This window comes from Cajanus cajan, chromosome 6, assembly GCF_000230855.2.
Source record: "Cajanus cajan strain Asha chromosome 6, NIPB_CcT2T_4, whole genome shotgun sequence".
NCBI classification, from domain to species: domain Eukaryota; kingdom Viridiplantae; phylum Streptophyta; class Magnoliopsida; order Fabales; family Fabaceae; genus Cajanus; species Cajanus cajan.
In genome coordinates this window covers 29,911,212-30,055,390 of record NC_138522.1, presented here as the reverse complement: position 1 = coordinate 30,055,390, position 144,179 = coordinate 29,911,212, and positions in this window count along the sequence as shown.

The following is a 144,179-nucleotide window of genomic DNA, read 5'->3' as shown; positions in this document are numbered from 1 at the left end:
TCTCTTTGATTTCCATAGTAAACATTATTTTTAGGGAAAGGAGCGAGCGAACGTGTAGTGGGAAGGAGCGTCAAAAAGCCTCCTAACTTCTTTTTTGAGTATATAAAAGCACGCTTCAAAGGTTTCTTCCCAAATCCTTTCTTTTACCGCTTTTTGGTTGTTGCATTGCACGTTTAAAGCTTTCATCATGTAGATAGTTTACTTATAATCGTTCCAATAAATAGGGGTAGTTTAGTAATTTTACGTTATTATTTATGAAATAATCCGTCATAGGGAACCCAAAAGGGGCGTTGTGGGGTGCTAACACCTTCCCCGCACGTAATCGACTCCCTTACCCAACTCTGGTTGTAATGGCCAAAGTTGATTTGCAAAAATCAATTGCCTTATGTCTTTTTCCAATGTTTTGAGTAAAACATTGGTGGCGACTCCAAGAACCCCTTTTTTGCGAAAACCACTAATCCATGGAGGGTCCCGTTTGGGATTAACATGGATTGGTGAGAATCATTTAACAAAATTGTTAGTTCGATGAGGTCTCAGTTTGAGAATAAGTCGTTCTAACAATCCATCATTTTTCAAAACTAAAAAGAGTCCGACCATCGTCGCGAATGCCAATGTCCGTTTCGGCGGGTGGCGACAGATGGCGACTCCACTAGGGAAGCCTCGAGAGTCAGTCCCATTTAAGTGATGGATTATTTCTAAAATGATAATTTAAAATTACTTCATTACCCCTCGCTTGTATGATAATACGTTTTACCTAATTGGCTTTAATAACTGTTGGATGTTTAAATTTTCGCAATTGTTTGAAATATAAACTGCACACGAACCTTTGCACACAACAGTTCCCTCTATACCCGGGGGCATGAGTGGAAAGCCATAGGGAGTGGATGTTAGTACGGCCGGTTGTCGAATGGGTTTATAGGTGCCCGTAGACCGTTGTCGGAAAGCATCACTCAAGGTGAAAACCATGAACTCAAGTCCGACAGTGCGTTGGAGCTTTCCATCGACTTACGACGAGAGGGATTGGGTCCCTATAATGGGGGCACCTTGGGGGCCTTAGACCGGTGAGAACAGTTGTAGACCCCTAAAATTGTCCGGGTCGGAAATAAGACTCGAAGACTCTCAAAGATCAATGGAAAGTCAGCCAGAAGGACTCCCAGAAGACCATAGGATGACTATCTGTAGGTTTAGAGGTCTTAGAGTAGCTAAAAATAAGAAAGTGAGAGGAGTGGAGCTCAATACGGCCTCTTTGGAGCTCAGTACGGCCCGTATTGCATTTTTGAACTGCAATACGGCCGTACTGAAACCAATACGGCCGTATTGATGTTTTTGAACCTCAATACGACCGTATTGAATTCAATACGGCCGTATTGAAGTTCAAAACTTCAATACGGGCCGTATTGACACCAGGGGCCGTACTGCGCCTCACCCCTATAAATAAGACGTCATTTGGACGTCATTTGACACTTTTTCACACTTCTTGGACTCTCTCCTTGAGTATTCAGGGGTTTTTGAGCAGTGTTCTGCCCTAGGAATCTCTCCGAGAGCCGATCCGACGAAGTTCTTGAGTTCTGAGCATTTAGCTTGAGAATTCGAACTAGTCGAAGGGAAATCTTTTTGATTTCCATAGTAAAGATTAATTTTTAGGGAAGGAGCGAGCGAGCGTGTAGTGGGAGGAAGCGCCAAAAAGCCTCCTAACATCTGTTTAGATATATAAAAGCACGCTTCAAGAGGTTTTTCTTAAAATCCCTTCTTTTATTGCTTTCTGATTGTCGCATATTTAATATTGTCATCATGTAGATATTTAATTTATAATCGTTTATAATAAATAGGGGTAATTTAGTAATTTTACACTGTTATTTATGAAATAATCCGTCATAGGGAACCCGAAAGGGGCGTTGTGGGGTGCTAACACCTTCCCCACACGTAACCGACTCCCTTACCCGACTCTGGTTGTAATGGCCAAAGTTGATTTGTGAAATCAATTGCCTTATCCCTTTTTCCAATGTTTTGAGTAAAACATTGGTGGCGACTCCAAGAACCCTACTTTGCGAAAACCACTAATCCATGGAGGGTCCCGCTTGGGATTAACATGGATTGGTGAATCATTTAATAAAATTGTTAGTTCGATGAGGTCTCAGTTTGAGAATAAGTCGTTCTAACAATTCACCACTTTTCAAAACTCAAAAAGAGTCCAACCATCGTCGCGAATGCCAAGGTCCGTTTCGGCGGGTGGCGACAGATGGCGACTCCACTGGGGAAGCCTCGAGAGTCAGTCCCATTTAGTGATGGATTATTTCTAAAATGATAGTCTAAAATTACTTCATTACCCCTCGCTTGTATGATAATATGTTTTATCTAATTGGCTTTTAATAACTGTTGAATGTTTAAATTTTTGCAATTGTTTGAAATAAAAACTGCACACAAACCTTTGCACACAACAGTTCCCTCTATACCCGGGGGCATGAGTGGAAAGCCATAGGGAGTGGATGTTAGTACGGCCGGTTGTCGAATGGGTCTATAGGTGCCCGTAGACCGTTGTCGGAAAGCATCACTCAAGGTGATAACCATGAACTTGAGTCCGACAGTTCGTTGGAGCTTTCCATCGACTTACGACAAGAGGAATTGGGTCCCTATAATGGGGGCACCTTGGGGGCCTCAGACCAGTGAGAACAGTTAGAACCTCCTTGAATATGCACTTTTCTGCAGGATACCCCTACCTCGTGATTCGCTCGTGACTGTTCGTGGATGAGTGAATTGTGTGTGCATTGTTTATGTGACATTGTTTGAGCATACATTGCATTCTTTAAACATACAACATTCCCCTTTTAAAATAAGAATAAATAGGAATAAGAATCTTCCATTACATGGTGTTAACATCTACCTTCATCACATTCATATAGGTAGTTTCCCTTTTCACCCAAAAAATACAAAAAACAAAATACTCAAAGAAAAAAAAAAAGAAAAGATTATTTATCCAAACCAAGCAAAATCATGCATCATCTTAGGAACATCCTAAAAACATGATAATGCTTAGTTGAATAAACACACTGCATGCATATTCAACGTCATCATCTCATATCATGCATTCTTATCAAAGATCATGGAGGGATCTAGTTTTGCATTTCATACATCCCTCCTAGTAATTCATTAATAATAGTAATAAAAAGAAAGGATTAAGCGATGCGTATGTTCAGAATGGATCGCACGCCATTTGTTATTAAGTGTAAGCCAACAACCGCGCCAAGTGAGCGCACATCAACTCCGTTGTTGGTAATCAAGACGAATAAAGGGGAAGGTCCGACACCGTTAAGGATCAGTGCTCCAAGACCTTTTCCCTACAAATCAAATAAGGCTGTGCCATGGATATACGACATCCATTCTTTTGCCGACAGCGATATCTCTAACATCGCTGGACTTGGGGGCATGACTAGGAGTGGCAGGATCTACACTCCCGAAGATCTACACGATAAAGCTCCCAAGAATAAAGAAAAAGAAAAAGAAAAAACCGAGGAAAATAAAGAATCCGAGGAGGAGACAGACGAGCTGTTAAAGTATATCCGACAGAGCGAGTACTCCATCGTGGATCAACTTCATAGGACGCCAGCAAAGATTACTTTGTTGTCGTTGATCCTAAGCTCCGAACCGCATCGACAAGCTCTGTTGAAAGTCTTGAACGAGGCATACGTGTCGCACACTATCTCCCAAGACAAATTTGAGGGGATTGTTAGTCACATCACGGCTAATGATCACCTCACTTTCACCGATGAAGAAATCCCCGCTGGGGGACCAAATCATAACAAGCCCTTGCACATCTCTGTAAAGTGCAAGGAGTATCACATCGCTAAAGTCTTGGTAGATAATGGGTCTTCCTTGAACGTGATGCCAAAAAGAACACTTGATCAAGTGGCAATCAAGGGAGTCCAAATGCGTCCGAGCAACATGATCGTCCGAGCTTTCGACGGTTCTAAAAGAGAAGTGGTGGGAGAAGTCAATCTCCCAATCCAAATTGGGCCCACCATCTTCAACGTCGAATTTCAAGTGATGGACATTACTCCCGCATACAGCTGTCTCCTTGGCCGACCTTGGATTCATGATGCAAAAGTTGTTCCTTCTACGCTCCACCAGAAAGTCAAATTCATTGTGGGTGACAAACTGGTGACTGTACAAGCTGAAGACGATATACTCATCAGTAAGCCATCCACCATACCTTACGTGGATGCAGCGGAGGAAGCTCTAGAAACAGCCTTCCAAGCATTGGAAATTGCCAATGTTGAAACGTTTCCCCGAGAAATGAAGAAGGTAGCCTCCATGCTCACCAAGAACGGATACTTGCCGGGACAAGGACTCGGCAAGGATTCCCAAGGAATTCCCGAGCTACCCGTTATCAAGGATAATCCGGGGAAACAAGGGTTAGGATACAACCCTAATAAAGATCAAAAGATGAAGAGGAACCAAGATCCTTCTCGACGTTCTTTAAGCCAGATCTTTAGGAAGGCCGGTTCACAAGCGTCAAGGCCGGTCGTCGTCATCAAGTGCTCTTCTCCTTCCGATAGGGATGTATAGACCTGATGACTATTAGAGATTACTCCTCGGGGACAGCCCGACCCCCGAGCCTCGATAGGGCACATGTTTCCATTATGATTATAATAAAATCATTCTTTATCATTTCTTACTGCTTCTCTTCTTGCTTATAATAAATTTCTAGACCACATTATTTTAACCCTGTTTGAATAAGCATGAATGAGGTTAAAATCATCTTAACAATAAACCCGCATCATTTTTATGTGGAAGTGTGTGTGACAACTTGGAGCACCTTCCCTTGGCCTCGACAAGTGCCATCATGGGTAAAAAAGAAATCCTTTAAAATAAAAGAAAGCTCGGCAGGAAACCCAAAAAGGGGGCTGCGCAAAAATAAGAGCAAAAGACCCGCTAGGAATCCCACGAAAGGGTGACCTAGGCAAAAGTTAGGGTTGCAAAAATGAACAAAAACAAAAGTCCGCTAAAACGCCACAAAAGGGTGTTTTAGGCAAAAATAAGGACAATCAAAAAACGAAAATAAATCCATGATGGTACCATGAACTGAATTCAAAAAGAAAGGTTCAAGGGAAGCTATCTAAGTTGTCAGATCATAACGTCAATAAACAAGATTTTCTTAACTTCATAAGTGTTTAATCAAACAAGCCTAAACACATAAGCCTACCTTGGCCAACCATTCTTACAAAAACCATTTTCAAAAAAATAATCCCCTCTAAAAAACAAACTTCTGAACAAAAAATATCTTTCCTTTCTTTTCTCTCTTGTCCCAAACGATTTTGGAATAATCTAGTGGAAACATGGAGATATAGTGGTCAATAGGAGGGTTGACATGTCTTCTAAAGGAAGGGAAGGATCACTTGGTTGATGACACCAATCTCGATATAACACGCATCATTCCTCGGTTACAGAAATCGGCAGCGCAGAGCCCGTCTGGAGGAATGGCAAAACTCAAACAGAGAAACGCATCGGTTAATTCTTTTGAAAAATGAATCAAATAGAATTAGGTGCATCATACCGCATACATGCATACAGATGATAGGTGTACTGGAAGATCACTTATTCTCTGTTTATTGAAAAAACAAAACAAACAAAAAAAAAACAACAAAAAACAAAAAAACAAAAAAAAAACAAAAAAACAAAATATAAACTTCAGAAAAAACAATGCGCCCGTATCAGGTTCAGTACACCCGTACTAAAATCAGGGTTATGAACAAATTTTCAACTCAATACGGGCGTACCAAAATGAATACGGCCGCATTGGCCATAACGTCCACACCAATACGGGCGTATTGAATTCAATACGACCCGTATTGGCCCATTCTCATTCATCACAACATCTTCATTCCTCTGCATACTTCATCTGTGAGTGTGTTTGAGATCCTTCCGTACAGAAAAAGCCAAAAATCAACAAAAAAAGGCAAAAATACAGAAAAGCCGAAATCAACGAAAAAAGGAAAAAGATTTAGAAAATCAACCGCATCGTACAGAATAACTGAGCCTGGAGAGGCTTGCCGAAATAATACTCCCCAATTGTACAGAATAACTGAGCCTGGAGAGGCTTGCCGAAATAATACTCCCTCATCAGAATAATTGAGCCTGGAGAGGCTTGCCGAAATAATACTCCCCAGAGATATCTCAGCTTCCACTCACGGGCCAAATTCCCCAGTGAGAGCTATCAAACCAAGATCAGCAAGATTCCCCAAGGAAGGCTTGATCATCCAAACAGAATATCCAAGTCGAAAGGACTCATACTTCCTCAGTGGAGAATAACTTTCCAACTCAAGCAATGAGTGAAGCTAAGCCTGAAGAGGCTTTCTAAATAATACTCTGGGATACATAAGAACTTCAAATCCCCAGTCGCCTACTAAGAGGCATCCCTACAAAAAGCAAAAATCAATAAACCATTCCCCAAGTGGAATTCGGCTTTCAGCCAAACATCAAGCGTCAAGATGATCCGCCTAACAGAAGAGGCTAATCACAATCAATGACAAAATCCCCCAGCGGATAATAGCCTACACAGAGGCAACAAAACCAGAAAAACAAAAAGAGTCACATGAATAAGGATAATCGGGATACTCCACCAACGTCGAAAAGACGTCAACCAATCATAAGGCACCGCTCATCTCAGAAAGAGCATCTTCGTGTCTACACCCCAAGGAAACAGAAATTCCTCAATGGGCACCAATTACGCAATGCAAAATTGGGACACAAGAACCTATGAGTAACTGCACATCCCCTAGACGGATCCCTGCGTTATCCAGCCCTCAGCGGCACCAAAATCAAAAACAATCGTCGAAGCAGCATCGTGGACTGTGGAGACAAAATCATCACAAATCCCTGGAGAGGGCAAACTCACATTGCCAACATCGTCAAGAACACGGAGGCAGACCCTGGGGAGGGCAAACCGCAGACCCTGGAGAGGGCAAACTCAACTGCCTAGGTTGCCAGAAACACCGAAGCAGAGCCTGGAGAGGCGGGGTACTCGGCTACCCCGAGGTTGTCAAGAACACGGAGGTATGCAACTGCCAGTGTCGTCAAGAACACGCTGGTATAGCCTGGAGAGGCGGTACTCGGCTACCCCGAGGTTGTCAAGAACACGGAGGTATGCAACTACCACGAGGTTGTCAAGAACACGTTGGTATAGCCTGGAGAGGCGGTACTCGGCTACCCCGAGGTTGTCAAGAACACGGAGGTATGCAACTACCACGAGGTTGTCAAGAACACGTTGGTATAGCCTGGAGAGGCGGGTACTCGGCTACCCCGAGGTTGTCAAGAACACGGAGGTATGCAACTACCACGAGGTTGTCAAGAACACGTTGGTATAGCCTGGAGAGGCGGTACTCAACTACCCCGAGGTTGTCAAGAACACGGAGGTATGCAGCTTCCGCTCGGGCGGCGAGCGAAGAAAAGCCTGGAGAGGCGGGTACTCACAACTTCCAGCTCGGGCGTCGAGTGAAGTTGTGCCTGGAGAGGCGGTACTCACAGCTTCCAGCTTGGGCGGCAAGCGAAGCTAAGCCTGGAGAGGCGGTACTCACGCTACCAAAGTGTTCAGAAGCACGGAGGTATGCAGCTTCCAGCTCGGGCGGCGAGCGAAGCAAGGCCTGGAGAGGCGGGGTACTCACATTGCCAAAGTGTTCGAAAACACGGAGGTATACAACTTCCAGCTCGGGCGTCGAGTTGAGCCTGGAGAGGCGGTACTCACGCTACCGAAGTGACCAAAAGCACGGAGGTATGCAGCTTCCGGCTCGGGCGACGAGCGAAGCAAAGCCTGGAGAGGCGGGTACTCAACCTGGAGAGGCTACTCAGCAATTTTCCACCAGAAGACACTACAAGTCGGAAGGATGGCCTTTTCCCCGGACAATTGGGTCAACTCCTTTACTTGTCAACCGGTACACTAAAAAGCCGCTTGACTAAGTAAAGGGGGGGCAGCTGTAGACCCCTAAAATTGTCCGGGTCGGAAATAAGACTCGAAGACTCTCAAAGATCAATGGAAAGTCAGCCAGAAGGACTCCCAGAAGACCATAGGATGACTATCTGTAGGTTTAGAGGTCTTAGAGTAGCTAAAAATAAGAAAGTGAGAGGAGTGGAGCTCAATACGGCCTCTTTGGAGCTCAGTACGGCCCGTATTGCATTTTTGAACTGCAATACGGCCGTACTGAAACCAATACGGCCGTATTGATGTTTTTGAACCTCAATACGACCGTATTGAATTCAATACGGCCGTATTGAAGTTCAAAACTTCAATACGGGCCGTATTGACACCAGGGGCCGTACTGCGCCTCACCCCTATAAATAAGACGTCATTTGGACGTCATTTGACACTTTTTCACACTTCTTGGACTCTCTCCTTGAGTATTCTGGGGTTTTTGAGCAGTGTTCTGCCCTAGGAATCTCTCCGAGAGCCGATCCGACGAAGTTCTTGAGTTCTGAGCATTTAGCTTGAGAATTCGAACTAGTCGAAGGGAAATCTTTTTGATTTCCATAGTAAAGATTAATTTTTAGGGAAGGAGCGAGCGAGCGTGTAGTGGGAGGGAGCGCCAAAAAGCCTCCTAACATCTGTTTAGATATATAAAAGCACGCTTCAAGAGGTTTTTCTTAAAATCCCTTCTTTTATTGCTTTCTGATTGTCGTATATTTAATATTGTCATCATGTAGATATTTAATTTATAATCGTTTATAATAAATAGGGGTAATTTAGTAATTTTACACTGTTATTTATGAAATAATCCGTCATAGGGAACCCGAAAGGGGCGTTGTGAGGTGCTAACACCTTCCCCACACGTAACCGACTCCCTTACCCGACTCTGGTTGTAATGGCCAAAGTTGATTTGTGAAATCAATTGCCTTATCCCTTTTTCCAATGTTTTGAGTAAAACATTGGTGGCGACTCCAAGAACCCTACTTTGCGAAAACCACTAATCCATGGAGGGTCCCGCTTGGGATTAACATGGATTGGTGAATCATTTAATAAAATTGTTAGTTCGATGAGGTCTCAGTTTGAGAATAAGTCGTTCTAACAATTCACCACTTTTCAAAACTCAAAAAGAGTCCAACCATCGTCGCGAATGCCAAGGTCCGTTTCGGCGGGTGGCGACAACAGTTAGAACCTCCTTGAATATGCACTTGTCTGCAGGATACCCCTACCTCGTGATTCGCTCGTGACTGTTCGTGGATGAGTGAATTGTTTGTGCATTGTTTATGTGACATTGTTTGAGCATACATTGCATTCTTTAAACATACAACATTCCCCTTTTAGAATAAGAATACATAGGAATAAGAATCTTCCATTACATGGTGTTAACATCTACCCTCATCTCATTCATGTAGGTAGTTTCCCTTTTCACCCAAAAAATACAAAAAACAAAATACCCAAAAAAAAAAGTTATTTATCCAAACCAAGCAATATCATGCATCATCTTAGGAGCATCCTGAAAACATGATAATGCTTAGTTGAATAAACACAATGCATGCATATTCAACGCCATCATCTCATATCATGCATTCTTATCGAAGATCATGGAGGGATCTAGGTGCATTTCATAGTCATTCATTGTAGACCCCTAAAATTGTCCGGGTCGGAAATAAAGCTCAAAGACTCTCGAAGACCGAAGGAAAGTCAGCCGGAAGGACTCCTGGAAGACCCTAGGATGATTCTTTGTAGGTCTAGAAGTCTTAGAGTAGCTTAGAATAAGGGTGTGCGAGGATTGGAGCTCAATACACCCTCCCAGAGGTTCAGTACGGCCGTACTGAGCCATTTGAACTGCAATACGGCCGTAGTGAACTCAATACGGCCGTACTGAAGTTTTTGAACTTCAGTACGGCCGTACCAAATTCAATACGGCCGTACTGTAGTTCAAAAAAACTCAGTACGGGCCGTAGTGAAATCAATACGGCCGTACTGAAGTTTTTGAACTTCAGTACGGCCGTACCAAATTCAATACGGCCGTACTGTAGTTCAAAAACCCAGTACGGGCCGTATTGACCTCCCAGGCCGTATTGCCCCTCAATCCTATAAATAGGACGTCATTGGCACGTCCTCCCACACTTTTTACTGATTCCTCAACCCTCCTGCTGAGTATTCTTGGGTTTTTGAGCTCTTCTTTGCCCTAGATATCTCTCCGGGAGTCGATCCGACGAAGTTCTTGAGTCACGAGCCATTAGCTTGAGATTCGAACAAGTCGAAGGGAAATCTCTTTGATTTCCATAGTGAAAATTTTATCTTTAGGGGAAAGGAGCGAGCGGACGTGTAGTGGGAAGTAGCGCCAAAAAGCCTCCTAACGTTGTTCATATATATATAAAAGCCCGCTTCGGAGGTTTCTTTCTAAATCCTTTCTTTTACTGCTTTTATTGATTTTTGATTGTTGCATTACATGTTTAGAGCTTTCATCATGTAAATATTTTATCTATAATCGTTTCTAATAAAAAGGGGTAATTTAGTAACTTTATACTATTATTTATGAAATAATTCGTCATAGGGAACCCAAAAGGGGCGTTGTGGGGTGCTAACACCTTCCTCGCATGTAACCGACTCCCTTACCCGACTCTGGTTGTAATGGCCAAAGTTGATTTACGAAAATCAATTGCCTTATATCTTTTTCCAATGTTTTGAGTAAAATATTGGTGGCGACTCCAAGAACCCTTCTTTTTACGAAAACCGCTAATCCATGGAGGGTCCCGTTTGGGATTAACATAGATTGGTGAGAATCATTTAATAAGTATTGTTAGTCCGATGAGGTCTCAGTTTGAGAATAAGTCGCCCTAATAATCCAACATTTTCGAAAACTTAAAAAGAGTCCGACCATCGTCGCGAATGCCAATGTCCGTTTCGGCGGGGTGGCGACAGATGACGACTCCGCTGGGGAAGCCTCGAGAGTCAGTCCCATTTAGTGATGGATTATTTCTAAAATAATAGTTTAAAATTACTTCGTTATCCCTCGCTTGTATGATAACATGTTTTACCTAGTTGGCTTTAATAACTGTTGGATGTTTAAATTTCCGCAATCATTTGAAATATAAACTTCACACGAACCTTTGCACACAACAGTTCCCTCTATACCCGGGGGCATGAGTGGAAAGCCATAGGGAGTGGATGTTAGTACGGCCGGTTGTCGAATGGGTCTATCGGTGCCCGTAGACCGTTTTCGGAAAACATCACTCAAGGTGAAAACCATGAACTCGAATCCGACAGTGCGTTGGAACTTTCCATCGACTTATGACGAGAGGAATTAGGTCCCTATAATGGGGGCACCTTGGGGGCCTCAGACCAGTGAGAACAGTTAGAACCTCCTTGAATATGCACTTTTCTGCAGGATACCCCTACCTCGTGATTCGCTCGTGACTGTTCGTGGATGAGTGAATTGTTTGTGCATCGTTTATGTGACATTGTTTTGAGCATACATTGCATTCTTTAAACATACAACATTCCCTTTTTTTAAAAAAAATAAGAATAAATAGGAATAAGAATCTTCCCTTACATGGTGTTAACATCTACCTTCAGCACATTCATATAGGTAGTTTCCATTTTCACCCAAAAAATAAATAAATACAAAAACAAAATACCCAAGAAAGAGAAAAAAGGGTCATTTATTCAAACCAAGCAATATCATGCATCATCCTAGGAACATCCTGAAAACATGATAAAGCTTAGTTGAATAAATACAATGCATGCATATTCAACGCCATCATCTCATATCATGCATTCTTATCGAAGATCATGGAGGGATCTAGGTTTGCATTTCATACATCTCTCCTAGTAGTAATTCATTAATAACATTAATAAAAAGAAAGGATTAATCGATGCGTATGTTCAAAGAATGGATCGCACGCCGTTTGTTATCAAGTGTAAGCCAACAACCGCGCCAAGCGAACGCACATCAACTCCGTTGTTGGTAATCAAGACGAATAAAAGGGAAGGTCCGATACCGTTGAAGATCACCGCTCCAAGACCTTTTCCCTACGAATCGAATAAGGCTGTGCCATGGATATACGACATCCATTCTTCTGCCGACAGCGATATCTCTAACATCGCTGGACTTGGGGGCATGACTAGGAGTGGCAGGATCTACACTCCCGAAGATCTTCATGATAAGGCTCCCAAGAATAAAGAAAAAGGAAAAGAGAAAACCGAGGAAAACAAGGTTTCCCAAGGAGTTCACGAGCTACCCATTATTAAGGATGATCCGAGGAAACAAGGGTTAGGATACAACCCTAATAAAGATCAAAGGACGAAGAGGAACAAAGATCCTTCTCGACGTTCTTTAAGCCAGATCTTTAGGAGGGCCGGTTCACAAGCGTCAAGGCCGGTCGTCGTCATCAAGTGTTCTTCTTTTTCCGATAGGGATGTATAGACCTGATGACTATTAGAGATCACTCCTCGGGGACAGCCCGACCCCCGAGCCTCGATAGGGCACATGTTTCCGTTAGAATTATAATAAAATCATTCTTTATTAATTCTTACTGCTTCTCTTCTTGCTTACAATAAATTTCTAGACCACGTTATTTTTAACCCTGTTTGAATAAGCATGAATGAAGTTGAAATTGTCTTAATAACAATAAACCCGCATCATTTTTATGCGAAAGTGGGTGTGATAACTTGGAGCACCATTCCTTGGCCTCGACAAGTGCCATCATGGATAAAAAAGGAATCCTTTAAAGAACAAAAATCATAAAAACAAAAAAGCTCGGCAGGAAACCCAAAAAGGGGGCTGCGCAAAAATAAGAGCAAAAGACCCGCTAGGAATCCCACGAAAGGGTGACCTAGGCAAAAGTTAGGGTTGCGAAAATAAACAAAAAGCAAAGGTCCGCTAAGACGCCACAAAAGGGCGTTTTAGGCAAAAATAAGGACAATCAAAAAGCGAAAATAAATCCATGATGGTACCATGAGCTGAATTCAAAAAGAAAGGTTCAAGGAAACTATCTAAGTTGTCGAATCACAACGTCAATAACAAGACTTCCTTAACTTCATAAGTGTTTAATCAAACAAGCCTAAACACATAAGCCTACCTTGGCCAGCCATTCTTACAAAATCCATTTTCGAAAAAATAATCCCCTCTAAAACACAAACTTCTGAACAAAAAATATCTTTCCCTTCTTTTCTCTTGTCCCAAACGATTTTAGAGTAATCTAGCGGAAACATGGAGATATAGTGGTCAATAAGAGGGTTGATACATCTTCTAAAGGAAGGGAAGGATCACTGGGTTGATGACACCAATCTCAATATAACACGCATCATTCCTCGGTTACAGAAATCGGCAGCGCACAGCCCGTCTAGAGGAATGGCAAAAATCCAAACAGAGAAACGCATCGGTTAATTCTTTTGAAAAAATAAATCAAATAGAATTAGGTGCATCATACCGCATACATGCATACAGATGATAGGTGTAATGGAAGATCATTTATTCTCTGTTTATTTCAAAAAAAAAAACCAATACGCCCGTACCAGGTTCAATACGCCCGTATTGAAACTAGGGTTATGGGCAACTCTTCAGTTCAATACGGGCGTACCGAATTGAATTCGCCCGTATTGACCGTAACGGTCACACCAATAGGGCGTATTGAATCCAATACGGCCCGTATTAGCCCCCCATTTTACACAATAACGGCAAAGTCGGTACGGCCGTATTGAATTCAATACGGGCCGTACTGACTGATGGAAGAAAGTAGGGAGAAGTGATGGATGTTCTTCTCCTTAGCTCCTCCTAGCCACGGATCCTCTTTAAGGAGATAACACCGAATGGAAATGAAGCTTGAAGGATGAATGAACACGGATGATGAAGGCTAAAGCCTTGGATGGAAGTATCCAAGCTCAAGATGCAAGAGAAAGCTCACACTCAAAGAGAAGGAAATCCTAATGAATTCCTAAAGGTGAAGCTCACTCTCTCTCTAGAAGACTTTGAAGAAACTCGGCACTTGGCTCTCAAATTTCAAAAATGTTCAAAGTGAATACAAAATGCTGAAGGAAACACTTAAGTAAGCACGGTTTTGCACACTTTGGGCGCCTAAATCAAAAGGTGACATGTGGCGCCCAAAATTTGAATTCAAATTTGAAATTTGAATTCAAATTTTGGCTCCCATGTGCTACTCCGAAAATTCAGGTACCTAAGGTGCATCTAAGTGTAATTTGGAGTGTAATTTAGGGTTAATTTGAGGTCACATGTTCAGCCACCAAAGGTGCAAAACATGTGACTCAAATGTAACTTGAATGGCTTCCAAATTAAACCTAATTTAACCTAATTAGCCTACTTTAGTATTCCTTGTATTTTCCTAATCTAATGACCTAAATACAATGGTCAAACAAATACAATGGAAAGGAAAAATTACAAGAATGAAAATGAGCTCAATATTGGGTACCAAAAGCCCAAAGGCCCATGAAGCCCAAAACTAGGCCCAACAAGCCTAAAACCTAAAATGCTACTCTATGTGGTCCAAAATACAAGACCAAAATATATGATACCTATACTAACATGATGTATACAAAACATATGAAAATAGCTATAACAAAATATGGCCCATGAAAAGTTCAACTTGGGCCTTCCCAGGCCCATCAGGCCCATTGGGCCCTGACTGGCCCAAACCTTCATGTCTAGCCAACTCCTCTTGGCTCCTTCAATATGTCACCTCTTGCCTTCCTAGGCATGATTCCATCATCCCCTCCCTCTTGAAAAGGATTTGTCCTCAAATCACGAGGATGCATGGAATAAGAAACATCACCTACATACACAACAAACCATGTATAAGAGGTGACATGTTTATGATGAGAAAATGGATTATGGATCCTAAGAGGAGTCCTTATATCTAGCCTAAGAAAAAATAAACTATCAAAATTAGACTCCCTAAAAGTAGAAATAGGCTCCTCTCCTAAGCATAACCTAGAAGTAAAACCTAAGAATGTAATAACACTATGACTAAGACAATGAAAAGAATGATTTTTAAACACTACAATATCTTGCCTAAAATACCCTAAATGGTAGCCTAGGCTTTTCCTAAAATATAAAGAAAAGAATACTAGAAAACGTCCTAAACAATTTTGAATCATATTGTTTGGTAGATAAAATGTCTTGGAAAATCTTGAAAACTCATATAAACTATTTTTGTCTTGTAGGGAAGGGTGCAAATTAAGTTCAAATAAAGATGAACTTCCCATAAGATCAAAAATAGAATATGAAATATGACAAGATGTATCTATCAAACAATATATTCCAAAATTTGGGTGCTTTATTAGAACAACTATGGTAGAAGGATTCCTAAAGAGAGGAAGGCTATCTTCCTTGGGCACCTCCAAGGAAGTAGCACAAGAAGTGGAACTAAATGTAGTCCACTCCTTCTTCACTACATCTTGAAGTTGAGATTCATTTTTCTTTAGAATGATTTGTTCTTGAATCTCTACTTCATGACTAGTGGTAAGATTAGGGTAAGAGTTAAGGTCTTTATTTATGAAGAGAGTATTTTGTAAATGATTTTTAGTGGTAGAACAACTCTCTTCACTCACAAGTCCTTTAGAGGAATTCTTTTCCTCCTTACTCTTCCCTAAGAGCAATGCCTTTTTTCTTTCTTTTTCTCTTGTTTTTCTCAATTTTTCTTTTGCTAAAAGTTTTTCTCTCTTTTGTTTAATAATGTGAATTTCTTCCTCTAAAATTGCAATTTGTGCTTTTTTTTCAAGTTTTTCTTTTTCTTTTTGTAAAGCTTCTTGCTTGTCCAAGGTGTTAGTGATTTAAGCCTTTGAGTAGAATGTGAAAAACCTTTTGGAGAGCTTAATTCACTACCACTTGAGAAATATTTTCTCATGATTAAACAAAAGAAATTTTTTTTGTATATGCTATGCAAAAAGTTATAAAATGTTTTTGGTATTTTCTAGGAATGAAAATAACACTTGGAAGTCTAAGTGTACAAGTTGCACTATCAAGGGAGGTGAGCTACAAAGAGCCACTTAATAACCAAGCCTTTTCAAGTGGAAATCACTAAACTCCTTTGTGGTATCTCCAATTCCCCAAAACTTTTCACAAAAATTTTGAATGCTTTTTCACAATTTGTTTGTTTTTTGAGACTAAACTAAACGTGAGCAAGTAAATCTACACAAGTCTAGACGTTTCAAGGTAGCAAAATAAAGCAATTAAAAGACAAAGAACTTAAAGGAAACAATGTAAGCAACTAGTCGGATATCCTAAGTGGAAGCTTGAAACATATGAAATTTCCAAGCCACTTCCACTAGCACTACATGTGAGGATGCTAACAAGGAGTTAGATATACCTGACCAGCTTCTTAATACTCCCTCCAAGCTTTACAAATTGATTTTAAAATACGAGATTGCAAAATTTAAACTAGCCTAGAAAGCAATAAATGGCGGTTTTGGTGACCAATTTAGTGACGGATTGTTGTGCAAATTTTCCAACACTTAATCAAGTGTTTAATCCGCCACTAATCCTTCAATATGATGCTACTGGACCTGCAAAAGAAACACAACAAAGAGGTTAATGGTGGCTGCCTCACAAGGTGAAAGGAATGGTCACTCAAGTGAAGGAAGTTTAGGAGAAGTTTTGGTCACTAAATTAGGTCAAATTTTTAGGTCTTAGTGTCCAAACTTTTCCTACTCTTTGTTGAGCAATGCTTGATCCTTGAGCAAGGATTTGAGGCCACTTCCAGCACAGGGAAATTATTGAAAGAAAACAAGACAAGCAATAAAAGCACAATTTGAAAAGCTTATACCAAAATTAAGAGTAATAGATGTATATGACAAGACTCAAAGAGGTTCAACAAGTAAAACTGAAAATTAAGACTCCAAATAAAAGCTAGCACTCAGTTAGAATGAATCCTAGATAGGTACTAGAGTATATGAAGAAAACAAAAAAAATTTGAAAGCAATTGGACAAGTATAGCAAAAGTAGTAGCCAAAACAATAACAAGGAACCAAATGAATTTTCACCAATGTACACCTCTCGGCTTTTGTATTTTAAATTGTCTTATATATTTTTTTTTAATTCTTTCTTTTTCCAGTATCAAATTAAGATTCCAGAGAGTGTTTTTGCCTTTTATTTCAAATTTTTCTAAGGTTCCAAGCTATGGAAAACGAGAATACAAATCAGCCAAAAATTAGGTCAAATTTCAAGTAACTTGAATAACTAGTGCACTAGTCTTTAGGTTTTTGGTTTGGATTCCTTTTGAACTCTTTTCTTTTTGATCTTTTGAACACTTTAGGCTCTGTTTTATCTCTGTTTTCAGCCTCTAATTTTTTTTTTAAATTTGAATCCACAAAAAGAGTGCACTAGAAGTAGGTTTACACTTGAAATTTTGAGTCACAAAAATTTTTATAAGATTTTCAATGGAATGTGATTTGAAAACTTAAGAACATAATAGAAACCTAACTCTAAAGAAACTTGCTAGGACTAATAGCAAATTATGAACACAATAAGGTAAAAGAAAAAGCACATATAGGTAGGCAAAAGAGAAGCAAAACCGAGAGCAATATGTAGACACAAAATTCAAAATAAAACTAGGTTAAACATGCTATTCAAGGAATTGGCAACATGTAAGGATTAAACACAAACTTCTAAGACAAAACATAGATTCAAAACCAAAATCTAAATGCAATGCATGAAGTCCAATCACGGACACATACAAGAATGGAGAGACTCAAAATAAAATCAAAATAGCACAAGCAAATAGTTCCTAAACAAGTTGATTGTGGAAGAAATCAAGAACAATCAAACAATGGATCTATGGAACAAATTTGATTCAAAACAATTAGATCCGAATAGAAACTCAAAGAAGACATACAAGAGTACACAAACAGCAAAATAGTCGGACAAAACACAAGAGAACTTATCTCCAAGAAGAACCTTGCTCTTGATACCAAAAATGATGGAAGAAAGTAGGGAGAAGTGATGGATGTTCTTCTCCTTAGCTCCTCCTAGCCACGGATCCTCTTTAAGGAGATAACACCGAATGGAAATGAAGCTTGAAGGATGAATGAACACAGATGATGAAGGCTAAAGCCTTGGATGGAAGTATCCAAGCTCAAGATGCAAGAGAAAGCTCACACTCAAAGAGAAGGAAATCCTAATGAATTCCTAAAGGTGAAGCTCACTCTCTCTCTAGAAGACTTTGAAGAAACTCGGCACTTGGCTCTCAAATTTCAATAATGTTCAAAGTGAATACAAAATGGTGAAGGAAACACTTAAGTAAGCACGGTTTTGCACACTTTGGGCGCCTAAATCAAAAGGTGACATGTGGCGCCCAAAATTTGAATTCAAATTTGAAATTTGAATTCAAATTTTGGCTCCCATGTGCTACTCCGAAAATTCAGGTACCTAAGGTGCATCTAAGTGTAATTTGGAGTGTCATTTAGGGTTAATTTGAGGTCACATGTTCAGCCACCAAAGGTGCAAAACATGTGACTCAAATGTAACTTGAATGGCTTCCAAATTAAACCTAATTTAACCTAATTAGCCTACTTTAGTATTCCTTGTATTTTCCTAATCTAATGACCTAAATACAATGGTCAAACAAATACAATGGAAAGGAAAAATTACAAGAATGAAAATGAGCCCAATATTGGGTACCAAAAGCCCAAAGGCCCATGAAGCCCAAAACTAGGCCCAACAAGCCTAAAACCTAAAATGCTACTCTATGTGGTCCAAAATACAAGACCAAAATATATGATACCTATACTAACATGATGTATACAAAACATATGAAAATAGCTATAACAAAATATGGCCCATGAAAAGTTCAACTTGGGCCTTCCCAGGCCCATCAGGCCCATTGGGCCCTGACTGGCCCAAACCTTCATGTCTAGCCAACTCCTCTTGGCTCCTTCAATATGTCACCTCTTGCCTTCCTAGGCATGATTCCATCATCGACCTACTTTTTCCTATAAATACGCCCCTTCCCCCTCTCATTCTGCACAGCATTCTCATCCCTCTGCATACTTTGTCTGTGAGTGTGTCTGAGATCTCTCCAATTCCGAGAAATGGCCGAGTCATCAAGAAAGAGGCACAGGGTCCCCGCACAACTCGAAATGACCGCGCGGCATCAAGAGAGGCTGGAGTTCCTTGAGACATTCGTCTTCCATCCGTCGAGGGTGCTCGACTTCAACATCCTCCGGGCAATGGAATGGGAGGACGAGGTCCGAGGCTACATCAACGCCATAGGATGGGGATTCTTCCTTGATCCCCACCCTCAGATCTTCCCGACTGCGACGAAGGAGTTCCTGGCTACCGTCGGCGTCACAGAGTCGACGAACAGCTTTGGCGCGACAGTCTACTCAGTGGATTTTTGGATGAGGGGAGGATACCGCTCCCTGACACTAGACGAATTCAACGTCCAGGCTGGCTTCTTTCAGCGAGATGATCAGCTGGAGTATTAGGACGCCATCTGCGAGTGCCCCGATAATCTGAGCCCAAACGAGATGTGGAGAGAGCTCACGGGTCAGATGGACTACCATGCCGGAGTGAAGGGTACTCGGCTCCCAACTGCGCTCCGGATCTGCCACAAGCTGATCACCGGCTCCATCCACGCCAGGTTGAAGAGCCCAGAGTCAGTGACGCGGCAGGATCTGCTGGCTCTTTACTACATGGTCACTGAACAGAGGGCCAACCCCGGATTCTTTTTCCTCGAGCACATAAAGAATCTGGGGGCAAGAGAGGGTAGCGACGCTCGGCGAGGATATATCATGGTCTCCACGCTCCTTTCACGACTCGCCGAGACTTGGGGGTGCCCCGATGGCGTAGATGCAAGGGAGTTGGCGCCGAAGCCCATCAATGTTGCCACCCTGCTCAACATGAAGATCATTGCCAGGGCAGGGAGGCAATATGTACGAGCGACCACCCACGACACCTTCAGCGAGCTCTTCGAGAACATCGAGCTCCCAGGTGATGTGGACCCGCAGCCAGAGGCCGACACCTCGCAGCAGGACAGGGCCTACTTCGATGCTCGTTTCGGTGCATTGCAGCAGAGCATCGACGCTCGATTCGACACTGCTCAGCACAGCATCGACGCCCTCAGACAGGATTTTGACAGCCTGTCAGTCTGGCTGCATCATCGCTTCCCAGACCCTCCACAGGATTCGCCGGCAGAGGAGTGAAGACCGGCCTCTTTTTCTTACTTTTTGTTTATTTGATGGATCGGGCTGTGCCCCACTTTTTGTTATCATTGTACAAATTTAATTTCATTTAATGAAATTCTCCACTTTGGATTCAAAATTCTTTAGCACTTCAATTTCTGTACAGAAAAAGCCAAAAATCGACAAAAAAGGCAAAAATTCAGAAAATCCAACAATTGTACAGAATAACTGAGCCTGGAGAGGCTTGCCGAAATAATACTCCCCAGAGATATCTCAGCTTGCACTCTTGGGCCGAATTCCCAGTGAAAGCTATCAGGGCAAGATCAGGAAGATTCCTCAACGGAAGCATGATCATCCAAACAGAGCATCCAAGTCAAAAGACTCAGACTTCCTCAGTGGAAGATGGCTTTCCAACTCAAGCGACGAGTGAAGCTAAGCCTGCAGAGGCTTTCTAAATAATACGCTGGGATACACAAGATCCTCAACTCCCATTCGCCTACTCAGAGGCACTCCTTCAAAAAAATAAAATAAAAAATAAAATAAAATCCAAAAAGATTAATACCCATTCCCCAAGCGGAATTCGGTATTCAGACACACACCGAACGTCAAGATAATCCGCCTAACAGAAGAGGCCAATCAAAATCAATACGACAGAATCCCCCAGCGGATAACAGCCTACGCAGAGGCAACAAAACCAGAAAAATCAAAAAAGAGTCACCCGAATAAGGATAACCGGGATACTCCACAAACGTCGAAAGGACGTCAGCCAATCATAAGGCATCGCTCACATCAGAAAGAGCATCTTTGTGTCTACATCCCCAAGGAATCAGAATTTCCCCAGTGGGCACCAACTACGCAATGGAAAGTTGGGACACAAGAACCCATGAGTAACTGCACATCCCCTAGACGGATCCCTGCGTTATCCAGCCCTCAGCGGCACCCAAATCAAAAACAACCGTCGAAGTAGCATCGTGGACTGTGGAGACAAAATCATCTCAGATCCCTGGAGAGGGCAAACTCACGCAGCCAACGTCGTCAGAAACACGGAGGCATGCAACCCTGGGGAGGGCAAACCGCAGACCCTGGAGAGGGCAAACTCAAGCTGCCAAAGTGATCAGAAACACTGAGGTATGCAACGAGCCTGGAGAGGCGACGACTAATACTCAGCTACCCCGTCGTCAGAAACACGAAGGTATGCAGCTACCGAGGTTGTCAGATACACCAAGGTATGCACGAGCCTGGAGAGGCGACGACTAATACTCAGCTACCCCGTCGTCAGAAACACGGAGGTACGCAGCTACCAACATCGTCAGAAACATGGAGGCAGGCACACCCTGGAGAGGGCAAACTCACGCTACCGAGGTTGTCAGAAACACCAAGGTATGCACGAGCCTGGAGAGGCGACGACCAATACTCAGCTACCCCGTCGTCAGAAACACGGAGGTATGCAGCTGCCAACATCGTCAGAAACATGGAGGCATGCAGACCCTGGAGAGGGCAAACTCACGCTACCGAGGTTGTCAGAAACACCAAGGTATGCAACGAGCCTGGAGAGGCGACGACTAATACTCAGCTACCGACGTCGTCAGAAACATGGAGGTATGCAGCTACCGAGGTTGTCAGAAACACTGAGGTATGCACGAGCCTGGAGAGGCGACGACTAATACTCAGCTACCCCGTCGTCAGAAACACGGAGGTACGCAGCTGCCAACATCGTCAGAAACATGGAGGGATGCACACCCTGGAGAGGGCAAACTCACGCTACCGAGGTTGTCAGAAACACCAAGGTATGCACGAGCCTGGAGAGGCGACGACTAATACTCAGCTACCCCGTCGTCAGAAACACGGAGGTATGCAGCTGCCAACATCGTCAGAAACATGGAGGCATGCAGACCCTGGAGAGGGCAAACTCACGCTACCGAGGTTGTCAGAAACACCGAGGTATGCAACGAGCCTGGAGAGGCGACGACTAATACTCAACCTGGAGAGGCTACTCAAAAGTTTTCCAACCTGAAGACACTACAAGTCGGAAGGGTGGCCTGTTCCCCGGACAATTGGGTCAACTCCTTTACTTGTCAACCGGTACACCAAAAAGCCGTTTAACTAAGTAAAGGGGGGGCAGCTGTAGACCCCTAAAATTGTCCGGGTCGGAAATAAAGCTCAAAGACTCTCGAAGACCGAAGGAAAGTCAGCCGGAAGGACTCCTGGAAGACCCTAGGATGATTCTTTGTAGGTCTAGAAGTCTTAGAGTAGCTTAGAATAAGGGTGTGCGAGGATTGGAGCTCAATAGACCCTCCCAGAGGTTCAGTACGGCCGTACTGAGCGATTTGAACTGCAATACGACCGTAGTGAACTCAATACGGCCGTACTGAAGTTTTTGAACTTCAGTACGGCCGTACCAAATTCAATACGGTCGTACTGTAGTTCAAAATAACTCAGTACGGGCCGTAGTGAAATCAATACGGCCTACTGAAGTTTTTGAACTTCAGTACGGCCGTACCAAATTCAATACGGCAGTACTGTAGTTCAAAAACCCAGTACGGGCCGTATTGACCTCCCAGGCCGTATTGCGCCTCAATCCTATAAATAGGACGTCATTGGCACGTCCTCCCACACTTTTTACTGATTCCTCAACCCACCTGCTGAGTATTCTTGGGTTTTTGAGCTCTTCTCTGCCCTAGATATCTCTTCGGGAGTCGATCCGACGAAGTTCTTGAGTCACGAGCCATTAGCTTGAGATTCGAACAAGTCGAAGGGAAATCTGTTTGATTTCCATAGTGAAAATTTTGTCTTTAGGGGAAAGGAGCGAGCGGACGTGTAGTGGGAAGGAGCGCCAAAAAGCCTCCTAACGTTGTTCATATATATATAAAAGCCCGCTTCGGAGGTTTCTTTCTAAATCCTTTCTTTTACTGCTTTTATTGATTTTTGATTGTTGCATTACATGTTTAGAGCTTTCATCATGTAAATATTTTATCTATAATTGTTTCTAATAAAAAGGGGTAATTTAGTAACTTTATACTATTATTTATGAAATAATTTGTCATAGGGAACCCAAAAGGGGCGTTGTGGGGTGCTAACACCTTCCTCGCATGTAACCGACTCCCTTACCCGACTCTGGTTGTAATGGCCAAAGCTGATTTACGAAAATCAATTGCCTTATATCTTTTTCCAATGTTTTGAGTAAAATATTGGTGGCGACTCCAAGAACCCTTCTTTTTACGAAAACCGCTAATCCATGGAGGGTCCCGTTTGGGATTAACATAGATTGGTGAGAATCATTTAATAAGTATTGTTAGTCCGATGAGGTCTCAGTTTGAGAATAAGTCGCCCTAACAATCCAACATTTTCCAAAACTTTAAAAAGAGTCCAACCATCGTCGCGAATGCCAGTGTCCGTTTCGGCGGGTGGCGACATTCATTTGCATACATCTCTCCTAGTAATTCATTAATAACATTAATAAAAAGAAAGGATTAATCGATGCGTATGTTCAGAATGGATCGCACACCGTTTGTTATTAAGTGTCAGCCAACAACCGCGCCAAGCGAACACACATCAACTCCGTTGTTGGTAATCAAGACGAATAAAGGGGAAGGTCCGACACCGTTGAAGATCACTGCTCCAAGACCTTTTCCCTACGAATCGAATAAGGTTGTGCCATGGATATACGACATCCATTCTTCTGCCGACAGCGATATCTCTAACATCGCTGGACTTGGGGGCATGACTAGGAGTGGCAGGATCTACACTCCCGAAGATCTTCATGATAAAGCTCCCAAGAATAAAGGAAAGGAAAAAGAAAAAGAGAAAATCGAGGAAAATAAAGAATCCGAGGAGGAGACTGACGAGCTGTTAAAATATATCCGACAGAGCAAGTACTCCATTGTGGATTAACTTCATAAGACGCCAGCAAAGATTACTCTATTGTCGTTGATCCTATGCTCCGAACCGCATCGGCAAGCTCTGTTGAAAGTCTTGAACGAGGCATACGTGTCGCACACTATCTCCCAAGACAAGTTTGAGGGGATTGTTAGTCACATCACGGCTAATGATCACCTCACTTTCACCGATGAAGAATCCCCGCTGAGGGACCGAACCACAACAAGCCCTTGCACATCTCTGTAAAGTGCAAGGAATATCACATCGCTAAAGTCTTGGTGGATAATGGATCTTCCTTGAATGTGATGCCAAAAAGAACGTTCGATAAAGTGGCAATCAAGGGAATCCAAATGCGCCCGAGCAACATGATCGTCCGAGCTTTCGACGGTTCTAAAAGAGAAGTGGTGGGAGAAATTAATCTTCCAATCCAAATTGGACCCACCATCTTTAATGTCGAATTTCAAGTGATGGACATTACTCCCGCGTACAGCTGTCTCCTCGGCCGACCTTGGATTCATGATGCGAAAGCTGTTCCCTCTACGCTCCACCAGAAAGTCAAATTCATAGTGGGTGACAAGCTGGTGACCGTACAAGCCGAAGATGACATACTCATCAGCAAGCCATCTGCCATACCTTACGTGGATGCAGCAGAGGAAGCTCTAGAGACCGCCTTCCAAGCATTGGAGATTGCCAATGTCGAAACGTTTCCCCGAGAAATGAAGAAGGTAGCCTACATGCTCACCAAGAACGGATACTTGCCTGGACAAGGACTTGGCAAGGATTCCCAAGGAATTCCCGAGCTACCCATTATTAAGGATAATCCGGGGAAACAAGGGTTAGGATACAACCCTAATAAAGATCAAAGGACGAAGAGGAACCAAGATCCTTCTCGACGTTCTTTAAGCCAGATCTTTAGGAAGGTCGGTTCACAGGCGTCAAGGCCGGTCGTCGTCATCAAGTGCTCTTCTTCTTCCGATAGGGATGTATAGACCTGATGACTGTTAGAGATCACTCCTCGGGGACAGCCCGACCCCCGAGCCTCGATAGGGCACATGTTTCCGCTAGAATTATAATAAAATCATTCTTTATTAGTTCTTATTGCTTCTTTTCTTGCTTGCAAAAAATTTCTAGACCACATTTTTTTTAACCCTGTTTGAATAAGCATGAATGAGGTTAAAATCGTCTTCATAACAATAAACCCGCATCATTTTTATGTGGAAGTGTGTGTAACAACTTGGAGCACCTTTCCTTGGCCTCGACAAGTGTCATCATGGATAAAAAAGAAATCCTTTAAGGACAAAATCCTAAAAACAAAAAAAAGCTCGGCAGGAAACCCAAAAAGGGGGCTGCGCAAAAATAAGAGCAAAGAATCCGCTAGGAATCCCACGAAAGGGTGACCTAGGCAAAAGTTAGGGTTGCAAAAATGAACAAAAAAAAAGTCCGCTGAGACGCCACAAAGGGGTGTTTTAGGCAAAAATAAGGACAATCAAAAAGCAAAAGAAATCCATGATGCTGAATTCAAAAAGAAAGGCTCAAGGGAAACTATCTAAGTTGTCGAATCACAACGTCAATAACAAGACTTTCTTCACTTCATAAGTGTTTAATCAAACAAGCCTAAACACATGAGCCTACCTTGGCCAGCCATTCTTACAAAAACCGTTTTCAAAACAATAACAATCCCCTCTAAAACACAAACTTTCGAACAAAAATATCTTTCCTTTCTTTTCTCTTGTCCCAAACGATTTTAGAATAATCTAGTGGAAACATGGAGATATAGTGTTCAATAGGAAGGTTAATACGTCTTCTAAAGGAAGGGAATGATCACTAGGTTGATGACACCAATCTCGATATAACACGCATTGTTCCTCGGTTACAGAAATCGGCAGCGCACAGCCCGTCTTGAGGAATGGCAAAAATCCAAGCAAAGAAACGCATCGGTTAATTCTTTTGAAAAGTAAATCAAATAGAATTAGGTGCATCATACCGCATACATGCATACAGATGATAGGTGTACTGAAAGATCACTTATTCTCTATTTATCAAAAAAAAAAAAAAAACATTAACAAAATGATTAAACTTGCATTTTGTGCATCACACACATTAGTTGCACATTCAAAGACCTTATCATGAGGCAGTCACATAAAATAGAAAAATAGGAAAAATTTCTTGTGTATGACAGTAGCCAACAGAAAAAGCCGAAAAATCGACAAAAAAGGCAAAAAAATTCAGAAAATCCAACAAATGGTACAGAATAACTGAGCTTGGAGAGGCTTGCCGAAATAATACTCCCCAGAGACATCTCAGCTTGCACTCTTGGGCCGAATTCCCAGTGAAAGCTATCAGAGCAAGATCAGCAAGATTCCCCAATGGAAGCATGATCATCCAAACAAAATATCCGAGTCAAAGGACTTAGACTTCCTCAGTGGAAGATAGCTTTCCAACTCGAGCGACGAGTGAAGCTAAGCCTGAAGAGGCTTTCTAAATAATACTCTGGGATACATAAGATCCTCAATCCCCATTCGCCTACTCATAGGCACTCATTCAAAAAGAGAAAATCCGAAAAGATCAATAACCATTCCCCAAGCAGAATTCGGTATTCAGCCAAACACCGAACGTCAAGATAATCCGCCTAACAGAAGAGGCCAATCAAGATCAATACGACAGAATCCCCCAGCGGATAACAGCCTACACAGAGGCAACAAAACCAGAAAATCAAAAGAGTCACCCGAATAAGGATAACCGGGATACTCCACCAACGTCGAAAGGACGTCAGCCAATCATAAGGCATCGCTCACCTCAGAAAGAGCATCTTTGTGTCTGCATCCCCAAGGAATCAGAATTTCCCCAGTTGATGAGGTTCCACTTGGAAATCCTCAAGAATTCCCTCAATGCTCCTCGGTTCCTTGGAAGATTGACAAGGAATGGAAGCTCCAAGAAGCACCAATGTGACTCTAGCTTGCGTCTAGCTAAGTCCGGAAGAAGGAAGGTTTCCCTAGCTCTACAAGGAGAGGATCTCAAGTAGGGTAGAGTTAGGGAGAGTGACTTTCGGATAGGCAATTTCTATGGAAAGAAATCTCATCAATATATCATCCAAAAGTATCCTACAATCCGGTCATGAAGGAATTTATAATAGAAATTAGGTTAAGGGTTTAAGTTGGGTTCACCTAGAGTTAAGTAAAACCATGGTATGGTTAACTTAACTCTAGGCGCCAAAATTTGAATTCTAAATTCAAATTTTGGTGCCAACCGGCCACCCCCTCCATGTGCTCTCATTTGGCATGTAATTAGGAGGCCATTTGAGTTGCATTTCGGATCACACCATGTGCATGTGTTGCACATGGCCGAAATGCACACCAAATGTGCTTTTAATTACATGCTAATGTAGATTCATATGTAACCTAATTAACTCTAAATTCACATGACTTCTAATGAAAATCCTACACTACAAGGCCGAAAATACAAGGCCCAAAAGAAATACAAGGCACTAAGGCCCAATCCTATTCTAACCCTAATCTAATGGGCTTGGGCTAAAGCCCAAAAAAATAAAGTGATGGGCCTTTCTTGGGCTTGGGCCCACTCTTCATGCATCCTTCTTGCCATGGCTCTAGTAGTTGGGCCCTTAGCCCATGGGCCTCCTCCATCATCCCCTCCCTCTGGAAAAGGATTTGACCTCAAATCCAGAGTGTCCGCCTCGTGGGTAGCTAGTCCTGTAAACAAAGAAAGATCAGAAACATTGAAACTAGAACTAACACCATACTCAGAAGGAAGATCTAGAACATAGGCATTGTTATTGATTTTCCTAAGGATTTGGAAGGGTCCATCTCCTCTAGGACTAAGCTTTGACTTTCTTTTGGAAGGAAACCTATCCTTCCTAAGGTGTAGCCAAACCCAGTCACCTTCCTTGAAGATAACTTCCTTCCTACCCTTATTATTGTATTTTTGGTATTTTTCTGTTTGGGATTGAATATGATCTCTAACCCTCTCATGTAATTTCTTGACAAACTCAGCCCTAGAGGTGCCTTCTTTATGAATAAAGGAAGCAACATCCGGAAGAGGTAATAAATCCAATGGAGTAAGAGGATTAAAGCCATAAACAATCTCAAATGGAGACATGTTAGTGGTCTTGTGAACCACCCTATTGTAGGCAAACTCCACATGAGGAAGATAGTCATCCCATGACTTCTTATTGCCTTTGAGGATTGCCCTCAACATAGTCCCTAGAGACCTATTTACTACCTCAGTTTGCCCATCAGTTTGGGGATGACATGTGGTAGAAAATAGTAGTTTAGTTCCAAGCCTTGCCCAAAGAGTTTTCCAAAAATGGCTTAAGAACTTAACATCTCTATCAGAGACTATAGTTTTGGGTAACCCATGTAGTCTCACAATCTCTTGAAAGAATAACTTAGCAATGTTACTTGCATCATCCACTTTGTGGCATGGAATAAAATGTGCCATTTTGCTAAAACGGTCCACAACCACAAATATGGAATCCTTTCCTCGTTGAGTTCGAGGCAAACCAAGGATAAAATCCATGGAAATGTCTACCCAAGGAGAAGAAGATATAGGCAAGGGTGTGTATAGCCCATGAGGTTTAGTAGTAGACTTTGCTTGTAAACAAGCAATGCAACTACTACAAAACCTTTGGACATCTCTCTTCATATGAGGCCAAAAGAATTTCTCTCTCAAAAGAGAAAGAGTCTTCTCAATTCCAAAATGCCCCATGAGCCCACCCTCATGGCTCTCCCTAACCAAAAGTTTTCTAATAGATCCTTGGGGTATACAAAGTTTGTTTTCTTTAAAAAGAAACCCCTCAGAAATATAGTAACCTTGGTAAGGTTTTTGAATACATAAAGAATAAAAGTTAGCAAAATCAAGGTCTTTCTCATACAACTCCTTGATGTCATCAAAACCTAGTATTTGAGAACCTAGGGTGTTCAATAAAACATGTCTCCGTGACAAAGCATCAGCTACTACATTAGTAGAGCCCTTTTTGTATTTGATGACATAAGGAAATTGTTCTAAATACTCAACCCATTTTGCATGACTCTTATTTAATTTATGTTGACCCTTCAAATATTTAAGTGATTCATGATCACTATGTATGACAAATTCCTTGGTCACAAGATAATGTTCCCAAGTTTGAAGGGCACGAACTAAAGCATATAACTCTTTGTCATAGGTAGGGTAGTTCAAGGCAGCCCCATGAAGTTTTTCACTGAAATAAGCGATTGGGTGGCCACCTTGTAACAACACAGCGCCTATGCCAAGTCCTGAAGCATCACATTCTAGCTCAAAAGTTTTAGAAAAAATCAGGCAGAGCTAGAACAGGTGCTTGAGTGAGCTTATGCTTTAGATCTTGGAAAGCTAAGTTATGTTTTTCCTTCCATTCAAAGACCACATCCTTCTTCACCAACTCATTGAGAGGTGAAGCTAATGTAGAGAAGTTAGGAACAAATCTCCTATAAAAGCTTGCCAATCCATGGAAGCTCCTAACTTCACTTACATTAGTAGGAATAGGCCATTCTTGGATGGCTTTGATTTTCTCGGGGTCCACATGAACCCCATTTTTACTCACCACAAAACCTAAAAAAATAACATTATCTACACAAAAAGTGCACTTGTCTACATTGGCAAACAATTGATTGTCTCTAAGAACAAGAAATACTTGTCTTAGGTGATCCACATGATCACTTAGACTTTGGCTATAGATTAGAATATCATCAAAATAAACAACGACAAACTTACCAATGCAATCCCTAAGAGCATGATTCATCAACCTCATGAATGTACTAGGTGCATTAGTAAGCCCAAAAGGCATTACTAACCATTCATATAATCCAAACTTAGTCTTAAAAGCGGTTTTCCACTCATCACCTTCTTTGATTCTAATTTGGTGATATCCACTCTTAAGATCTACCTTGGAAAATATGGATGACCCATGCAATTCATCAAGCATGTCATCAAGCCTAGGAATTGGGTGCCTATATTTTATGGTAATGTTGTTGATGGCTCTACAGTCACAACACATCCTCCATTTTCCATCTTTTTTTGGCACCAAAATGACAGGTACAGCACAAGGACTTAGACTCTTTTGAATCCAGCCCTTCTCCAACAACTCTTGTACTTGCTTCTCTATCTCTTTGGTTTCTTGTGGATTAGTCCTATAAGCTGGTCTATTTGGAAGACTAGCCCCAGACACAAGATCTATTTGATGCTCTATTCCCCTAAAAGGTGGAAGTCCAACTGGACCTTCTTTGGGAAATATATCATCAAATTCATCTAAAAGATTTTTCACCTTAAGAGGTAGAGTAGTTTCCAAAGAAGATGTGGCAGTGCAAGTTAATGTTCCTCGACACATGAGGATATGAGATGATGATTCAAGAAAGAGAGAAGTTTTGTGTAAAGGTTTTGATTGAAAACTCTCTTCTTGAACTATCTCTAGAGAGGGAACATTAATCTCTCTAGAATCCTCCTTTTCATCAATTTTTAAAAGTTTTTTTTTTTTTTCAACTTTTTTTTGTTTTCCTTTTTCTTGCTCACGTTTGGCCTTCATTTGTACTTGATCTTCTTTCACTTGTGAAGGTGATAAAGGATGAAGCACAAACTTTTTACCCTTATGTGTGAAAGTTATTTTATTAGTTAGGCCATCATGATGAGTTTGTTTATCAAATTGCCATGGCCTACCTAATAAAATATGACAAGCCTCCATAGGAACTACATCACATTTAACTTTATCTTGATAGTTCTCTATGGAAAACTCTACTTCCACTTGTTGGTTGACCACCATATCCCCATCATCATTAAACCAATGAAGTTGATAAGGTTTTGGATGGGGTGTGGTAGTCAAACCCAACTTTTCAACCATCCTAGTGCTACAACAATTGCACCAAGATCCACTATCCACTATGAGAGAACAAGCCTTGTTTGAAATGTTACATCTTGTATGAAAGATGTTCTCTCTTTGGGATTGTGTATCACTAGGTTGGTTATTGAGGATCCTTCTCATCATAAGAAGTTCCCCATTATAAGGGTAAGTAACCTCACATGGCTCTTCTTCACTTGCTTCTTCTTCATCCTCACTGGAAGATGAAGAAGTCGTAGCTTCATCTTGGCTACTATAAATATCTTGGCCCCTTAAAATCATAACTTTCTTAGTAGGGCATTGAGAAGCAATGTGGCCTCTCCCAAGACACTTAAAGCATTTTATGTCACTAGTCTTAGTGCTAGTGTGTGAAGTGGTTGTTTTCTTCTCTTTTTCTTTTTCTTTACCTTTGTCTAGGTTTTTAGAGGGAAAAGTATTTTTTTCGAAATCATTTGTCTTGCCCTCCCTCTTGTAGTCAACTTTTGAAAAAGATGATGAGTATGAGCTTTCAGAACCTTTTCGCAAATTTTGTTGTTCAACCTTGATGCAAAGTTGAACCAAATCATTTAAATACCTATAAGGGAGAAGCTCTACTTTATCTCTTATGTCAAAAGTCAACCCACTTAAAAACCTAGCAATTGTAATATTTTCTTCCTCCCTAATACCAGCCCTCATTAAGTACAACTCCATTGTTTGTCTATACTCTTCCACAGTCATATTTTTTTGATGGAGTCGTTGGAGCTTATTGATAAGCTCCCTAGTATAGTAAGAGGGAATATGTCTCCTCCTTAAGGCACTCCTTAATTCATTCCAATATTGAATTGGAGGGTCATTATGGAGACGCCTATCCCTCACTAAAGAAGTCCACCAATACATGGCGTGACCTTGAAAACTTAGGGTTGCTAAGGAGACTTTTCTTTCTTCATTCACTTGATGACAAGTGAAAATTTGTTCCACCTTCATTTCCCAATCTAGGTACCCCTCAACATCATCTTTCCCATGAAAATAAGGGAGATCTACCCTAGATTCCCTTGGCTTGGGGGCCCTATGCACTCTTCTAGGAGGGGGTTGATAATGATCTCCTAAAACAAGACTATCATCATTCATTGACTCTCCTAAAGTTGAACTATGGTGGGAGCTATGTCTACTTCGGTGCTTGTGGTGTAATTTTTCTTCTTTCTCCTTTAATATTCGAATCTCTTCCTCTAAAGTAGCAAGTTGAGCCTCTCTTTCAAGTTTTTCTTTAAGTTTTTGCTTGGCTTCTTGCTTCTTCCAAAGCTTAAGTGATCTTAATTCATGTGTTACTTTTGACAAGTCATTGTAATCACTTGAATTACTATCACTTTGAGGAGTAGAAAACTCTTCCATTATAGGAGAAAGGGGCTTTTTGAAAAATGGTTTTTGAAAATCAATTGTTTTTATGCAAGGTTAAGACTAAGTACTTAGAGGATTATGTATACAAATTGAACTTTGGAGGGAGGTGAGCTACTAGGAGCCACTTAAAAACCAAGCCTCTTCAAGTAAAAATTACTAATCCCCTTTGTAGTTAATCTCTACCAAATTCTTTTCAATGAAAATTTTTGATGTTTTTGTGAACTATGATAAACTAGACGTATGAAAGTAAGTAAAACAAGGATTAAGCAACAAAAAAATTAAACTACCTAAACGTGTCCTATGGTGAGAGCTTGAGAGATACCAAAGATCAATCAAGGACCACTCCCACCAAGTACTAACGAAAATTGTAAACTTAAGGAGAGATGGTTGTGTACCAAAGACACTCCCAAGACACTCCTTGTAAAGGCCAAATACAAAGGATAACAACAAGAACAAGTGGCTGAAATGAAATATTAAAAACAGCCACAAAGGATTAGTGATGGATTAGTGACCAAATTTTGCAACAAAATTCAAATTATTAAGGTAAAATCGGTCACTAAAATCCGTCACTAATGCTTATACATTTTTTTTTTTAAAATTCAAATACAATCTTCAATTGAATCTCCAAGAATTCTCCACGGAAATGCTTGTCCAGCCACTTCAAATTTCCAGCCACAAGTGTTTGGTGTTTGATAGCCAAATCCGAAAGCCTCCTTTTCCCTTTCCTCCTCCTTTACTTAGTCCTCTTTTGATGACCCTTGTAGAACTAGCTTCTAAGGAGATAAACTAGGTCAAGCATAGGTCACATTTGATTTCCATGATGAATACAAACAACACAAGTATGGAAGAGTTATAGGAAAGAGGATTAGAGTAGAAGAAGTGAATATAGATGACAAAAGACAAGATTAAACTAGGTCAAGGAAGAACAAACCTAAGAAAGGTTCTAGAGTAGATGCACAAAACCAAACACTCAAAAATAGGTGAGCTGAAAATTTCTTTTAATGAATCTAAACAAGTAAAAACCGAGAAGAACAAATTGAGAATTAAACTCCTTAATTTGGCTTTTGCTTTTCAAATTAGGTTTAGCATATATTTTTTTTTTTAAATTCACTTTTGATTTTGAACTTTCTTTTTTTTTTTTTTTTTTTTTTAAATCTTAGGAGTTGCCTTTTTCTTTAAAAGAAACTCACAAATTCTCGGTCACACCTTAAATGAAACACCAAAACCGGATTCAAATTGAAATTCAAATGCCACACAAATTAGGTCAAAATGTAAGGAACATGTGACATGCTTTTGATGCTTGGTTGGTTTATGTAGCACATGCACGGTTTTGGCTCCAATTTTCAAATTCAAATTGCATTCCAAACACAATTTTCCAGCACACACTAATAAAACAAAATCAAACCTCACGGAATTAACATTTTTGTGTAAGACATTTTCAAAAAAAAATTTGGAAGCCTAAAATTCTAAGAAAACTACTAATGATCTAGTAGTAGTTTATGAACTCAAAAATGAAACTAAATTCATGAGCTTATACCAAAGAAAAGAAATGGATCTCGGCCAAATCCAGAAAATTGTTTCAAGATGCAAATCAAAAATTAAAAAGGATCAACAAGCATAGCTAAGATAGATGAACATATAAGAACTACACAAACCTACTAGACATGGATTTAAAAAAATAAAAGACTCAAGCATTTAATTGACCGAATAAGATGCAAAGAAGACTCAAACAAAATCAAAAGCTAATAGGCAGAAAATTCCTAATTGAACACAAGAAGAGATTAGCATGATTCATGAAAGCATATAACATAGGCGCATATGAATCATTCAAGCAATACAAACTAGATCCATCAAATTTTGAAACAAAAACTAGATCTAGGAAAGAATCAACTCAATTGTGACATGAACTAAAAAATTTAACAAGATGAAATTCAAGATGAACTCAAGAACAATTTGGAACCACGGATCAAAATTCAAGAAGATGAACTTATCTCTTGAAGACCGAAGCTCTTGATACCACTTGATGAGGTTCCACTTGGAAATCCTCAAGAATTCCCTCAATGCTCCTCGGTTCCTTGGAAGATTGACAAGGAATGGAAGCTCCAAGAAGCACCAATGTGACTCTAGCTTGCGTCTAGCTAAGTCCGGAAGAAGGAAGGTTTCCCTAGCTCTACAAGGAGAGGATCTCAAGTAGGGTAGAGTTAGGGAGAGTGACTTTCGGATAGGCAATTTCTATGGAAGGAAATCTCATCAATATATCATCCAAAAGTATCCTACAATCCGGTCATGAAGGAATTTATAATAGAAATTAGGTTAAGGGTTTAAGTTGGGTTCACCTAGAGTTAAGTAAAACCATGGTATGGTTAACTTAACTCTAGGCGCCAAAATTTGAATTCTAAATTCAAATTTTGGTGCCAACCGGCCACCCCCTCCATGTGCTCTCATTTGGCATGTAATTAGGAGGCCATTTGAGTTGCATTTCGGATCACACCATGTGCATGTGTTGCACATGGCCGAAATGCACACCAAATGTGCTTTTAATTACATGCTAATGTAGATTCATATGTAACCTAATTAACTCTAAATTCACATGACTTCTAATGAAAATCCTACACTACAAGGCCGAAAATACAAGGCCCAAAAGAAATACAAGGCACTAAGGCCCAATCCTATTCTAACCCTAATCTAATGGGCTTGGGCTAAAGCCCAACAAAATAAAGTGATGGGCCTTTCTTGGGCTTGTCGCCACCGGCCCGAAACGGGCTTTCGGCGTTCGCGAAGGATGGTTGGACTCTTTTATTTGTTTAAAAATATGGATTGCTAGAATGACTTATTCTCAAACTGAGACCTTGTCAAACGAGCAATTTTATTAAAAGGCTCACCAATCCATGTTAATCCCAAGCGGGACCCTCCATGGATTAGCGGTTTTCATAAAAAGGAAGGGTTCATGGAGTCGCCACCAATGTTTTACTCAAAACATTGGAAAAAGAAGTTTAAGGCAATCGATTCAAAAGTCGACTTCGGCCATGACAACCAGAGTCGGGTAAGGGAGTCGGTTACGCGTGGGGAAGGTGTTAGCACCCCACAGCGCCCCTTTCGGGTTCCCTATGACAGATTATTTCTAAAAATAATAGTGCAAAATTACTAAATTACCCCTATTTATTCTAAACAATTATAACTTAACTATCTACATGATGACAGTTAAATATACACACAGAAAGCAGTAAAAGGAAGGTCTTAAGAAGAAACCTTTGAAGCGTGCTTTTATATTCAAGTAAAACTGGGAAGCTTTTTGGCGTTCCCTCGCTCTACAAGCCCGCTCGCTCCCTCCTATAAAATTTTAACTATGGAAATCCGGAGGATTTCCCTTCGACTAAGTTCGAATCTCCAAGCTAAATGCTCGGAATTCCAGAACTTCGTCGGATCGACTCCCAGAGAGATTTCTAGGGCAGAACACTGCTCAAAAACCCCAGAATACTCAAGGAGGGAGTCAAAACTCCGTGGAAAAGTCCAATGACGTCAAATTGACGTCATATTTATAGGAATGAGGCGCAGTATGGCCCCTGGGGTCAATACGGGCATATTGAAGTTTTTGAACTTCAATACGGCCGTATTGAATTCAGTACGGCCGTATTGAAGTTCAAAGACTTCAATACGGGCGTACTGAGTTCGCCGCGGCCGTATTGCAGTTCAAAATACTCAATACGGCCGTAGTGAACCTCTGGGAGGCCGTATTGAGCTTCATTCCTCCCACTTTTCTTATTTTTGCTATCCTAAGACCTCTAGACCTATAGAGAACCCTCCTAGGGCCTTCCAGGAGTCCTTCTGGCTGATCTTCCTTCAGTCTTTGAGAGCCTTCTAGCTTTATTTCCGACCCGGACAATTTTAGGGGTCTACAGCTGTCCCCCCTTTACTTAGTCGGACGGCCTTTTGGTGTACCGGCTGACAAGTAAAGGAGTTGACCCAATTGTCCGGGTGATGTGCCGACCTTCTGACTTGTAATGTCTTCCGGTGGAAAATTGTTGAGTAGCCTCTCCAGGTTGTTGCATACCTCGGCGCTTCTGACAACCTCGGTAGCTAAGTTTACCCTCTCCAGGGTCAACTTCACTCGACGCCCGAGCTGGAAGTTGAACACCAACGTGCCTCTGACGACGCTGATGGTTGAGTACTGTCTCTCCAGACCTTGAGTACCGTCTCTCCAGACTTTGATTGAGTACCGTCTCTCCAGACTTTCTTTGAGTACCGTCTCTCCAGACTTTGTTTGAGTACCGTCTCTCCAGACTTTGTTTGAGTACCGTCTCTCCAGACCTTGTTTGAGTACCGTCTCTCCAGACCTTGTTTGAGTACCGTCTCTCCAGACCTTGTTTGAGTACTGTCTCTCCAGACTTTGTTTGAGTACCGTCTCTCCAGACCTTGTTTGAGTACCGTCTCTCCAGACCTTGTTTGAGTACCGTCTCTCCAGACTTTGTTTGAGTACCGTCTCTCCAGACCTTGTTTGAGTACCGTCTCTCCAGACCTTGTTTGAGTACCGTCTCTCCAGACTTTGTTTGAGTACCGTCTCTCCAGACCTTGTTTGAGTACCGTCTCTCCAGACCTTGTTTGAGTACCGTCTCTCCAGACTTTGTTTGAGTACCGTCTCTCCAGACTTTGTTTGAGTACCGTCTCTCCAGACCTTGTTTGAGTACCGTCTCTCCAGACTTTGTTTGAGTACCGTCTCTCCAGACCTTGTTTGAGTACCGTCTCTCCAGACCTTGTTTGAGTACCGTCTCTCCAGACTTTGTTTGAGTACCGTCTCTCCAGACCTTGTTTGAGTACCGTCTCTCCAGACCTTGTTTGAGTACCGTCTCTCCAGACTTTGTTTGAGTACCGTCTCTCCAGACTTTGTTTGAGTACCGTCTCTCCAGACCTTGTTTGAGTACCGTCTCTCCAGACTTTGTTTGAGTACCGTCTCTCCAGACTTTGTTTGAGTACCGTCTCTCCAGACTTTGTTTGAGTACCGTCTCTCCAGACTTTGTTTGGTCTCTGATGACCTAGGCAACTGAGTTTGCCCTCTCCAGGGTCTGCGTCCGTGTCTTCTGATCACTTCGGCAATGCGAGTTTACCCTCTCCAGGGATCTGAGATGATTTTTTGGTCTCCACAGTCCACTATGCTGCTTCGACGTTTTTCTGATTTTGTGCCACTGAGGGCTGGATAACGCAGGGATCCATCTAGGGGATGTGCAGTCATTCATAGGTTCTTGTGCCCCAACTTGCATTTGCATAGTTGGTACCCATGGGGAATTTCTGACTCCTTGGGGTGTAGACACAGATGCTCTTCTTGAATTGAGCGATGCCTTATGTTTGGCTGACGTCCTTTTGACGTAAGTGGAGTATCCCGGTTATCCTTATTCGGGTGTCTCTCTTTGATTTTCTGATTTTGTAGCCTCTGTGTAGGCTATTATCCACTGGGGGTTCTGGCATTCATTTCTTGACTGGCCTCTTCTGTTAGGCAGATAATCTTGATGTTCGGTGCTTGGCTGGATGCCGTATTCCGCTTGGGGAATATTTATTGAGATTTTTTTTTTTTTTTTTTTTTTTTTTTATTTTTTTTTCTCCTTTTGTAGGGATGCCTCTTGAGTAGGCGATTGGGGATTTGGGGACCTTGTGTATCCCAGAGTATTATTTAGGAAGCCTCTGCAGGCTTAGTCTCACTCAACGCTTGAGTCGGAGAGTTATCTTCCACTGAAGAAGTTTTAAAGTCCTTTGACTTGAATATACTGCTTGGATGATCATACTTCCATTGGAGATTTTGACGATCTTGCTTTGATAGCTCTCGCTGGGGATTTGTTCTGTGAGCTTGAGTTGAGGTTCCCTCTGGGGAGTATTATTTCTGCGAGCCTCTCCAGGCTCAATTATTCTGTTTACTGAGGAGTATTGTTTCGGCAAGCCTCTCCAGGCTCAGTTATTCTGTACAAACTGATGAGTATTGTTTCGGCAAGCCTCTCCAGGCTCGGTTATTCTGCGGGAGTATTATTTCGGCAAACCTCTCCAGGCTCAGTTATTCTGTGCAATCTGTTTGTTGGATTTTCTATATCCTTGCCTTTTTCATTTTCGGCTTTTTCTGTATTTTGCCTTTTCTTCTGGTTTGGCTTTTGCTGACTGCTGTCATACACAAACAATTTTCTATTTTTTCTATTTTATGCGACTGCCTCATGATGAGGTCTTTGAATGTGCAATGTGCGTGATGCACAAATGCAAGTTTTATTATTTAATGTTTTGTTGTTTTTTAGAAAAAATGAATGGCTTCCCCTATCCTCTTCTTCTTGGAGGAATTTTGTCATCGACGTGAGGGAGGATTTCTGTTATTGCCAATACGGCCGTTATTCATTTCAGTATGCCCGTATTGAATTGAAAATTTGTTCATAACCCTAATTTTGGTACGGGCGTACTGAACATGATACGGGCGTATTGTTTTTCTGAAGTTTATATTTTTTGTTTTGTTTTTTTTTTCAATAAACAGAGAATAAGTGATCTTCCATTACACCTATCATCTGTATGCATGTATGCAGTATGATGCACCTAATTCTATTTGATTCACTTTTCAAAAGAATTAACCGATGCGTTTCTCTGTTTGGATTTTTGCCATTCCTCTAGACGGGCTGTGTGCTGCCGATTTCTGTAACCGAGGAATGATGCATGTTATATTGAGATTTGGTGTCATCAACCAAATGATCCTTCCCTTCCTTTAAAAGATATGTCAACCCTCCTATTGACCACTATATCTCCATGTTTCCACTAGATTATCCTAAAATCGTTTGGGACAAGAGAGAAAAGAAAGGAAAGGTATATTCTTTTTTGAAAGTTTGTGTTTTAGAGGGGATTATTTATCTTTTGAAAAATGGATTTTGTAAGAATGGCTTGGCCAATGGTAGGCTTAAGTGTTTAGACTTGTTTGATTAAACACTTATGAAGTTAAGCACGTCTTGGTTATTAACATTTGTGATTTGACAACTTGGATAGCTTTTCTTGAGCCCCTTTGTTGAATTCAGTTGGTGGTACCATCATGGATTTATTCTGTTTTTCGATTGCCCTAACTTTTGCCTAAAACACCCATTTGTGGAGTTTTAGCGGGCTTTTGTTTTTATTCATTATTTTGTAACCCTAATTTTTGCCTAGGTCACCCTTTTGTGGGATTCCTAGCGGGTCTTTTGCTCTTATTTTTGCGCAGTCCCCTTTTTGGGTTTCCTGCCGAGCTTTTTGTTTTTTAGGATTTTTGTCCTGAATGGATTTCTTTTTATCCATGACGGCACTTATTGAGGCCAAGGAAAGGTGCTCCAAGTTGTCACACACACTTCCACATAAAAATGATGCGGGTTTATTGATTATTAAGACGATTTTAACCTCACTTATGTTCATTCAAACAGGGTTAAATAATGTGGTTTAGAATTTTATTGCAAGCAAGAAAAGAAGCAATAAGAAAGAATGATTTTATTATAATCATAGTGGAAAACATGTGCCCTATCGAGGCTCGGGGGTCGGGCTGTCCCCGAGGAGTGATCTCTAATAGTCACTGAATTTACACATCCCTATTAGAAGGAAAAGGACACTTGATGACGACAGCTGGCCTTGACGTTTGTGAACCAGCCTTCCTAAAGATCTGGCTTAAAGAACGTCGAGAAGGATCTTGATTCCTCTTCGTTCTTTGATCATTAACAGGGTTGTATCCTAACCCTTGTTTCCCCGGATTGTCCTTGATAATGGGTAGCTCCGGGATTCCTTGGGAGTCCTTGCCTAATCCTTGTCCTGGCAAGTATCCGTTCTTAGTGAGCATATGGGCTACTTTCTTCATTTCTCGGGGAAACGTCTCAACATTGGCAATTTCCAATGCTTGGAAGGCGGTTTCCAAAGCTTCCTCTGCTGCATCCACATAAGGTATGGTGGATGGCTTGCTGATGAGTATGTCATCTTCAGCTTGTACGGTCACCAGTTTGTCACCCACTATGAACTTGACTTTCTGGTGGAGCGTAGAGGGTACAGCTTTCGCATCATGAACCCAAGGTCGGCCAAGGAGACAGCTGTATGCCGGAGTAATGTCCATCACTTGAAATTCGACGTTGAAGATAGTGGGTCCAATTTGGATTGGAAGATTGATTTCTCCCACTACTTCTCTTTTAGAACCGTCGAAAGCTCGAACGATCATATTGCTCGGGCGCATTTGGACTCCCTTGATTGCCAATTGCTTGAGCGTTCTTTTTGGCATCACATTCAAGGAAGATCCATTATCTACCAAGACTTTAACGATGTGATACTCCTTGCACTTTACAGAGGTGTGCAAGGGCTTGTTGTGATTTGGTCCCTCAGCGGGGATCTCTTCATCGGTGAAGGTGAGGTGATCACTAGCCGTGATGTGACTAACAATCCCCTCAAACTTGTCTTGGGAGATAGTGTGCGACACATATGCCTCGTTCAAGACTTTTAACAGAGCTTGCCGATGCGGTTCGGAGCTTAGGATCAAAGACAACAGCGTAATCTTTGCTGGCGTCTTATGAAGTTGATCCACGATGGAGTACTCGCTCTGTCAGATATATTTTAACAGCTCGTCTGTCTCCTCCTCGGATTCTTTTTCCTCGGTTTTCTTTTCTTCTTTTTCTTTATTCTTGGGGGCTTTATCATGAAGATCTTCGGGAGTGTAGATCCTGCCACTCCTAGTCATGCCCCCAAGTCCAGCGATGTTGGAAATATCGCTGTCGACAGAAGAATGGATGTCGTATATCCATGGCACAGCCTTATTTGATTCGTAGGGAAAAGGCCTTGGAGCGATGATCCTTAATGGCGTTGGACCTTTCCCTTCGTCTGTCTTGATTACCAACAACGGAGTTGACGTGCTCTCGCTTGGCGCGGTTGTTGGCTTACACTTAATAACAAATGGCGTGCGATCCATCTTGAACATACGCATCGATTATTTCTTTCTTTTTATTAATGTTTATTAATGAATTACTAGGAGGGATGTATGAAATGAATGACTCCTAGATCCCTCCATGATCTATATGCATGATATGAGATGATGACGATGAATATGCATGCATTGTGTTTATTCAACTAAGCATTATCATGTTTTTAGGATGTCCCTAAGATGATGCATGATATTGCTTGGTTTGGATAAATAACCCTTTTTTCCTTTTTTTGGGTATTTTGTTTTTTGTATTTTTTTGGGTGAAAAGGGAAACTACCTACATGAATGTGATGAAGGTAGATGTTAACACCATGCAATGGAAGATTCTTATTCCTATTTATTTTTATTTTAAAAGAATAGGAATGTTGTATGTTTAAAGAAATGCAATGTATGCTCAAACAATTTCACATAAACAATGCACAAACAATTCACTCATCCACGAACAGTCACGAGCGAATCACGAGGTAGGGGTATCCTGCAGAAAAGTGCATATTCAAGGTGGATCTAACTGTTCTCACCGGTCTGAGGCCCCCAAGGTGCCCCCATTATAGGGACCCAATTCCTCTCATCGTAGGTCGATGGAAAGCTCCAACGCACCGTCGGACTCAAGTTCATGGTTATCACCTTGAGTGATGTTTTCCGACAACGGTCTATGGGCACCTATAGACCCATTCGACAACCGGCCGTACTAACATCCACTCCCTATGGTTAATCACTCATGCCCCCGGGTATAGAGGGAACTGTTGTGTGCAAAGGTTTGTGTACAGTTTGTATTTCAAACAATTGCGGAATTTAAACATACAACAGTTATTTAAAGCCATATAATAAATCATGTTATCATACAAGCAAGGGGTAACGAAGTAATTTTTAACTATTATTTGTTAAAAACAATCTGTCACTAAATGGGACTGACTCTCGAAGCTTCCCCAGTGGAGTCGCCATCTGTCGCCACCGGCCCGAAACGGGCTTTCGGCGTTCGCGAAGGATGGTTGGACTCTTTTATTTGTTTAAAAATATGGATTGCTAGAATGACTTATTCTCAAACTGAGACCTTGTCAAACGAGCAATTTTATTAAAAGGCTCACCAATCCATGTTAATCCCAAGCGGGACCCTCCATGGATTAGCGGTTTTCATAAAAAGGAAGGGTTCATGGAGTCGCCACCAATGTTTTACTCAAAACATTGGAAAAAGAAGTTTAAGGCAATCGATTCAAAAGTCGACTTCGGCCATGACAACCAGAGTCGGGTAAGGGAGTCGGTTACGCGTGGGGAAGGTGTTAGCACCCCACAGCGCCCCTTTCGGGTTTCCTATGACAGATTATTTCTAAAAATAATAGTGCAAAATTACTAAATTACCCCTATTTATTCTAAACAATTATAACTTAACTATCTACATGATAACAGTTAAATATACACACAGAAAGCAGTAAAAGGAAGGTCTTAAGAAGAAACCTTTGAAGCGTGCTTTTATATTCAAGTAAAACTGGGAAGCTTTTTGGCGTTCCCTCGCTCTACAAGCCCGCTCGCTCCCTCCTATAAAATTTTAACTATGGAAATCCGGAGGATTTCCCTTCGACTAAGTTCGAATCTCCAAGCTAAATGCTCGGAATTCCAGAACTTCGTCGGATCGACTCCCAGAGAGATTTCTAGGGCAGAACACTGCTCAAAAACCCCAGAATACTCAAGGAGGGAGTCAAAACTCCGTGGAAAAGTCCAATGACGTCAAATTGACGTCATATTTATAGGAATGAGGCGCAGTACGACCCCTGGGGTCAATACGGGCGTATTGAAGTTTTTGAACTTCAATACGGCCGTATTGAATTCAGTACGGCCGTATTGAAGTTCAAAGACTTCAATACGGGCGTACTGAGTTCGCCGCGGCCGTATTGCAGTTCAAAATACTCAATACGGCCGTAGTGAACCTCTGGGAGGCCGTATTGAGCTTCATTCCTCCCACTTTTCTTATTTTTGCTATCCTAAGACCTCTAGACCTACAGAGAACCCTCCTAGGGCCTTCCAGGAGTCCTTCTGGCTGATCTTCCTTCAGTCTTTGAGAGCCTTCTAGCTTTATTTCCGACCCGGACAATTTTAGGGGTCTACAGGGCTTGGGCCCACTCTTCATGCATCCTTCTTGCCATGGCTCTAGTAGTTGGGCCCTTAGCCCATGGGCCTCCTCCATCACCAGTGGGCACCAACTACGCAATGGAAAGTTGGGACACAAGAACCTATGAGTAACTGCACATCCCCTAGACGGATCCCTGCGTTATCCAGCCCTCAGCGGCATCAAAATCAAAAACAACCGTCGAAGCAGCATCGTGGACTGTGGAGACAAAATCATCACAAATCCCTGGAGAGGGCAAACTCACGCTACCAAAGTGACCAGAAGCACGGAGGTATGCATCCCTGTGGAGGGCAAACCACAGACCCTGGAGAGGGCAAACTCACGCTACCGAGGTCGTCAGAAACACCGAGGTATGCACGAGCCTGGAGAGGCGACGACTAATACTCAGCTACCGACGTCGTCAGAAACACAGAGGTATGCAGCTGCCAACGTCGTCAGAAACATAGAGGCATGCAGACCCTGGAGAGGGCAAACTCACGCTACCGAGGTCGTCAGAAACACCGAGGTATGCACGAGCCTGGAGAGGCGACGACTAATACTCAGCTACCGACGTCGTCAGAAACACGGAGGTATGCAGCTGCCAACATCGTCAGAAACACGGAGGCATGCAGACCCTGGAGAGGGCAAACTCACGCTACCAAGGTTGTCAGAAACACCGAGGTATGCACGAGCCTGGAGAGGCGACGACTAATACTCAGCTACAGACGTCGTCAGAAACACGGAGGTATGCAGCTGCCAACATTGTCAGAAACAAGGAGGCATGCAGACCCTGGAGAGGGCAAACTCACGCTACCGAGGTTGTCAGAAACACCGAGGTATGCACGAGCCTGGAGAGGCGACGACTAATACTCACCCTGGAGAGGACAAACTCAACCTAGAGAGGCTACTCAACAATTTTCTCACCTGAAGACACTACAAGTCGGAAGGATGACTTACTCCCCGGACAATTGGGTCAACTCCTTTACTTGTCAACCGGTACACCAAAAAAGCCGTTCGACTAAGTAAAGGGGGGGCAGCTGTAGACCCCTAAAATTGTCCGGGTCGGAAATAAGACTCAAGGACTCTCGAAGACCGAAAGAAAGTCAGCCGGAAGGACTCCTGGAAGACCCTAGGATGATTCTTTGTAGGTCTAGAAGTCTTAGAGTAGTTTAGAATAAGGGTGTGCGAGGATTGGAGCTCAGTACACCCTCCTAGAGGTTCAGTACGACCGTACTGAGCCATTTAAACTACAATACGGCCGTATTGACCCTCTAGGCCGTACTGCGCCTCAATCCTATAAATAGGACGTCATTGGCACGTCCTTCCACACATTTTGGACACTTTTGGAGAATTCCTCCACCCTCTGGCTGAGTATTCTTGGGTTTTTGAGCTATTCTCTGCCCTAGAAATCTCTCCGGGAGCCGATCCGACTAAGTTCTTGACTTCATGAGCCATTAGCTTGAGACTCGAACAAGTCGAAGGGAAATCTCTTTGATTTCCATATTAAACATTATTTTTAGGGAAAGGAGCGAGCGAACGTGTAGTGGGAAGGAGCGCCAAAAAGCCTCCTAACTTTTTTTTTGAGTATATAAAAGCACGCTTCAAAGGTTTCTTCCCAAATCCTTTCTTTTACCACTTTTTGATTGTTGCATTGCACGTTTAAAGCTTTCATCATGTAGATAGTTTACTTATAATCGTTCCAATAAATAGGGGTAGTTTAGTAATTTTACGTTATTATTTATGAAATAATCCGTCATAGGGAACCCAAAAGGGGCATTGTGGGGTGCTAACACCTTCCCCGCACGTAATCGACTCCCTTACCCAACTCTGGTTGTAATGGCCAAAGTTGATTTGCGAAAATCAATTGCCTTATGTCTTTTTCCAATGTTTTGAGTAAAACATTGGTGGCGACTCCAAGAACCCCTTTTTTGCGAAAACCACTAATCCATGGAGGGTCCCGTTTGGGATTAACATGGATTGGTGAGAATCATTTAACAAAATTGTTAGTTCGATGAGGTCTCAGTTTGAGAATAAGTCGTTCTAACAATCCATCATTTTTCAAAACTAAAAAGAGTCCGACCATCGTCGCGAATGCCAATGTCCGTTTCGGCGGGTGGCGACAGTCTTCAAAGGAAAAATTCTTTTTTTCTTTTCTTTTCTTTTTCTTTTTGTTTTTGCTTTTCTCTTCATCATCTTTCTTAGCCTTTAGTTTGAGTTGGTCCTCATTCACTTGAGAGGGTGATAGAGGACACCACACAAACTTCTTACCTAAGTGTTGGAAACTTATTTTATTGGTGAGGCCATCATGGATTATGTGCTTGTCAAATTGCCATGGCCTCCCAAGCAAGACATGACTAACCTCTAATGGCACTATGTCACACAAAACATCTTCTTTATAGTTGCCAATAGAGATTGGTATGCTTACTTGTTGGTTAACTACAACACCTCTCTCCTGATTGATCCATTGCATTCTATAAGGTTTAGGATGAGGTTTTGTAGTCAAGGCTAACTTATCAACCAATCTAGTACTACAACAATTTGAAGTTGACCCACTATCTACAATGAGAGAACAAGTATTTTCTAGAATTTTGCATTTTGTTTGAAACAAGTTCTCTCTTTGAGATTGTTCAATGTCACTAGGTTGATTGTTAAGAAGCCTTCTAACCAATAGTAAGTCTCCTTCACAAGGTAAAATTTCTTCCTCGGAGTCTATGGCTTCTTCTTCACTACTAGAGGAAGATGAAGTAACTTCATCAAGGCTACTATAGTGATCTTGGGCTTTTAAAACCATGGTTTTCTTTGTAGGACATTGAGAAGCAATATGTCCTCTTCCAAGACACTTAAAGAACTTGATTTCACTTGACTTAAACTCTTTGGAAGGTGCTTTAAAAGATGAATTTTCTTTTTCTTTTTCTTTTTCTTTTTCTTCTTTGGGATAAGGTAGGGAAGAGTGGCCCTCCTTCTTAAAACTCTTGGAATAAGAGGGAGTGGAGTCTTTTCGAAAAGGTTTTCTTGTAAGTTGATGCTCCACTCTTGAGCAAAGTTGAACAAGTTCATTCAAATCTCTATAAGGTAGAAGTTCAACTTTGTCTCTTATCTCAAGATTAAGACCACTTTGAAATCTAGAGATTGTGGTCCTCTCTTCCTCCCTAATCCCAGCCCTCATCATTAGCAACTCCATAGATTGCCTATATTCTTCCACACTAGAGGACCCTTGTTTCAATCTTTGTAGCTTGTCCATAAGCTCTCGGTCATAGTATGGAGGAATATGCCTCCTTCTTAAGGCACTACGGAGCTCATTGCATTATTGGATTGGGGGCTCATGATTTATTCTCCTTTCTTTTTCTAAGGAGGTCCACCAATACATAGCATGCCCTTGGAAGCTAAGGGTTGCTAAAGAAACCTTCCTATCTTCACTTATTCCATGGCAAGAGAAAAGTTGTTCAACTTTCATTTCCCAATCTAAATAACTTTCAACATTATCTTTGCCATGAAATGGGGGAAGAGTGATGTTAGCTTCCCTATTTGAAAACTCCCTATTTCTATGATACCTTGGGGGTCTTTGATAGTAATCATCATTGTGATGACTACTAAAGAAGATATCACTTGGAGGTTGGGTATGATGCCCTTCCTCCTCATGAACACTTGAATGCATATGCCCCTTTCCTCTTGAGGGTTGAGGAGAAGTGACTCTTGGTCTTGAACCACTAGCCTCTCCTCCCACAACTAGTTTTTCAAGCAACCTTTTTATTTCCTCATTATTTTTTTCAAACTCTTTTTCTTTTCTTCTCAATTCTTCCTCTCTTTTTATATTTTCCTCTTCTTTTTTTCTTAGGTACTCTTTGAGTTGCCTAAGCTCATCCCTAACACTAGAACTAGTACTACGAGAATTATGACGATGGACACTAGAATGATCACTCATCTTTGATCAAGAAAAGGTTTTCACAATTTGTTTTCAAAAAGGTTTGAAAAGGTTTTCACAAAGAATGAGTGATAAAAGAGTTTTCACAAAAGGTTTTCAAGGTGCAAGATAGGTAGGAAAAGGCCTAAGTGTACAAAGTGAACTTTCAAGGGGAGGTGGACTACAAAGAATCACTTAATAACCAAGCCCTATCAAGTAAAAATCACTAAGCCTTTTCTACTTTTCTTACAAAACAATTTGGCACAATGATAAAGTGTGTGTGTGCACGTTACCCCTAGTAGGCAAAAGCAAGCCTTCTAAACGGATTTGGAGACAAAGATAAAAGCCTAAGCAATTATACTACCAAAAACTATAAAACATGCAAAAGGAAAGCACTTAAAACATATTCTAGTCGAGGTCCTAGGTGAAGGTTTTCAAATCACCTTCAACTACACGAACTAAAACCAACTTGAAGAGGTTTAGAAATGGCCAAATTACAAACCAAAAGAATGAAACTGAGGCCCAAAAACACACTAGGCCGAAAACAAAGAAAAATAAGTGAAATTTATGAAGAACAAAAAATTTAGGTCTTCAAACTCCTCCACTTGGGTTCCTTCACAAAGAGCAAACTTGTTAGTCCTCTCCAAGTGTTTGATCACTCCTTTTAGTGTAGTGAAATCCCTCCAAAGGCTAGGTTTGGATTCGGTTCACTCCTCCACTCAAATCCACCAAAGGTGTGCTAGTTTGCTAGGAGAAGTTCTTCACCTACAAGTAAAATGAAACCAACCCAAGAGCAAGAGTCCAAAAAGATAAAACTGAAAAGGTACAATTAGGAAGGCTAAACTTAAAGAGAATTGATGGAGACAAAACAAAAGAGGCCAAAGAAATGTCGCCACCCCGCCGAAACGGACATTGGCATTCGCGACGATGGTTGGACTCTTTTTAAGTTTTGGAAAATGATGGATTGTTAGAGCGACTTATTCTCAAACTGAGACCTCATCGAACTAACAATATTTATTAAATGACTCTCACCAATCCATGTTAATCCCAAGCGGGACCCTCCATGGATTAGTGGTTTTCGTAAAAAGAAGGGGTTCTTGGAGTCGCCACCAATGTTTTACTCAAAACATTGGAAAAAGATATAAGGCAATTGATTTTCGCAAATCAACTTCGGCCATTACAACCAGAGTTGGGCAAGGGAGTCGGTTACGTGTGAGGAAGGTGTTAGCACCCCACAACGCCCCTTTCGGGTTCCCTATGACGGATTATTTCATAAATAATAGCGTAAAGTTACTAAATTACCCCTATTTATTAGAAACGATTATGAGTAAAATATTTACATGATGAAAACTTTAAATGTGCAATGCAACAATCAAAAAGCGATAAATGAAAGCGGTAAAAGAAAGGACTTGGAAAGAAACCTTTGAAGCGTGCTTTTATATATTCAAAAAGAGTTAGGAGGCTTTTTGGCGCTCCTTCCCACTACACGCTCGCTCGCTCCTTTCCCTAGAACAAATATTAACTATGGAAATCAAAGAGATTTCCCTTTGACTTGTTCGAGTCTCAAGCTTCAAGGCTCATGACTCAAGAACTTAGTCGGGTTGGCTCTCAAAGAGGTTCCTAGGGCAGAGAATAGCTCAAAAACCAAAGAATCCTCAGCAAGAGGGTCCAAACCTGTGTCAAAAGTGTGGGAGGACGTGCAAATGACGTCCTATTTATAGGATTGAGGCGCAATACGGCCTGGGAGGTCAATACGGCCCGTACTGGGTTTTTGAACTACAGTACGGCCGTATTGAATTTGGTACGGCCCGTACTGAGCCATTTTGAACTACAGTACGGCCGTATTGAATTTGGTACGGCCGTACTGAAGTTCAAAAACTTCAGTACGGCCGTATTGAGTTCACTACGGCCGTATTGCAGTTCAAATGGCTTAGTACGGCCGTACTGAACCTCTGGGAGGGTGTATTGAGCTCCAATCCTCGCACACCCTTATTCTAAGCTACTCTAAGACTTCTAGACCTACAAAGAATCATCCTAGGGTCTTCCAGGAGTCCTTCCGGCTGACTTTCCTTCGGTCTTTGAGAGTCTTTGAGCTTTATTTCTGACCCGGACAATTTTAGGGGTCTACAGCTGCCCCCCCTTTACTTAGTCGAACAGCTTTTTGGTGTACCGGTTGACAAGTAAAGGAGTTGACCCAATTGTCCGGGGAGTAAGCCATCTTTCCGACTTGTAGTGTCTTCCGGTGGGAAAATTGTTGAGTGGCCTCTCCAGGTTGAGTATTTGATAGACTATGGCCAAGGCTAAGGAATCCAAGAGGTGATATACTAAAAGAACCAAGAGGAATGGGATGATCTTAAAGACCTTTTTCTTATGTTTGTACATATAGTAGTTCTTTTGTATAGGTTATTTTTGCCTTTGTATTTGTGAGGCACTTTACTTGCTTTTTCTAGTGCTTGTATATTGATTTCAAGGTAGGTTACTTGGAGAGTTTAACTCCATTTAACCTCCCTAGTTGATACATTCATTTTGTATTTTTTCAGTAGAGAAAAGGGGGTGACAATTAGCAAAGCTAGGGAGTATGACTAGTAATTGGGCCAGAACTGGGCCTAGGCAAATTTTTGCATATTGGACTCATTTTGCTCCTAATTTTTCATAGATTTGATTTAGCTAAGTCTCATCATCGTATGATGAACCTAACTAAACCAAATCAAATATTTTTGAATTAATTCATGGAGCAATTTTGAGCCAAGGCCGCCTAGCCTTTCTTCCTTGTTCATGGCCGAAATTCACTTAGTCTTCCTTCTAGTTTTGAAGCTTCTCCTCCAAGTTTCTAAACCTTGGTAGGTTAGGATGACCTTACCATGGTTCTTAAGTGAACCATGGTCAAGGTTAGCTTCTCCTACAAGTTTTAGAAACCATGGATGGTTAGCTACACCTTACCATGGTTCCTAGTGAACCATGGTTAAGGTTAGCTTCTCCTAGAAGCTACCTCCTCTATATAATTGTAAAACCCTCTCTTGTAATTACTTTTGGACATTTATGAGAATTAGAAATCAGATTTCTATCTCATTTTCAAGAGTCAAATTCGTGAGGAACCTTCTCCTAGGTTCTCTCTCAAAGTTCCTTCTCCTAGAAGCTTAGTTTCTCAAGCTTCTTCACTTCTTCAAGAGGTAACCGAACCTCTCTTAGGTGCTTCTCCACCATTGGAAAATCCTCCAAGGTGATTCCGCCACCTTCAAGGAGTTCAACCTCATGGAGCATTTCGGTCCTTCCATGGAAAGCTTGGAAGAATATCAATCCTCTCCAAGTACTTCCATCAGTTTTGGTATCTAGAGCCTAGTGCTCTTGAGGTTTGGTGTTCTAATTTTTTTTGTATGAATCCGTGTTGTCTCTTCCTTCTTCTATGTCTAAATATGTGTTTGCTGAATGGATCTAAATTTTCTAAAAATTTTTGATAGATCCTATATGTCACATAAGAAGTAAGTTGATTCATGTTCTTGCTTGTTTCCTAATCCGTGAATCACTTGTGTTGTGCTTTAGGTTCTCTTGTTCTTGTGCGTTTTTGTTTTTGCTTGATTATTCTCCATTCATTCACATGTGTCCGTGATTTGACAACATTCATTGAGCATAGATTTTGTTTTTGAATCTCTTGTTTTGTCTTAGAAAGTCATGTGTAGTCCTTTTACATGTTGAAACTTCCTAGACTAGCTAGTTTGACCTATTTTTTTGTGTTGTTGTGTCCGAAATTTTTGTGTCTTTTGCTTATTGAATCTGTACCTTACCATATTTGCTTTTGCTTTACATGTTTGAGTTCTTAATTTCCTATTAGTTCTAGCAAATTTCCTAGAGTTAGGTTTCTATTATGTCTTGTTAAAAGTTTTGTTAAAAAAAATTCATAAACACTAATTCCTATTAGGTTTTTCCTTGAGTCTTGTTGTGGCTGAAACCTATTACAATTTTATAAAAATTAAAACAGAGACAAAACAGAGGTGTAAGTGTTCTAAATGCATGAGAAAAACAAAAGAATGAGTGCTTAAAAATTTGACCTAAAAATACTACAAAATTGTGAAGCACTAGTTACAAAATGCATGTGAACACCTCTTGTTTTGTGTGAGATTTTTGCTGCAGTTTTTAATGAATTAAATCCGAGACTTATATGTTTTAAAAGGCATTTGAACTCCTGAACATTAAAGGAAAAAGAAGTGAAAAATATTTTGCCAAAAAGAAAAGAAAGAAAAAGCAAAAGAAAAAGCCAAAAAGGAGTGAAAATTTGGTATGTGTAGCTCTCGGTTTTGGTAATATTTTTGCATATAAATTTTCTTGTCCAGCCACATCATTTGTGTCTTATTTTTGTTTCTAATCTTAGCTTTTGTTTTGTAATCCATTCTAGTGCCTTTGATAGGATATCTCTTGTGTGCTAGCTTTCCAAAATTAGTCTTAATTGTTGCTTGTCATTTTTTGTGAAACTCCTTCTAGTTTGTCTCATTTCATTCTACCATTTGGTGTAGCCATTCTAAATTGTGCATTTTCAGTTTTTGAACTAATATTCCAGCATCTTAAGGTGTGTTGAGTGCCTCTTGGAAGGTGTTGAAGGCCAAGCTCAAGGTTAGCCAATATTGAAGGACTTTGGTGGTGACCTAGGAGCTTGTTTCTCATTGGATTGGATTCTTGGAAATTCAAACACCTAGGAGTAACCATCATCAAGGTTGCTTCTAAAGAGGAGTGAAACACATTGAGAGGCTGCAAGCTAGGTGGCTGAATTGGAGAAAGAAGGAGCAAAATATTTGTGAAAATTTTGTGAAGAATTTAGTAACAAATTTAGTGACGGAAATTTTTCTTCAAAAATTTCAATACCAAATCCGTCACTAAAGTTGTCACTAAATTAGTGGCTGATTTTTGTTTCTAAAATTCTTGGTGCAGCCACTAAATTTTCTTTAAGTGAATTTACATTTCATTTGGTGTAAATTTGCATTTCATTTGAATGTGAATTTGCATTTCATTTGGTGTAAATTTACATTTCATCTTTGTAATCTTTTAATTTCCAAATTTTTGTACAAGGCCTTTATTAAGGAGTGTCTTGGAGTGCCTTTGGTGTATCTCCATCTCTCCTTAAGTGTTCACATAGTAAATTCATTTAGTACTTGTGAGAGGGTCCTTGAAGGTCTTTGGTGCCTTTCAAGCTCTCACCTAGGTTTAATTGCTTTCAACGCCTAGTTTATGTTTTCTTGTCTTTAAGTTTTCAAGTCATTTAAGTTTTCAAGCAATTTATATTTTCTTGCCATTTATGATTTCAAGCATCATATAATTGTACACTTAGGCACTTGTTTGTTATTTTTATTTGAGAAAATATCTTTGTGAAAATTGCTTTGTGCAAGACAAAAGTACAAGGGGGTTTAGAGATTTTTACTTGAAGAGGCTTGGTTATTAAGTGGCTCTTTAGTAGCTCACCTCCCTCCAAAGTTCAATTTGTACTCTTAGATCTCCAAGTGCCAAGTCTAAATCACTTCAAAAATATTATTTTCATAAAAACTATTTTTGTGTGGAAAAATCTTCTTGAATTAAAATGTCTCAAAATTCCTCCAATAGTGAAAGTGATGGCTCTCCAAAAAGTCTTTCATATATCACTAAAGAGCTCAAATCACTTAAGCTATGGAAAAAGCAAGATTCCATTCAAAGAGAAAAAGAAAAGATTGAAAGAGAAGGACAACTTGCTTACCTTGAGGAAGAGTTGAGAATTTTAAAACAAGAAGAAGAAAAATTGAAAGAAAATATGAGAAAACATAGAAAAAAGAGTAGGAGTTCACATTCACAATACACATCTCCTAATGAAAGCCTTAATGTAGGTAACCATTATCAACCTTCCCCAAAAAGAACTATTAAACCTAGGGAATCCAAGGTGGATCTCCCTCAATTTTTTGGGAAGGATGATGTGGAAGCCTACCTTGATTGGGAGATGAAGGTAGAACAACTCTTTGCTTGCCATAGGGTAAGTGAAGAAAGGAAAGTTCCTCTTGCAACCCTTAGCTTTCAAGGGCATGCAATGTATTGGTGGACCTCTTTGGAAAGAAAAAGACGTCTCCACAATGATCCTCCTATCCAATATTGGAATGATCTTAGGAGTGCATTGAGGAGGAGACACATTCCCTCTTACTATGGCAGGGAGCTTATGAATAAGCTCCAAAGGCTCCAACAAAAAGATATGACTGTTGAACAATATAGGCATCAAATGGAGCTATACATGATGAGGGAATGTATTAGAGAAGAGGAAGCCACTACAGTAGCCAGATTCATGAGTGGTCTTAACTTAGAGATTAGAGACCAAGTGGAGCTACTACCCTACAGGGACCTAAATGACTTGGTCCAACTTTGTGTAAGGGTAGAACAACAAATATTGAGAAAATCTTCTAAAAGAGAAAGCTCCCACTCTAGATCTCTTAAGAAAGACTATAAGGAGGAAGAAAAACCTTTTGAAAAGAAAATTATTTCAGAACCCTCCAAAGAATTGGCTAAGAGGAAAGAGAAAAACAAAGATAAGAATAAAGATCTCATCACTCCACACACTAGCACAAAGACTAGTGATATTAAATGTTTCAAGTGTCTAGGGAGAGGCCACATTGCTTCTCAATTCCCTACAAAGAAAGTCATGATCTTAAGGGGGCACGACACTTATAGTAGTCAAGAAGAGACTACTACCTCCTCTTCTAGTGAGAGTGAGGTTGAAACAAAGCTTCAAAGGTCCAAAGTGGAGCCCATTTATCCTTATGAAGGAGAGCTCCTAATGCTTAGGAGAATCATTCATAATCAACCTAGTGGTACCCTATCACAAAGAGAGAACCTCTTTCATACAAGATGTAATGTTTTAAATAATGCTTGTTCTCTCATTGTTGATAGTGGTTCATGGTGCAACTGTTGTAGCACTAGGTTGGTTAAAAAGTTGAGTCTAATTACTATGCCACATCCTCAACCTTATCATTTGCAATGGCTTAATAAGGATGGTGACATAGTAGTTGACCAACAAGTGAAGGTCAAGTGTTCCATTGGGAAGTATGAGGACCAAGCTTTATGTGATATAGTACCAATGGAAGCTTGTCATATTTTGTTAGGAAGACCATGGCAATTTGAAAAGAAAACTGTACATGATGGTCTTACTAATGAAATTACCTTCACTCACAAGGAAAAGAAATTTGTACTTTATCCTCTCTCACCTCAACAAGTGGCTGAGGATCAAGCACAAATGAAAAACAAAAGGAAAAGAGAAAAGGTAGGGAAGAGTAAAGAGGAAGAAATATCCTCTAAGGTAATTATGTCTAAAGAGAATTGCTTTATCACTAAAGAACCTATGAAAACTATTCTCTTTATTCATAAAGACCTTAACTCTCACCCTCACGCTGCCACTAGTCTTGAAGAAGAGATTCACAAATCCATTATTTTTAAAGAAAAAGAATCTCAACTTCAAGATTTTGTGAAGGAGAAGTGGACTTCATTTAGTTCTACTTCTCATGCTACTTCCTTGGTGGTGCCCAAGGTAGATAGTCTTCCTACCTTAGTTGTGTCAATAATGCACCCAATTTATGGACTATATTATTTGTTGGATATAACATCTGAACCTTCAAGGTTCCTTGTGACAAATTCTTTTCATAACTATCCAACAAATAATATAATCCAAAATTGTTTAGGAAATTTCTTGGTAGTATTTTCATTATTTTCTAGGAAATGCCTAGCTTACCACATAGGGTACTTTAGGCAAGATATTTTAGTTTTTAGGATTAAGTCTTTAGTGTGCTATAGTTTTAGCTTTAGCACATGTTTAGGATTTAGAAATATACCTAGTCTATGTTTAGGAGAGGATCCTATTCATTATATTAGTATGTCTAGTGTCATAGATTTCTTTAGGTTCCATGAAAGGATTCCTTCTAGGATCTTCCTTTCACATTTATTTGTTGAAAATATCACCTCTGATGAATTTTATTATATATTTGCAGGTATGGCCAATAATCATGAGGACCCTCGAGATTTGAGGTCAAATCCTTTTCAAGAGGGAGGGGATGATAGACTATGCCAAGGCTAAGGAATCCAAGAGGTGATATACTAAAAGAACCAAGAGGAATGGGATGATCTTAAAGACCTTTTTCTTATGTTTGTACATATAGTAGTTCTTTTGTATAGGTTATTTTTGCCTTTGTATTTGTGAGGCACTTTACTTGCTTTTTCTAGTGCTTGTATATTGATTTCTAGGTAGGTTACTTGGAGAGTTTAACTCCATTTAACCTCCCTAGTTGATACATTCATTTTGTATTTTTTCAGTAGAGAAAAGGGGGTGACAATTAGCAAAGCTAGGGAGTATGACTAGTAATTGGGCCAGAACTGGGCCTAGGCAAATTTTTGCATATTGGACTCATTTTGCTCCTAATTTTTCATAGATTTGATTTAGCTAGGTCTCGTCATCATATGATGAACCTAACTAAACCAAATCAAATATTTTTGAATTAATTCATGGAGCAATTTTGAGCCAAGGCCGCCTAGCCTTTCTTCCTTGTTCATGGCCGAAATTCACTTAGTCTTCCTTCTAGTTTTGAAGCTTCTCCTCCAAGTTTCTAAACCTTGGTAGGTTAGGATGACCTTACCATGGTTCTTAAGTGAACCATGGTCAAGGTTAGCTTCTCCTACAAGTTTTAGAAACCATGGATGGTTAGCTACACCTTACCATGGTTCCTAGTGAACCATGGTTAAGGTTAGCTTCTCCTAGAAGCTACCTCCCCTATATAATTGTAAAACCCTCTCTTGTAATTACTTTTGGACATTTATGAGAATTAGAAATCAGATTTCTATCTCATTTTCAAGAGTCAAATTCGTGAGGAACCTTCTCCTAGGTTCTCTCTCAAAGTTCCTTCTCCTAGAAGCTTAGTTTCTCAAGCTTCTTCACTTCTTCAAGAGGTAACCAAACCTCTCTTAGGTGCTTCTCCACCATTGGAAAATCCTCCAAGGTGATTCCGCCACCTTCAAGGAGTTCAACCTCATGGAGCATTTCGGTCCTTGCATGGAAAGCTTGGAAGAATATCAATCCTCTCCAAGTACTTCCATCAGTATTAGTCGTCGCCTCTCCAGGCTCGTGCATACCTCCGTGTTTCTGACGACGGGGTAGCTGAGTACCGCCTCTCCAGGCTCATGCATACCTCGGTGTTTCTGACAACCTCGGTAGCTGCATATCTCCATGTTTCTGACGACGGGGTAGCTGAGTACCCCGCCTCTCCAGGCTCGTGCATACCTCGGTGTTTCTGACAACCTCGGTAGTTGCATACCTCCGTGTTTCTGATGACGGGGTAGCTGAGTATTAGTCGTCGCCTCTCCAGGCTCGTGCATACCTCGGTGTTTCTGACAACCTCGGTAGCTGCATACCTCCGTGTTTCTGACGACGGGGTAGCTGAGTACCGCCTCTCCAGGCTTGTGCATACCTCGGTGTTTCTGACAACCTCGGTAGCTGCATACCTCCGTGTTTCTGACGACAGGGTAGCTGAGTACCGCCTCTCCAGGCTCGTGCATACCTCGGTGTTTCTGACAACCTCGGTAGCTGCATACCTCCGTGTTTCTGACGACGGGGTAGCTGAGTATTAGTCGTCGCCTCTCCAGGCTCGTGCATACCTCGATGTTTCTGACAACCTCGATAGCGTCAGTTTGCCCTCTCCAGGGTCTGCAGTTTGCCCTCCCCAGGGTTGCATACCTCCGTGCTTCTGGTCACTTTGGTAGCGTGAGTTTGCCTTCTCCAGGGATTTGTGATGATTTTGTCTCCACAGTCCACGATGCTGCTTCGACGGTTGTTTTTGATTTTCGTGTCGCTGAGGGCTGGATAACGCAGGGATCCGTCTAGGGGATGTGCAGTTACTCATAGGTTCTTGTGTCCCAACTTTCCATTGCGTAGTTGGTGCCCACTGGGGAAATTATGATTCCTTGGGGATGCAGACACAAAGATGCTCTTTCTGATGTGAGCGGTGCCTTATGGATGGCTGACGTCCTTTCGACGGTGGTGGAGTATCCCGGTTATCCTTATTCGGGTGACTCTTTTTGATTTTCTGGTTTTATTGCCTCTACGTAGGCTGTTATCCGCTGGGGGATTCTATTGTGATGATTTTGTCTCCACAGTCCACGATGCTGCTTCGACGGTTGTTTTTGATTTTGATGCCGCTGAGGGCTGGATAACGCAGGGATCCGTCTAGGGGATGTGTAGTTACTCATAGGTTCTTGTGTCCCAACTTTTCATTGCGTAGTTGGTGCCCACTGGGGAAATTATGATTCCTTGGGGATGTAGACACAAAGATGCTCTTTCTGATGTGAGCGGTGCCTTATGGTTGGCTGACGTCCTTTCAACGGTGGTGGAGTATCCCGGTAATCCTTATTCGGGTGACTCTTTTTGATTTTCTGGTTTTATTGCCTCTGCGTAGGCTGTTATCCGCTGGGGGATTCTGTTGTGATGATTTTGTCTCCACAGTCCACGATGCTGCTTCGACGGTTGTTTTTGATTTTGATGCCGCTGAGGGCTGGATAACACAGGGATCCGTCTAGGGGATGTGCAGTTACTCATAGGTTCTTGTGTCCCAACTTTCCATTGCGTAGTTGGTGCCCACTGGGAAATTCTGATTCCGTGGGGATGCAGACACAAAGATGCTCTTCCTGAGGTGAGCGATGCCTTATGATTGGCTGACGTCCTTTCGACGTTGGTGGAGTATCCCGGTTATCCTTATTCGGGTGACTTTTTGATTTTTGGTTTTGTTGCCTCTGCGTAGGCTGTTATCCGCTGGGGGATTCTGTCGTATGATTTTGATTGGCCTCTTCTGTTAGGCGGATTATCTTGACGTTCGGTGTTTGTTTGAATACCGAATTCCGCTTGGGGAATGGGTATTGATCTTTTTGGATTTTCCTTTTTTTGGAGGAGTGCCTCTGAGTAGGCGAATGGGGATTGAGGATCTTATGTATCCCAGAGTATTATTTAGAAAGCCTCTGCAGGCTTAGCTTCACTCGTCGCTCGAGTTGGAAAGCTATCTTCCACTGAGGAAGTCTGAGTCCTTTGACTTGGATATTTTGTTTGGATGATCATGCTTCCATTGGGGAATCTTGCTGATCTTGCTCTGATAGCTTTCACTGGGAATTCGGCCCAAGAGTGCAAGCTGAGGTGTCTCTGGGGAGTATTATTTCGGCAAGCCTCTCCAGGCTCAGTTATTTTGTCCGATTGTTGGATTTTCTGAATTTTTGCCTTTTTTGTCGATTTTCGGCTTTTTCTGTTGGAATCGGAGGGATCTCAAACACACTCACAGATAAAGTATGCAGAGGAATGAAGATGTTGTTGATGTACAAAAGAATGGGCCAATACGGGCCGTATTGAATTCAATACGCCCGTATTGGTGTGGTCGTTATGGCCAATGCTGTCGTATTCATTTCAGTACGCCCGTATTTGAGTTGAAAATTTGTTCATAACCCTAATTTTAGCACGGGTGTACTGAACATGGTACGGGCGCATTGTTTTTTCTGAAGTTTATTTGTTTTTTTGTTTTTTTGTTTTTTTGTTTTTTTTTTTTGTTTTTGTTTTTGTTTTGTTGTTGTTTTTTTTTTTTTTTGTTTAATAAACAGAGAATAAGTGATCTTCCAGTACACCTATCATCTGTATGCATGTATGCGGTATGATGCACCTAATTCTATTTGATTTATTTTTCAAAAGAATTAACCGATGCGTTTCTTTGCTTGGATTTTGCCATTCCTCTTAGACGGGCTGTGCGCTGCCGATTTCTGTAACCGAGGAATGATGCGTGTTATATCGAGATTGGTGTCATCAACCCAATGATCCTTCTCTTCCTTTAGAAGATGTATCAACCCTCCTATTGACCACTATATCTCCATGTTTCCACTAGATTATTCTAAAATCGTTTGGGACAAGAGAAAAGAAAGGAAAGATATTTTTATTCAAAAGTTTGTGTTTTTAAAGGGGATTATTATGAAAACGGTTTTTGTAAGAATGGCTGGCCAAGGTAGGCTCGTGTGTTTAGGCTTTGTTTGATTAAACACTTATGAAGTTAAGAAAGTCTTGTTATTGACGTTGTGATTTGACAACTTAGATAGCTTCCCTTGAACCTTTCTTTTTGAATTCGGCTCGTGGTACCATCATGGATTTCTTTTGCTTTTTTTGATTGTCCTTATTTTTGCCTAAAACACCCTTTTGTGGCATCTCAGCGGACCTTTGTTTTTGTTTATTTTTGCAACCCTAACTTTTGCCTAGGTCACCCTTTCGTGGGATTCCTAGCGGGTTTTTTGCTCTTATTTTTGCGCAGCCCCCTTTTTGGGTTTCCTGCCGAGCTTTTTTTGTTTTTATGATTTTTGTCTTTAAAGGATTTCTTTTTTATCCATGATGGCACTTGTCGAGGCCAAGGAATGGTGCTCCAAGTTGTCATACACACACTTCCACATAAAAATGATGCGGGTTTATTGTTATTAAGACAATTTTAACCTCATTCATGCTTATTCAAACAGGGTTAAAATAATGTGGTCTAGAGATTTATTGCAAGCAAGAAAAGAAGCAATAAGAAATAATAAAGAACGATTTTATTATAATTATAGCGGAAACATGTGCCCTATCGAGGCTTGGGGGTCGGGCTGTCCCCGAGGAGTGATCTCTAACAGTCATCAGGTCTATACATCCCTATCGGAAGGAGAAGAGCACTTGATGACGACGACCAGCCTTGATGCTTGTGAACCGGCCTTCCTAAAGATCTGGCTTAAAGAACGTCGAGAAGGATCTTTGTTCCTCTTCGTCCTTTGATCTTTATTAGGGTTGTATCCTAACCCTTGTTTCCCCGGATTATCCTTAATGATGGGTAGCTCGGGAATTCCTTGGGAGTCCTTGCCAAGTCTTTGTCCAGGCAAGTATCCGTTCTTGGTGAGCATGTAGGCTACCTTCTTCATTTCTCGGGGAAACGTTTCAACATTGGCAATCTCCAATGCTTGGAAAGCGGTCTCTAGAGCTTCCTCTGCTGCATCCACGTAAGGTATGGCAGATGGCTTGCTGATGAGTATGTCGTCTTCAGCTTGTACAGTCACCAGCTTGTCACCCACTATGAATTTGACTTTCTGGTGGAGCGTAGAGGGAACAGCTTTCGCATCATGAATCCAAGGTCGGCCGAGGAGACAGCTGTATGCGGGATTAATGTCCATCACTTGAAATTCGACATTGAAGATGGTGGGTCCAATTTGGATTGGAAGATTGACTTCTCCCACCACTTCTCTTTTAGAACCGTCGAAAGCTCGGACGATCATATTGCTCGGGCGCATTTGGATTCCCTTGATTGCCATTTGATCAAACGTTCTTTTTGGCATCACATTCAAGGAAGATCCGTTATCCACCAAGACTTTAGCGATGTGGTATTCCTTGCACTTTACAGAGATGTGCAAGGGATTGTTGTGGTTCGGTCCCTCAGCGGGGATTTCTTCATCGGTGAAAGTGAGGTGATCATTAGCCGTGATGTGACTAACAATCCCCTCAAATTTGTCTTGGGAGATAGTGTGCGACACGTATGCCTCGTTCAAGACTTTCAACAGAGCTTGCCGATGCGGTTCGGAGCATAGGATCAACGACAACAGAGTAATCTTTGCTGGCGTCTTATGAAGTTGATCCATGATGGAGTACTCGCTCTGTCGGATATATTTTAACAGCTCATCAGTCTCCTCCTCGGATTCTTTATTTTCCTCGATTTTTTCTTTTTCTTTTTCTTTTCCTTTATTCTTGGGAGCTTTATCATGAAGATCTTCGGGAGTGTAGATCCTGCCACTCCTAGTCATGCCCCCAAGTCCAGCGATGTTAGAGATATCGCTGTCGGCAGAAGAATGGATGTCGTATATCCATGGCACAGCCTTATTCGATTCGTAGGGAAAAGGTCTTGGAGCAGTGATCCTTAACGGTGTCGGACCTTCCCCTTTATTCGTCTTGATTACCAACAACGGAGTTGATGTGCGTTCGCTTGGCGCGGTTGTTGGCTTACACTTAATAACAAACGGCGTGCGATCCATTCTAAACATACGCATCGATTAATCCTTTCTTTTTATTAATGTTTATTAATTACTAGGAGGGATGTATGAAATGCAAACCTAGATCCCTCCATGATCTTTGATAAGAATGCATGATATGAGATGATGGCATTGAATATGCATGCATTGTGTTTATTCAACTAAGCATTATCATGTTTTTAGGATGTCCCTAAGATGATGCACGATATTGCTTGGTTTGGACAAATAACCCTTTTTTTCTTTTTTTTGGGTATTTTGTTTTTTGTATTTTTTTTGGGTGAAAAGGGAATCTACCTATATGAATGTGATGAAGGTAGATGTTAACACCATGTAACGGAAGATTCTTATTCCTATTTATTCTTATTTTAAAAGGGAATGTTGTATGTTTAAAGAATGCAATGTATGCTCAAACAATGTCACATAAACAATGCACAAACAATTCACTCATCCACGAACAGTCACGAGCGAATCACGAGGTAGGGGTATCCTGCAGAAAAGTGCATATTCAAGGAGGTTCTAACTGTTCTCACGGGTCTGAGGCCCCCAAGGTGCCCCCATTATAGGGACCCAATCCCTCTCGTCGTAAGTCGATGGAAAGTTCCAACGCACTGTCGGACTTGAGTTCATGGTTTTCACCTTGAGTGATGCTTTCCGACAACGGTCTACGGGCACCTATAGACCCATTCGACAACCGGCCGTACTAACATCCACTCCCTATGGCTTTCCACTCATGCCCCCGGGTATAGAGGGAACTGTTGTGTGCAAAGGTTTGTGTGCAGTTTTTATTTCAAACAATTGCGAAAATTTAAACATACAACAGTTATTAAAACCACATAGATAAAACATATTATCATACAAGCTAGGGGTAATGAAGCAATTTTAAACTATTATTTTAGAAATAATCCATCACTAAATGGGACTGACTCTCGAGGTTTCCCTAGTGGAGTCGCCATCTGTCGCCACCCGCCGAAACGGACATTGGCATTCGCGACGATGGTTGGACTCTTTTTAAGTTTTGGAAAATGATGGATTGTTAGAGCGACTTATTCTCAAACTGAGACCTCATCGAACTAACAATATTTATTAAATGACTCTCACCAATCCATGTTAATCCCAAGCGGGACCCTCCATGGATTAGTGGTTTTCATAAAAAGAAGGGGTTCTTGGAGTCGCCACCAATGTTTTACTCAAAACATTGAAAAAAGATATAAGGCAATTGATTTTCGCAAATCAACTTCGGCCATTACAACCAGAGTTGGGCAAGGGAGTCGGTTACGTGTGAGGAAGGTGTTAGCACCCCACAACGCCCCTTTCGGGTTCCCTATGACGGATTATTTCATAAATAATAGCGTAAAGTTACTAAATTACCCCTATTTATTAGAAACGATTATGAGTAAAATATTTACATGATGAAAACTTTAAATGTGCAATGCAACAATCAAAAAGCGATAAATGAAAGCGGTAAAAGAAAGGACTTGGAAAGAAACCTTTGAAGCGTGCTTTTATATATTCAAAAAGAGTTAGGAGGCTTTTTGGCGCTCCTTCCCACTACACGCTCGCTCGCTCCTTTCCCTAGAACAAATATTAACTATGGAAATCAAAGAGATTTCCCTTCGACTTGTTCGAGTCTCAAGCTTCAAGGCTCATGACTCAAGAACTTAGTCGGGTTGGCTCTTAGAGAGGTTCCTAGGGCAGAGAATAGCTCAAAAACCCAAGAATCCTCAGCAAGAGGGTCCAAACCTGTGTCAAAAGTGTGGGAGGACGTGCAAATGACGTCCTATTTATAGGATTGAGGCGCAATACGGCCTGGGAGGTCAATACAGCCCGTACTGGGTTTTTGAACTACAGTACGGCCGTATTGAATTTGGTATGGCCCGTACTGAGCCATTTTGAACTACAGTACGGCCGTATTGAATTTGGTACGGCCGTACTGAAGTTCAAAAACTTCAGTACGGCCGTATTGAGTTCACTACGGCCGTATTGTAGTTCAAATGGCTCAGTACGGCCGTACTGAACCTCTGGGAGGGTGTATTGAGCTCCAATCCTCGCACACCCTTATTCTAAGCTACTCTAAGACTTCTAGACCTACAAAGAATCATCCTAGGGTCTTCCAGGAGTCCTTCCGGCTGACTTTCCTTCGGTCTTTGAGAGTCTTTGAGCTTTATTTCCGACCCGGACAATTTTAGGGGTCTACAAGAAAGACAAACTAAAATTAAGACTCAATCAAAAGAAGGAAGCACACAAAAGATTAAACCTAGAAAGGCACTATAATAGATTAGTGTTTAAGCTCACTTGATTAAGTCCTTTAAGGATTCGGTCCAGCCAATATTAAGGTCCCAAAATAAGGTCAAAATGTCACAAGTCCAACTCCCAAATGCTTAAGTAAAGGGTCCAAGTCCACAAGTCTAGCAACAAGTCCTTTTTGGTCCAAATTTTTTTTTTTTATACTATTGTTCACGTCAATTTCTTTTTCCTTTTGAGTCCAATTTCCCTTTTTTTTATAATGTTCAGCCCATTTTGTTGCTTAGGTTTTGCACTTGTGGGTGGTGAAAATTAGGTCAAATTTTAGAAGAGAGAGAGGAGGACAAGTGGCGTGATTTTAGAGGTGTTTTTGGGTATCTTTGAGTGGAAAATGTTTTGTACTAACTAGTACAAGTTTTTTTGCACAAAAATTTCAGCACACCACTTAGATTCTTTTAGGGTTTCTTTAGGCATAGAAGATTGACTAAATCAAGTGAGAATGCAAGGGAAAGTGGGCGGTTATGCATGTGCAAGGAAATGTTTACACATGGAAATCAAAAATCACATAGAACATGCTAGGACTAGGTAGCATGCATGAATGACTCCTAGAATGAAAGCTATATGTCACGCCCACTATATCATGCAATATGGTATATTTTGTTCATGTGTTTCATGCTAAGTGTTTGGCACATACATGGAATTTATGTAGACAAAATATAGGAAACAAAAATGACAAAACTTTAGGTGGATTCAAAAATCAAAAAGCATGTTCATGGCATGTTCATATGAGACTCAACCAAAAAATTAGAAAATCATGGCAATAACCTAACAATGGAAACCTAAAATGGCAAGGAAGGTTCACAAGGAATGAGAAAATGAACCACAAGCATTCGGTCATGCAAAGCAAGGCAAAGGAGAGACAAAGACCGAATGGAATAGTTGACACAAAGATAAGGAAGACAACGTTTACCCTTGATGAACCATGGCTCTTGATACCACTTGATGGCTTCCTCCTTCCATGATTGACGTAGAGAATGAAGGAGAAGGCTTTGCCCTTGATCTAGGCTCACCAAAGGTTGGATAAAAGGAAGGTTTATGGTGGACAAAGGATTTTAGGCGTGAAGGGATGTAGGGTGGCGGAAGTGTTTGGTGAATGGTTGCTCAAGTTGGCTCACTCCAAGTGTAGGTGGAGGCCACTCTAGGGTTTCACTCTCCAAGGGTGGAGAATGAAGGAAGCTAGCCGAAACTAACCTAGGGACTAAGGATAGGATTTGAGGCAAGAAAATGGTCTCTCAAATTCATATAATCCAAAGTATTTACAAGTGGTGGGGTGTTGGGTATTTATAGGAGGGGAGGCATCTAGGGTTTCATTTGGGACATGCATGGCCGAAATTCATAAGGCAAATGCACTCCAAATGACATGCCAAATGAACCCTAGATGCTACTTGGTGACCAAGTTTGGAATCTATGGGTCTAGATTGGCTACATCAAGGTGTATGATATGATCATGCAACCTTTACCCTCCACTTGGGCCTAAGCCTTTCTATCACCAAAAATAGATCCAAAACTCACCAAAAATGCGTCACCCTTCTAGTGTAATACCCTAGCCCAAATTAAAAACCTAATCATCTAAAGCACCCCATAATACAAGGGTAAAATGAGAAATACAAGGAAAATAAATCCTATGACTAAAATACCCCAAAATACAAGGGTAAAATTGGAATAAAGCAATAAATTCTATACTACTCAAATTGGCCAAAGCCATGAACCATGTGATGGGTCTCACATGAAGTGAAGTACCAAGGATGGTCCTCCATCAAAATGTAAGGACCCAGGTACTTTCTGCGTACCTTGTATTATTGGCATTAGCAAATTTGAAAATGGCATGCTTGATTTGGGTGCTTCTATAAATGTCATGCCTCTATCCATTTTTAAATATCTGTCTCTTGGTCATACGCAACCTATGGGTGTGGTGATACAGTTGGCAAATAGAAGTGTAGCCCACCCTACAGGTTTCATTGAGGATGTCTTAGTTCAAGTCGGTGAACTGATTTTTCCTGCTGATTTCTATGTGCTTGATATGGAGGAGGGATTCTCCCATGGATCTGTCCCAATCATTTTTGGCAGACCATTTTTGAAAATAGCCTAAACTAAGATTGATGTGTATGCTGGTATATTGTACATGAAATTTGGTGATAGTATTGTCCATTTTAATATTCTTGATGCCATGAGACATTTATCTAAAGACCATTCTATTTTTCGTGCTGAGATACTTGATAATGTTGTTGATGAGTATGCTTCTGATTTTTATTCTTTGCATGATAAGAAACATTATTTTCTATCTGATCTATATAATTCTCTTACATGCACTGAATCTGATTATGTTTCTGAATCTGTTTCTGAGTTTGATTTTGAATCTATTTCTGTATCCAATTTTGATTCCTGTTCCAAAAATAAATATGATTTTGTATCTGATTTTTCGGGTGCTGTACCTCTGGATATTATTTATTTGGAGTCAAAATGCAGTAAACATGTTTCAGGGAGTACACATGAATATCACTTGTAGGTTTAGGTACATGCTGTGGAACCGTTAGTTCCTTCTATTGTTCAACAAGCACCCATTCCAGAATTAAAGCCTCTACCAGAAAACCTCAAGTATGCTTACTTGGAGGATGATGAAAAGTTGCTAGTAATGATTTCCACCTTCCTTGATGCTGTTCAAGAGGAGAAATTGTTGCACGTTCTGAAAAAGCATAAGAAAGCCATCGGTTGGACCCTGGCGAACATTCCTAGTATCAGCCCATCCACTTTCTTGCATAGGGTACTCTTAGAGGATGGAGCTAAACCAGTCAGATAGCCCAAGAGGCGACTCAACCCTATCATTTTGGATGTAGTGAAGAAGGAGCTAACCAAGCTTCTTCAAGCTGGGATCATTTATCCTATATCAGATAGTTAGTGGGTGAGTTCGGTCCAGGTGGTCCCCAAGAAGACAGGCCTAACTATTGTGAAAAATGAGAGGGATAAGCTCATTCCCACTAGAGTGCAAAATAGTTGGAGGGTCTGCATCGATTACCGAAGGCCGAATCAAGCAACCAGGAAAGATCATTTTCCCTTGCCTTTCATTGACCAGATGCTTGAGTGTTTGGTAGGTAAATCTCACTACTGCTTTCTTGATGTTTTTTTTGGTTATTTTCAAATCCATATTGCTCCTAAGGATCAAGAGAAAACCACATTCACCTGCCCCTTTGGCACTTTTGCCTATAGGAGGATGCCCTTTGGCCTATGCAATGCCCCTGGTACCTTTCAGCGGTGTATGCTTAGTATTTTTTCTGATTTTCTTAAAAATTGCATAGAGGTGTTTATGGATGATTTCATTGTATACGGATCCTCTTTTGACACATGCTTAGATAATTTGGATACAGTGCTTAATAGATGCATTGAAGCTAATCTTGTTCTAAATTTTGAAAAATGTCACTTCATGGTAGAACAGGGTATAGTTTTAAGGCATATATTTCTAGTAAGGGCATAGAAGTAGATCCTGCAAAAGTCTCTGTTATTTCACAGTTGCCTTACCCTTCTTGTGTGCGAGAGGTTCTATCTTTTCTTGGCCATGCAGGTTTCTACAGGCGCTTCGTCAAAGAATTCAGCAAGAAGGCCCTTTCGCTATCCAATCTACTGCAGAAAATGATGGAAACTTGTTTGGAGAATCCGGATTGATGTGAATCCTCTTCAAGTTCCTCCCTAGATCTTCGGCTCCTTGATCCTTCCTAAGCTTGGCTAAGGTCTCCTATGGAGGAGGAGGCCTTAGAACCACCAAGGTTTGGTGGAGAACTCTCCCAAGAGGCGCCACTCCTTGATGAAGAGATAAGCCCCTTCAATTCTCACCACACTCTTCTATGAAGGGATAAGAGAATTGGATGCTATCAAAGAGGTTTAGGGACTTTTAGAAGAGAGAAATCTGAACTCAATTTCAGAAATGAAATCTCAATACATCCAAAAGTGTCTTACAAGGTAAGGTTTACAAGTATATAGGAGTAGGAAGCTTAGAGAGCAAGCTAGCCTTGACCATGGTTCACTAGGAACCATGGTTGAGTCTAGCTAAACCGTCCAAGTTAAGAGGCTTAGAGAGCAAGCTTCTCACTTAGCTTGCTTGGTAAGCTTGCTAAGGAGAAGCTTGTGCTCCAAGCTTCCAAGCTTGAGAAGCATTAAACAATTCGGCCAAAGGTAAGTTCAAGTGTGAACACAAGTGTGAACACACTTCTAAGGTGGGCGGCTCTTTGGAATTAAATTACTCCATCCGGTTTGAAAATGGTTAATTTGGTTTAGTTAGGTTCATTCAATTTGAATGGAACCTAGCTAAATCAAATCTATGAAAAATTAGGAGTAAAATGAGTCCAATATGTAAATTTTAGCCTAGGACCACCTTTGGCTAAATTGCTAGGAGCACTCTATAGCTTACTAAGGACACTCTCTATTTTTCTAATGCCACTCCTACTAGAAAAACTAAGAAAAGAATGTATTTCTTGGTTAGGTTAAATGGAGTCATGTCCAAGTAACCTACCCTAGAAACAATATACAATAGCTACTAAAAAGGAAATAAAGTGCCTCACAAATACAAAGGCAAAAATGCATCTATACAAGTATCTACTATATACAAGGTACAAGAAAACAACTATACAAGTATGTACAATGGAAACTTAAAAGACTAATAAGAGGAACCATAATCAATGCTCATGATGAGCAAAGGTCTAAGAAGCACCTCCTCTCTAGAAGCCTCATCTAGCTTCCTAACCATGGACCTAGTCAAAGGTCCAATGGCCTTCAAGTATACATCCTCCAGGTTGATTTTTTTTATGACAGGTGTAAACAGGCTTTTGACTGCCTCGAGGAAGCACTCACCACCACTCCAATCATTCAGGCACCTGATTGGACAATCCCATTTGAGCTGTCATGCGACAGAGAGTTGACAAGTTGCCTCGAGTGATATATTATGCTTCCAGGACTTTGGATGCTACCCAAGCAAACTACACTACCCCAATGAAAGACCTTCTTGCCATTGTTTTTGCTCTTGATAAATTTAGATCTTATTTGCTTGGTTCTCGTGTTATTGTCTATACTGACCATGCAGCTCTGAAGTACCTGCTGAAAAAGACTGAGTCAAAGCCTAGATTGATCAGGTGGATGTTCTGGCTCCAAGAGTTTGATTTGGATATCCGGGACAAGAGTGGAGCTCAAAATTTAATGGCAGACCATCTCAGCAGAATTGAAAGAGTTGAGGATAGTGCTGACGTCTTGCCCATCCAGGATAATTTTCCTGATGAAAATTTGTTGATTGTTTCTTCTGTTTCTATTTCTACTACCACCCCTTGGTTTGCAAACATTGTTAACTTTTTAGTTGCTTCTGTTTTTCCTCCCTTAGCATCACGAGTTCAAATTGATAAAATTAAGAGTGATGCTAAGCATTATATTTGGGATGACCCCTATTTGTGGAAGTTATGCAATGACCAGGTGATTAGGAGATGCATACCAGATCATGACATCGATTCGGTCCTGCAGTTTTGTCACTCTTCCGCACCAGGTGGCCATCTAGGCATTCAGAGGACAGCTCGCAAGGTGCTCGATTTTGGTTTCTACTGGCCCACCATCTTCAGAGATGCGTGGAAGATTTGTAGAACTTGTGAGTAGTGTCAACGAGCAGGAGGATCGCTTACATAGAGACAGCAGATGCCTCAATAGCCCATGCTATTTTGTGAGGTGTTTGATGTCTGGGGTATTGATTTCATGGGTCCCTTTCCTATTTCTTTTGGTTTTTCCTACATTCTATTAGTTGTTGATTATGTTTCAAAATGGGTGGAAGCAAAACCCACCAGAACTAATGATGCTCGGGTTGTTGTGGATTTTGTTAGATCTCACCTATTCTGCAGGTTTGGAGTATCCAAAGCTATTGTTAGTGATCAAGGCACCCATTTTTGTAACAGATCTATGCAGGCTTTGCTCAAGAAGTATGGGGTAGTGCACATAATTTCTACACCCTACCACCCCCAAACCAATGGGCAAGCCAAAACTTCAAACAGGGAGATCAAGAGAATCTTATAGAAGATTGTCCAGACCAACAAAAAAGATTGGAGTAACAGGTTGGATGATGCTCTTTGGGCGCATAGGACTGCCTACAAAGCGCCCATAGGGATGTCTCCTTATCGGGTTGTCTTTGGCAAGGCATGTCATTTACCTGTTGAGATTGAGCATCGGGCCTACTGGGCTGTGAAGACTTGCAACTTCTCCATTGATCATGCTGGTGAGGAAAGGAGGTTGCAACTAAATGAGCTTGATGAGATCCGCTTGGAAGCCTACGAGAATTCAAAACTCTACAAAGAGAAAACCAAGAAGTTCCATGACAGCTTGATAGCTAGGAAGGACTTTGTGGTTGGCCAGCAAGTTCTCTTGTACAATTCTCGGCTCAGACTCATGGGTGGTAAGTTACGATCAAAGTGGATTGGACCTTTTGTTGTTACTAATGTTTATCCCTTGGTACAGTTGAGATCAAAAGTGAATCCATAGATAAGAGCTTTAAAGTCAATGGGCACCGACTAAAGCCATTCCTCAGCAATCAATCTTTGTTGGATATTGTTGTAGAGGAGATGTCTCTGCTTGACCCTGCTTCTCTCCCACTGCCATGACTTAGGGGGTTTTCTTTCCCCTTCTCCTTCTTTACTTTTATTACACATGTCCAATTCTATTGATTGTTCTGATTGCTCTAATCTTCTATTTGTGCCACATTGGGACAATGTGTAGTTTAAGTGTGGGGGGACTGTTTTGGTTATATGCTTTTAGGGTTTATTTGTTATTTTTGGGTTTAGGTTTTATGTTTAGTTGTTATGTACAGTTTTGTATGTTTCTCTTTGAATTCTGGGTTTTTATAGTTTGTAGGCACTTACTTTATTCTTGGATAGGAGTTTCTTGATATTGTATGGTTTGAAATCTCTGCTTTTCTCTGCTTGGAAAAATGATTTTGAGGTTTGAGAGGTTGTTTTAATTGTGACAGATATACCCTGTGTGAGGATTTGAGCAACTCTTTGTTCTTTCTTGTGTGTTATGCCTCTTGATTGCTTGCACAATTGCCTTGTCTTGACTCTGTTTGATACTTCTTGATTCACATGCATGTTTGGATTTGATTAAGGCATTTTTGTTCTAATAAGCCTCTGGCCAAATAAGCTTACCCCGAATTAATTCCTTTTTTAGCCCCTGTTGAGCCTGTATTCCCTTTCTTTGTTTGAAGCTCATTACAAGCCTTAAGTGAAAAACCATGATGACCTTAACCTTAGGGAATTTTTGGAGCTTTGGAATTGTTTTGGGAATAAGTTCTTGAATAAGTGTGGGGGTGTCTCATTGGTTATTGTATTTTGGCTAGTTGATTCTTCCTGGTGTATATGTGTTAGTGTTTCATGATGTACTGTTCATTCATCAAATGAAAAAAAAAAATTATTGAAAAAAAAATTGAAATGAAAATGAAAAAAAAATCATCAATAGAAAAAAAATAATAATAGTGAATAAAAGAGAAGTTGTTTTGTTTGAGGAAAAGGAAAATAATTGGTGTTAGAGGTTTTGGGTTTGCTCTTATGCTTATTTCCTACTTATTCCCCATTGCTCCTCTAGTTTGTAGCTACTTATCCCATATTTTATCCTCTACCTTGTCCTTGACCACATTACAACCCTGAAAAGACCATATGATCCTTTTGTGCATGTTTATTGGGTGTTGATTTTAGAGGCTTTCCAAGTTTATCTGTTGCTTGTTTTTCATGAGTGCTTTGAGAGTATACAGTTGCCTAGACACTTGAGAGATACAGTGATACATTGCATCTTGTGAGGTTCTGTTGCTTTTGATTCACCTCTTGAGCTGATTGATTGTCTTGACATGTTTTGAAATGCTTGGATGATTTCCATAAGTATCTGGTTTCTCTGACTCTTTGTGTGTTGGATGTTGTCTACTCCTTTTCTTTTCCCAGGATTCATTGAGGATTGTGTAAATCTGTTTGTTTTCTTGTGTGTATTCTTGTTTCTATTTCTTCCTGTTATGACACTCTCTTTGCTATCTTTGGAATTGTTCCTTGCTCTGCTCTTTGATTTTTCCCAGGAGTGCAAAAGGCTAAGTGTGGGGGAATTTGATGAGTCATTATTTTCCCTTATTTTCTTACCTTTCTGTACTTATTTTAATCTCTGATTTGTGCTTAATTGTTGATATTTTGCACTGTTTTCTATATGAGCTTTAATTGGACCGGTAATTCATATCTTAACTAATTTGAATTTTCTAAATCTAATTATTTCAATTTTTATTTTTAGGGCAGTTTAATAATTATCTGGGCTTGGAATTAATTTCTGGACTTCAAAAGGAGCTGCGACATCATCTGCCACGTCAGCACCACATCAGCATTTTGTTTTATTTTATTTTTGTTTATTTTATGTATTTTCGGGTCAAACCTGACTTGGGGGCCCATGTTGACTCTTCTAGGGTTTTTTAGGGTCCTAGGGTGTAGACCCCTAAAATTGTCCGGGTCAGAAATAAGACTCGAAGACTCTCAAAGACTGAAGGAAGATCAGCCAGAAGGACTCCTGGAAGGCCCTAGGAGGGTTCTCTGTAGGTCTAGAGGTCTTAGAATAGCTTAAAATAAGGAAGTGGAGGGAATGAAGCCCAATACGGCCGTACTGAACTTAATACGGCCGTATTGAAGCTTCAATACGGCCGCAGTGAACTCAATACGGCCGTATTGAAGTTTCTGAAACTTCAATACGGCCGTACTGAAATCAATACGGCCGTATTGAAGCTTCAATACAGCCGCAGTGAACTCAATACGGCCGTATTGAAATTTCTGAATTTCAATACGGCCGTATTGAACTCAATACGGCCGTATTGAAGTTCAAAAATTTCAATACGGCCGTATTGATTCCAGAGCCCGTATTGGGCCTGTTCCCTATAAATATGGCGTCATTTTGACGTCATTCCAGACTTTTGAACATAGTTTTAACCCTCTCCTTGAGTATTCTGGGGTTTTTGAGCAGTGTTCTGCCCTAGAAATCACTCGGAGAGTTGATCCGACGAAGTTCTTGAGCCCCGAGCCATTTTGCTTGAGGATCGAACCTAGTCGAAGGGAAATCCTCCGGATTTCCATAGTCAAAATTTTATAGGAGGGAGCGAGCGGGCTTGTAGAGCGAGGGAACACCAAAAAGCTTCCCAGTTTTACTTGAAATATATAAAAGCACGCTTCAAAGGTTTCTTCTTAAAGTCCTTCCTTTTACTGCTTTCTGTGTGTATTTAAACTGTCATCATGTAGATAGTTAATTTATAATTGCTTAGAATAAATAGGGGTAATTTAGTAATTTTATACTGTTATTTATGAAATAATCTGTCATAGGGAACCCGAAAGGGGCGCTGTGGGGTGCTAACACCTTCCCCACGCGTAACCGACTCCCTTACCCGACTCTGGTTGTAATGACCGAAGTCGATTTTTGAATCGATTGCCTTATCCCTTTTTCCAATGTTTTGAGTAAAACATTGGTGGCGACTCCAAAGAACCCTTCCTTTTATGAAAACCGCTAATCCATGGAGGGTCCCGCTTGGGATTAACATGGATTGGTGAACCTTTTAATAAAATTGCTTGTTTGACGAGGTCTCAGTTTGAGAATAAGTCATTCTAGCAATCCACCATTTTAAACAAATAAAAGAGTCCAACCATCCTTCGCGAATGCTGAAAGCCCCGTTTCGGGCCGGTGGCGACAGATGGCGACTCCACTGGGGAAGCCTCGAGAGTCAGTCCCATTTAGTGACAGATTATTTTAACAAATAATAGTTAAAATTACTTCATTACCCCTTGTTTGTATAAACATGCTTTATTTATATGGCTTTAATAACTGTTGTATGTTTAAATTTCCGCAATTGTTTGAAATAAAAACTGCACACAAACCTTTGCACACAACAGTTCCCTCTATACCCGGGGGCATGAGTGATTAACCATAGGGAGTGGATGTTAGTACGGCCGGTTGTCGAATGGGTCTATAGGTGCCCGTAGACCGTTGTCGGAAAGCATCACTCAAGGTGATAACCATGAACTCGAGTCCGACAGTGCGTTGGAGCTTTCCATCGACTTACGACGAGAGGAATTGGGTCCCTATAATGGGGGCACCTTGGGGGCCTCAGACCGGTGAGAACAGTTAGATCCACCTTGAATATGCACTTTTCTGCAGGATACCCCTACCTCGTGATTCGCTCGTGACTGTTCGTGGATGAGTGAATTGTTTGTGTATAGGTTTATGTGACATTGTTTGTGCATTAATAATAAACCTCATGATAAGGTCTAAGAATAATCCCCATGCATGAAAATACCATGACATGAGAGGAAAAACCATGTGTGAAAATATAATAAAAGTGAGGAGCATGTACATCATTACCAATAAGACATCATGCATCCTCATAGACCATGCATTTTAGGTTCACCAATACCTCTTGACATGAGTAAAAGAGACCCATAATTATCGAGATTCTCCGTTGAGGAGAGATCATAAGTCAAGGAGGGTGGTAACACTCTGTTTTAAAAAGGCAGCGCCTTAAAAATGGAGGGTTATCAAGCTCATGTCAAGAGCGTATTCATTCCATAAATTAATTAGATTAAATATTCATTTTTAGAAAGTGGCTGGTCATCTCTCTGTCCTCACACGCGCACAGAAAATCAAGAAGATGGAAGCGCTGGAGGACCAAAATAAGAAGCTTACAGCCGAGCTCTCACAGCTCAAAGAACAAATGGCGCAAATGATGGAACTCATGCGTCATCACAATATACATGGATCACACCACAGTGACCATGAGTCCCATCATGGAGAGGAGGAAGAGCACGAGGAAGAGCCTCCACACGCTATACCTATAAGGGCTGGAATTGTAATCAAAGAGCCCGAGGTTTCAAAAGAACAATTCCACGCCCTAGAGGATCGGTTGAGGGCTATGGAGGGGCATGATTTTGACATCAAAGATGCCGCCGACATGTGCTTAGTGAGGGACATCCAATTCCCTCCCAAATTTAAAGTGCCAGATTTCCCAAAATATGTAGGATCGACTTGCCCCAAAAGTCATCTCACCATGTATTGCCGGAAAATGGCTGCATATGCTACCAATGAAAAGCTCTTAATTCATTGCTTTCAAGAGAGCTTGGCTGAAACTGCACTCAATTGGTATATGCAGCTGGATGGAAATCAAGTGTGCACATGGAGGCAGTTGGCCGACGCCTTTCTCAAGCGCTATAAGTATAACATCGACCTAACACCCGATAGGTCCAATCTTCAAGCCTTGAGCAAGAATAATGATGAATCTTTCAAGGCGTACGCCCAACGATGGAGGGAGTTGGCGACACAAATAGAGCCCCCGCTGTCGAATAAGGAGACGGTGTCCATGTTCATAAATTCGTTGACCGGTCCCTATTATGACAAAATGATAGGGAACACGACAACACTCTTCTCGGACATCATCACCATTGGGGAAAGGGTGGAACAAGGATTGAAAAGTGGGAAGCTAGCTAAGCCTTCCCAATCATTCGAGGCTAAGAAGACCTTCAGGAAGAAGAAGGAGGGAGGAGTCAACGCCATAACCATTTCTTCATCTTCTTCCACTTCGAAGTCGGGAAAGTCGCAGTATAACCCTGTGAGGAAGATTGACCAACTTTCGACCACATATAGTGACCTCCTGCCGAAGCTAGTAGAAGCTCATCTTCTATCTTGCGTTCCACCAAGAAAGATGGATCCACCTTATCCCGAGTGGTACAAACCACAAGATAAATGCCTATACCACTCGGGGGCACCAGGACATTCAACGGAGAACTGTAAAGCTCTCAAATACAAGGTCCAAAACCTTATTGATGCAGGGTGGGTCGCCTTTGATTCGACAGCGCCCGACGTGAGCAAGAATCCTCTGCCGAAGCAGGAATAGAGAGAAGAACAAGCCACGATAGGGCCCCTTCATGTTTTTCTTTTAGGGACTCATGATCAGTACCCGAGATCATGAGAACCTTTTCATGTAAATAAGGGTCTTTGTACAAATTTTAATACATATCAATAAAGAGGCATATTTCACACATTATTCTCTTATTTTGTTCTTTTCTCTCTCTCTCATTAACATTAATAAATTCTAAACCTAAACAGAACCAATAAAATAATTATGTCTGTAATTGTTCGCTCTGACCGGGATCCAAAAAGTTGAGGATGAATGGGTTGAGTTGGACGGTGATGAGGAGGCCATCTCTTCGGATCTGCAAAGACTGCTAGATCAAGAAGCTCGTCTACTCCAACCGTGTCAAGAGAAATTGGAGACCGTGAATTTGGGGCAGGGCCGAGAAATAAAAGAGGTCAATATTGGGACCCATATCAGTGATGAAATGAGGACATATGTTTCCACTATGATTATAATAAAATCATTCTTTCTCATTGCTTCTTTTCTTGCTTATAATAAAATTCTAAACCACATTTTTTTTAACCCTGTTTGAATAAACATGAATGAGGTTAAAATCATCTTAATAATAATAAACCCACATCATTTTTATGTGGAAGTGTGTGTGACAACTTGGAGCACCTTCCCTTGGCCTCGACAAGTGCCATCATGGATAAAAAGAAATCCTTTAAAATAAAAGAAGCTCGGCAGGAAACCCAAAAAAGGGGCTGCGTAAAAATAAGAGCAAAAGACCCGCTAGGAATCCCATGAAAGGGTGACCTAGGCAAAAGTTAGGGTTGCAAAAACAAAAGTCCGCTAAAACGCCACAAAAGGGTGTTTTAGGCAAAAATAAAGACAATCAAAAGTAAAAGAAATCCATGATGGTACCATGAACCGAATTCAAAAAGAAAGGTTCAAGAGAAGCTATCCAAGTTGTCAAAATCACAACGTCAATAAACAAAGATTTTCTTAACTTCATAAGTGTTTAATCAAACAAGCCTAAACACATAAGCCTACCATTGGCCAAGACATTCTTACAAAAACCATTTTTGAAAAATAAATCCCCTCTAAAACACAAACTTCAAAACAAAAATATCTTTCTCTTCTTTTCTCTCTTGTCCCAAAAGATTTTAGAGTAATCTAGTGGAAGCATGGAGAAATAAATCATCACTGATAATGGATCTAATCTGAACAGCAAAATGGTGGAAGAACCGTGCCAAGAATTCAAGATCCAACACCACAACTCTTCCCCATATCGGCCAAAGATGAATGAGGCAGTCGAGGCAACCAATAAGAATATCAAGGAAATAGTGCAAAAGATGGTTGTCTCATTTAAAGACTGGCACGAGATGTTACCCTTCGCTTTTCAGGGCTATAGGACTTCAGTACGTACATTTACAGGAGCTACTCCATTCTCCCTCGTTTATGGGATGGAGGCAGTTCTACCTGTCGAAGTCAAGATACCTCCTCTAAGGGTAATCATGGAAGCAAAACTTTCCGAGGCAGAAAGGGTTCAGAGCCGATACGACCGGTTGAACCTTATCAAAGAGAAACGGCTGAACGCCATATGCCATGGTCAAGCCTATCAGAGGAAGATCAAAAAAGGCTTTTGACAAGAAAGTCCACCCTCGAGTCTACCATGAGGGAAAGCTGGTAATGAAGAAATTACTACCAGCTCAAAAGGACAAAATCGGAAAGTAGGCCCTAAATCACGAAGGACCGTACGTGGTAAAACGAGCTTTCTCAGGAGGAACATTAATCCTCACAGACATGGGTGGAGAAGAACTTCGATACCCAGTCAACGCTGACGTGGTAAAGAAGTACTATGCTTGAAGACGTTGCTTGCATAGGCCCACTAGGATGAAAACCCGAAAAGGGCGTCCTAGGTAAAAGTTAGGGCAAAATAAAAAGCCCGCCAGTACAAGGGTACTAGGCAAAACAAAGGCAAAATCGTCCCCGCTAGGATATGTCCTAGGCAAAAGTTAGGGGCAAAAGAATAAGATGTAAAAGCAAAGCAAGCAACGATCGCTTGAATCGAAAACCGAAAGGCGGTTCAAGTGATTATCTTCTAGAAGCAAGCGTCTTGCAGCATCTACACTCCTGGCTCAAGCCGAAGCAATTAGGGGAACGTAAAGAGCAACAATTACAGATATAATTGTTAAGCCCAATGTATATAGCCTACCCTGGCCAGCCATTCTTCATAAATTTCCCTTTGCAAATCTTTCTGTAAAAACATTTTTGAATATCAAATAAAATATCCATTTGTTTCTTTTCTCTCTTGACCATGTGATTATGCCTCTAAATTGATGTTTCAAAAATTGTATGAAACTCTCTTAATAATCGGTCAAATAAAGAAAATTGGAGGGGTTCCTAAAATCCGTAATCTCCTGCATAAAAGGCTCACAAAAATATTCCCTCACGTCGATGACAGAAATTCCTCCAAGAAGAGGAGGATAGGGAGAGCCATTCATTTTTCTAAAAAGCGTTAATAAAATAATCAAACTTGCATTTGTGCATCACACACACATTAGTTGCACATTCAAAGACCTTATCATGAGGCAATTGCATAAAATAGAAAAAAATAGAAAATTGCTTGTGTATGACAGCAGTCAACAGAAAAGGCAAAAAAATACAGAAAAAGTCAAAAGTCGACAAAAAAGACAAAAACTCCGCATCATACAGAATAACTGAGCCTGGAGAGGCTTGCCGAAACAATACTCATACAGAATAACTGAGCCTGGAGAGGCTTGCCGAAACAATACTCATACAGAATAATTGAGCCTGGAGAGGCTTGCCGAAATAATACTCTTTCAGAATAACTAAGCCTGGAGAGGCTTGCAGAAATAATACTCCCCCAACTGTACAGAATAAATGAGCCTGGAGAGGCTCGCAGAAATAATACTCCCCAGAGAAACCTCAACTCAAGCTCACGGAACAAATCCCCAGCGAGAGCTATCAAAGCAAAATCGTCAAAATCCCCAATGGAAGTACGATCTCCCAAGCAGAATATCCAAGTCAAAGGACTTAAACTTCCTCAGTGAAGATAGCTCTCCAACTCAAGTGTTGAGTGAGGCTAAGCCTGTAGAGGCTTCCTAAATAATACTCTGGGATACATAAGATCCCTCATTCCCCAATCGCCTACTCAGAGGCATCCCTGCAAAAAGAGAAAAATCAAAAATATCAATAAGTATTCCCCAAGCGGAATCTGGCACTCAGCCGAACACTGAACTTCAAATCCCCAGTCGCCTACACAAGAGGCACTCCTTCAAAAAGGAAAACCCAAAAAAAAGAAGAAAAAATCAATAACAATTCCCCAAGCGGAATTTGGCTTTTTAGCCAATCATTGAACGTCAAGCTGATACGCCTAACAGAAGAGGCTAATCAAAATCAACGACAGAATCCCCAGCGGATAACAGCCTACACAGAGGCGACAAAAATCAGAAAACCCAAAAGAGATACCCGAATAAAGATAACCGGGATACTCCACTAACGTCAAAGGACGTCAGCCAAACATAAGGCATCGCTCAATTCAAGAAGAGCATCTGTGTCTACACCCCAAGGAAACAGAAATTCCTCAATGGGTACCAACAATGCAATGCAAGTTGGGACACAAAAACCTATGAATGACTGCACATCCCCTAGACGGATCCCTGCGTTATCCAGCCCTCAGTGGCACAAAATCAGAAAAATGTCGAAGCAGCATCGTGGACTGTGGAGACAAAATCATCTCAAAAGCCTGGAGAGGCAATACTCAGCTACCCCGAGGTTGTCAAGGAACACGGAGGTATGCAACTACCCCGAGGTTGTCAAGGAACACGGAGGTATTAGCCTGGAGAGGCAATACTCAGCTACCCCGAGGTTGTCAAGGAACACGGAGGTATGCAACTACCCCGAGGTTGTCAAGGAACACGGAGGTATTAGCCTGGAGAGGCAATACTCAGCTACCCCGAGGTTGTCAAGGAACACGGAGGTATGCAACTACCCCGAGGTTGTCAAAGAACACGGAGGTATTAGCCTGGAGAGGCAATACTCAGCTACCCCGAGGTTGTCAAGGAACACGGAGGTATGCAACTACCCCGAGGTTGTCAAGGAACACGGAGGTATTAGCCTGGAGAGGCGGTACTCAACTACCCCGAGGTTGTCAAGGAACACAGAGGTATTAGCCTGGAGAGGCGGTACTCAACTACCCCGAGGTTGTCAAGGAACACGGAGGTATTAGCCTGGAGAGGCGGTACTCAGCTACCCCGAGGTTGTCAAGGAACACGGAGGTATGCAACTACCCCGAGGTTGTCAAGGAACACGGAGGTATTAGCCTGGAGAGGCGGTACTCAGCTACCCTGAGGTTGTCAAGGAACACGGAGGTATGCAATGAGCCTGGAGAGGCGACGACTAATACTCAACCTGGAGAGGCTACTCAACAATTTTCCACCGGAAGACGCTACAAGTCAGAAGGTTGGCACATTACCCGGACAATTGGGTCAACTCCTTTACTTGTCAATCGGTACACCAAAAGGCCGTTTGACTAAGTAAAGGGGGGGCAGCTGTAGACCCCTAAAATTGTCCGGGTCAGAAATAAGACTCGAAGACTCTCAAAGACTGAAGGAAGATCAGCCAGAAGGACTCCTGGAAGGCCCTAGGAGGGTTCTCTGTAGGTCTAGAGGTCTTAGAATAGCTTAAAATAAGGAAGTGGAGGGAATGAAGCCCAATACGGCCGTACTGAACTTAATACGGCCGTATTGAAGCTTCAATACGGCCGTAGTGAACTCAATACGGCCGTATTGAAGTTTCTGAAACTTCAATACGGCCGTACTGAAATCAATACGGCCGTATTGAAGCTTCAATACAGCCGCAGTGAACTCAATACGGCCGTATTGAAATTTCTGAATTTTAATACGGCCGTATTGAACTCAATACGGCCGTATTGAAGTTCAAAAATTTCAATACGGCCGTATTGATTCCAGAGCCCGTATTGGGCCTGTTCCCTATAAATATGGCGTCATTTTGACGTCATTCCAGACTTTTGAACATAGTTTTAACCCTCTCCTTGAGTATTCTGGGGTTTTTGAGCAGTGTTCTGCCCTAGAAATCACTCGGAGAGTTGATCCGACGAAGTTCTTGAGCCCCGAGCCATTTTGCTTGAGGATCGAACCTAGTCGAAGGGAAATCCTCCGGATTTCCATAGTCAAAATTTTATAGGAGGGAGCGAGCGGGCTTGTAGAGCGAGGGAACGCCAAAAAGCTTCCCAGTTTTACTTGAAATATATAAAAGCACGCTTCAAAGGTTTCTTCTTAAAGTCCTTCCTTTTACTGCTTTCTGTGTGTATTTAAACTGTCATCATGTAGATAGTTAATTTATAATTGCTTAGAATAAATAGGGGTAATTTAGTAATTTTATACTGTTATTTATGAAATAATCTGTCATAGGGAACCCGAAAGGGGCGCTGTGGGGTGCTAACACCTTCCCCACGCGTAACCGACTCCCTTACCCGACTCTGGTTGTAATGACCGAAGTCGATTTTTGAATCGATTGCCTTATCCCTTTTTCCAATGTTTTGAGTAAAACATTGGTGGCGACTCCAAAGAACCCTTCCTTTTATGAAAACCGCTAATCCATGGAGGGTCCCGCTTGGGATTAACATGGATTGGTGAACCTTTTAATAAAATTGCTTGTTTGACGAGGTCTCAGTTTGAGAATAAGTCATTCTAGCAATCCACCATTTTAAACAAATAAAAGAGTCCAACCATCCTTCGCGAATGCTGAAAGCCCCGTTTCGGGCCGGTGGCGACATAGGGCAGCCACTAATAGAAACATCTAATGTGACCACGTTACCTTGCTGCCTTCTCTTTGTTTTTTACATTTTTCTCTCTTGTATCTACAATTTACGTTTTTCTTTCCTCTCCCCTTATATGTATTTTACGTTTTGTATCTGAACCCCTTGCATTGAAGAATACAAATTATCCATTTTCGTTTTGCTCTCCTCTCCTTGCATTTTTGTTTCTATGTCTGCTTTTGTTTTAATGGAAGGCTAAAATCCCTGGGGTTGGCTTCTTGTTATGGATTGTAATCTCTGTTTGAGGTTGGGTATGTTTGTATATCTCTGTTCTACTTGGTCATTTTTCATTTAACCTCTGTATCAATGTGTCCATGCTTAATGGGCTATCCTCAATGCCATAGTTACTTAATCTGTGAAGAGGTTCATGTTGTATACGTTTGCTTAATTCGTGTAGGGAAATCTTGAGTTAATCTTTGCTTAGTTGGTTAACTCAGATGGAACAAGGATTAAGTGGTTGACAGAGTAATCTCATTGTGAATCAAGGATAAGACAGTTACAATCCGAACAAGGAGCCAATCTATTTTACTTGCTGTGTTATCTGCGTTTTATTGTGTTATAAGCTGAGAAACCTAAACCAAACCCCCCCACTTCGTGTGTTTAAGCCTTTGACAAAGAAAAATGGTCCTTGGGAGACAACCTAGGAAAACTTCCTAGTACTGCATTTAATTGTTTTATTTGACCGGATATGGCTTCGATCAACTACCAATATTTCTCCTTTTGAGGTTGTGCATAGATTTAACCCTTTAACTCCAATGGACTTGATTCCCTTTCCTAATGTTAATCATTTTGTTCATAAAGAGGGGGCTTCAAGAGCTGATTTTGTAAAAAAATTTACATGAAAGGGTTAAATTACACATACAGGAACAAAATGAGAGGTATGTTAAAGCCAACAATAAAGGCAAAAGAGATATGATTTTTTAGGAAGGATACTAGGTTTGGCTTCACTTAAGAAAAGAACGATTTCCATAAATGAGGAAGTCTAAACTCAGTCCCCGAGGAGATGGACCCTTTCATGTCCTACATCATATCAATGATAACGCTTATAAGCTTGATTTACCCTTTGATTATCGAGTCAGACCTACTTTTAATGTTAGTGATTTAAAACCTTTTGTAGGAGCTAGTGATGATGAGGACGAGTTCTTAGATTTGAGAATGAATACTTCTCAAGAAGGAGGGGATGATGGAAGAGCATGGACTAAAGGTCCAACCACTAAAGCCATAGCCAGGAGGTTACTAGAAGATTTGATTGTTTCAGAGCTTAGTGGGCCCAATGGGCTTGGTGGGCCCAGGGTACTCTTCACATAGGCTTTGCATTGACCACCATCATTATTGTGTACATGAGTAGTGTAGGATTTCATATTTTTGGTCTTGTATTTTGGACCTTTAGTATAGGAGTTTTGGGTCTTAGGGTTCATGGGCCTAGTTTTTGGGCTTCATAGGCCTAGTTTTTGGGATTCGGGCCTTTGACCTTTTGGTACCCAATATGGGGCTCCTTTTAATTCTTATAATTTTTCCTATTGATTGTATTTGGTTGGCCATTTTATTTAGGCCATTAGATTCGGAATATTGGAAGAAAACTAGAATAGGTCAATTAGGCTAAATCTACGTTTCATTTAGAAGTTATTTAGTGTGAATTTGGAGTCACATGTTTTAAGCTTTATAAGGTTGAACATGTGCGCACCAAATCTACCCCAAATGACTACTAAATGACATTTTGATGAAGCTAGGAGCCTAAATTCACGGCTAATGTCACACTGAATTTCAAATTCCATTTGAAATTCAAATATTGGCGCCAATGTTGCTAGTTTGAATTTGGCTCCACTAGCATGCCTTTTAGATCTATATATTGACATTGCCTCCCATTTGTAATCACTTTTGAATCATTTGAGAAATCTAAAATTAGTCTTCAGCCATTTTCTCTCCCAAAAGTCCCGTGGAGCCTTGCTTAGCCTTAGGTATTTCTAGAACTTCTAGGTGGATCCGTGAGCAATCCTTTGCTCTCCTAGGCTAGAGTGCTTCCATCTTGATTTGGTTCAACCAAATCCAGTCTCATTCTTCATCTACTTTCTATGGAATTTCATTTTCGAGGACAAGATCTTGTGAGGAACGAAGCGAGGAAGATTCAACAATACGTTGTTGAGTCAGACGAAGCAATCCCAGCAAGGTTTTGAATGAGACAAATATAATACATATTGCTATTTCTAACAAGTGTGTTAGTGTTTCAGTAAAACACAAATAAACATAAGAACAGGTAAAATGAAGCATGTGCAACCCTACCACATCAGAACTAAGACAAAGGGTAAAAGCTATAGGACATCAATTGAAGAGATTAAATAAAGCCAAGCCCAACACAAGAGGGAAAACGATCAAGCCTCAGATGATACAAGACCAAGTCTGATCAAGAGAAAAATGAAAGCTCAAACTATACTAGACTACATTAGACAAAAGGCTGAATCAAGACCAAAAAGAATGATTAAAGTACTGAACAAACATTAAAATGAAGCTCAAAGGTCAAAGATCAAATATCAAATGTTGGATAAGGAGGAGACGAAATGGTTCAGAGATAGAGACTTAAGTTTCAGATGTAGACGAAGAGCATGGAAAAAGCATCTAAATTAAGCTAAGTAACAATAAGAAATGGTGCATATCATCTACACGCATAAGAAGAAGATACGAAGACAACAGATTGTGTGAATAAAAAGAAGACAAATAGAAAACCATGAGTTCACAAGTCAAAGGTGCGTGTGTTAAAGCAAGTACAACCACTCTTCAGAGAAAGACAACACTCTCGCAGCCAAAATGCCAGAAGAGGTATAGACACATCTAAGTCATGATTAAAGCCAGACATAGAAGTAAACAAACTGCACAAAAGACTTCTCTTGACACAGACCTGGCAAGAAAACATTAATGCAAGGTCAAATGCATTAAATACAAGATTTACAAAGCACGGAACGAATCAAAACTAGAACATCAGATAAAGATTGATCAAGCAACAAGGCTAAATCTAATCAAAAGCCAGATAAATGTTCAAGTACTAGTCAAGGCTTACCACAAGTTTAAGTCTTGAAGTATCAAACAAAGGCTAGAACAAGCATCAAAACAAGACTAAATCAAGAACAAGACGAAATAAGGTTGAACATCAGACGAAATTCATGAAACCTTCAGATAAATTTCAGCGATCAACTCAGATGAAGAATAGTCGAGGAAAGGCACGTCATAAGGATCATACAAGTCAAGATAGATAGTAGATGAAGTAAATGATAGAGGAAAATGAATGTCAACAGATGAATAGATGGAATACGAATATGCGCCAAATGATCATAAAGTCTAATACAAAGACGAAGGTGTGGCAAAGACAACCTACAACACAAACACAAAAATGTCAAGTGCAACTGCTTGAAAGCCCAAATCAGAAAAAGAATGTGTAACAAGTCAAAGGAAAATCAATCATGCATCAGACTGAGGATCACAAAGACTAAAAAGATATTCTAGACGAAAATAAAATATGTCCATCTACAATGTTGACCAGACCATCGAAGAAGTCAAAACATCAACGTCAAATACTCAGATAAAGAACAAGACGTGAGACGCATGAGATTAATAGTCACAGACGAAGACTGTCATGCCAACACTTAAAGAATCAAGTCTCAAAGGACTACTCAAGCATCATCTACGATTACATAAGTACTCTTAACATAATACAATGATTAAAGGAAGAAAATAAGAATAAGAAACGCACACGAAAGTAAAAGCATGCATGTGTCAAAAAAAGCACATTACTTTTTCAAAAAAGGACAACGCCCTACAGATACGTGACCGGTAAATGACAAAAAGGTTCCTAGGTATCTGCTAAATTCAGACACGGCTATTAACAAGGCAAAGAAAAATACACGCAATATCCATGAACAGGAAGTAACATTTAATGCAAGGATCCGAGCATTAAATGAGAAGATCAAACTAGTCATAAACGACTATATCTACTTCAACGAACAGATTTTACAAGATTATATATATCACTACCTCAAACCTTAAAAGGTTGGCTTTTTCCCTGGGCTTTTGCATAAGCGAAAAGAAGAGATATCAAGCCCAAGAAACAGAGAAATTAGAAACGAGCGTTCATAGTCAAATGTACAATGTAGCATTGTATTTCTCTCTATAGACTAAGGAGTTCTAAGTGTAACTTAGGAACGTGTACCTTAGGGAGTGTAACAAGTTTGTGTATCCTCTCTATGAGAGTAACCTAAACACTTAAACCAAACTTGCCTAGTTGATATTTGTAAAGCCTAAAGAAGCTAGGGAAAGAATACTTGTAAAGCTTGGAGATGTTTGTCAAAGAATACTCACTAAGAGCCAGATATGGCTAAGTAAAGAATACTAGCGTTGATGAGTGAAGTCAATGGGCCAAGACTTGGTCGATAATACTCATTGAGAGCCAGAAGTGGCTAAGCAAAGAATACTAGCATCAGTAAGTGAGGTTGACGAACCAGGAGTGGTTGAGAATACTCGGGCAACCAGAAGTGGTTTACGAATACTAGCGTCTACGAGTGAAGTTGACGAGCCAGAAGTGGTTGAGAATACTTAGGACAAGGTGTGGTCGTGACCTGGGTGGTCTATAATACTCACTGCGAGCCTGAAGAGGCTGAACAAACAATACTTGTATTTAATTGATTATCTAGTGAAACCCTTCATTTGAAAGAGACTAGATGTAGCTCAGTTAAGTGAACTAGTGTAAAAATACTTGCAATATTTGTATGTTTCAGACACACTTTTATTTGATTGATTTAATATACTGAAAAACTTTGTCTAACATTTATCGTCTATTAAAACTATCTTTAGACGAAAACCATACTTGTTCAACTGATTATCCTAAAAGAACGGTTTTTATTTAAGAAGTATTTTCTCTAGGTAAATGATCAAAACTCCCATACGCAAAATGATTTTATTACACCAATCCTCGGTAGTTTCTGTTCAGCATTCACTGATATTATTTTACTGGATGAAAGAGAGTCTGTTTGAGAAAAAGTTTTTAAAATTTCTTTGTTCACACACACACACATATTCAAACCCCCTTCTATGTGTTTCTGATGGAACTACTTGGAGAAGATTGATGTTCTTCAAGTTGAACCATGCTAAATCCCTTCTTCTCTTGAGGTTCTTCACTTCAATGGAAGATTTGGATGAGTTCAAGCTTTAAAAGCTTGAAGATGCTTCCCAAGGTGGTTTGGTTTCTCTTGAAGGAGAGAAACTTGAGAAACCAAGCACAAAGGAGAAGTTTCTTTGTGAAGCTTCTAGGAGAAGGAGATTCTCCACAAAATTCAACTCTTGAAATGAGATAGAATTTCTGAATTCTAAGTCTCATAAATGTCAAATGTGATTACAAGAGTAGAAATTACAAATATATAAAGGTAGGTAGCTTAAGGAGCAAGCTAACCTTAACCATGGTAAGGTTAGTTGACCTTCTAGGTGAGTTTAGAAACTTGTGGAGAAAGCTTCTCACTTAGCTTGCTTGGGAAGCAAGCTAAGAAGAAGCTTGTAGCACAAGCTTCTCATCTCCTTGAAGGTTAGAGAAGAAATTTGGTCAAAGAAAGGAGACTAGGCAAGGTGGTGGTTTAGTTAGGTTCATTCAATGATGATGAAACCTAGATAAATCAAATCTATGAAAAATTAGGAGCAAAATGAGTCCAATATGTAAAATTTTGCCTAGGCTCAATTCTGGCCCAATTACTAGTCATACCCTCAAGCATTGCTAAATGTCACCCCTCTTTTCCTACTGAAAAAATAGAAAATGAGTGTATCAACAAAGGAGGTTAAATGGAGTCAAAATCTCCAAGTAACCCACCCTAGAATCAATATACAATGACTAATAAAAGAAACTAAAGTGTCTCACAAATACAAAGGCAAAAATAAGCCTATACAAGAGAACTATGTACAAGATATTTACAACTAGAACTATGCCTTCTCTTCATGATAGAGTGGTCCAAATTGAAGAGTACCTTGGGCTTGGAAAGCCCACTGGTCTTCAAGGTGTCCACTAGTCTTCAAGGTGGCCATAACTCTAGAGATTGGGCCTTTGGCTCATGGTCCGTCATCCCATTCCTCTTGGTTCCTTCAATGTATCACCTCTTGGATTCCTTGGCCTTGGCCATAGTCTATCATCCTCTCCCTCTTGAAAAGGATTTGACCTCAAATCTCGAGGGACTTCATGACGGTAGGCCACACCTAAAAATATATAATACAATGCATTAGAGGTGATATTCTCATCAAATAAATGTGAAAGGTATATCCTAGAAGGAATCCTTTCATGGAACCTAAAGAAATCAATGATACTAGACCTTCTAATATGATGATTAGGATCCTCTCCTAAACATATACTAGATATATTACTAAATCCTAAAAATGTGCTAAAACTAAAACTATACCACACTAAAGACTTAATCCTAAAAATTAGAACATTTTGCCTAAACTATCCTATGTGGTATCCTAGGCATTTCCTAGAAAATAAGGAAAATACTACTAAGAAATTTCCTAAACAATTTTGGATTATATTATTTTTTGGATAGTTATGAAAAGAATTTGTCACAACGAACCTTGAAGGTTCATATATTATATCCAACAAATAATATATTCCATAAATTGGGTGCATTATTGAAATAACTAAGGTAGGAAAATGCCTACACAAAGGAAGGTTATCTACCTTGGGCACCACCAAGGAAGTAGCATGAGAAGTGGAACTAAGTGAAGTCCACTTCTCCTTCACCAAATCTTGAATTTGAGACTCTTTTTCTTTAAAAATAATGGATTTATGAATCTCCTCCTCGAGACTAGTGGTAGAATGAGGGCAAGAGTTAAGATCTTTATAAATAAAGAGATTTTTTTTCATAGGATTTTTAGTACTAAAACAATTCTCTTTAGTCAAAAATCCTTTAGAGGATATTTCTTCCTCTTTACTTTTCCCTGCACAAAGTTCTTTCTTTTTTTCTATTTTATCTTTTCTTTTGATTTTCATTTGTCTTCTTCTTTTGTATTTTCTCATGTCTTCTTTCAATTTTTCTTCTTCTTGTTTAAGAATTCTCAACTTCTCTTCTAGGATAGCAAGTCTGGCCTCTCTTTCAATTTTCTCCTTCTCTTTTTGAAAGGCTTCTTACTTCTTCCATAGTTTAAGTGATTTTATCTCTTTTGTTAAGTAAGAAATGCTTTTAGGAGAGCTGTCACTTCCACTATAGTTGGATTGTTGAGACATTTTAAATAACAAGATTTTTCTCTTCACACAAAAGTAGATTTTAAGAAAATAATATTTTTGGAAGTGCTAGACTTGGCACTTAGAGGTCTAAGAGTACAAATTGAACTTTGGAGGGAGGTGAGCTACTATCGAGCCACTTAATAACCAAGCCTCTTCAAGTAAAAATTTCTAAACCCGTTTGTACTTTGCCTTGCACAAAATGTTTTCACAAAGTTCTTTTCAAAAGAAAAATAACAAGCAAGTGCCTAATGTGTACAATTAAGCAATGCAATCAAGACTTGAAAACATAAATTGCTTGAAAACATAAATTTCTTAAAACATAAATGGCATGAAAACATAAAGACAACAAAACATAAACTAGGCATTTTAAGCAAGTAAACCTATGTGAGAGCTTGGAAAATACCAACGACCACTCTCACTAGTACTAAGCGTATTACCCAGTTTGAAAAAACTAAGGAGAGATGGAAATGAACCAAAGGCACTCCAAGACACTCCTAAAAAGGCCTTGTACAAGAAATGAAAGAAATGAAAATTTACAAGAAATGAAATGCAAATTTACACCAAATGAAATGCAAATTTACACCAAATGAAGTGTAAATTCACACCAAATGAAATGTAAATTCACACTAAATGAATGTAGTGGCTGCACAAAATTTTAGGAAACAAAATTTGGCCACTAAATTAGTGACAAACTTAGAGACGGATTTAACAAGGAAAATTTTTTAAACAAAAATTTCTGTCTCTAAACTAGTCACTAGTTTTCACAAATTGTCTCAAAAATTGTTGTTGTGTCTTTCTCCAAGCTTCTCCCAAGTGCAGCAACCTCTCCAAGTGTATCTCTCCTCTCTTAGGAATAACCTTGATGTTGGTTATTCCTAGGTGTTTGTCTCCTACCAAGAGCTTTCCACCAAAGAGAATAGCAATCTCCTAGGCTTCCACAAACACTTCAAGATGCTACCCTTGTACTTGGCTTTCCACACCTTCAAAGAGGCACTCAAAACTCCTTAAGTTGCTGGAGTTATATAGGAAAAAATGAAAAGGCACAATTAGGAAAAGATACACCAAGTGGTAGAATTAAAGAGACAAGACTAGAAAGAGTTCCACAAAAGACAAACAAAAATTAAGGCACCAAAGAAGGCTAGCACACAAATGGAAAACCTATCAATGGCACTAGAGTGGATTACAAAACAAAATCTATGATTACAAAACAAAATAAGACTCAAATGTAAACAATGAGTAGCTGGACAGAAAATTAAAGCAAACAATTACACAAATCCGAGAATGATTTTTCTCAAAAATTTTCACTCCTTGGCTTTTTCTTGTACCTTTTCTTTGTGAATCTTTTTCTAACTTCTTTTACTCTTGTTCTTTTCTTTTTGTACAGGAGTTTAATGCCTTTTTATCATGCAAGAGTCTCGGATTTAACCATAAAAAACTGCTGCCAAAATTTTTCCAGAAAACAAGAGGTATTCAAGTGAAGCGTTCAACTAGTGCTTCACAATTTTGTACTATTTTTAGGTCCAATTTTAAAGCACTTTTTCTTTTGCTTTTCTAATGATTTTAACACACTAATACCTCTGTTTTTCCTCTGTTTTGAGGACTTAAAAAGTTTTAAAAGTTTCAGCCACAAAGCAAGAAACAAAGAAACCTAGTAGAAAAAGTGTTTAACAATTTTTTTTGACAAGACTTTTAACAAGACATAAAGGAAACCTAACTCTAGGAAATTTGCTAGAACTAATAGCAAATTATGAACGCAATCATGTAAAGCAAAAGATTTAGGTAGGTTCATATTTATAAAGCAAAAAACCGCACCAATTAATAGACACAAAACAACACAAAAATTAAGGTTCAACAAGCTAGTCTAGGATTCAATGACATTCAAAGGACTACACATGACTCTAGACAAAACATATGATTCAAAAACAAAAACATACACTAAGCATTATCAATGTCCAATCACAGACTCATGTTATAGGAATAGAGAGACTCAAGCAAAAATAAAAGCACAAGCACATGACCCTAAAGCACAAACCGAATTGATTCAAGGAATTAGGAACAAGCAAAAATCATGAATCAATTACTTCACATGTGACATAAGGATCCATCAAGATATTTATTAAACCTAGATCCATATAGCATACAAAAAGATACATGTAAAAGGAGGAAGATACAACACGGATTCAAGAACAAAAATTAGGAACACATAACCTCAAGAGCACCAAGGCTCTTGTAACATAGTTAAAAAAAAATTGTGGCTAATTTAGTAGCCAGAACGGGCCGTTACCAATCTGGAACGGGCTGTTCCAAGCTATTAAATTAACTTGTGAAACGTATTTGGGAACGGGCCAGTCTGGAGGGAGAACGGGTTGTTCCAAATTCCAAAACGGGTCGTTCTGGTTGGAGAACAGGTCGTTCTGGTTGGAGTACGGGCCGTTCTGGATGAGTTCCAGAACGGGCCATTCTGATTTCAAAACGGATCGTTCTGCATGAAGTTTTTGCACTTGATGAGGGAGTTCAGAACGGGCCGTTCCGGTATCGGTACAGGCCGTTCTGGCCACTCCGGAAAGTTTATAAATAGGGGCTGGGGGGCCTTCAGGAGAATGTGAGTTTTTAGAGAGAAGGTCTCTAGGTCTGTGAGCTCCTTTCTCTCCCAAATTTCTCTATATGAATCATTTTCTCCTCTAAACCACTAATGCCTTCTGTCATTTCTTGAAATTCAGATCAGAAAGCTTCCTTTGGGTAGATTGAAGTTTCGGGTTGAGCTACGAAAGGGAATTCTACTTCTTGTCGGTTTTTGGCTATCTGAGCCAATCTTCAGGTAAGGGAAACTAGACTGTTTGTTGTTTAGGTTGCATGTGAGTTTAGAAACTCAATTGATGCATGAATGCTGAGAATCCATAGATGGATTGAAGAAAATCTTACTTTTGAGATTTTGAGAAAAAGGAGGATTTTGATGATTTGGATGCATAGGTTGGATGCATGTGAGATTAAGTTTATTTTTAGTTGTAAGGAGCCTATGCATTGTGTTTTGTATTTGCATGTGGCTGGATGTGTTGGTTTGAATGAAAGTTTTGAAACTCTCTGACTAGGTTTAGGCCGGGCGCAGGTTGAGCACGCCAGGCGTGGAAGAGCTTAGAGCTCTTGGGTTGGTGTTAAGCCAGGCGCGAGCTGACTGCGCTGTGCGTGATTATTTATAAATAATTGATTTGAAATTGATGTTATGCACGTTTAAAGTTGAAGTTTTAGATCATGTATGTATGATATATGATGTATGGTGAGGTGTGATTCATATGTATGCTTTGTGATGGTACGTATGAATGTTTGAATATGATATGACATGTGTATATGTTCATATGAGTATGTTTATTGATCATAATGGTAGGTAGACCATTTATGATGTATGATGCATTATTGCATGTGATGTCTTATGACATGTGTGTGATTGTTGATCATGATGGTGGGCAGACCATTATGGTGTATGATGCATGATTGCATGTGATGCCTATGGCATGAGTCTAGCCTAGGACTTGAGGAGAGGAAAAATATTTTTGAACTGGAAGAGCTCACATAGAGTCTCTTGAGAGTGGTGTTTGGATAGGCCACTAATATATGAGAGTGGTGCTCAGATAGGCCATTGGGTTGGGTGAGTCTCCTCTAAGTCCTTAGCTAGTGTTGGAGCGGGGTATGAGGTCGAGGGTTATTCCCTTAACCAAGTACTCGGGAAGGTGCATGGATCCTTGCAGATAGTCGATGGGCGAACTCCACAATTGACTTGGTTATGCATGCCAAGGTCGTGGTAAGCCCGTACCCAGCTGTGCTATACCTGATGGTGGATCTGGACTTCCAATTGTGTAAGTTACATCATTCGAGTAAACCCGAGTGAGGATTATGTCCTGTTTAGCTGTGACCGAGCGGGCGCATTGGGCGTGAAAACGGTTGGGGTGGTTTCGGTAGGATGTAATGTCACTTATACATCTCTATTGTTATGGAGATCTCCTAGGTGTATGCGTGACGACGCATTAGATGATTGATATGCATTGATATTTGTCATGAGATGCATTTATTGCATGATTATTAATATGATGAAGTGTGGTGTTTGACTTCATGATTGGTGGATTGTATTTTATGCATGAGTAGTATTGGATAGAGTGTATGGTGTGACTCTGAATATGATTGACAGTTAGACGATTGTGTAGTATAGTTTATTATTCTATACTTGTATGATTGATTTGTGAATTCTAGCTTACCCTTCTATTTCCATGTGGTGGGACTGCGATGATCATACTTGGTATGGGAGCAGGTCAGGGATAGCTTGGAGTAGAGGTGACTGCTGCGAGACGAGGAGTTGAGCCTCGTGTTTTGAGTTACCATTTTGGGTAACAATTTTTATCCGTGCTTGACCGGCACTAAGGAATATTTTGGGATGACTGTACATATATGGTTCTTTATCTTGTATACAGAAACTTAATTATTTTGATCTTTATATTTATGCATGTATGTATGTGTTATCCAGTTTAGTATTCTCTTAGTTATCTAGTTGTAGTGCGATTCCACTAAGTGTAGAGACCATGGCGGGTCGTTACAGCTCTAGATACCAAAACTGATGGAACTATTTGGAGAAGATTGATGTTCTTCAAGTTGAACCATGCTAAATCCCTTCTTCTCTTGAGGTTCTTCAATTCAATGGAAGATTTGGATGAGTTCAAGCTTTAAAAGCTTGAAGATGCTTCCCAAGGTGGTTCGGTTTCTCTTGAAGGAGCGAAACTTGAGGAACCAGGCACAAAGGAGAAGTTCTTTTGTGAAGCTTCTAGGAGAAGGAGATTCTCCACGAAATTGGACTCTTGAAATGAGATAGAATTTCTGAATTCTAAGTCTCATAAATGTCAAAAGTGATTACAAGAGTAGAAATTAAAAATATATAGAGGTAGGTAGCTTAAGGAGCAAGCTAACCATAACCATGGTTCACTAGGAACCATGGTAAGGTTAGTTGACCTTCTAGGTGAGTTTAGAAACTTGTGGAGCAAGCTTCTCACTTAGCTTTCCTGGCAAGCAAGCTAAGGAGAAGCTTGTAGCACAAGCTTCTCATCTCCTTGAAGGTTAGAGAAGCAATTCGATCAAAGAAAGGAGACTAGGCCAGGTGGGCAGATTTGGTCTCTTTTTGCTCCTTGAATTAATTTCAAAAATGTTTGATTTGGTTTAGTTAGGTTCATCCAATGATGATGAAACCTAGATAAATCAAATCTATGAAAAATTAGGAGAAAAATGAGTCCAATATGTAAAATTTTGCCTAGGCCTAATTCTGGCCCAATTACTAGTCACACCCTCAAGCATTGCTAAATGCCACCCCTCTTTTCCTACTGAAAAAATAGAAAATGAGTGCATCAAAAAAGGAGGTTAAATGGAGTCAAACTCTCCAAGTAACCCACCCTAGAATCAATATACAATGACTAATAAAAGAAACTAAAGTGCCTCACAAATACAAAGGCAAAAATAAGTCTATACAAGAGAACTATGTACAAGATATTTACAACTAGAACTATGTCTTCTCTTCATGATAGAGTGGTCCAAATTGAAGAGTACCTTGGGCTTGGAAAGCCCACTGGTCTTCAAGGTGTCCACTGGTCTTCAAGGTGGCCATAGCTCTAGAGGTTGGGCTCTTGGCCCATGGTCCATCATCCCATTCCTATTGGTTCCTTCAATGTATCACCTCTTGGATTCCTTGGCCTTGGCCATAGTCTATTAGTTTCTCATCTAACTTCATACGTCTAACCTACTAGGTCCCATCACATCGCCCATTGGGCCGTCAAACTAGCCAAATCTAACACACGATGCCCCCCTTTGGATAGGACATCGGGAGCCATAACCTTTCATGGGAAAATCCCAGCGGTCAGGGAATCTCGCACAACAATAGCAGAAGGGATTTCCAAACTCGAGTGAAAACTTTCCACCTGTCTATCCTTGTGGGGCCAAGAACTATCCCTCCTGGGTACACTAGACTCTCCGAGTTGTGATGCATCCGAACCTTTCTTTTTTCCCTAGTCTCTTTTCTTCTTGGCATGAGGATCTGGAGGAGCATAGTCTTGGGGAGGAGGGCAAGCCTTGGTAATGGTAGGAGGAGGGTCCATAGCCATGCTTCGATACTCATTAGTCAAAATGTTGGGAAGGGCTTGATTGTGCACATATTACGAGTAAAAGAACGTCATCCCTTTTTGCACCATCAACCTTGCAACAAAACAGCAATTACAAATCAACCTAACATGTAACAATGAATAAGTCACGATTGACACATGCCATTGAGATCAAAACAGGCTAAGGTGATTTCTACAATAGAACCAGAAATCAAGTCGGGATCTCTTAGGGTAGAGTCATCAGGTACGCCAAGGATGAAGTTAGCAGAAAAACACATAAAGGGGGGGTTGAATGTGTGTGTGTGTGAACAAAGGTATTTTAAAACTTTTTCGCAAGCATAGTAGTCTCCGTCCACTACACTTTTGAATATCAGACGATTGTGCAGAGCTTGCTTAACTTATGATCAATGCGTCTAAAAGGTTTATCATCCACTAGGGAAAATGTCTTGTAAAAATATTAAATGAAGTTCTTACATTTTCCTTTTCAAGATAGTTTCGTTTAAGGATAAGTAGCAGATGAACTTTCAGTATAATAAATTTGTCAAGCAAAGTTAGCATCTTCGTCTAAAAGTTGTTTTAAATATATTTGAACATTGGACGAAGTATTTCGCAAAGAATTAATCAACAAGAAGGATTTACGTCTAAGTAAGTAAAAGAATGTAACCATTTTATACCGATTCGCTCAACAGAGCTACGTCCAGTCTCCTTCAACTTAAAGGGTTCCACTAGATATGAAATGAAGTACATAAGTATTGTTGACCACTTCTGGCCCGTTGACTTCACTCATCAATGCTAGTATATTCTTCTCAGCCTCTTTAGGCTAGCAATGAGTATTATGAACCACCTAGGTTAGAACCACTCTAGGTCCAAGTATTCTCGACCACTCCTGGCCCGCCAGCGTCACTCATTAGCGCTAGTATTCTTAAACAACTTCTGATTCTCGAAGTATTCTCGACCACTTCTAGCCCGTCAGCTTCACTCACCAACGCTAGTATTCTTAAACCACTTCTGGTTCTCCAAGTATTCTCAACCACTCCTGACCCGTCGGCTTCACTCACCAACGCTAGTATTTTCTTCTCAACCACTTTTGGCTAGCAGTGAGTATTCTTTGACAAGCCCCTCCGGGCTTTACAAGTATTCTTTTCATAGCCTTTTCAGGCTTTATAATTGATAAATGTGTAGTCGGGTTTGAGTGTATTGGATTACTCTCACAGAGAGGATTTGGAAATTTCCTACACTCACTAAGATTTGCTACCTTAGTTTTACAGAGATTTTGAGTGTGTGGGTTACTCTCATGGAGAGGATACATATATGATCTACACTCACTACGGTTTGATGCTAAGATGTACATATTTGAAATTCCGTAGTTTATTGAGACGAACACATTAATGTACTTTTGATTCTATACGCTCTGTCTCTGGTTTCGTTGAACCATGGGCTGGATATCACTTTTCTTTATGCTTGCACCATTTCAGGCCAAACAGCCAGCGTCTAAGGTTTGAAGTTGAGGCTTATATAGTCTTGTGATTTCTGCCCGTTGCTATTTCCTGTTAAAGCAAAAATAGTTATTCACGACTAGTTTGATCTTCGCATTTAATGCTCTAATTCTTGCATTAAATGTGGCTTCCTTTTCATCGATAATGCGTGAAGTTTTCTTGCCCAGTTAGTAGCTGTATCTGAATATAGCAAAGTCCTAGGAAACTTCTGTCCTTTTCTGACCCTATAGTTGTGGAGCTTTTGTTCTTGTTTGAAAAAGTGATGTACTTTTTCTGACATACGCATGATTTAACGTTTGAGTATTCTCTTCTTCTTTCTTCTTCTCTTCTCATAATTCGACTGACTTCGTGTGTTCTTCTGTGAGTGTAGACAATATTCAAACTGTCTTTTGAAGCTTGATTTCTCAGATGATTGCATGTCATTCTTCGTCTGTGTCTGGTAGTCAACTTTTAGTTCAATACTTTGACCTTTCGTCTGGTCAACTCATATATGATCAGACTTTCAAATGATCTTTGACCAGCCTTCGTGATGGAATCGTGCCTAGGAAGGCAAGAGGTGACATATTGAAGGAGCCAAGAGGAGTTGGTTAGACATGAAGGTGTGGGCTAGTCAAGGCCCAATGGGTCCGATGGGCTTGGGAAGGCCCAAGTTGAACTTTTCATGGGCCATATTTTGTTATAGCTATTTTCATGTGTTTTGTATACATCATGTTAGTATAGGTATCATATATTTTGGTCTTGTATTTTGGACCACATAGAGTAGCATTTTAGGTTTTAGGCTTGTTGGGCCTAGTTTTGGGCTTCATGGGCCTTTGGGCTTTTGGTACCCAATATTGGGCTCATTTTCATTCTTGTAATTTTTCCTTTCCATTGTATTTGTTTGACCATTGTATTTAGGTCATTAGATTAGGAATATACAAGAATTACTTAAATAGGTAAATTAGGTTAAACTAGGTTTAATTTGGAAGTCATTTAAGTTACATTTGAGTCACATGTTTAGCACCATGGGTGGCTGAACATGTGCCACTCAAATTAACCCTAAATAACTCTCAAATCAAACCTAAATTCATCTAGGCACCTAAATTTTCGGACTAGCACATGGGAGCCAAAATTTGAATTCAAATTTCAAGTTTGAATTCAAATTTTGGGCGCCACATGTAGCCTTAGATTTAGGCGCCCAAAGTTGCACACTTGGAACCCTACTTAAGTGATTCTTCCACTCTTTGTATTCACTTTTGAGAATAATGAAATTTGAGAGCTTATTCAGCCAAATTTCTTCAAGAGTCACCGAATTTAGAGAGCTACACTTTTAGGAACCCTTTTAGGTTTCTTCCTCTTTGAAGTGAGTTTTCCCTTGAACCTTAAGCTTGGATGCTTCCATCCAAGGCTTAAGCCTTCTTCCAATCCGTGAATCATCCTCCATCTAGTGTTCATCACGTTGGTTTCTATTTCCTTGAAGAAGATCCGTGCATAAGGAGAGCTAAGGAGAAGAACATTCATCACTCCTCCTTACCATTTCCATCATTTTTGGTATCAAGAGCAAGGTTCTTCAAGGAGATAAGTGCTTCATCTTTTTGTGTCCGAATTTGTGTTCAATATGTTCTTCTTGTCTTGTTTAAGTTTCGTTGTGGATCTATATGTTTTGAATCCTCTTGTGTTCCATAGATCCATTGGTTGATTGTTTTTGAGTTTCTTTCACAATCAACATGAATTAGGACCTTTTTGCTTGTGCTTATATTTTGTTTTCTTTGAGTCTCTCCATTCTTGTATGTGTCCGTGATTGGAACTCATGCATTGCATTTAGATTTTTGGTTTTTAATCTTGTTTTGTCTTAGAGTTTGTGTGTAGTCCTTATATGTCATAAAATTCCTTGAATAGCATGTTGATCTAATTTTTGTTTTGAGTTCATTGTTCATTAATTTTGCTCTCGGTCATTGTTCATATGTGCCTACCTATATGTGCTTTTTCTTTTACCTTATTGTGTTCATGATTTGCTATTAGTCCTAGAAAGTTTCCTTAGAGTTAGGTTTCCATTGTGTTCTTAAAGTTTTCAAATCACTTTCCATTGAAAAAATCTTACAAAAACATTTATGATTCAAAATTTCAAGTACTTCTAGTGCATTATCTTTGGATTCAAGTTTTTAAAAAAAATATATATACATTAAGGCTGGAAAAACAAAGTTAAAACAGAGCCTAAAGTGTTCAAAAGATCAAAAGAAAAGAGTTCATAAAGAAGCCAAATCAAAACCTAAAGATTAGTGCACTAGTTTCTCAAGTTTACTTGAATTTTGACCTAATTTTTGGCTAACTTGTAGTCTCGGTTTCTATAGCTTGGAATCATAGAAAAATTTGAAACAAAAGGAAAATATACTCTCTGGACTCTTAACTTGAAACTGGAAAAAGAAAGAATAAAAAAAAATAGAGAAAGCAAATTAAAAGGAAAAAGCCGAGAGGTGTACATTGGTGAAAAACCTACTTGATTCCTTGTTATTGTTTTGACTACTATTTTTGCTATACTTATCCAATTGCTTTCAAATTTTTTTTGTTTTGTTCATCTACTCTAGTACCTATCTAGGAACATTCCTAACTGAGTGCTAGCTTTATTTGGAGTCTTATTTTCCAGTTTTACTTGTTGAACCTCTTTGAGTCTTGTCATATATACATATTACTCTTAACTTTTGGTATAAGCCTTTCAAATTGTGCTTCTATTGCTTGTCTAGTTTTCTTTCAATAATTTCCCTGTGCTGGAAGTGGCCTCAAATCCTTGCTCAAGGATCAAGCATTTCTCAACAAAGAGTAGGAAAAGTTTGGACACTAAGACCTAAAAATTTGACCTAATTTAGTGACCAAAACTTCTCCTAAACTTCCTTCACTTGAGTGACCATTCCTTTCACCTTGTGAGGCAGCCACCATTAACCTTTTTCGTTGTGATTCTTTGCAGGTCCAGGAGCATCAAATTTGAAGGATTAGTGGCGGATTAAGACACTTAAACAAGTGTTAGAAAAGTTGAACACAAAAACCGTCACTAAATTGGTCACCAAAACCGCCATTTATTGCTTTCTAGGCTAGTTTAAATTTTGCAATCTCTCTTGTATTTTAAAATCAATTTGTAAAGCTTGGAGGGAGTATTAAGAAGCTGGTCAGGTATATCTAACTCCTTGTTAGCATCCTCACGTGTAGTGCTAGTGGAAGTGGCTTGGAAATTTCATATGTTTCAAGCTTCCACTTAGGATATCCGACTAGTTGCTTACATTGTTTCCTTTAAGTTCTTTGTCTTTTAATTGCTTTATTTTGTTGCCTTGAAACGTCTAGACTTGTGTAGATTTACTTGCTCACGTTTAGTTTAGTCTCAAAAAACAAACAAATTGTGAAAAAGCATTCAAAATTTTTGTGAAAAGTTTTGGGGAATTGGAGATACCACAAAGGAGTTTAGTGATTTCCACTTGAAAAGGCTTGGTTATTAAGTGGCTCTTTGTAGCTCACCTCCCTTGATAGTGCAACTTGTACACTTAGACTTCCAAGTGTTATTTTCATTCCTAGAAAATACCAAAAACATTTTATAACTTTTTGCATAGCATATACAAAAAAATTCTTTTGTTTAATCATGAGAAAATATTTCTCAAGTGGTAGTGAATTAAGCTCTCCAAAAGGTTTTTCACATTCTACTCAAAGGCTTAAATCACTAACACCTTGGACAAAGCAAGAAGCTTTAAAAAAAGAAAAAGAAAAACTTGAAAAAAAAGCACAAATTGCAATTTTAGAGGAAGAAATTCACATTATTAAACAAAAGAGAGAAAAACTTTTAGCAAAAGAAAAATTGAGAAAAACAAGAGAAAAAGAAAGAAAAAAGGCATTGCTCTTAGGGAAGAGTAAGGAGGAAAATAATTCCTCTAAAGGACTTGTGAGTGAAGAGAGTTGTTCTACCACTAAAAATCATTTACAAAATACTCTCTTCATAAATAAAGACCTTAACTCTTACCCTAATCTTACCACTAGTCATGAAGTAGAGATTCAAGAACAAATCATTCTAAAGAAAAATGAATCTCAACTTCAAGATGTAGTGAAGAAGGAGTGGACTACATTTAGTTCCACTTCTTGTGCTACTTCCTTGGAGGTGCCCAAGGAAGATAGCCTTCCTCTCTTTAGGAATCCTTCTACCATAGTTGTTCTAATAAAGCACCCAAATTTTGGAATATATTGTTTGATAGATACATCTTGTCATATTTCATATTCTATTTTTGATCTTGTCGCCACCCGCCGAAACGGACCTTGGCATTCGCGACGATGGTCGGACTCGTTTTTAAGTTTTGGAAAATGATGGATTGTTAGAACGACTTATTCTCAAACTGAGACCTCATCGAACTAACAATTTTATTAAATGATTCACCAATTCATGTTAATCCCAAGCGGGACCCTCCATGGATTAGTGGTTTTCGCAAAAAGAAGGGTTCTTGGAGTCGCCACCAATGTTTTACTCAAAACATTGGAAAAAGATATAAGGCAATTGATTTCATAAATCAACTTTGGCCATTACAACCAGAGTCGGGTAAGGGAGTCGGTTACGTGCGAGGAAGGTGTTAGCACCCCACAACGCCCCTTTCGGGTTCCCTATGACGGATTATTTTATTAATAATAGTGTAAAATTACTAAATTACCCCTATTTATTATAAACGGCTATGAATAAGATATCTACATGATGAATAAATTAAATATGCGATGCAACAATCAGAAAGCAGTAAAAGGAAGGATTTTGAAGAAGAAACCTTTGAAGCGTGCTTTTATATATATTCAAATATTAGGAGGCTTTTTGGCGCTCCCTCCCACTACACGCTCGCTCGCTCCTTCTCTAAAAATTAATCTTTACTATGGAAATCAAAAAGATTTCCCTTCGACTAGGTTCGAGACTCAAGCAAATGGCTCGTGACTCAAGAACTTCGTCGGATCGGCTCTCAGAGAGATTCCTAGGGCAGAACACTGCTCAAAAACCCCAGAATACTCAAGAAGAGAGTCTAAGAAGTGTGCAAAAGTGTCAAATGACGTCCAAATGACGTCTTATTTATAGGGGTGAGGCGCAGTACGGCCCCTGGTGTCAATACGGCCCGTATTGAAGTTTTGAACTTCAATACGGCCGTATTGAATTCAATACGGCCGTATTGAGGTTCAAAAACATCAATACGGCCGTATTGGTTTCAGTACGGCCGTATTGCAGTTCAAAAATGCAATACGGGCCATACTGAGCTCCAAAGAGGCCGTATTGAGCTCCACTCCTCTCACTTTCTTATTTTTAGCTACTCTAAGACCTCTAAACCTACAGATAGTCATCCTATGGTCTTCTGGGAGTCCTTCTGGCTGACTTTCCATTGATCTTTGAGAGTCTTCGAGTCTTATTTCCGACCCGGACAATTTTAGGGGTCTACAGCTGCCCCCCCTTTACTTAGTCAAGCGGCTTTTTAGTGTACCGGTTGACAAGTAAAGGAGTTGACCCGATTGTCCGGGGAAAAGGCCATCCTTCCGACTTGTAGTGTCTTCCGGAGGAAAATTACTGAGTAGCCTCTCCAGGTTGAGTACCGCCTCTCCAGGCTTTGCTTCGCTCGTCGCCCGAGCCGGAAGCTGGATACCTCCGTGCTTTTGGTCACTTCGGTAGCGTGAGTACCGCCTCTCCAGGCTCAACTTCACTCGGCGCCCGAGCTGGAAGTTGTATACCTCCGTGTTTTCGAACACTTTGGCAATATGAGTACCGCCTCTCCAGGCCTTGCTTCGCTCGCCGCCCGAGCTGGAAGCTGCATACCTCCGTGCTTCTGAACACTTTGGTAGCGTGAGTACCGCCTCTCCAGGCTTAGCTTCGCTTGCCGCCCAAGCTGGAAGCTGTGAGTACCGCCTCTCCAGGCTTAACTTCACTCGACGCCCGAGCTGGAAGTCGTGAGTACCGCCTCTCCAGGCTTTGCTTCGCTCGCCGCCCGAGCCGGAAGCTGCATACCTCCGTGTTCTTGACAACCTCGGGGTAGCTGAGTACCGCCTCTCCAGGCTATACCAGCATGTTCTTGACGACACTGGTAGTTGCATACCTCCGTGTTCTTGACAACCTCGGGGTAGCTGAGTACCGCCTCTCCAGGCTATACCAGCGTGTTCTTGACGACACTGGCAGTTGCATACCTCCGTGTTCTTGACAACCTCGGGGTAGCTGAGTACCGCCTCTCCAGGCTATACCAGCGTGTTCTTGACGACACTGGCAGTTGCATACCTCCGTGTTCTTGACAACCTCGGGGTAGCTGAGTACCGCCTCTCCAGGCTATACCAGCGAGTTCTTGACGACACTGGCAGTTGCATACCTCCGTGTTCTTGACAACCTCGGGGTAGCTGAGTACCGCCTCTCCAGGCTATACCAGCGTGTTCTTGACGACACTGGCAGTTGCATACCTCCGTGTTCTTGACAACCTCGGGGTAGCTGAGTACCGCCTCTCCAGGCTCTGCTTTGGTGTTTCTGACAACCTAGGCAGTTGAGTTTGCCCTCTCCAGGGTCTGCGGTTTACCCTCCCCAGGGTCTGCCTCCGTGTTCTTGACGACGTTGGCAATGTGAGTTTGCCCTCTCCAGGGATCTGTGATGGTTTTGTCTCCACAGTCCACGATGCTGCTTCGACGATTTGTTTTTGATTTTGGTGCCGCTGAGGGCTGGATAACACAGGGATCCGTCTAGGGGATGTGCAGTTACTCATAGGTTCTTGTGTCCCAACTTTCCATTGCTTAGTTGGTGCCCACTGGGGAATTTCTGATTCCTTGGGGGTGCAGACACAAAGATGCTCTTTCTGATGTGAGCGGTGCCTTATGGTTGGCTGACGTCCTTTCGACGGTGGTGGAGTATCCCGGTTATCCTTATTCGGGTGACTCTTTTTGATTTTCTGGTTTTATTGCCTCTGCGTAGGCTGTTATCCACTGGGGGATTCTTTCGTATGATTTTGTCTCCACAGTCCACGATGCTGCTTCGACGGTTGTTTTTTATTTTGATGCCGCTGAGGGCTGGATAACGCAGGGATCCGTCTAGGGGATGTGCAGTTACTCATAGGTTCTTGTGTCCCAACTTTCCATTGCGTAGTTGGTGCCCACTGGGGAATTTCTGATTCCTTGGGGGTGCAGACACAAAGATGCTCTTTCTGATGTGAGCGGTGCCTTATGGTTGGCTGACGTCCTTTCGACGGTGGTGGAGTATCCTGGTTATCCTTATTCGGGTGACTCTTTTTGATTTTCTGGTTTTATTGCCTCTGCGTAGGCTGTTATCCACTAGGGGATTCTTTCGTATGATTTTGTCTCCACAGTCCACGATGCTGCTTCGACGGTTGTTTTTTATTTTGATGCCGCTGAGGGCTGGATAACGCAGGGATCCGTCTAGGGGATGTGCAGTTACTCATAGGTTCTTGTGTCCCAACTTTCCATTGCGTAGTTGGTACCCATTGGGGAATTTCTGATTCCTTGGGGTGTAGACACAAAGATGCTCTTTTCTGATGTGAGCGATGCCTTATGATTGGCTGACGTTCTTTCGACGTTGGTGGAGTATCCCGGTTATCCTTATTCGGGTGACTCTTTTGATTTTCCAGTTTTTGTTGCCTCTGTGTAGGCTGTTATCCACTGAGGGATTCTGTCGTTGATTTTGATTGGCCTCTTCTGTTAGGCGGATCATCTTGACGTTCAATGATTGGCTTGATGCCGAATTCCGCTTGGGGAATGATTATTGATCTTTTTTATTTTTCCTCCTTTTGAAGGAGTACCTCTGAGTAGGCAAATGTGGATTGAGGATTTGACGTATCCCAGAGTATTATTTAGGAAGCCTCTGCAGGCTTAGCTTCACTCATCGCTTGAGTTGGAAAGCTATCTTCCACTGAGGAAGTCTGAGTCTTTTGACTTGGATATTTCGTGTTTGGGCGACCATTGCTTCCATTGTGGAATTTTACTGATCTTGCTTTGATAGCTCTTACTGGAGATTTGATCCACGAGAGTGAGCTGAGAAGTCTCTGGGGAGTATTATTTCGACAAGCCTCTCCAGGCTCAGTTATTTTGTACAATTGGGGAGTATTATTTCGGCAAGCCTCTCCAGGCTCAGTTATTCTGTACGAGTATTATTTCGGCGAGCCTCTCCAGGCTCAGTTATTCTGTACGAGTATTATTTCGGCAAGCCTCTCCAGGCTCAGTTATTCTGTATGATGAGGGAGTATTATTTCGGCAAGCCTCTCTAGGCTCAGTTATTCTGTACGAGTATTATTTCGGCAAGCCTCTCCAGGCTTAGTTATTCTATACGAGTATTATTTCGGCAAGCCTCTCCAGGCTCAGTTATTCTGTACGAGTATTATTTCGGCAAGCCTCTCCAGGCTCAGTTATTCTATACGAGTATTATTTCGGCAAGCCTCTCCAGGCTCAGTTATTCTGTACGAGTATTATTTCGGCAAGCCTCTCCAGGCTCAGTTATTCTGTACGAGTATTATTTCGGCAAGCCTCTCCAGGCTCAGTTATTCTGTACGAGTATTATTTCGGCAAGCCTCTCCAGGCTCAGTTATTCTGTACGATACGGTTGATTTTCTAAATCTTTTGCCTTTTTTCGTTGATTTCGGCTTTTCTATATTTTTGCCTTTTTTTGTTGATTTTTGGCTTTTTCTGTACGGAAGGATCTCAAACACACTCACAGATGAAGTATGCAGAGGAATGAAGATGTTGTGATGAATGAGAATGGGCCAATACGGGTCGTATTGAATTCAATACGCCCGTATTGGTGTGGACGTTATGGCCAATGCGGCCGTATTCATTTCGGTACGCCCGTATTGAGTTGAAAATTTGTTCATAACCCTGATTTTAGTACGGGTGTACTGAACATGATACGGGCGCATTGTTTTTTTCTGAAGTTTATATTTTTTGTTTTTTTGTTTTTTTTTTTTTGTTGTTTTTTTTGTTTTTTTGTTTGTTTTTTCAATAAACAGAGAATAAGTGATCTTCCAGTACACCTATCATCTGTATGCATGTATGCGGTATGATGCACCTAATTCTATTTGATTTATCTTTCAAAAGAATTAACCGATGCGTTTTTGTTTGGATTCTGCCATTCCTCAAGACGGACTGTGCGCTGCCGACTTTTATAACCAAGGAATGATACATGTTATATTGAGATTTGGTGTCATCAACCAAGTGATCCTTCCCTTCCTTTAGAAGACATGTCAACCCTCCTATTGACCACTATATCTCCATGTTTCCACTAGATTATCCTAAAATCGTTTGGGACAAGAGAGAAAAGAAAGGAAAGATATTTTTGTTCTGAAGTTTGTGTTTTAGAGGGGATTTATTTTTCAAAAATGGTTTTTGTAAGAATGGTTGGCCAAGGTAGGCTTATGTGTTTAAGCTTGTTTGATTAAACACTTATGAAGTTAAGAAAATCTTGTTATTGACATTGTGATTTTGACAACTTAGACAGCTTCCCTTGAACCTTTCTTTTTGAATTCTGGCTCAAGGTACCATCATGGATTTATTTTTTGATTGTCCTTATTTTTGCCTAAAACATCCCTTTGTGGCGTCTTAGCGGACTCTTGTTTTTATTTATTTTTGCAACCCTAACTTTTGCCTAGGTCACCCTTTCGTGGGATTCCTAGCGGGTCTTTTGCTCTTATTTTTGCGCAGCCCCCTTTTTGGGTTTCCTACCGAGCTTTCTTTTATTTTAAAGGATTTCTTTTTTACCCATGATGGCACTTGTCGAGGCCAAGAGAAGGTGCTCCAAGTTGTCACACACTTCCACATAAAAATGATGTGGGTTTATTGTTATTAAGATGATTTTAACCTCATTCATGTTTATTCAAACAGGGTTAAAAATAATGCGGTTTAGAAATTTATTATAAGCAAGAAGAGAAGCAGTAAGAAATGATAAAGAATGATTTTATTATAATCATAATGGAAACATGTGCCCTATCGAGGCTCGGGGGTCGGGCTGTCCCCGAGGAGTAATCTCTAATAGTCATCAGGTCTATACATCCCTATCGGAAGGAGAAAAACACTTGACGACGACGACCGGCCTTAACGCTTGTGAACCGGCCTTCCTAAAGATCTGGCTTAAAGAACGTCGAGAAGGATCTTGATTCCTCTTCGTCCTTTGATCTTTATTAGGGTCGTATCCTAACCCTTGTTTCCCCGGATTATCCTTGATAATGGGTAGCTCGGGAATTCCTTGGGAGTCCTTGCCAAGTCCTTGTCCAGGCAAGTATCCGTTCTTGGTGAGCATGTAGGCTACCTTCTTCATTTCTCGGGGAAACGTTTCAACATTGGCAATCTCCAATGCTTGGAAGGCGGTCTCTAGAGCTTCCTCTGCTGCATCCACGTAAAGTATGGTGGATGGTTTGCTGATGAGTATATCGTCTTCAGCTTGTACAGTCACCAGCTTGTCACCCACAATGAATTTGACTTTCTGGTGGAGCGTAGAAGGAACAGCTTTTGCATCATGAATCCAAGGTCGGCCAAGGAGACAGCTGTATGCGGGAGTAATGTCCATCACTTGAAATTCGACGTTGAAGATGGTGGGCCCAATTTGGATTGGGAGATTGACTTCTCCCACCACTTCTCTTTTAGAATCGTCGAAAGCTCGGACGATCATGTTGCTCGGGCGCATTTGGATTCCCTTGATTGCCACTTGATCGAGCGTTCTTTTTGGCATCACATTCAAGGAAGATCCATTATCCACCAAGACTTTAGCGATGTGATACTCCTTGCACTTTACAGAGATGTGCAAGGGCTTGTTATGATTTGGTCCCCCAGCGGGGATTTCTTCATCGGTGAAAGTGAGGTGATCATTAGCCGTGATGTGACTAACAATCCCCTCAAACTTGTCTTGGGAGATAGTGTGCGACACGTATGCCTCGTTCAAGACTTTCAACAGAGCTTGCCGATGCGGTTCGGAGCATAGGATCAACGACAACAGAGTAATCTTTGCGGGCGTCTTATGAAGTTGATCCATGATGGAGTACTCACTCTGTCGGATATATTTTAACAGCTCATCAGTCTCCTCTTCGGATTCTTTATTTTCCTTGGTTTTCTCTTCTTTTTCTTTCCCTTTATTCTTGGGAGCTTTGTCATGAAGATCTTCGGGAGTGTAGATCCTGCCACTCCTAGTCATGCCCCCAAGTCCAGCGATGTTAGAGATATCGCTGTCGGCAGAAGAATGGATGTCGTATATCCATGGCACAGCCTTATTTGATTCGTAAGGGACAGGCCTTGGAGCAGTGATCCTTAATGGTGTTGGACCTTCCCCTTTATTCGTCTTGATTACCAACAACGGAGTTGATGTGCGTTCGCTTGGCACGGTTGTTGGCTTACACTTAATAACAAACGGCGTGCGATCCATTTTGAACATACGCATCGATTAATCCTTTCTTTTTATTACTGTTATTAGTAAATTACTAGGAGGGATGTATGAAATGCAAACCTAGATCCCTCCATGATCTTTGATAAGAATGCATGATATGAGATGATGGCGATGCATGCATTGTGTTTATTCAACTAAACATTATCATGTTTTTAGGATGTCCCTAAGATGATGCATGATATTGCTTGGTTTGGATAAATAACCCTTTTTTCTTTTTTGGGTATTTTGTTTTTTTTTGTATTTTTGGGTGAAAAGGGAAACTACCTATATGAATGTGATGAAGGTAGATGTTAACACCATGTAAAGGAAGATTCTTATTCCTATTTATTCTTATTTTTAAAAGAGGAATGTTGTATGTTTAAAGAATGCAATGTATGCTCAAACAATGTCACATAAACAATGCACACACAATTCACTCATCCACGAACAGTCACGAGCAAATCACGAGGTAGGGGTATCCTGCAGAAAAGTGCATATTCAAGGTGGTTCTAACTGTTCTCACCGGTCTGAGGCCCCCAAGGTGCCCCCATTATAGGGACCCAATTCCTCTCGTCGTAAGTCGATGGAAAGTTCCAACGCACTGTCGGACTCAAGTTCATGGTTATCACCTTGAGTGATGCTTTCCGACAACGGTCTACGGGCACCTATAGACCCATTCGACAACCGGCCGTACTAACATCCACTCCCTATGGCTTGCCACTCATGCCCCCGGGTATAGAGGGAACTGTTGTGTGCAAAGGTTCGTGTGCAGTTTGTATTTCAAACAATTGCGGAAAATTAAACATACAACAATTTATTAAAGCCTGTCGCCACCGGCCCAAACGGGCCTCGGCGGTCGCGAAGACGGTCGAGCTCGCTTTTATTTTAGTTTTGAAAATGTATTGGATTATTAGAACGACTTGTTCTCAAACTGAGACCTTGTCGATCTTATCCAATTTATTTATTAAATGTCTCACCAATCCATATTAATCCCAAGCGGGACCCTCCATGGATTAGTGGTTTTCGCAAAAGGAGGGTTCGTGGAGTCGCCACCAATGTTTTACTCAAAACATTGGAAAAAGGGATAAGGCAATTGATTTTATAAATCAACTTTGGCCATTACAACCAGAGTTGGGTAAGGGAGTCGGTTACGCGTGGGGAAGGTGTTAGCACCCCACAGCGCCCCTTTCGGGTTCCCTATGACAGATTATTTCTAAAATAATAGCGTAAAATTACTAAATTACCCCTATTTATTATAAGCGATTATAAATTAACTATCTACATGATGACAGTTTAAATATGCACACAGAAAGCAGTAAAAGGAAGGATTTAAGAAGAAACCTCTTGAAGCGTGCTTTTATATATTGAGTAAAACTGGGAAGCTTTTTGGCGTTCCCTCGCTCTTCAAGCTCGCTCGCTCCTTCCTATAAAATTTTGACTATGGAAATCCGGAGGATTTCCCTTCGACTAGGTTCGAATCTCCAAGCTAAGTGCTCGGAATTCCAGAACTTCGTCGGATCGACTCCCAGAGAGATTTCTAGGGCAGAACACTGCTCAAAAACCCCAGAATACTCAAGGAGGGAGTCAAAACTGAGTGTGAAAGTGTGGAATGACGTCCAATTGACGTCATATTTATAGGGAACAGGCCCAATACGGGCTACAGAATCAATACGGCCGTATTGAAATTTTTGAACTTCAATACGGCCGTATTGAGTTCAATACGGCTGTATTGAAGCTTCAATACGGCCGTATTGATTTCAGTACGGCCGTATTGAAGTTTCAGAAACTTCAATACGCCGTATTGAGTTCACTGCGGCCGTATTGAAGCTTCAATACGGCCGTATTAAGTTCAGTACGGCCGTATTGGGCTTCATTCCCTCCACTTCCTTATTTTGAGCTATTCTAAGACCTCTAGACCTACAGAGAACCCTCCTAGGGCCTTCCAGGAGTCCTTCTGGCTGATCTTCCTTCAGTCTTCGAGAGTCTTCAAGCTTTATTTCCGACCCGGACAATTTTAGGGGTCTACAGCTGCCCTCCCTTTACTTAGTCAAACGGTCTTTTGGTGTACCGGTTGACAAGTAAAGGAGTTGACCCAATTGTCCGGAGAATAAGCCATCCTTCCGACTTGTAGTGTCTTCAGGTGGGAAAATTGTTGAGTAGCCTCTCCAGGTTGAGTATTAGTCGTCGCCTCTCCAGGCTCATGCATACCTCGGTGCTCTCGACAACTGGGTAGCTGAGTACTGCCTCTCCAGGCCTGTGCATACCTCGGTGCTCTCGACAACTGGGCAGCTGAGTATTGCCTTTCCAGGCTTGTGCATACCTCGGTGCTCTCGACAACTGGGTAGCAGAGTATTGCCTCTCAGACTGGTGCATACCTCGGTGCTCTCGACAACTGGGCAGCTGAGTATTGCCTCTCCAGGCTGGTGCATACCTCGGTGCTCTCGACAACTGGGCAGCTGGGTATTGCCTCTCAGGCTTGTGCATACCTCGGTGCTCTCGACAACTGGGCAGCTGAGTATTGCCTCTCCAGGCTTGTGCATACCTCGGTGCTCTCGACAACTGGGTAGCTGAGTTTACCCTCTTCAGGTCCTGCCTCTTAACATTCAGCAGTGTGAGTTTACCCTCTCCAGGTCCTGCCTCTTAACATTCAGCAGTGTGAGTTTACCCTCTCCAGGTCCTGCCTCTTAACATTCAGCAGTGTGAGTTTACCCTCTCCAGGTCCTGCCTCTTAACATTCAGCAGTGTGAGTTTACCCTCTCCAGGTCCTGCCTCTTAACATTCAGCAGTGTGAGTTTACCCTCTCCAGGTCCTGCCTCTTAACATTCAGCAGTTGAGTATTGCCTCTCCAGGCCTGCTTCCGTGTCTTCTGATCACTTCGGCAATGATTTGATATGATTTTTGTCTCCACAGTCCACGATGCTGCTTCGACGGCTTTTCTGATTTTGTGCCGCTGAGGGCTGGATAACGCAGGGATCCGTCTAGGGGATGTGCAGTCATTCATAGGTTCTTGTGCCCCAACTTGCATTGCATTGTTGGTACCCATGGGGAATTTTTGACTCCTTGGGGTGTAGACACAGATGCTCTCTCTCTGAGTTGAGCGATGCCTTATGTTTGGCTGACGTCCTTTTGACGTGGGTGGAGTATCCCGGTTGTCCTTATTCGGGTATCTCTTTTGGATTTTCTGATTTTTGTTGCCTCTGTGTAGGCTGTTATCCGCTGGGGATTCTGGATGTTGATTTTGTCTCCACAGTCCACGATGCTGCTTCGACGGTTGTTTTTGATTTTTGTGCCACTAAGGGCTGGATAACGCAGGGATCCGTCTAGGGGATGTGCAGTTACTCATAGGTTCTTGTGTCCCAACTTTCCATTGAGTAGTTGGCGCCCATTGAGGAATTTCTGTTTCCTTGGGGTGTAGACACGAAGATGCTCTTTCTGAGATGAGCAGTGCCTTATGATTGGCTGACGTCCTTTGGACGTTGGTGGAGTATCCCGGTTATCCTTATTCGGGTAACTCTTTTTAATTTTTGGATTTTGTTGCCTCTGTGTAGGCTGTTATCCGCCAGGGGATTTTGTCATTGGTTGTGATTGGCCTCTTCTGTTAGGCAGATCATCTTGATGTTCAATGATAGGCTGAGAGCCGGATTCCGCTTGGGGAATGATTATTGATCTTTTCGATTTTTTTCTCTTTTTTGAAAGAGTGCCTCTGAATAGGCGGATTATCTTGATGTTTGATGATTGGCTGAATGCCGAATTCCTCTTGGGGAATGGTTATTGATCTTTTTGATTTTTTCTCTTTTTGAAGGGGTGCCTCTTGAGTAGGCGACTGGGGATTTGAGGTTCAGTGTTCGGCTGAGTGCCAAATTCCGCTTGGGGAATGATTATTGATCTTTTTTATTTTTCCTCTTTTTGAAGGAGTGCCTCTTGAGTAGGCGATTGGGGAATGAGGGATCTTATGTATCCCAGAGTATTATTTAGGAAGCCTCTGCAGGCTTAGCCTCACTCAGCGCTTGAGTCAGAGAGCTATCTTCCACTGAGGAAGTTTTAAGTCCTTTGACTAGAGATATTGCTTGGGTGATCGTGTTTCCATTTGGGAATGTCGTCGATCTTGCTTTGATAGCTCTCGCTGGGGATTTGTTCCGCGAGCTTGAGTTGAGGTTTCTCTGGGGAGTATTATTTCTGCGAGCCTCTCCAGGCTCATTTACTCTGTACAGTTGGGGGAGTATTATTTCTGCAAGCCTCTCCAGGCTTTAGTTATTCTGAGGAAGTATTATTTCTGCAAGCCTCTCCAGGCTCAATTATTCTGAAAGAGTATTATTTCAGCAAGCCTCTCCAGGCTCAATTATTCTGAGAGTATTATTTCGGCGAGCCTCTCCAGGCTCAATTATTCTGAGAGAGTATTATTTCGGCGAGCCTCTCCAGGCTCAGTTATTCTGAGAGTATTCTTTCGGCAAGCCTCTCCAGGCTCAGTTATTCTGTATGACGCTGTCGATTTTCTGAATCTTTGCATTTTGTTTGCTGCTGTCATACACAAGCAATTTTCTATTTTTCTATTTTATGCGGTTGCCTCATGATAAGGTCTTTGAATGTGCAACTAATGTGTGTGTGATGCACAAATGCAATACAATTTTTTTATTTTTGTTCATTTATTTAGAAAAGTGAGTGGCTCTCCCTATCCTCTTCTTCTTGGAGGACTTTCTGTCATTGACGCGAGGGAGTATTTTTGTGAGCCTTTATGCAGGAGATTATGGATTTTATAGGAACCCCTCCAATTTTCTTTATTTGACCGATTATTAAAAGAGTTTCGTACAATTTTTGAAACATCAATTTAGAGGCATAATCACATGGTCAAGAGAGAAAAGAAACAAATGGATATTTTATTTGATATTCACAAGTGTTTTTTTACAGAAAGATATACAGAAGGAAATTTCTGAAGAATGGCTGGCCAGGGTAGGCTATATACATTGGGCTTAACAATTATATCTGTAATTGTTGCTCTTTACGTTCCCCTAATTGCTTCGGCCTGAGCCAGGAGTGTAGATGCTGCAAGACGCTTGCTTCTAGAAGATAATCACTTGAACCGCCTTTCGGTTTTCGATTCAAGCGATCGTTGCTTGCTTTGCTTTTACATCTTATTCTTTTGCCCCTAACTTTTGCCTAGGACGTATCCTAGCGGGGATAATTTTGCCGTTGTTTTGCCTAGTACCCTTGTACTGGCGGGCTTTTTATTTTGCCCTAACTTTTGCCTAGGACGCCTTTTTTTTTTTTTTTTTTTTTTTTTTTTTTTTTTTTGGGTTTTCATCCTAGCAGGCCTATGCAAGCAACGTCTTCAAGCATAGTACTTCTTTACCACGTCAATGTTGACTGGGTATCGAAGTTCTTCTCCGTCCATGTTTGTGAGAATCAATGCTTCTCCTGAGAAGGCTCGTTTTACCACGTATGGTCCTCCGTGATTTGGGGCACACTTTCCGATTTTGCCCTTTTTGAGTTGGTAGTAATTTCTTCATTACCAACTCTCCCTCATGGTAGACTCGAGGGTGGACTTTCTTGTCAAAAGCCTTTTTGATCTTCCTCTGATAGGCTTGACCATGGCATATGGCGTTCAGCCGTTTCTTTTTGATAGGGTTCAACCGGTCATGTCGGCTTTGAACCCTTTCTGCCTCGGAAAGTTTTGTTTTCACGATTACCCTTAGAGAAGGTATCTCGACTTCGACGAGTAAAACTGCCTCCATCTCATAGATGAGGGAGAATGGAGTAGCTCCTGCAGACGTGCGTACTGAAGTCCTATAGCCATGAAGAGCGAAGGGTAACATCTCATGCCAGTCTTTAAATGAGACAACCATCTTTTGCACTATTTTCTTGATGCTCTTATTGGTTGCCTCGACTGTCCCATTCATCTTTGGCCGATATGGGGAAGAGTTGTGTTGGATCTTTGAATTCTTGGCACAGTTCTTCCACCATTTGGTTGTTCAGATTAGATCCATTATCAGTGATGATTTATTTCTCCATGCTTCCACTAGATTATTCTAAAATCGTTGGGACAAGAGAGAAAAGAAGGAAAGGGTATATTTTTCAAAAGTTTGTGTTTTAGAGGGGATTATTTTTCAAAAATGGTTTTTGTAAGAATGGATGGTCAAGGTAGGCTTATGTGTTTAGGCTTGTTCGATTAAACACTTATGAGGTTAAGCACATCTTTGTTATTAATGATTGTGCTTTGACAACTTGGATAGCTTTTCTTGAGCCCCTTGTTGAATTCAATTGATGGTACCATCATGAATTTATTTTGTTTTTTGATTGTCCTTATTTTTGCCTAAAACACCCTTTTGTGGCGTTTTAGCGGACCTTTGTTTTTGTTTATTTTTGTAACCCTAACTTTTGCCTAGGTCACCCTTTCGTGGGATTCCTAGCGGGTCTTTTGCTCTTATTTTTGTGCATCCCCCTTTTTGGGTTTCCTGCCGAGCTTTTTGTTTTTTAAAGGATTTTTATCCTGAATGGATTTCTTTTTATCCATGACGGCACTTATTGAGGCCAAGGAAAGGTGCTCCAAGTTGTCGTGCACACTTCCACACAAAATGATGTGGGTTTATTATTATTAAGATGATTTTAACCTTATTCATGTTTATTCAAACAGGGTTAAAAATGATGCGGTTTAGAATTTTATTATAAGCAAGAAAAGAAGCAATGAAGAATGATTTTATTATAATCATAGTGGAAACATGTGTCCTTATTTCATCACCGATATGGGTCCCAATATTGACCTTTTTTATCTTTCGGCCCTGCCCCAAATTCACGGTCTCCAATTCCTCTTGACATGGTTGGAGTAGACGAGTTTCTTGATCTAGCAATCTTTGCAGATCCGGAGAGATGGTCTCCTCATCACTGTCCAACTCAACCCGTTTATCCTCAACTTTCGGATCCCGGTCAGAGCGAACAATTACAGACATAATTATTTTATTGGTTCTGTTTAGGTTTAGAATTTATTAATGTTAATGGGGAAAGAGAGAAAAGAACAAAAAAGAGAGTAATGTGAAAAATGCCTCTTTATTGATATTTTAAAAAACTGTAAAACCCTTATTTACATGAAAAGGTTCTCATGATCTCGGGTACTGATCATGAGTCCCTAAAAGAAAAGAAAAATATGAAGGGGCCCTATTGTGGCTTGCCATTCTCTACTCCTGCTTTGGTAGAGGATTCTTGCTCACGTCGGGCGCTGTCGAATCGAAGGTGACCCACCCAGCATCAATAAGGTCTTGGACCTTATATTTGAGAACTTTACAGTCCTCCGTTGAATGCCCCGATGCCCCCGAATGGTATAGACAATTGTCTTGTGGTTTGTACCAATCGGGGTATGGTGGATCAAATTTCCTCGGTGGAACATAAGCTAGAAGTTGCGCCTCCACTAGCTTCGGCAGGAGGTCGCTATATGTGGTCGGAAGTTTATCAAACTTCCTCACAGGCTTGTATTGCGACTTTCCCGACTTCGAAGTGGAAGAAGATGGAGAAATGGTTACAGCGTTGACTCCTCCTTCTTTCTTCTTCCCGAAGGTCTTCTTGGCTTCAAATGATTGGGAAGGTTTAGCCAGCTTCCCACTTTTAAGTCCTTGTTCCACTCTCTCCCCAATAGTGATGATGTCCGAGAAGAGTGTCGTTGTGTTCCCTATCATTTTATCGTAATAGGGACCAGTCAACGAGTTGATGAATATGGACACCGTCTCCTTATCTGACAGCGGGGGCTCTATCTGTGCCGCCAACTCCCTCCAATGTTGGGCGTACGCCTTGAAAGATTCATCATTATTCTTGCTCAAGGCTTGAAGATCTGACCTATCGGGTGTTAGGTCGATGTTGTATTTGTAGCGCTTGAGAAAGGCGTCAGCCAACTGCCTCCATGTGTGTACTAGATTTCCATCTAGCTGCATATACCAGTTGAGTGCAGTTTCAGCCAAGCTCTCTTGAAAACAATGAATTAAGAGCTTTTCATTGGTGGCATATGCAGCCATCTTGCGACAGTACATGGTGAGATGACTCTTGGGGCAAGTCGATCCCACATATTTCGGGAAATCTGGCACTTTAAATTTAGGAGGGAATTGAATGTCCCTCACTAAGCACATATCGGCGGCATCTTTGACATCAAAATCATGCCCCTCCATAGCCCTCAACCGATCCTCTAGGGCGTGGAATTGTTCTTTTGAAACCTCGGGCTCTTTGATCATAATTCCAGCCCCAAAAGGTATGGCATGTGGAGGATCTTCTTCATGCTCCTCCTCCTCTCCCTCATGATGGGACCCATGGTCACTGTGATGAGATCCATGAATGTTATGGTGACGCATGAGTTCCAACATTTGCGCCATCTGCTCTTTGAGCTGTGAAAGCTCGGTCGTGAGCTTCTTGTTTTGTTCCTCTAGCGCTTCCATTTTCTTGATTTTCTTTGCGCGTGTGAGGACAGAGAGATGACCAGCCACTTTCTAAAATGAATGTTTATTCTAATTAGCTTATTTATGATATGAATACACTCTTGATGTGAGCTTGATAATCTTTTATCTTTGAGGCGCTGCCTTTTTAAGATGAAAGTTTATCACCCTCCCTAGGCTATTATCTCTCCACAACGGAGAATCTCAATAGTCACGGGTCTCTTTCACTCACATCGAGAGGGTATTAGTGAACCTATAAATGATGATGAGGATGCATGAGGTATTATTGATAATGATGCCTATGCTCCTTACTTTTATTATATTTTCACACATGGTCTTTCCTCTCATGTCATGACATTTTCATGCATGGGGATTATTCTTTAGACCTTATCACGAGGTTATTTATTAATGCACAAACAATTGCACATAAGCATTTACACAAACAATTCACTCATCCACGAACAGTCACGAGCGAATCACGAGGTAGGGGTCTCCTGCAAAAAAGTGCATATTCAAGGAGGATCTAACTGTTCTCACTTGGTCAAAGGCCCCCAAGGTGCCCCCATTATAGGGACCCAATTCCTCTCGTCGTAAGTCGATGGAAAGCTCCAACGCACTGTCGGACTCAAGTTCATGGTTATCACCTTGAGTGATGTTTTTCCGACAACGGTCTCGTAGGCTCCTATAGACCCATTCAACCGGCCGTACTAACATCCACTCCCTATGGATTACCACTCATGCCCCCGGGTATAGAGGGAACTGTTGTGTGCAAAGGTTTGTGTGCAATTTATTTCAAACAATTGCGGAAATTTAAACAAACAATAGTTATTTAAAGCGAAATATATAAAGCATGTTATCATACAAGCAAGGGGTAATGAAGTAATTTTTAACTATTATTTGTTAAAAACAATCTGTCACTAAATGGGACTGACTCTCGAAGCTTCCCCAGTGAAGTCGCCATCTGTCGCCACCGGCCCAAACGGGCCTCGGCGGTCGCGAAGACGGTCGAGCTCGCTTTTATTTTAGTTTTGAAAATGTATTGGATTATTAGAACGACTTGTTCTCAAACTGAGACCTTGTCGATCTTATCCAATTTATTTATTAAATGTCTCACCAATCCATATTAATCCCAAGCGGGACCCTCCATGGATTAGTGGTTTTCGCAAAAGGAGGGTTCGTGGAGTCGCCACCAATGTTTTACTCAAAACATTGGAAAAAGGGATAAGGCAATTGATTTTATAAATCAACTTTGGCCATTACAACCAGAGTTGGGTAAGGGAGTCGGTTATGCGTGGGGAAGGTGTTAGCACCCCACAGCGCCCCTTTCGGGTTCCCTATGACAGATTATTTCTAAAATAATAGCGTAAAATTACTAAATTACCCCTATTTATTATAAGCGATTATAAATTAACTATCTACATGATGACAGTTTAAATATGCACACAGAAAGCAGTAAAAGGAAGGATTTAAGAAGAAACCTCTTGAAGCGTGCTTTTATATATTGAGTAAAACTGGGAAGCTTTTTGGCGTTCCCTCGCTCTACAAGCTCGCTCGCTCCTTCCTATAAAATTTTGACTATGGAAATCCGGAGGATTTCCCTTCGACTAGGTTCGAATCTCCAAGCTAAGTGCTCGGAATTCCAGAACTTCGTCGGATCGACTCCCAGAGAGATTTCTAGGGCAGAACACTGCTCAAAAACCCCAGAATACTCAAGGAGGGAGTCAAAACTGAGTGTGAAAGTGTGGAATGACGTCCAATTGACGTCATATTTATAGGGAACAGGCCCAATACGGGCTACAGAATCAATACGGCCGTATTGAAATTTTTGAACTTCAATACGGCCGTATTGAGTTCAATACGGCCGTATTGAAATTCAGAAATTTCAATACGGCCGTATTGAGTTCAATACGGCTGTATTGAAGCTTCAATACGGCCGTATTGATTTCAGTACGGCCGTATTGAAGTTTCAGAAACTTCAATACGCCGTATTGAGTTCACTGTGGCCGTATTGAAGCTTCAATACGGCCGTATTAAGTTCAGTACGGCCGTATTGGGCTTCATTCCCTCCACTTCCTTATTTTGAGCTATTCTAAGACCTCTAGACCTACAGAGAACCCTCCTAGGGCCTTCCAGGAGTCCTTCTGGCTGATCTTCCTTCAGTCTTCGAGAGTCTTCAAGCTTTATTTCCGACCCGGACAATTTTAGGGGTCTACAAAGCCAAATAGATAAAGCATGTTATCATACAAGTAAGGGGTAATAAAGTAATTTTAAACTATTATTTTGAAAAGAATCCATCACTAAATGGGATTGACTCTCGAGGCTTCCCCAGTGGAGTCTCCATCTGTCGCCACCCGCCGAAACGGACCTTGGCATTCGCGACGATGGTCGGACTCGTTTTTAAGTTTTGGAAAATGATGGATTGTTAGAACGACTTATTCTCAAACTGAGACCTCATCGAACTAACAATTTTATTAAATGATTCACCAATTCATGTTAATCCCAAGCGGGACCCTCCATGGATTAGTGGTTTTCGCAAAAAGAAGGGTTCTTGGAGTCGCCACCAATGTTTTACTCAAAACATTGGAAAAAGATATAAGGCAATTGATTTCATAAATCAACTTTGGCCATTACAACCAGAGTCGGGTAAGGGAGTCGGTTACGTGCGAGGAAGGTGTTAGCACCCCACAACGCCCCTTTCGGGTTCCCTATGACGGATTATTTTATTAATAATAGTGTAAAATTACTAAATTACCCCTATTTATTATAAACGGCTATGAATAAGATATCTACATGATGAATAAATTAAATATGCGATGCAACAATCAGAAAGCAGTAAAAGGAAGGATTTTGAAGAAGAAACCTTTGAAGCGTGCTTTTATATATATTCAAATATTAGGAGGCTTTTTGGCGCTCCCTCCCACTACACGTTCGCTCGCTCCTTCCCTAAAAATTAATCTTTACTATGGAAATCAAAAAGATTTCCCTTCGACTAGGTTCGAGACTCAAGCAAATGGCTCGTGACTCAAGAACTTCGTCGGATCGGCTCTCAGAGAGATTCCTAGGGCAGAACACTGCTCAAAAACCCCAGAATACTCAAGAAGAGAGTCCAAGAAGTGTGCAAAAGTGTCAAATGACGTCCAAATGACGTCTTATTTATAGGGGTGAGGCGCAGTACGGCCCCTGGTGTCAATACGGCCCGTATTGAAGTTTTGAACTTCAATACGGCCGTATTGAATTCAATACGGCCGTATTGAGGTTCAAAAACATCAATACGGCCGTATTGGTTTTAGTACGGCCGTATTGCAGTTCAAAAATGCAATACGGGCCGTACTGAGCTCCAAAGAGGCCGTATTGAGCTCCACTCCTCTCACTTTCTTATTTTTAGCTACTTTAAGACCTCTAAACCTACAGATAGTCATCCTATGGTCTTCTGGGAGTCCTTCTGGCTGACTTTCCATTGATCTTTGAGAGTCTTTGAGTCTTATTTCCGACCCGGACAATTTTAGGGGTCTACAGATCTTATGGGAAGTTCATCTTTATTTGAACTTAATTTGCACCCTTCCCTACAAGACAAAAATAGTTTATATGAGTTTTCAAGATTTTCCTAGACATTTTATCTACCAAACAATATGATTCAAAATTGTTTAGGACGTTTTCTAGTATTCTTTTCTTTATATTTTAGGAAAAGCCTAGGCTACCATTTAGGGTATTTTAGGTAAGATATTGTAGTGTTTAAAAATCATTCTTTTCATTGTCTTAGTCATAGTGTTATTACATTCTTAGGTTTTACTTCTAGGTTATGCTTAGGAGAGGAGCCTATTTCTACTTTTAGGGAGTCTAATTTTGATAGTTTATTTTTTAGGCTAGATATAAGGACTCCTCTTAGGATCCATAATCCATTTTCTCATCATAAACATGTCACCTCTTATACATGGTTTGTTGTGTATGTAGGTGATGTTTCTTATTCCATGCATCCTCGTGATTTGAGGACAAATCCTTTTCAAGAGGGAGGGGATGATGGAATCATGCCTAGGAAGGCAAGAGGTGACATATTGAAGGAGCCAAGAGGAGTTGGTTAGACATGAAGGTGTGGGCCAGTCAAGGCCCAATGGGTCCGATGGGCCTGGGAAGGCCCAAGTTGAACTTTTCATGGGCCATATTTTGTTATAGCTATTTTCATGTGTTTTGTATACATCATGTTAGTATAGGTATCATATATTTTGGTCTTGTATTTTGGACCACATAGAGTAGCATTTTAGGTTTTAGGCTTGTTGGGCCTAGTTTTGGGCTTCATGGGCCTTTGGGCTTTTGGTACCCAATATTGGGCTCATTTTCATTCTTGTAATTTTTCCTTTCCATTGTATTTGTTTGACCATTGTATTTAGGTCATTAGATTAGGAATATACAAGAATTACTTAAATAGGTAAATTAGGTTAAACTAGGTTTAATTTGGAAGTCATTTAAGTTACATTTGAGTCACATGTTTAGCACCATGGGTGGCTGAACATGTGCCACTCAAATTAACCCTAAATAACTCTCAAATCAAACCTAAATGCATCTAGGCACCTAAATTTTTGGACTAGCACATGGGAGCCAAAATTTGAATTCAAATTTCAAGTTTGAATTCAAATTTTGGGCGCCACATGTAGCCTTGGATTTAGGCGCCCAAAGTTGCACACTTGGAACCCTACTTAAGTGATTCTTCCACTCTTTGTATTCACTTTTGAGAATAATGAAATTTGAGAGCTTATTCAGCCAAATTTCTTCAAGAGTCACCGAATTTAGAGAGCTACACTTTTAGGAACCCTTTTAGGTTTCCTCCTCTTTGAAGTGAGCTTTCCCTTGAACCTTAAGCTTGGATGCTTCCATCCAAGGCTTAAGCCTTCTTCCAATCCGTGAATCATCCTCCATCTAGTGTTCATCACGTTGGTTTCTATTTCCTTGAAGAAGATCCGTGCATAAGGAGAGCTAAGGAGAAGAACATTCATCACTCCTCCTTACCATTTCCATCACTTCGTTTAATTCTTTATGTTTCACTTTTAGGTTGTGTTAGACGCGCTTCTGTCTTGTTCTTGATCTGGCTTGTTGGATGCTTGAGTTAGCCTTTCGACTGACATCTTGTATCATCTGATGTTTATGTCTCTTCATCATTTTACTTGTTCTTATGTTTTTCTGAAACACTAACTCACTTGTTAGAGATAACAACATATATTTGTCTCACTCAAAAACTTTTTGGGAGTTTTTTTGTATGACTTAACAAAGGATGAAGCTTCATCAAGACTAAGTATCTCTTCTAGGCACTCATCATACTTTTAGGGCACCCTTGTCCAGTAAAAAGGGAATGAAGGAGTCCCCTCACGATCAAAAAAAATAATTCCTTCCAACTACAGGGTTGATTATTACCTTCAAGAAATAATATTTAAACCCCTTGAAAAATGAAGTAAAAGACTTGAACAAGGGTCGATCTACATGCCTTATTAACAAAACCGACTTCATAGTCTTGTTGGAAGGATGAGTACAAAAAAAATGCAAAAAGAGGCCTACACTCGGCTCAATATAATAATATTTACAAAGCACTTGGAATGTTTGCATAGTCGCCCACCCATTTGGATGAAGTTGAGTCGAGGCCACGTTAAGGACTCTTAAAACACCTATCTAGAAATCATCAAAAAGGTAGTGAAACACGAAGCTACCGAAACAATCACTTGTAAATGTAAAAAAAATCACCCTAATCACCTAGCTTCGCGAGGAACACCAAGTTAGCATTAGTGCACCCATCGGCCTTGCAGCACCTTAACATTATCGGATACGGGTCCTAGTTCTCCCATTGAGCCAACATGCACCTCTTCATCAAACTCTTCACAGCGACCATCTGATAAAAACACGAGTAGTATGCTATAACTTATCCATCGACCCACTCGTATCCCGGTACTTCACATGGAGAAAATTTTTGCCTAGCATCTTGAGCATCCATCTCAGCATCAGGAAGTTCTTTGGATTCCTCCCTCCCTCACGAATCTCTCATAGTGTTACCCGTAGCCGCACTAACAGAGCAGTGCCTAGACAAATTCCCGAACACCTCTTTATCCTTAATATTGGTTGAACCGTCAGAGCAAAACAATGACCCACTAGTCATACTCAACTTGCCTACTATCACCATAACTAAACCCCAAGAGATGCAATCGACTGAAGGCAAAAACACCTCAACACACACAAACGTGCATTTATAGAAATAGAAAAAGAAACCATGAAAGCTAAAAGACCCTCTCGGAGCAGAGCAATTAGTGTAGGGGACCACCCACCACCACCACCTTATATAGACTCCAGGACAAGAAAGATGAAGAGGCACACCCATTCAAACCATTGGATCACCTCTCATCCAGTGATCTCGCAAGCGCGATGTTTCATATTAGGGCACGGATCCCAATAAATGCATCCATTCTAAAATGATTGAAATCCCTCACCCTTGATGGTATCCTTAGGGTTGGAAACAAAGCCTCTAACGCCTAGAATGACATGCCTTTTGATAACCCAAATGAACCCTACACTATCTCAAAATCTAGTGGTTAGCCATTCACAAACTATACATTCTCAAGCCTAAACACCTCATTTAAAACCCCTTCGTCATGCCTCCTTGGACTTGCGGGGGCAAGTGTACTAGGACACCTCACACAACCCCCCTTTGGCTACCACACAAGTCAAACCTCGTGAAACCCCTCTCGACTACCATGCAAGCCAAATACCCCACGCATATATCTAGCCACCATACAACCCGAACACCTAACAAGTACCCTATGGCCTTAACAGAATCCAAGAATGATGATGGAGGAGGCCCATGGGCCAAGGGCCCAACTACTAGGGCTATGGCAAGGAGGATACAAGAGAAGTGGGCCCAAGCTCAAGGAAAGCCCATCACATTGTTTAGTTGGGCTTTGACTCAAGCCCAAGTAGAATAGGAGTAGTGTAGGGTTGGGCCTTAGAGCCTTGTATTTCTTTAAGGCCTTGTATTTCCGGCCATTTAGATTAGGATTTCATTTGATGGTCATTTGAATTTAGGGTTATTTAGGTTGCATGTGTATTTGCATTAGAATGTAATTAGTTTCACATTTGGTATGCATTTCGGTCATGTGCAACACATGCACATGGTGTGACCGAAATGCAACTCAAATGGAAGCTTAATGACATTCCAAATGAGGTGCACATGGTGTGATCCGGTTTAGGCTCCAAATTTGAATTTTGAATTCAAATTTTGGGCGCCTAAGGTTAAGTAAACCATACCATGGTTTCACTTAACCTTAGGCTAACCCATGGTCACTTTAACCTAATTATTTCCTATAAATTCCAAGTGGCCGAGAATTGTATCACTTTTGGACTAATACATGAGAATTCTTCTTATTGAACTCTCCCTCTCCGAAAGTCACTCCAACCTAGACTCTACCCTTCTTGAGCTCCTCTCTTTGTAGAGCTAGGCTAACTTCTTCTTCTCTGGACTTAGCTTGAGCAATCATTGGTCACATTGGTGCAACTTGGAGTCTTCTTCCTTGACAACATTCCAAGGAATTCGAGAAGTATTGAAGTGTTCTTGAGAATTCACAAGTGGATTCTCATCAAGTGGTATCAAGAGCTTCGATCTTCAAGAGATAAGTTCATCATCTTGTCTTTTGAATTTTGATCTGTGGTTCATCTTGTTCTTGTGTTCTTGTGTTCATCTTGTTCATCTTGAGTTCTTGTCACTTTAGAGTTTAATCTTTCCTAGATCTAATTTTTTCCTTAAAATTTGATGGATCTAGTATCATGTTGCTTGAATGATTCATTTATGCGCTTATGACTATATGCTTCCATGAATCATGCTCCAATTCTTTTGCCTATTAGGAATTTTCTGCCTATGAGCTTTTTGATTTGTTTGAGTCTTAATTGAAATTTTATTCAGTAAATATATGTTTGAGTCATTTTATTTGAAATCCATGTCTAGGAGTTTTTGTGTAGTCCTTTTATTGTTCAACATTCTTAGCTATGCTTGTTAACCTTTTCTTTTCATTTGCATTTTGAAATATTTTCTGGATTTGGCCGAGATCCTTAGTCTTTTGGTGTGCTCATAATTTTTGTTTGAATTTGAGTTCATAAACTACTATTAGTTCATTAGTAGTTTTCTTAGAAATTTTAGGTTTCCTGTACTAGAAAATGTCTTGAAATTTTTTCTCCTTATCCGTGAGTTTGATCTTGTGCGATTTGTTGTGTGCTGAAAATTGTGTTTAAGAATTCATTTTGAAATTTGAATTTGGAGCCAAACCGTGCATGTGCTAAACAAACAAGAAAGCATCAAAAGCATGTTGCATTTCCATTACATCTTAACCTAATTTGCTTGTCATTTGGAATTCAAATTTTGGATCCGGTTTTTGGTGCTTCAATTTAAGGGTGACCGAGAGTGTGTGCTTGAATATTGTGTAAAGAGAAAAAGGCAATCTCCTAAGATAAAAAAAAATAGAACAAAGTTTCAAAGAAAAATACAAAAGCAAAGTGATTAAAAAAAAGTGCTAAACCTAATTTCTAAAAGAAAAAGCCATATAAGGAGTTTTGTTCACAAAGTTTCTTCTCGGTTTACCATTGTTCATTGTATACATAATGTTTTCAGCTTACATCTCTTGAGTGTTTTTGTTTTATTGATCAATTCTAGATCCTTTCAAGGTTACTTCTTTCTTGTCCTAGCCAACTCTTGTTCTTTGTCATCTATATTGTCTTATACTTTACTCTACTCTTGTCCTCTTTAACTCTCAAAGCTCTTTGCTATTTATGTTCATTGTGGAACTCAAATGTGACCTATGTTTGACCTAGCCTATCTCCTTAGAAGCTAGTTCTACAAGGGTCATCAAAAGAGGACTAAGAAAAGGAGGAGGAAGGGACAAAGGTGGCTCTCGGATTTGGCTACAAAATCACAAACACCAAACACTTGTGGCTGGAAATTTTTTTGTGGCTGCTGGACTTGTTACATCCGTGGAGATCCTTGGAGTTTCAAATTGATTTGTATTTGAATTTAAAAAAAAAAAAATAGAGTATTAGTGACGGATTTAGGGACCAAATTTTCCTTACTACTTTGAATTTTGTTGCAAAATTGGTCACTAATCCATCACTAATTTTGGTGGCTGTTTTTGATTTATCTTTAAGCCACTTGTTTTCTTTTATTGTTCAGCTTTGTAATTACCTTGTAATTGGCCATTTGTAGGAGTGTCTTTGGTACACAACCATCTCTCCTTAGGTTATTCATTTTCGTTAGAACTTGGTGAGAGTGGTCCTTGATTGATCTTTGGTATCTCTCAAGCTCTCACCCTAGGACACGTTTAGATAGTTTAATTCTTGCAATCATATTTGTTTTAATTTTCTTTCTTTCGTCTAGCATATCCTAGTTCACAAATCACAAAAATAATTTTCATTGAAAAGTTTTTGGTAGAGATTAACTACAAGGGGGATTAGTAATTTTTACTTGAAGAGGCTTGGTTATTAAGTGACTCTTAGTAGCTCACCTCCCTCCAAAATTCAATTTGTATACTTAGTTCCCCAAGTACTTAGTCTTAGCCTTGTACAAAAATTGCTTTTACAACTTCTCTCTTTAAAAGAAATCTTTCTCCTATAATGGAAGAATTTTCCACTCCTCAAAGTGATAGTAATTCAAGTGATTACAATGACATGTCAAAAGTAACACATGAATTAAGATCACTTAAAATTTGGAAAAAGCAAGAGGCTAAACAAAGACAAAAAGAAAAACTTGAAAGAGAGGCTCAACTTGCTCTTTTAGAGAAGGAAATTCGTTTGTTAAAGGAGAAAGAGGAAAAATTACACCACAAGCACCGAAGTAGACATAGCTCCCAAACTCATAGTTCAACCCTAGGAGAGTCAATGCATGAGGATAGCCTAGCTTTAGGTGATCACTACCAACAACATCCTAGGAGGGTTCATAGGACCCCCAAGGCAAGGGAATCTAGGGTAGATCTCCCTTATTTTCATGGCAAAGATGATGTTGAGGGGTACCTTGATTGGGAGATGAAGGTTGAACAAATCTTCACTTGTCATCAAGTGAGTGAAGAAAGAAAAGTATCCCTAGCCACCTTAAGCTTTCAAGGTCATGCCATGTATTGGTGGACTTCTCTTGTGAGGGATAAGCGTCTCCATAATGATCCTCCAATTCAATATTGGAATGAATTAAGGAGTGCCTTAAGAAGGAGGCATATTCCCTCTTATTACACTAGGGAGTGTAGACCCCTAAAATTGTCCGGGTCGGAAATAAAGCTTGAAGACTCTCGAAGACTGAAGGATAATCAGCCAGAAGGACTCCTCGAAGGCCCTAGGAGGGTTCTCTGTAGGTCTAGAGGTCTTAGAATAGCTCAAAATAAGGAAGTGGAGGGAAAAAGCCCAATACGGCCGTACTGAACTTAATACGGCCGTATTGAAGCTTCAATACGGCCGCAGCGAAACTCAATACGGCGTATTGAAGTTTCTGAAACTTCAATACGGCCGTACTGAAGTCAATACGACCGTATTGACACTTCAATACAACCGCAGCGAACTCAATACGGGCGTATTGAAATTTCTGAATTTCAATACGACCGTATTGAACTTCAATACGACCGTATTGAAGTTCAAAAATTTCAATACGGCCGTATTGCCCCTGTAGGCCGTATTGCGCCTATTCCCTATAAATATGACGTCAATTGGACGTCATTCCACACTTTTTCAGATAGTTTCAACCCTCTCCTTGAGTATTCTGGGGTTTTTGAGCAGTGTTCTGCCCTAGAAATCACTCGGAGAGTTGATCCGACGAAGTTCTTGAGCCCCGAGCCATTTTGCTTGAGGATCGAACCTAGTCGAGGGGAAATCTTTTTGATTCCCTTAGTTAAAATTTTGTTCTAGGAGAGCAAGGAGCGGGCTTGTAGAGCGAGGGAACGCCAAAACGCTTCCCAGTTCTTTGCAATATATAAAAGCACGCTTCAAGAGGTTTCCCTTCAATCCTTCCTTTTACTGCTTTCTGTGTGCATATTTAAACTGTCATCATGTAGATAGTCAATTTATAATTGCTTAGAATAAATAGGGGTAATTTAGTAATTTTATACTGTTCTTTTAAAAATAATCTGTCATAGGGAACCCGAAAGGGGCGCCGTGGGGTGCTAACACCTTCCCCACGCGTAACCGACTCCCTTACCCAACTCTGGTTGTAGTGGCCAAAGTTGATTTTTAAATCAATTGCCTTATCCCTTTTTCCAATGTTTTGAGTAAAACATTGGTGGCGACTCCACGAACCCTCCTTTTGCGAAAACCACTAATCCATGGAGGGTCCCGCTTGGGATTAATATGGATTAGTGAGCCTTTTAATAAAATTGCTCGTTTGACGAGGTCTCAGTTTGAGAATAAGTCATTCTAGCAATCCACATTTTTAAAACAAATAAACGAGTCCAACCATCCTTCGCGAATGCCGAAAGCCCCGTTTCGGGCCGGTGGCGACAGATGGCGACTCCACTGGGGAAGCCTCGAGAGTCAGTCCCATTTAGTGACAGATTATTTTTAACAAATAATAGTTAAAAATTACTTCATTACCCCTTGATTGTATGACAATATGATTTATTTTGTGGCTTTAAATAACTGTTGTATGTTTAAATTCCGCAATTGTTTGAAATACAAACTGTACACAAACCTTTGCACACAACAGTTCCCTCTATACCCGGGGGCATGAGTGATTAACCATAGGGAGTGGATGTTAGTACGGCCGGTTGTCGAATGGGTCTATAGGTGCCCGTAGACCGTTGTCGGAAAACATCACTCAAGGTGATAACCATGAACTTGAGTCCGACGGTGCGTTGGAACTTTCCATCGACCTACGACGAGAGGAATTGGGTCCCTATAATGGGGGCACCTTGGGGGCCTTTGACCAAGTGAGAACAGTTAGATCCTCCTTGAATATGCACTTTTCTGCAGGAGACCCCTACCTCGTGATTCGCTCGTGACTGTTCGTGGATGAGTGAATTGTTTGTGTAAATGCTTATGTGCAATTGTTTGTGCATTAATAAATAACCTCGTGATAAGGTCTAAAAATGATCCCCATGCATAAAAAAACCATGACATGAGAGGAAAGACCATGTGTGAAAATATAATAAAAGTAAGGAGCATGTACATCATTACCAATAAGACATCATGCATCCTCATAAAAACATACATTTTTAGGATCACCAATACCTCTTGACATGAGTGAAAGAGACCCATGACTATAGAGATTCTCCGTTGAGGAGAGATCATGAGTCAAGGAGGGAGGTAACACTCTATTTTAAAAAGGCAGCGCCTTAAAAATGGAGGGTTATCAAGCTCATGTCAAGAGCGTATTCATTCCATAAATTAATTAGATTAAATATTCATTTTTAGAAAGTGGCTGGTCATCTCTCTGTCCTTACGCGCGCACGGAAAATCAAGAAAATGGAAGCATTGGAGGAGCAAAACAAAAAGCTCACAACCGAGCTTTCACAGCTTAAAGAGCAAATGGCGCAAATGATGGAACTCATGCGTCACCACAACGTCCATGGATCTCATCACAGTGAGCATGGGTCCCATCATGAGGAAGAGGAGGAAGAGCATGAAAAAGATCCTCCAAACGCCGTACCCCTTGGGGCAGGAATTATAATAAAAGAGCCCGAGGTCTCAAAGGAACAATTCCATGCCCTCGAGGATCGGCTAAGGGCTATGGAGGGGCATGATTTTGATGTCAAAGATGCCGCCGATATGTGCTTAGTGAGGGATATTCAATTCCCTCCTAAATTTAAAGTGCCAGATTTCCCGAAGTACGTGGGATCGACTTGCCCCAAAAGTCATCTCACCATGTACTGTCGCAAAATGGCTGCATACGCCACAAATGAAAAGCTCTTGATCCACTGTTTCCAAGAGAGCTTAGCTGAAACCGCGCTCAACTGGTATATGCAGCTAGACGGAAATCTAGTACATACATGGAGGCAGTTGGCCGACGCCTTTCTCAAGCGCTACAAATACAACATCGACCTAACACCCGATAGGTCAGATCTTCAAGCCTTGAGTAAGAATAATGATGAATCTTTCAAGGCGTACGCCCAACGTTGGAGGGAGTTGGCGGCACAGATAGAGCCCCCGCTGTCGGATAAGGAGACGGTGTCCTTATTCATCAACTCGTTGACTGGTCCCTATTACGATAAAATGATAGGGAACACAACGACACTCTTCTCGGACATCATCACCATTGGAGAAAGGGTGGAACAAGGACTTAAAAGTGGGAAGCTGGCTAAGCCTTCCCAATCATATGAAGCTAAGAAGGCCTTCGGGAAGAAGAAAGAAGGAGGAGTCAACGCTGTAACCATTGCTCCGTCTTCTTCCGCTTCGAAGTCAGGCAAATCGCAAAACAACTCTGTGAAGAAGTTTGATAGACTTCCGACCACTTATAGCGATCTCCTGCCGAAGCTAGTGGAGGCGCGTCTTATAGCTTACATTCCACCAAAGAAGGTGAATCCACCCTACCCCAATTGGTACAATCCACAAGACAAATGTCTATACCATTCGGGGGCACAGGGGCATTCAACGGAGAACTGCCGAGCTCTCAAGTATAAGGTCCAAGACCTTATCGACGCTGGGTGGGTCACTTTCGATTCGACGGCGCCCGACGTGAGCAAGAATCCTCTACCGCAGCAGGAGTAGAGAGAAGGGCAAGCCATGATAGGGCCCCTCCACATTTTTTCTTTTAGGGACTCGTGATCAGTACCCGAGATCATGAGGACCTTTTCATGTAAATAAAGGGTTTTGTACAGTTTTACATATATCAATAAAAAGGCATTTTTCACACATTATTCCCTCATTTTTGTTCTATTCTCTCTCTCTCATTAATATTAATAAACTCTAAACCTAAACAGAACCAATAAATAATTATGTCTGTGATTGCTCGCTCTGACCGGGATCCGAAAGCCGAGGGTGAATGGGTTGAGTTGGACAGTGATGAGGAGACCATCTCTCCGGATCTGCAAAGACTGCTAGATCAAGAAGCTCGTCTACTCCAACCGAATCAAGAAGAATTGGAGACCGTGAATTTGGGGCAGGGTCAAGAATTGAAAGAGGTCAACATTGGGACCCGTATCAGTGATGGAATAAAAACGCAATTAATTCAATTATTGAGGGAATACAAGGACGTATTTGCATGGTCGTACCATGATATGCCCGGGTTGGACTCCAACATTGTCGAACACAAGTTGCCCTTAAAAGAGGGGTTTCGACCCGTTAAGCAAAAGCTTCGACGAATCAAACCCGAATGGTCCTTAAAGATTAAGGAGGAAGTAGAAAAACAATTGGACGCGGGATTCTTGGTTGTATCCCAGTATCCCGAATGGCTGGCTAACATTGTGCCAGTCGTCAAAAAGAATGGGAAGGTTAGAGTGTGTGTTGATTATAGGGATTTGAATCGTGCCAGTCCAAAGGACGATTTTCCCTTGCCACATATTGATACACTCGTGGATCACACAGCCACAAACACGCTCTATTCCTTTATGGATGGATACTCGGGATATAATCAAATCAAGATGAATATAGATGACCGCGAGAAAACTTCTTTCATTACACCCTGGGGAACTTTCTGCTACAGGGTGATGCCTTTTGGACTTAAAAATGCGGGTGCCACCTACCAACGAGCGATGGTGACTCTATTCCACGATATGATCCACAAAGAAATTGAAGTATACGTGGATGACATGATCGCAAAGTCAAAAGACGAAATGGACCACATCCAATATTTGAGAAAATTATTCAATCGGCTTCGTAAGTATCAGCTTAAGCTAAACCCGGCTAAGTGTACTTTCGGAGTTCGGTCGGGTAAGCTTCTTGGGTTCATCGTCAGTGAAAAAGGCATAGAGGTGGACCCCGATAAAGTAAAGGCAATAATGGAAATGCCTCCTCCTAAAACTGAGAAAGAAATTAGAGGATTCCTCGGTAGGGTGAACTACGTCGCAAGGTTCATCGCACAATTGACTGACACGTGCAAACCAATATTCAAGCTGTTGCGCAAGAATCATTCCGAAACTTGGGATGAGAATTGTCAACGAGCTTTTGACAAGGTCAAACAGTGCTTGGCCAATCCACCAATATTGGTGCCACCTGTCGAGGGAAGGCCATTAATCCTCTATCTGACAGTGCTTGATGAGTCCATGGGAGCCGTGCTAGGGCAACAGGACGAAACTGGAAAGAAAGAACAAGCCATCTACTACCTGAGCAAAAAGTTCCTTGATTATGAAACCCGCTACACGCCATTAGAAAAGACTTGCTGTGCGTTAGCGTGGGCAACACAAAGGCTCAGGCAGTACATGATAAGGCATACTACTTGGTTGGTCTCCAAAATGGACCCAATTAAGTACGTGTTCGACAAGCCAATAATCACTGGGAAGATCGCCCGATGGCAAGTACAATTATCAGAATTCGACATCATACATGTCACACAAAAAGCCATCAAAGGCAGTACCCTAGCTGATTACCTAGCACATGGGCCGACCAATGATTATCAATCCCTTCAGGATGATTTCCCCGATGAACATATAATGAGTATACAACATGAAGATCCTAAGGATGATACGTGGACCATGTATTTCGATGGAGCCTCCAACATGCTTGGACAGGGGATTGGAACAGTATTAATTTCCCCACAAGGAAAGCATATCCCCTTAACGGCAAGACTCAACTTTGACTGTACGAATAACATGGCCGAATACGAGGCTTGCGCGTTAGGAATCCAAGCAGCAATCAACAATGGTATCCTAAAGCTCAAAGTATTTGGAGATTCGGCTTTAGTCATTCACCAACTGCGAGGTGAATGGGAAGTCCGAAACCCTAAGCTGATACCATATGTTGAGCATATCAAAGACCTGATACAATTCTTTCAAATTGTCGTCTTTGAATATATCCCAAGGGAGGAAAATCAGTTCGCTGACGCCCTTGCCACACTATCATCGATGTTCGCCTTGGATAAGGAGCATGAAATGCCCATCATCAATATCCGGCGGCACGATAAGCAAGCGTTCTGCCTACTGATAGACGGAACTGTTGACGATCATCCATGGTTCCATGACATCAAACAATATCTGTCAAAAGGGGAATATCCTGATATGGCCAGCGATAATGATAAAAAGCATATCCGAAGAAGGGCCATGGGATTTCTGTTGATTGGAGAAACCCTCTACAAAAAGAATTATGACTCGGTCTTGTTGAGGTGCATAGACCAAGTCGAAGCTCAAAATGTAATCAAAGAAATACATGAGGGGGTTTTCGGTACCCATATTCCCGGGCCTGCAATGGCTAAGAAAATCCTCAGAGCAGGATATTATTGGTCGACCATTGAAAGGGATTGTTACCAATACGTCCGGAAATGCCACAAGTGTCAAGCATATGCCGACAACATTCATGTCCCACCAACGCCACTCAATGTTTTGGCTTCACCATGGCCATTCGCAATGTGGGGCATGGATGTTATTGGACCCATCGAGCCAAAAGCATCCAACGGACATAGGTTCATCCTTGTGGCCATTGACTATTTCACCAAATGGGTAGAAGCGGCATCGTATGCTCATGTGACCCGAAAGGTGGTAACGTCCTTCATCAGAAAGAATATCATATGCAGATACGGTATTCCCGACAAAATCATCACTGATAATGGATCCAATTTGAACAATAAGATGGTGGAAGAACTGTGCAAAGAGTTCAAAATTCAGCACCATAACTCTTCCCCATATCGACCAAAGATGAATGGGGCAGTCGAGGCAGCCAATAAGAATATCAAGAAGATAGTACAAAAGATGGTTGTCTCATTCAAAGACTGGCATGAGATGCTACCCTTCGCTCTCCATGGTTATAGGACTTCAGTACGTACATCCACAGGAGCTACTCCATTCTCCCTTGTTTATGGAATGGAGGCAGTTCTGCCGGTTGAAGTCGAGATACCTTCTCTGAGAGTAATCATGGAAGCAAAACTTTCCGAGGCAGAATGGGTTCAAAGTCGATATAACCAATTGAACCTTATCGAAGAAAAACGACTGAACGCTATATGCCATGGTCAACCCTACCAAAGGAAGATCAAAAAGGCTTTTGACAAGAAAGTCCATCCTCGAATCTACCATGAGGGAGAGCTGGTGATGAAGAAATTGCTACCAGCTCAAAAGGACAAAATCGGAAAGTGGGCCCCAAATTACGAAGGACCATATGTGGTGAAGCGAGCCTTCTCCGGAGGAGCATTGATTCTCACAGACATGGACGGAGAAGAACTTCGATACCCAGTCAATGCTGACGTGGTAAAGAAGTATTATGCTTGAAGACGTTGCTTGCATCAGCCCGCTAGGATGAAAACCCAAAAAGGGCATCCTAGGCAAAAGTTAGGGCAAAACAAAAGCCCGCCAGTACAAGGGTACTAGGCAAAACAAAGGCAAAATTATCCCCGCTAGGACACGTCCTAGGCAAAAATTAGGGGCAAAAGAATAAGATGCAAAAAGTAAAACAAGCAACGATCACTTGAACCGAAAACCGAAAGGCGGTTCAAGTGATAATCTTCTAGAAGCAAGCGTCTTGCAGTATCTACACCCCTGGCTCAGGCATCTCACCCAAAACGATTAGGGGAACGAGAAGAGCGACAATTACAGATATAATTGTTTAAGCCAAAAATGTATAGCCTACCTTGGCCAGCCTTTCTTCAGAAATTCCTTTTGTAAATCTTTCTGTATAAACATTTGTGAATATCAATAAAATATCCATTTGTTTCTTTTCTCTCTTGACCATGTGATTATGCCTTTGAGTTGGTTTTTCATAAAATCGTACGAAATTCCATTAATAATCGGTCAATAAAAGAAAAATTGGAGGGGTTCCTGTAAAATCCATAATCCCCTGCATAAAGGCTCACAAAAATACTCCCTCGCGTCAATGACAGAAAGTCCTCCAAGAAGAAGAGGATAGGGAGAGCCACTCACTTTTCTAAATAAATGAACAAAAATAAAAAATTGTATTGCATTTGTGCGTCACACACACATTAGTTGCACATTCAAAGACCTTATCATGAGGCAACTGCATAAAATAGAAAAATAGAAAATTGCTTGTGTATGACAGCAGCAAGCAAAATACAAAGATTCAGAAAATCAGCAGCATCATACAGAATAATTGAGCCTGGAGAGGCTTGCCGAAAGAATACTCTCAAAATAATTGAGCCTGGAGAGGCTCGCAGAAATAATACTCCCCAGAGAAACCTCAACTCATACCCTTGGATTCAAAATCCCCAGCAAGAGTTATCAAAGCAAGATCGACGACATTCCCAATGGAAGCACGATCACCCAAGCAGAATATCCAAGTCAAAGGACTTAAACTTCCTCAGTGAAGATAGCTCTCCAACTCAAGTGTCGAGTGAGGCTAAGCCTGTAGAGGCTTCCTAAATAATACTCTGGGATACATAAGATCCCCAAATCCCCAGTCGCCTACTCAAGAGGCATCCCTGCAGAAGGAGAAAAATAAAAAAATCAATAATCATTCCCCAAGTGGAATCTGGCTCTCAGCCAATCATTGAACGTCAAGCTGATACGCCTAACAGAAGAGGCTAATCAAAATCAACGACAAAATCCCCCAGTGGATAACAGCCTACACAGAGGCAGCAAAATCAGAAAACCAAAAGAGACACCCGAACAAGGATAACCGGGATACTCCACCAACGTCGAAAGGACGTCAGCCAATCATAAGGCACCGCTCACATCAGAAAGAGCATCTTTGTGTCTGCACCCAAAGGAATCAGAAATTCCCCAGTGGGAACCAACTACGCAATGGAAAGTTGGGACACAAGAACCTATGAGTAACTGCACATCCCCTAGACGGATCCCTGCGTTATCCAGCCCTTAGTGGCACAAAATCAAAAAACAACCGTCGAAGCAGCATCGTGGACTGTGGAGACAAAATCATCACCAAATCCCTGGAAAGGAGATATTCACCCTACCCCCGTCGTCACAAACACGGAGGTATGCAGCTTCCGGCTCGGGCAATGAGCGAAGCTATCTCTGGAAAAGGGGTACTCACCGCTTACCGTTGTCACAAAGGTACTTAGCTTCCGGCTCAAACAAAGAGTGAAGCTAAGCCTGGAGAGACGGTACTTACAGCTTCCAGCTTGGGCAACAAGCAAAGCAAGGCCTGGAGAAGCAAAACTCACACTGCTCACCGTCGTCACAAAGGTACTTAGCTTCCGGCTCAAACAAAGAGTGAAGCTAAGCCTGGAGAGGCGGTACTCAACCATCAGCGTCATCAGAGGCGCGTTGATGTCCAACTTCCGGCTCGGGCGTCGAGTGAAGTTGACCTTGGAGAAGGTAAACTCAGCTACCGAGGATGTCAGAAGCGCCGAGGTATGCACCCACCTGGAGAGGCTACTCAACATTTTTCCACCGGAAGACGCTACAAGTCAGAAGGTCGGCGCAATACCCGGACAATTGGGTCAACTCCTTTACTTGTCAGCCGATACACCAAAAGGCCGTCCGACTAAGTAAAGGGGGGGCAGCTGTAGACCCCTAAAATTGTCCGGGTCGGAAATAAAGCTTGAAGACTCTCGAAGACTGAAGGATAATCAGCCAGAAGGACTCCTCGAAGGCCCTAGGAGGGTTCTCTGTAGGTCTAGAGGTCTTAGAATAGCTCAAAATAAGGAGGTGGAGGGAAAAAGCCCAATACGGCCGTACTGAACTTAATACGGCCGTATTGAAGCTTCAATACGGCCGCAGCGAAACTCAATACGGCGTATTGAAGTTTCTGAAACTTCAATACGGCCGTACTGAAGTCAATACGACCGTATTGACACTTCAATACAACCGCAGCGAACTCAATACGGGCGTATTGAAATTTCTGAATTTCAATACGACCGTATTGAACTTCAATACGACCGTATTGAAGTTCAAAAATTTCAATACGGCCGTATTGCCCCTGTAGGCCGTATTGCGCCTATTCCCTATAAATATGACGTCAATTGGACGTCATTCCACACTTTTTCAGATAGTTTCAACCCTCTCCTTGAGTATTCTGGGGTTTTTGAGCAGTGTTCTGCCCTAGAAATCACTCGGAGAGTTGATCCGACGAAGTTCTTGAGCCCCGAGCCATTTTGCTTGAGGATCGAACCTAGTCGAGGGGAAATCTTTTTGATTCCCTTAGTTAAAATTTTGTTCTAGGAGAGCAAGGAGCGGGCTTGTAGAGCGAGGGAACGCCAAAACGCTTCCCAGTTCTTTGCAATATATAAAAGCACGCTTCAAGAGGTTTCCCTTCAATCCTTCCTTTTACTGCTTTCTGTGTGCATATTTAAACTGTCATCATGTAGATAGTCAATTTATAATTGCTTAGAATAAATAGGGGTAATTTAGTAATTTTATACTGTTCTTTTAAAAATAATCTGTCATAGGGAACCCGAAAGGGGCGCCGTGGGGTGCTAACACCTTCCCCACGCGTAACCGACTCCCTTACCCAACTCTGGTTGTAGTGGCCAAAGTTGATTTTTAAATCAATTGCCTTATCCCTTTTTCCAATGTTTTGAGTAAAACATTGGTGGCGACTCCACGAACCCTCCTTTTGCGAAAACCACTAATCCATGGAGGGTCCCGCTTGGGATTAATATGGATTAGTGAGCCTTTTAATAAAATTGCTCGTTTGACGAGGTCTCAGTTTGAGAATAAGTCATTCTAGCAATCCACATTTTTAAAACAAATAAACGAGTCCAACCATCCTTCGCGAATGCCGAAAGCCCGTTTCGGGCCGGTGGCGACAGGGAGCTTATCAACAAGCTCCAAAGACTCCATCAAAGAAACATGACTGTGGAAGAGTATAGACAAACGATGGAGTTATACTTAATGAGGGCTGGCATTAGGGAGGAAGAAAACATTACCATTGCTAGATTTTTGAGTGGTTTGACTTTTGAGATAAGGGATAAGGTTGAGCTTCTTCCTTATAGAGATTTGAATGACTTGGTTCAACTTTGTATCAAGGTTGAACAACAAAATTTGAGAAAAGGTTTCAAAACAAGCTCATACTCATCTTCTTACTCAAAGGTTGATTACAAGAGAAAGGGCAAGAAAAACAATTTTGAACAGAAAAATACTTTTGACTCCCCCAAAAATCTAGACAAGGGTAAAGAAAAAGACAAAAAAACAAACACCTCACACACTAGCACCAAGTCTAGTGACATAAAGTGCTTTAAATGTCTTGGGAGAGGCCACATTGCTTCTCAATGCCCTAATAAAAAGGTCATGATTTTAAGGGGCCAAGACATTTATAGTAGCCAAGATGAAACTACTACTTCTCCATCTTCAAGTGAGGATGAAGAAGAAGCAAGTGAGGAGGAGTCATGTGAGGTCACTTGCCCATATAATGGGGAACTTCTTATGATGAGAAGGGTCCTCAATAACCAACCTAGTGCTACACAATGCCAACGAGAGAACACCTTTCACACAAGATGTAATATTTCAAACAAGGCTTGTTCTCTCATAGTGGATAGTGGATCTTGGTGCAATTGTTATAGCACTAGGATAGTTGAAAAGTTGGGCTTGACTACCACACCCCATCCCAAACCTTATCAACTTCATTGGCTTAATGATGATGGGGATATGGTGGTCAACCAACAAGTGGAAGTAGAGTTTTCTATTGGCAACTATCAAGATAAAGTTAAATGTGATGTAGTTCCCATGGAAGCTTGTCATATTTTATTGGGTAGGCCATGGCAATTTGATAAACAAACTCATCATGATGGCCTAACCAATAAAATAACTTTCACTCACAAGGTGAAGAAATTTGTGCTTCATCCTCTATCACCTTCACAAGTGATGGAAGATCAAGTACAAATGAAGACTAAATGTGAGCAAAAGAAAGGCAAGGAAAAATAAAAAAAAAATCTAAAAATTAGTGAACAAGAGGATTCTAGAGAGACTAGTGTTCCCTCTCTAGAGATAGTTCAAGGCGAGATTTTTGATTCAAAACCTTTACACAAAACCTCTCTCTTCCTTGAGCCATCTTCTCATATCCTCATGTGTAGAGGAACACTCACATGCACTGCCACAAGTTCTTTGGAAACTTCTTTACCTCTTGAAGTTAAAAATATTTTGAAAGAGTTTGATAATGTATTCCCTAGTGAAGGCCTAGTGGGACTTCCACCTTTTAGGGGGATAGAGCATCAAACAGATCTTGTACCTGGGGCTAGTCTTCCCAATAGACCAGCCTATAGGACCAATCGACAAGAAACTAAAGAGATAGAGAAGCAAGTACAAGAGTTGTTGGATAAGGGTTGGATTCAAAAGAGTCTAAGCCCTTGTGTTGTGCCTGTAATTTTGGTGCCAAAAAAAGATGGAAAATGGAGGATGTGTTTTGACTTTAGAGCCATCAACAACATCACAATAAATATAGGCACCCAATTCCTAGGCTTGATGACATGCTTGATGAATTGCATGGGTCATCCATATTTTCTAAAATAGATCTTAAGAGTGGATATCACCAAATTAGAATCAAGAAAGGTGATGAGTGGAAAACTGCTTTTAAGACTAAGTTTGGATTATATGAATGGTTGGTAATGCCTTTTGGGCTTACTAATGCACCTAGCACATTCATGCGGCTAATGAATCATGCCTTTAGGGATTGTATTGGTAGGTTTGTAGTTGTTTATTTTGATGATATTTTAATATATAGCAAAAGTCTAAGTGATCATGTGGATCACCTAAGACAAGTCTTACTTGTTCTTAGAGACAATCACTTGTTTGCCAATGTAGACAAGTGCACTTTTTGTGTGGATAATGTTATTTTTCTAGGATTTGTGGTAAGCAAAAAGGGGGTTCATGTGGACCCCGAGAAAATCAAAGCCATCCAAGAATGGCCTATTCCTACTAATGTTAGTGAAGTTAGGAGCTTCCATGGTTTGGCAAGCTTTTATAGAAGATTCGTTCCTAACTTCTCTACATTAGCTTCACCTCTCAATGAGTTGGTGAAGAAGGATGTGGTCTTTGAGTGGCAAGAAAAACATAATTTAGCTTTTTAAGAGCTTAAGTAAAAACTCACTCAAGCACCTGTTCTAGCTTTACCTGATTTTAGCAAAACCTTTGAGCTAGAATGTGATGCTTTAGGTCTTGGCATAGGAGCTGTGTTGTTACAAGGTGGCCACCCCATAGCCTATTGTCGCAACCCGAAAATTTCCGATCTCGCGACTAATGGTTTAGACATCCTTTTAAAAGTCTCATCAATTAAGGAATGCCCGGACACCAGACTAATCCTTAATTAATGGTTTTGAAAAATGAGTTCATGGAGTCGCCACCAATGTTTTACTCAAAACATTGGAAAAAGAAAAGGTTTTTTTAAAATCCAATAATGGCCTTGATAACCAGAATTGGGTTCGGGGGTCGGTTACGTATAGGGAAGGTATTAAGCACCCCTACAAGGCCCTTAATTGGTACCCTATGGTGAAGTTAGCATTATAAATGATAATAATATAAATATTAAATTCCCTTCTATTAATAATTATTTACATGCTTGAAATTTAAATTATACAATTAATCCTCAAATGTCTACATGATTATTTTTATTATAAAAATATTAATTATAGGTAAGAAATAAATAAAATAAAAAAAGAGAGAAAGGGATTAATGAAATACCTCTTGAATGAGCTCTATTGAATCTTCAAAACATGAAGATTTTAGGTGCTTTGTGGTAACCTTTCACACTACAATGCCTCACAAAATCTCAAGAAATACATGTCGCAACCCGAAAATTTCCAATCTCGCGACTAATGGTTTAGACATCCTTCTAAAGATCTCATCAATTAAGGAATGCCCGGACACCAGACTAATCCTTAATTAATGGTTTTAAAAAATGAGTTCATGGAGTCGCCACCAATGTTTTACTCAAAACATTGGAAAAAGAAAAGATTTTTAAAAGATCCAATAATGGCCTTGATAACCAGAATTGGGTTCGGGGGTCGGTTACGTGTAAGGAAGGTATTAAGCACCCTTACAACGCCCTAAATCGATACCCTATGATGAAGTTAATGCGATAAATTTCCCCTTTTATTGATGATTATTTACATGATTTAAAATTTAAATTAACAATTGACTCTAAAATATCTACATGATTGCGTTTATGCTAGCAATAATTAAAATAAAGGAAGAGAAAAATAGAACAAGGGATTGATGAATAATACCTCGTAACAAGCTTTATTAGATCTTCCAATATTGAAATTGTAGGTGCTTTATGGCAACCTTTCACACTACACAAATGCCTCACAATACTCAAGAAGTACAATAGGAGAGAGAGAGAAAAAAAAAGAGAGAAATTTCGAGCTCTAGAGAGTGCTGAACGAACTTTTCGGGGTCCCTAAAAAATGTGGTCGAGATTCCTTTTATAGGCTTCAGACAGGGTCCAGAACGGCCCATTCCGAAATTCGGAACGGCCCGTTCTGGATTTGGCCGTTATGTGTTAATTTAGTGTATTGGAACGGGCCGTTCTGAAATCGGAATGGCCCGTTCCGGAGGCGCGTTTAACACATAAAAACCATTCTGGAACGGGCCTGTTTCAAATGAAAAAATCAAGCCTTTTTTGTTATTTGGAACGGCCCGTTCCAATTTGGGAACGGGCTGTTCCAAATGTGTGTTTTAGCCTTCTTTAAAGAGCCTGGAACGGCCCGTTCCAAAATTGGAACGGCCGTTCCGATTTTGGAACGGCCCGTTCTAGTTTAGGGATTTAGGCACTTTTTGTAAATTGGAACGGCCCGTTCCAGTTTTGGAACAGCCCGTTCCGGGCTACTAAAACTAGCTTTTTTTTTTTGCTTTTAGCCTCCTGATGTCATGTCTTGATATTTCCATGATTGGGAACTCCTTTTCTTGATAATAGACGTCCATTTCTTCGTTTGTATGCCCCTGGACGAAATTGGGTGTCTACAATACAAAAGAGAGAGGGAGAGAGAAAAAGAGAGAAATTCTGAGTGATCGAAGTCGTATCCGGTCAAATAAATATAGGTAAATGTAGTACTAAGAAGTGACTCCTAGGTCGTCTCCCAAGGACCGTCTTTTACTGTTAAAGGCTTAAACACACGAAATGGTGGGGGTTTGTTTTCGGATTTTCAATTTGTAACACAATAATACGAAATAAAACAGTAAGTAAAATAGATTGGTTCCCTGCTCAGATTGCAACTCTTTTATCCTTGGTTCTCAGAACATTTCTATGTTCATAACTTAATCCTTGTTCCATCCGAGTTAACCAACTAAACGAAGATTAACTCAAGATTTCCCTACACGAATTAAGCAAACGTATACAACATTAAACCTCCCCACAAGATTAAGCAACTTGTGAGCAACCTGATTCATTAAGCATGAACAACTATCAAAAACGAAAACGTTTCAGAGGTTCAATGAAGAAGAACCAAGTAGAACACAGATTCAAATGCAAATAAAACCTCAAATAGATATTGCAATCTGCTCAAGGAACCAACCCCAAGGGTTTTTAGCCTTCCATTAAAACAGAATAGCAAACAGAAACGAAAATGCAGCAAGGCAGAGAAGGAAAACGAAAATGAACAAAAACGAAAATGAAGGAAAATGAAAATGTGTATTCTTCAAATATAAATGTTCAAGTTCCACAACCACAGAGGAGAAGAGTAAAATGAAAATACAATGGCAGCTCAAAGAGAACAAAACGTAAAAGAAAGCAAGAAGGAAAACCCAAAACGTCCAAACTGTAGCTACATGAGAGAAAAATGTCAATGAATGAGAGAGGAGGCTACTGTTCACGTAGTCACTTCAGCCTCTCATGTTAGTGCTGCCCAGTCAGCCCTACCCTAGGTGTAGTTGACCTAAAACGAAATTGGGCCCCCATCATACAAGTCTGACCCAATAATACAATAAAATAAAATACAGATTGTAATTAAATGCTGAGGTGGAAAAATGGTGCAGTGCTGACATGGCAGATGATGTGGCAGATGACGTGGCAGCTCCACTTGAAGTCCAGAAATTAATTCCAAGCCTAGATAATTATTAAACTGCCCTGAAAATAAAAATTTGGAATAATTAGATTCAGAAAATTCAAATTAGTTAAAATATGAATTACCGGTCCAATTAAAGCCCAAATAGAAAACAGTGCAGATAATCAACAATTAAGCGCAAATCAGAGATTAAAATAAGTACAGAAAGGTAAGAAAATAGGGAAAAATAATGACTCATCACCGAGCTCTAAGGAGTTTGGACGAAATTTTGGAGTCCTGAGAAATGAGCCCCAGCTATCTATTTATAGACTTCAGAAAGGGTCCAGAACGGCCCGTTCTGGACATGGCCGTTGTGTGTAAATTTTATAACTGGAACAGCCCGTTCTGAATTTGGAACGGCCCGTTCCAGAGATAAAAATTAACACATCCTTTGGTGGCCTCGAACGGGCGTTCCAAACAAGTATTTTTAGGTCTTTTCTATAACTTGGAATGGCCCGTTCCAGTTTGGGAACGGCCCGTTCCAGTTAAAGTTTTAGCCCTCTTTTGAAGAGTTTGGAACGGCCCGTTCCAATCTTGGAACGCCCCGTTCCGATCCTGGAACGGCCCGTTCCAATTTTGGAGCAACCCGTTCCAAATTAGGGTTTTTGCCCCTTTTTGAAACTTGGAACGGCCCGTTCCAAATGGGAAACGGCCCGTTCTGATTTTGGAACAGCCCGTTCCAGTCTTCTAAAATCAGCTTCTTTGGGCTTTTGGGCCTTCTAGAGTCCTGTCCCGTTGTTTGCATACCCCCGGACGAAATTGGGTGTCTACACCTATTTTAGTGAAAAACTTCATGGGGCTGCCTTGAACTACCCTACCTATGACAAGGAGTTATATGCTTTAGTTCGTGCCCTTCAAACGTGGGAGCATTACCTTGTGACCAAGGAATTTGTTATTCATAGTGATCATGAATCACTTAAATATTTGAAGGGTCAACATAAGTTAAATAAGAGGCATGCAAAATGGGTTGAGTACCTTGAGCAATTTCTTTATGTCATCAAATATAAGAAAGGCTCTACAAATGTAGTAGCTGATGCTTTGTCACGAAGACATGTTTTGTTGAACATCCTAGGTTCTCAAATACTAGGGTTTGATGACATCACGGAATTGTATGAGAAAGACCTTGATTCTGCTAACTTTTATTCTTTATGTATTCAAAAACCTTATCAAGGGTACTATATTTCTGAGGGGTATCTTTTTAAAGAAAATAAACTTTGTGTACCCCAAGGATCTATTAGGAAACTCTTGGTAAAGGAGAGCCATGAGGGTGGGCTCATAGGGCATTTTAGAATTGAGAAAACTCTTTCACTTTTGAGAGAGAAATTCTTTTGGCCGCATATGAAAAGAGATGTTCAAAGATTTTGTAGTAGTTGCATAGCTTGTTTACAAGCTAAGTCTACCACAAAACCTCATGGACTATACACCCCCTTGCCAATATCCAATGCTCCTTGGGTAGACATTTCCATGGATTTTATCCTTGGTTTTCCTAGGACCCAAAGAGGGAAGGATTCCATCTTTGTGGTTGTGGACCGTTTTAGTAAAATGGCACACTTTATCCCATGCCACAAAGTGGATGATGCAAGTAGTATTGCTAAATTATTCTTTCAGAAAATTGTAAGACTCCATGGGTTACCCAAAACTATAGTCTCCGATAGAGATGTTAAGTTCCTTAGCCATTTTTGGAAAACTCTTTGGGCAAGGCTAGGAACTAAACTTCTATTTTCTACCACATGTCATCCCTAAACTGATGGGCAAATTGAGGTAGTAAATAGGTCTCTAGGGACTATGTTGAGGGCAATCCTCAAAGGCAATAAAAAGTCATGGGATGACTATCTTCCACATGTGGAGTTTGCCTATAATAGAGTGGTTCTCAAAACCACTAACATGTCTCCTTTTGAGATAGTTTATGGATTCAATCCTCTCACCCCTTTGGATTTATTGCCCTTTCCAGATGTTGCTTCCTTTATTCATAAAGAAGGTACATCTAGGGCTGAATTTGTTAAAAAATTGCATGAGAGGGTTAGAAGTCATATTCAGTCTCAAACTGAAAAATACCAAAAATATAATAATAAGGGTAGAAAGGAAGTTGTCTTCAAGGAAGGTGACTAGGTTTGGTTGCACCTTAGGAAGGATAGGTTTCCTTCCAAAAGAAAGTCCAAGCTTAGTCCTAGAGGAGATGGACCCTTTCAAGTCCTTAGGAGAATAAATAATAATGCCTATGTCCTCGATCTCCCTTCTGAATATGGTGTTAGTCCTAGTTTTAATGTTTCTGATTTGTCTCTCTTTACAGGACTGGCTACCCAAGAGGAGGATG